Source organism: Vombatus ursinus, unplaced genomic scaffold (genome assembly GCF_900497805.2).
Source record: "Vombatus ursinus unplaced genomic scaffold, bare-nosed wombat genome assembly UNPS02014818.1, whole genome shotgun sequence".
Classification (NCBI taxonomy): domain Eukaryota; kingdom Metazoa; phylum Chordata; class Mammalia; order Diprotodontia; family Vombatidae; genus Vombatus; species Vombatus ursinus.
The window spans coordinates 61,247,104-61,391,282 of record NW_020954596.1 but is presented as its reverse complement, the minus strand read 5'-3'; the positions used below and the strand labels follow the sequence as shown (position 1 = coordinate 61,391,282).

Here is a 144,179-nt window from a genome sequence, read left to right as displayed (position 1 = left end):
TCAATGCCACTAGAAATTACAGATAAGTTATCCTTAAGGAGTTCACACTCATAAAGAGATCAGATTATGCAAGTACATCAACTAAGTGGCAATGATAAGAAAAAACAGGCTGAGCTGTCAATCACCCCTAAGCTTGGGGAATTTACCCCACCCCATCCCTACTTTAAATGGGAAGAGCTTCCCTACTAACTCACTCCCCTTCTGGGCCATGGTTTTCCTTTCAAACCCTAGGTATGTTGCACTTCAAGGGAAAGGAAAAAAAATAGTATCCTATTGCAACTCACTCATCTGCCTTTGAACTCCTACCATCCCAGCTTGAGTTTACTAGGATTATCATCCTGGGGATAGCTATCTATTGCTCTATGTGTGCAGTTGTGAAAACCAACTAATAAACTCTCATTTCTAGCGTATGTGTGGTTCTAAAGCCCCAGCCATATTATACTGGCAAAATCCAAAAAGGGTTTATAATCCCTCAACAATTTAATTACCTCTCTTCTCCTTTCCAGTCTTCCTGCATGCATTCAAGTAAACAGAGCTGGCATAAATTAAATAGCTATCTGGTTTTAATAAAGTTTCAAGTGCATAACAAGAAACCCAAGAAATAACAGTTTGAAATGCTTGTTGTCCATTCTACAGCTAGAGGGGGGAGAAGGGTAGGGTGAGGAGTGGCTACACATGGTTTTTGTTCCCTTCACCCCGTTTTCTGTCGGGATAAATTAAAACAGAAGAAAGCAGAGGAAGGCACTGAATAGGGAAGTCAGTATCTACTCCCAGGAGAGCACAAGGAGGTATCCCGTGCTAATCTCACTAACAGACAACTATGACATCATGACAGATGGGTGGTAGTAGTCTCTGGACTACTCCTTTTGTGGCACAGCATTGTCTATAGGGCTTAGTGCTCATTTTACCCCAGTCAGGGAAGCAGGGGTCATTCTCACGCTTCCCCTTCCTCCAAGCCTTTGGTTAAAACATTCTGTATAAGAACTACTGGCAGGTAGCTGTGTTGGCCCCCCAGCTTGCCCTACATCCCTACCAATACCCTTCCTACCCACTCCCACCCCTGCCCTTCTTCAAGGTCAAATCCATTCTTTTTCAGGTGTGCATATGTGGAACTTGACTCATACTTTAGAACGAAAACTTCTGCAGAACAGACACTGTTTTTGTTTTTTCTTTGTATGCCTAATGCTTGAGCATACATAGTATCTGATATAAATAAGTGCTCAACAAATGCTTGTAGATGAATTGATTGATTTTAGTGGTCTAAATGGGGAGATGTCTATCAAGTCCTGGTGATAAACTATTTGGCAGTGCCAAGAGGTGACAGTAACTTTCTTTTCCGGGTCTTCAGTAGCTGTGGCTGTAGCGTACTGCAGAAACAACTGCCAGGCTGCACTTCCACAGGTGCTGTTTCCCAGGATGATTTCTGAGGGCATCAGACTAGACTGGAAGCATTGCTATTCTCAAGGCTCTTGGGTTCAGGGTCCGTGACCTCACAAGGGTCTGTGGGGAAGGGATGGTGGTGGTTATTTGACATGCCCTCCACATGCAACCCTCTGTTTCTCCCTCAGGGTGCCTTGCTGCTTCAGGTGTGTATATGTATATGTGTATGTGTATGTGTATGTGTATGTATATGTATATGTACATGTACATGTATGTGTATGTGCATGTGCATGTGTATATGAAAGCAATATGAAAGTATTCAAAAACAATGGTACCTAGACATACAATATGGCATCATATTTAATGATATGCCACCCTCAAGTATTTCTTTACCAATCTGAGAAAGGCAGGTGAAGTTACAATTTCAAGTCAGTCCCTTCACCTCCATTGGCCTCAGTTTCCTTATCTGCAAAATGAGGGGACTGAATAACATTTCTATTAAACAATTATCAGCCTCCTCACATGATAAATCATTTACTCTTTAAAGAAGAATGAAATTGTCAGGCATTTCTTTTATAAACAAGAGAATTAAAATATCCACATAGTGCCTGGTATATAGTAGGTACTTAATTAGTGCTTGTTGACTTGACCCCCAAAAGATGAAGAATATATTTACTGCCTAGACTTGGGAAATGCTAATAACTCATAAGAGACTGAATACATCTAAGATATTCTCCCATCTTTTCACCTTTCTTCTTATTACTTTACCTTTATCTTTCCTTCTACTTTCCCCTACATTAAAAAAATAATTCCAATGGAAACATTTTGTACATCTATGTGAAGAGCATATATTTGATAATACAGGAACCTAAGGCTATGATTTTGAGAGGGAAAAAAAAGTCCAAACAGATCAAAAATGAATATGCAATTCATCCAATTATTGCTGATTCAGTGGCAAGAGGATTGGTCATGGAACCAGGAAGTCCTGGGTCCAGATCCCACCTCTGACACTTACTAGCTATGTGACCAAGGACAAATGACCAAACCTCTCGAAGCCTTAGTTTTCTGTAATTGCCAGGGTCGTACTAGGTGGCCTTTAAGGTCCATTCCAACTCTAAATTTATGGCCCCAGTTCATTCCATTTCTTTACACCATCTGAATAATTAGGACCCTTTGCTCCCCTCACCTTCGGGGCTGGGTACTTTTGCCTTGGAATTGTATGTGTCCCGGAAAGATTCTCCATCGTCACTCTGCTCCCCACTCTTCAGCCCACTCCCTCCTATGCAGGGGAAAGGTCCTAGGACATGGCTGAATTATCCAGGTTTTCACATATGTGCATTATGTCTGGTCCTAATCAAACTAGACATCTGTGGTTAAATGAATTTATTTTCCTTCTAACAAACACAGACAATTGTTGTAGCCAGTCCTGACAAGGACCAGTCAATCCTTGTTATTTCTAAATACAAACAACCCAGAGATTAGCTCTCATCAATGTGTATGCTGTTGTAGCAGCTCCCTAGAGTAAGCAAGAGAGAGAGGGAGGTGGGGGGAGGCAGCATGTTTACACCCTGGGGTACAAGCACATGACAAGAGAGAAGCTAGAAAAACATAAAAGAAATTTTTAAAGATGAAAAGTAGCATCCAGGTGGAAAAGTCTGTCTGCATGACAAAAATGGCAACAATTCACACCCTCATAGTATGTTAGTGTTTCCTTACAATGCACTTGTGATGTAGGTATTTCATATATTCCCACTTTACAGATGAGGAGACTGAGGCTCTGAGAGATTAAGTGACTTGTCTAAGGTCACACAACTAGAAAGCATCAGAGCTCAGATTCCAATACAAGTCTCTCTTGCCTCTAAAATCAGAACTGCACTATATTATATCATATTATGTTCTACTATATTTTGTTGTTATTGGATTGTTTCATTTGTGTTTGACTCTTCATGACCCCATATATGGTTTTCTTGGCAAAGATACTGGAGTGGTTGACCATTTCCTATGCCAGTTATTTTACAAATGAGGAACTGAAGCAAAAAAGGTTAAATGACTTGCCCAAGGTCACACAGCCAGTAAGTGTCTGAGGCCAGATTTGAACTCAGGTCTTCCTGACTCCAGGCTGGGCACTCCATTGACTGTGCAACCTAGTTGCCTTCTATTATATTATACTGTATATATTATATTCATTTTATGAGAACAGTTTTATATTTAATATTTTAATTACATGTAAAAACAATTTTTAATTTTTTAAATCCCCTCCCTTCACCCTCCTTGAACAATTTCACATAAATTATACATGTGAAGTCATGCAAAGCATATTTCCATATTAGCCATGTTGCATAAGAAAACACAGACCCCCCCCTCCACCAAAATAAAAACAAAACCCAAGAAAAATAAAGTAAAAAAAGAAGTTTGTTTCAATCTGCATTCAGACTCCATCAGTTCTTTCTCTGGAGGTGGATAGCATTATCCATCAAAAGTCCTTCAAATTGTCTTGATCATATTGTTCAAAACAGCCAAGTCATTCACAATTGATCATCCCAAGAACATTGCTGATGCTGTGTACAATGTTCTCCTGGTTCTACTCACTTCACTTTACATCAGCTTGTGTAATTCTTTCCAGGTTTTTCTGAAAGCATTCTGCTTGCCATTTCTTATAGCACAACAGTATTGCATCACAATCATATACCATAACTTGTTCAACCATTGAGGTGATAGGCATTACCTCAACTTCCAGTTCTTTGCCACCACAAAAAGGGCTGCTACAAATATGTTTGTATAAATTGGTCCTCTTCCCTTTTCTTTTATCTCTTTGGGATACAGACCTAGTTCTGGTATTTCTGGGTCAAAGGGTATGCACAGTTTTATAGTCTTTAGGGCACAATTCCAAATTGCCATACAGAATGGATCACAATTCCACCAACAGAGCATCAGTATCCCATTTTTTCCCACATTCCCCCCAACATTTGTCATTTTCCTTTTCTGTCATATTAGCCAATCTGATAGGTATGAGGTGGTACCTCAGAGTTGTTTTAATTTGTCTTTTTCTAACCAGTAGTGATTTACAGCATTTTTTCATATGCCTATAGGCATTTTTGATTTCTTCTTCTGAAAACTGCCTATTCACATTTTTTGCCCATTTATCAATTAGGGAATGCTACATATTCTTATAAATTTGACTCAGTTCTCTATATATTTGAAAAATGAGGCCTTTCTCAGAGAAACTTGCTGTAATTTTTTTTCACAGTTTTCTGCTTTCCTTCTAATAACCTTGGTCACATTGATTTCGTTTGTGCCAAAACTTCTTAATTTAACATAATTAAAATTATCTATTTTACATCCCATAATGCTCTCTCTCTCATCTTGTCATAAATTCTTCCCTTATCTATAAATCTGAAGGTAAAATATTCCATGCTCCCCTAATTTGCTTATCCTTTATGTCTAAATCATATATCCATTTTGACCTTATCTCAGTATAAGATGTGAGATGTTGAGCTACACCTAGTTTCTACCATATTGTTTTTCAGTTTTCCCAGAAGTTTTTGTCAAATAATGAGTTCTTGTCCCCAAAGCCTGAGTCTTTGAGTTTTTCAAACACAAGGTTACTATGGTCATTTACTACCATGTATTGTGTACCTAATCTGTTCCACTCATCTACCACTCTATTTCTTAGCCAGAATAAGATTGCTTTGATGATTACTGTTTTGTAATCAGTTTGAGATCTAGTACTGCTAGGCTACCTTCTTGCACATTTTTTTCATTGATTCCAGTGATATTCTTGACCTTAAGTTCTTCCGTATATTATATATTTTATATATTATACTCTCTACTGTATTATATTACTCTACTATGACTTGCCATTCCATACTTACTAAGTGGCTACTGTTTACACAGCACTGTGCTAGACGCTGGGAAAGAAACAAAATTGAAATAAACTACTGTCCCTGACTCCAAACCCATCCCTCTCTTCTCCTGTTGTTAAACTCTTCTTAGAACCTCTATTTTGAAGAAGGGCCCAGATCAGTTATCATTCATTCTATAGACTTTGCCACCATGCCTCAGCTACCTTCTCCTTCCATCTCTACAATCTCTTCCACCATTGATGAATTTGTTCTTGAGCCTCCATTTTGAGAAAGGGTCATGCTCCCTTGCAAGTGTCCCTTCTCCCTTTTCAGCTCTTTCATGTACTGTCTTCTCCCGTTAGAATGTAAGCTCCTTTGAGGGTCAGATATGTCTTTCTTTTTTGCTCATATTTGTATTAAACATATAGTACATACTTAATAGATGCTTGTTGATTTGCCTTGCCTGTGACAGAATTTCACAGAAATATTAAAGAGCACTATTTACTTTTCCACGGAGCTAGAAAGTTACAGACTGTAAGAAGTGTGAACTGTTTTTATTTGGATGGGTGTGGAATTATTTATTTCATTTTTACCTAGAAAAGGGTAGATTAAAGAGATTTCCTCAATTCAAAATGTCATTCTGAATGTATGTAATAACACATAGTTTGCATTTACACAGAACTTTTACGATTCTCCTCACAATAACTAGTCCTTTCAAAAGCCTAGTGATACAGAACTATTTGGATTTTACAGATAAAGAAATTGAGATTAAGTGACTTGCCCATAATCTCACAACTTTGAGGAAAAGCCATGACTTCAACTCAGATCTTTTCAATCTTTTTCCCTATTCCTGTTTGCTCTTTCTTGGATGTTCTATGCACAGATCTGCATTACTGGTTCAATTCTAACTAAATTGGGTCAATCTAAGCAAAACTGTACAGAATGAAAAATTCGCCACTGAACATCTCCCTACCTTATTCTGCTTCATTCTTCCCTTCCCAAAGAAAACACTTCTTTTTCAAGGGTTGATCAAATCCAAGATGCCTAATATTTTCAGGCTGTTCCCCCCACTCCAACCAGGGTTCTCAAATGTAGTGTATAAAAGCAAATCTTCCAACCATTTATAAAACTCACCCAAATCGATGTTATGGTCCACAATCTTTGTTCTTATTTGTGATTTCCACTAAGACCATCCCGGCTAACTGATTTTCTTTAACAAACTTCCTTCTCTGGCTCTGTTATCTGTTTTTTTGTTCAAACTCTACTTTATTCCATTCAGTTTTTGCTCTTTATTTTTTTCTAGTAAATGTATCCTTCAATCTGTTTTTCTGTCACCATCTGTCAGCAATTCTTCTCCATCTTTTTCAAATGAGATCTACAAGTAGTCATTCATTTTACATGTATTTACTGAATATCCTCTAAGCATAGCACAGTACTGAGTCTTCCTCTCACTTCTCAAATTATTTTGTCTGTCCAGATATAGGTAACTGTAGACTGACATAGACAAACCTGTGTCTGAGGTAACTTTCAGTGTCATGGTAGCTGGTGTGACCAAGAAAGACAAAGAGAATAAGGACAGACAACTCAAGTACTTTGCCAGGTGGCCAAGGCTCAGGGAAACATTCAATTAGGGGTGTTCGTGATATTATCTCTACCAAAAGATACAACCCACTAGCCAAGAAGGCTTCTGGTATGGATCTGGAAGGTTACCAATATATTTCTTGCTCCTTTTCTCCCAAAAGATGGGAAATGGTGTATCAGTTGTCATCACTTCCCCTTCTTCATTTCCTCAAACGTTCTAGGAAACCCAACTTCTATCGACTCCTGATTTAGATAAATACTCAATGTGCAGAAACTAGTTATAACTGCACAGGGATCCATAATGGGTGGGGTACAAGATGGGGGTCTTCGGACTCCACATTCCACATTACTATGCCATATGAATAGGCAGTTTTCAGAGGAAGAGATCCAACTACTAATAACCATATGAAAAAAGTTCTCCGAATTACTAATAAACAGAAAAATGCAAATTAAAGCAACTCTGAAGTTCCAGCTGATATTTACCAGATTGACAAAGTTGTCCAAAAAGCAAATTGACAAATGTTGGAAGGGTGACAAGGAAACCACATTAAAATTCTGTTAGTACAGTTATGAATTTACCTAGTAATTCTAGAAAGCAGTTTGCAACCATTATCCAAAGTTAATAAACTATTCATACCCTTTGACCCAGCAATACCACTACTAGGCTTATATCCTTCAAAGATCAAAAAAAAAAAAAAGGAAAAAATCCATCCATACAAAAATATTTATATCAGCAATTTTTGGGGTTGTAAGGAACTGAAAACTATGGGTGACCCTCAAATGGAGAATGGCTAAACAAACTATGGTATATGATTGACGTGAAATACTATTGTGCTGTAAGAAATGATTAGAGGGTGGATTCAGAGAAACCTGTTTAGACCTATGTGAACTGATGCAGAGTGTAATGAGCAGAACCAGGAGAACAATCTATACAATAAGAATAACATTGTAAAGACAAACAACTTTAACGTTTAAAAACACATGTCAATGAAATGACCAACCACAATTCCAGAGAACTGATGATGAAGCATGCTACTCACCTCCTCACAGAGAGGTAATGGACTCAGGTGGCAGAATGAGACATATTTTTTTGTTCATAGCCAATGTTGGAATTTATTTTTGCTGACTACACATTTTTATTACACCAGGTTTGTTTGTTTGCTTTTTCAATGGGGGGAGGTGGGAGGTGAAAAAATGGGTTTTGATTAAAAAAAAACAAAATTAAATTTTTATGAAAGAAGAAAGAGGGTATTCAAAAGTATCAGTTCCTTCAGAGAGATCATAAAGTGGGACTGAAAAAAGGTCTTTGGATTTATTGATTAGTGGATCACTAATACAGTCAAGGAGAATGGTTTCAGCAAAGTGGGGAATATATATTCCCTACTGCAAGAGGTTGAAGAGCAAGTGATCGTGAAATATAAGATTATTTGCCTTACTGGAACTCATCTGCTTCCTAATTGACCTCCCCTCGTGACAAGGAAAAACAATTTATAAAAATATCTGATCCAGTGTCCACATCTGACAATGTATATTACATTCTGTCCTTACCTATCTGCCAAGAAAAGGGAGATATGATGCACTGCATGTTCTCTAGGACCTTCACTGGTTTGTTGGTTTGTTTTCAAGAAGTCTGCCAGTGATGAGTAGAAGAAGCAGCAGGACAAGAAAGTTGCAGAATCAATTGAAGATTTTTTTAGGCAAGGACAGACGTGAGCATGTTTGTAGGCAGAGAAGAAAAGAAGGCACCAGTAAAGAAGGAGAGATTGAAGATGTAAGAATGGGAGAGGATAAGTGATGAGGCAAGTCTTTGAGAACATGTGTGTGTGTGTGTGTGTGTGTGTGTGTGTGTGTGAGAGAGAGAGACAGAGAGAGAGAGAGAGAGAGAGAGAGAATTTAAGGGAATCAGATAAAGATTACATTGAGATGATAGTCTCAGAAAGAAGGGCTAGAGGGAAGAGAAAAAAGAGAAAAAATGCTGAGTTGGTAAGAAGGCTGTGGCTACAGAAACATTTCGAGGTGGAAAAGGAAAGCTGAGGGAATTCATACCAGATGACTTCTGTTTTCCCAGTTCAGTAGCAAGTGAGATTATCAGCTGAGAGTGAGGGCATGTGGGGTTGGAAGCTCAAGTAGGGAAGGGGTTTGTAATGGGTTCTGTGGGGAATATGATAGGAATTCAACAAAAGATGAATGAAATGAATTATTGAGCAACAGCAAGGGTCCTGCTGAGTTTGTATGACATGAACGCATAGAGGATCCAATCAGCATGATTTTGTGTTTTTTTTTTCTCTAGAAACACTTAGCAGCCTGGGAGCAGAAGCAAAGAAATTGGATAATGAGGGTAATTTGGGGTTGGGATCAGCACGGTAGGCAGAGCGGAAGGTGGGCCCTGAAAGGGGAAGGATTCCAGCATGCTAGAGAGGGTTCTAACTTTCTGCAGTCTGACAATAGTTACAGGAGTATGGGCAGTTCTGGATTTCTGATGGTAGCAGTCAGTCAATAAACATTTAGTAACCACCCCTTTTGTACCAAAAGACAGTCATCTAACTGAAGTAAGGCTAAAGTACATTGGAGATGAATTCTGTTTCTCCCACTTTAGTTCTAGACCCTGGTGGTCTGAGTGTGGTCATCTGCTTTCCTTTAAACAGCTCAGAAACCCCTAGATCTCTTAGAAGCAGGCTCCTTCATTGGGTAGTGTCTGGAAGTGTCAGCTTATTGGGAAGGGAAATGCCTTTGCTTATTTCTTTTGTTACAAGAATGGTGGGTGAAGTTGATATTAAACTATTCATAGCTCAGTGACAGATGCTAATACAGCGGTAGACTATGGAGGAAGAAAATTAACCCCAAATACTGTTTGTTAGCAATTTGCAGTCTGGAAGATAGTGCAGGAGTGGTTTACTTTTGTATTGAAATATTATTTGGGGACAAGAAGACCCTGAAATAGGATCTCTGAGTCAATCTTGGCCTCCTTAATTTTTTTAAAGGCAATGGCTACCTACTTAACTATTCAAACATGAATAGAATAGGGAAGGCAGGATGGTATAGTGGAAAGAGCACTGGTTTGGGGGTCGGAGGACCGACCTGAATTCAAATTCCAGACCTGTCACTTACTATCCCAGTGAATGTGAGCAAGCCACAACCTCTCTGGACCTCAGCTTGCTTGTCTTTAAAATAAGGGGATTGGATTAGATGCCTAAGATCCCTTCCATCTCTAAATCTATGGTCCTATGCCTATGTTGGGAAACTGGAGAAACAATGTGGATGGCGGCCCTCGCCCATCTTGGGGTCACAAAAAACTTCTGACCAAGTCCTGATTCAGACACATATTAGCTGTATGAATAGCTCAGTTGTCCCAGTCAACATTCTTAAGGTTCTAAGTTACAGATCATCAGCAAATATGAATAAATGGGCAATGATTTCAGGGTAGGCATTTCCCACAATGACTAAATCACAGGTATGGAGAAGGAAAACTACCTGGAAACATGCTTATTAGTAAATGCATAAATATGCTTCATTATTAGAACGTTATTCCAGCAAAATGCTGAAAAGTGAACACAAATTAGCTGGACACTGGGTAACATAGTACATTGGAAAGAGCAACAAACAGTTCTGGAGTCAGAGAATCTGCATTAAAATCTCATTTCTGATGCTTGTTACCTGTGCAACCTTAGGCAAGTCACTTAACTTCTCTTGGTCTCAGTTTCCTCATATGTAAAAGTGGAGATTGGACTAGGTAGCATCTGAGTTCCCTTTCAGCCAGAAATCTTCACTTAACTCTTTTTTTTGTTTGTTTGTTTGTTTGTTTTAGGCAATTGAGGTTAAGTGACTTGCCCAGGGTCACACAGCTAGTGTCAAGTGTCTGGTCTGAGGCCGAATTTGAACTCAGGTCCTCCTGACTCCAGAGCCATTGCTCTATCCACCGCGGCACCTAGCTGCCCCCTACTTAACTCTTAAGATGCAATAGTACCTAAGGGAACACAAGGTCCAAAGACCTGCTAAAACTGACCCCCTGGACCTTTGTGCGCAACATTAGGGGAACATAAAGTTTAGGATCATAACACCATAGATTTAGAGCTGAAGGCACCCTTCAAAGTAATCTAAACCAAGAACATTGGCTTTGAAGTCAAAGACAGACCCAGGATTTAAACCCAGTTCCTTGGACTTCAAATCTAGCTCTTCATTAAAAAAAACAAACCATGAATATCAGATCTTAAGTAAACCTACTTTTGAGGGCAGAGGGAGCTCTGGGGATGAAGGAAGATCCAAGTTAATAACAGCATAACTCCTCTCAGTGTCCTCACCAAAGCTGACTTTCCCTCTGGGTTCTGCTACACACACTCCTGGTAGCTTCAGAGAAGGAACTCTAGAGGCCTCCCCACCATTTTACCTCTACCATGACATGAATGGTCTCATCAGAGGGAACCATCCCTCTTTACAAAGAGAAGGAGCCCCGCAGATGATTTTGAAGTTCGTAAGTTAAGCTATGGATTAAAAAATAATGATAATAACAATAATTCACTTCAGCCAAGAGAAATGATGCAACTAGTGGAGAGATCATTGGCCTTGGAGTTGAGAAGACTTGGCTTCAGGACCTGCCTCTTAGGCCTAATGGTGTGTGACCACTGGTAAGTCATTTAACCCTTCACTGTTGCAGGTACTTTGCTAATAAGCCTTTTAAGTAGCAAAGTATCTGCACTGAGAGGAGTTCCTCACCAGGATCTCCCTAAACTAATGAAACCACAGGTAAATAAACCCATGACCCTTCTCCTCAAACCACAATTAAACAAAATAACTTTTCCCCATTTTTTCTCTCATTAGAGTTTACAAAACAAGTGTCAAACATCTGCATAAAGGTCAGTGAAGAATCAGATTAAAATGTAATTGGGAAATATTTAACAAAACAAATAAAAAGACAACTTTACATATTAAAACTAAATGCTGCCCACAGGGATCTTATGTACAGATCAGTGCTCTAACCGCCCCCCCCCCCATTTCCATCTGAGTTGGACACATCTCTCTATTAGCTTGATAAAGTAGCAATCCCTACTTCTGAGGAAGTTGAGGCTGGTGGACCTCTTGAACTTGGGCATTCTGAGCTTCTGTAAGGTTAAAGACTTAGACTCCTCAAGAAGGGGTGAACCAAAAAGAAAAAGAGGTTAAAGTCCCTTGGTGATCAGCAGTGGGATTGGGTCCATGAATGGAGGAGAGAGAAGAGAGGAGAGAAAGAAAAAATTGGAACTTGATGATCTTAAAAGTCTTCTCCAGCTCTCGATCTATGAGTTCAACATCCCCTGCAATATTTCCTTAAAAATCTCTATCTCGATCTTATTATTTATACTTTGTGTTCCATGACTTGACACAAAAAGGCTTTGCTCTTAGAAAGTAAGAAACAGAAAGTATAAACTAGAGGCCCCCTCCCATTTTCTTAAGTACTTGTTTGTAAATAGACCCTGTGCAACAAAGAGAGTGCTGGCTCTGGAGGCCTATCTGGGTCCAAATATGAAGCTTACTCCCTCTGTGACCTGAGCAAATCCCTTAACTTCTCTGGGTCTCAGTCTCTTCATCTGTGAAAGGAAGGGGTTCACCTAGGTGGCCTCTCGCTCCTCTTCTAGCTCAAGGCTTATAATAACCACAGATTGAGGTAGTTTTTTATTTGAAAATAAAAACTGCAAGTACACCAGCCTATCTTACCAAATGAGGGTAATTTCTGTTAAAATAACAACTTCCTTGGAAAGCTGGATACGGCAGCTACAAATGGGATTTATCACGAAAATCAGGTTGCCCCTGGAAGCCCTTCTATCATCACAGGGAGCAACTCTAATCAGAGCTGATCAGGTTACTCAGGAAGCCAATGGGTAGCTTCTCCCTAACATCAGAGAGTGGTGGGGACACTAGGGCCATGCCTGGGACAACATGCCCAAATTATACAGCAAGCGTCACAACACAGAAGGTGGACACAGAGCAAGGAACAAGGCTGCTGAATCAAACAGAAAACATATATGGGAAAACCAGCACCTGGAAGGCACTGGCAAAATTCTAGGCAGGGACGGGCTAGGAAAATGTGCCTTTAGAAAATAAACACTGTGATGGCAAATGGAACTAGAGAGAAGGAATGGCTATGCAAGAACAGGAATAAAGACAAGATGTGACTGGGAAATGAGCTTTGTCATAAAGAGTCATCTTCCTTCTGTGAAATACAATGTGGCAGAACCGGTGTGTGAAGGGAAGACCAGGAAGGGGAAGGACACAACCTATCCTAGAGCCACACAAGTGTAACCAGAAAATGCATGGGGATTACTCAAGGTAACTGGCCAGATGCAAACTCCTCCATCCCCAAACTCAAAACAAGAAAGCCAGAAGAAAGGAGCCACATACATTCTGTTCTGACTTGACCTTGGATGTATAAACACATCTTAGCAAAGGATTCAGAACACAATTCCCATTCTCTTTCTTTCTACTTTATAACCAACAGTATATATTTACAGGAAAATCAGGAAATATGAGAAAAGGACAATTACACCTTCACTAAAGATCAGAAGGCATCAGAAACAGTACGTAAGATTGTCTAGAATGGAAATTTACCAAAAAAGGCATCTGGTTCAGAGTTCCACCCTCCATCAAAGGCCAAATGAGGGAAGAGCTGAAATAGGTGTTAAGTCTCTGAAGTCATTAAGTATACATACGCACAGCCCCTTGTAACAGTCTTGATTTAAACAGTGAGGTGAACCATACAAGTCCAGATTAAGTCCATGTGCCATGCTTCACAAACAATACACACTCATTTCCTGCTAGGCTATACTAAATGAGATAATCTGTAAAGTGCTTTGTAAGCTTAAATAAACTAGCAAATTAATAATGCCATTCTTATGAATGTGGGTGGCATATTTAGAACACTAAAATCACCAAAATGAGAGACGGCTGTGTTCAGGCAAAAGATAGCGGGATCCCCATTCCCCAAATCTTTACCCATCAATCTCTACACTAATGGCACTAATAGGAACTATATAAAAGAAAAATACCTGCTTGGAAAATTAATTTTAATCAATGATGAAGAAAGCAAGCATGCTTGGAAAATTAATTTTAATCAATGCTGAAGAAAGTAAGCAAAGTAATCCTCTGAGGTGTGAATGCTGAAGACCAAACTGAAATATATATTCACACACACTCAAAGAAACATTTGTGTGTGAGTATCTGAAAAGATAAATCGAATGAAGAGCAATTTACACAAATTCATAATGTTCTTATTTTCAGGGAATAATCCTAAACCTTTGGAGATCTGGTAGTGAAGAGCAATACGTATTGGCCCCCACCAGACCATGCTGTCTGCCAATCTGGCACCCTCATCACCTTCTTTTCCTTCTCATTGGAACACTGAACTCTGCTTCTATGCCCCCTGGCTCTGAATGGTGAGCTTTAACCATACCTTGTCATAACCTAGGCCCATGCCACTTCCCAGCCATCTCCACACAAGGCTGAGGAGTCTCCCTCTCCTTTTTACCTCTCATTTATGTGCTGTCTTGCTCCTTTCAAATATAAGCTTCCTGAGGTCAGGGGCTATCTTGCATGCTTGCATCTGGATTCCTGGCACTTACTGGAATACTGATAATAGTAATAAGCACTTAATAAATGCTTTATCTGTCTAACTGGATGTCACTGTCAGAGGAAGGACAAGAGCCTAGACTGATCACAGGTAATATTTCTGACATTCTAGTGCTTTTTACCCCCCAACAAATAGAAGTATAAAGATAAAATGCTTCCCCCCCACCAAAAAAAGTGTCAAAATAAGTAACACAAGGAATGAAAGAGCAAATTCATTCAGGAACTTCTGTTAAATCTCTTCTTCCCCACACTATCATGCATGAATAAAGGCCTTTGTGATATTTGTTGGCACTGTCAAAAGTAGCTGTTGTTTTTTTTTTCCTAGTGCCTCTACCAGATAATAAATTCCTTCAGATCAGACACATTGTCTTATTCAACTCAGCATTCCCAGAGGTCTTATATATAGGAAACCCTCAATAAACATTTCTTGAAATTGAACAGAACTTAATGTACTTTCAGGTGCCAATGTGCCGGGAGGGGGGGGGAACACACTAGATTTGCTGTCACTTGTGTGACTTTAGACAAATCATTTAATGTCTCAGCCTCAGTTTCCTCCTTTGTAATCATCTCCATCTGACCAGTTGAAATGTAAGGTGCCATCCAGCTCCAAATTTATAATGTTGTTAACTATTGTGATTGACAAGGGTCTGTTCACTGAGATGGGTATCCTTTTCTGCCATTAGCTTGGTTGGGTGTATATGATCAGTACACAGACACAAAGAGAAGAAGAGTTCAGAAATAAAAATTATTTCCTCATTTAGGGCTCCATCACGTTTCCCCCTTAAGCTGATTCTATTTTGCCCCAAAATGAGGCATACAAAATAATGAGCCTAGGTTCTAGTATTGCCTACACCAGTAATTATTTGTGTGACTCTGGAAAAGCTGTTTTACATCTCTATGTTAACACAATTAAGAAGGCAGAGCAATTGAGCTATGGGGACAGGAAGGCAGGAACTGCTATCAGAAGCTCTGATAAGGACATCAGCTTCTCTCCTACACTGAGGCCACCTCTTGGCAGTTTATAAAAGCAGAGTTAGCTCAGGTCTTTGGACTGGTGGTCCCTAGGTAGATATTTATATGGTGACTGTAATAATCACAACTGGATATATTGGCAAGAAAGACAGATTAGGGTGAGAGTTCCTTATGTTGCTCCGGTGAAGTTTAATTACCTGGAGGGTTTGCCCTGTGGGTCTATGTGTTTGGTACACTGTGTTGTATAGGTATCTGGGAGAAGGTCCCATGCACTGGGGTGTGTTGTGAGCTGTAGAAAGTCTTAGGTATAGACTACACCAAAGGGAGTGAGTAGTGATGACTGGCAAAAAGGCCAACAACAAGCATCCACCTTTGACAACATCTTCTGAGCCCTTCCCTCTTCTCTCAGATCTTCCTCTGTGTCAGAGGTTATAGAACCCATCGATCTCTACACTAATGGCACTAATAGGAACTATATTGTGCTCACAAAAATCTAATACTCTGGGCTTCAGTTTTGTCTTGTGTACAAGGAAAGGATTAGATTCTATTATTGCAAAGTTACCTTCCATCTCTAAAACTCTATGATTCCATGAAGCAAAGGACTAATTAAGTGTCAGGTGTTCATTGATAATGGTGATTGTTTGCTAGTTGTCCCTGGGCCACTGATGACTATTTGGTAGTCACTAATACTGTGAATAGACTAAAAGGAAAAGGTACCTCTGCTCCAATAGGAACAAGCGATTAGCAGATGTAAGACCCTTAACTCCTTTGTTTACAAAGACGCTATTCATCACAATCACATGTGAGCTGCCTAGGAAGATAAAAGCATATTCAACAAGAATATCAGACTAAACACCAGGCCTAAAGCTAAGCTCTTATTTTTGTCTTTTCTAGTTAAAGACACTGACTGTATATTAGCAACACGAAAGTAAAGGCCACATTCAAGAATATCACTCCTTGTTTGCCATTCAACATCAGTATTTTCTCCCAAAGCTAGACTGTCCTTGGAGATAGTCAATGACATCCCAGAGATTCTTTACCTAGAAGATAGCATGGGGAAAAAAATCCCATCGATGTCCTCCCCCACAGGAAATGGTGTTCCAATTCTGCTGCTCTATTAAACATGATTCAGATCTCTTTGAGATTTTTGGTTATAATTCCACACTTACTAGCTACACGATCTTGTATAGGCTGAATAATGTCTGTGTGCCTCAGTTTCTTCATCTGTAAGATGTGGATGAAAATACTTGGAGTACCTACCTCAAGGGTTATCATGAGGAAAGTACCTATAAATCTTAAAGTGCTATGTTAGTATTATTTACTATTGATTGGTTTTACTATTTATTATTTACTATTGGTTTTACCTTAGCTAAATAAAGTTTTTGGGCCTCTTATCTGTATAAATTCCAAATTCCAAATACAATGAACTTTTATCAAGTATGTCCTCTGCACAAGGTACTGTGTTACAAATATAAAAAAAAAAGTCCTGCCCTCCAAAAAAGATATTTTACAAGAGGACAGAAAGGAAAGGAATACAATATGCACACAGGTAAGCCGGTGAGATAGTGAGAGAGGTAGGCAATGAAGAAATTGCTCTAGTCAAAAATTTAGTCAGCCCAAGTTCGAGTAGGAGAGAAGGTCACTGGACTTAGGTGGTTAGGCCCTAGACAGCGAGTCATCCCAGAAACCAAAACTGAAGTCTCCATTCTGCTAGTATGAGACAAGAGAGAGACTTGGGCTCTACTCACAAGCCGTAGGATGCCCTCTGTGCTATGTGGAGACCCAAAAGGAAGACTGGTGAAGGCATGAATGTATCCAGGCCTGAATGTGGCAAGCAATGACCATTATAATAAAGAAGATGGTGGTACCTTGACGGATTAGCAGCAAATGGTTGCAGATGTTACAGTCATTTAGAATCTTCTGCTTGTATGAAGTCAATGGTTATTGGCTGACAGGAGCAATGGTGAAGGAACACTAAATGACAAGGAAAAGGTAGCACCGCGGATGAACTATACAAAAGCTCTCACTTAACTTGTGTAAATAAGCTATCAATGCTACAAATAGGAAATGTCTGAAGGTAAAAATATAAATTCTTTTATTTCCCAGAAAAGTCTGATTGATAAAATGGTTGCCACAATGAAGAAGACTGAAGAACACAGAAACCGCTCTAATCTTATTAAGGTGGCATCCAGTGGCACCATGGATGGAGCACTGGGCTCTATCACTAATACTGTGAATAGGCTAAAAGGAAAGGGTACATCTGCTCCAACAGGACCAAGTCAGGAAGACCTGAGTTCAAATCCAGCCTCAGACATTATGTATGACCTAGAATAAGTCACTTAATCTGTTTGTCTCAGTTTCCTCATCTGTAAAGTGAGAATAATAATAGGACCTACCTCCCAGGGTTCTTATGAGGATCAAATATGGTAACATTTGTAAAGTACTTAGCGTAGTGTCTGGAACATAGTAATCACTATATAAATGTTAGCTATTATTATTGTTATTACATTTCGCACAGTGCCTGGCACATAGTAGATGCTAAATAAATGCTTGTTTCCTTCTCTTCTAAGTAAAGTGATAATTGAACTCTGGAACAAAAGTCTTCTTTACGAATTTCACAGCAATATGAAAGAAATTGGCCAAACCATGGAAGGATTGGGGGTGGGGTGGGGAAGGAGGGAATGTGTGGGCATAAAGAAAAAAACACAATACCCAGAGTATGAGATACAACTAGACAGCTTGTCCCTTAAATGGTATACTGTGGACAAGCAATGCAGAGCGATTATGAATTGGGTCCAGAACCAAATAGCTGAAATCAGGCTGGATTGCATTTGGGACATTAAACAGTACTTTTAATAAGTCCAATCTATCTATCTATCTATCTATCTATCTATCTATCTATCTATCTATCTATCTATCTATCCATCTATCCATCTATCTATCTATCCATCTATCTATCTATCATCTACATGGCATCTAGGTGGTTCAGTGGATAGATTACCAAGCCTGGAGTCAGAAAGACTTCAGTTTAAATTCAGTCTCAGATACCAGATGTGTGACGTTGGGCAAATCACTTAGCCTCTGTTTGCCTCCGTTTCCTTATCTGTAAAATGGGGATAACAATAGTACCTACTTCACATGGCTGCTGTTAGGATCAAAAGAAGTAATAATTGTAAAGCACTTAGCACAGTACCTGGCACACAGTGATCACTATATAAATGTTAGCTATTATTATTGTTTGTTTCTAGCCAAAGCCCATCTTTGCAATGCTCACAGGTGATTCCATATGGCTATAAATCATGGATACAATAATCATAAAAGAATTAAAATTGCAGACAATTCAAAGAGCAATGAAAATATGATAGTGGGCATAAGTAGGTTGCAGCATGTTACCTATGATAACCTCCTAGTAAGAATAGAAGAAAAAAGCTTCCTTGAAGTATCTGTGATGATAAATCCTGAGTGTTAAGGTATCAGCTTTGAAAGTGAAATATTTAGCTCAACAAATAAATAAATTGCTTAATTCTTGGCTAAAAGTTTAGAAGTTCCTACAGGTAGACCAATAAACCATTTCCCACAAAGGTATCTCTAAGCCTGTCCAAAAGCATTCTTATAAACTGTATTTTTGACAGGCATAATGTAAATATAAGGCTGAATCCAAATGTCTCAAGTATGAGGAAAGTGGGGAATGTTATTTCAATCTCGCCTTTTAATGTCACCTAACTGCAGGTGCTACACATGGAGATTTTTACCCTTGGCATTTCTTCCATTTCTTTCTGACCTAAATTAATTTGGGGGGGAATAATAATTTTCTATTTATTTCAATACAAAAGAGAAAAAAACCTAAGAAACAAGGAAAAAAACCCAACTACAATCACAAATGTAAGCCAAATCTTGTACAGTTGTGTGTCTTCTATAAATAACTGACAAAGTAAATACTTTATACTGCCTTTTGCTTTTAAGACATCAATAAAACATTAAGGAGTAATTTTATATTTTCTAAGCTTTATTTTGTGCTTCATCAAAGGCAAATATTTACTTATTGGACAGATTTTTTTCTTAAAGAGGGATAACTTATGACCCTCCTGATGGTGTATAAAGTACAGAGATAATTTCTATCATCATCACAAGAATGTGTATGTATGTATGTACGCATGTATGTATTATGCTTGGTGGTGGTGGGTAGAGTATTGGACTTGGAGTCAGGAAGACCTGAGTTCAAATATGACTTCAAACACTTACTAGCTATGACCCTAAGCAAGTCACTTAACCCTGTTTGCCTCAGTTCATCTGTAAATAAACTGTAGCAGGAAATGGCAAACCACTCCAGTATCTTTACCAAGAAAACGCCAAATGGGTCACGAAGAGTCGGACACAACTGAACAATGACAACAATACACATACACATATACAACAAACATTCAAATCAGATGTCTGTTAAAATGAAACTGAATTTAAAAACTGGTAGATTATGAAAAGGCCGACCTTTGATTCTAGTATTCTTGGTCAGATGGTGGAGTAACTCCTGTAAAAGGTGATGGATGCTTTCAAGTACTAAATTAAGTACTTGCTTTGGAAATTTGTAATATTAACTGAGACACTTACTAAATGTGTCACCATGGGAAAGTCACTTAATCTCTGTCCCAATTTTCTCATCTGTAAAATGGGGATAATAAAAGCACCCACCTCCCAGGATTGTTGTGAGGATAAAATGAGATAATCTTTGTAAAGTGGGGCTATATAAATGTTAGCTATTATTGTTGTTATTCATTTATGCTAAATAAGTCATTCTATGGTCCCTTTATCTTTAAATCCTAAAGTCTAGCAACTACAGAAGAATATAGAACGACCGTTTATGTTATTTAGACAAAAAGACATTAGATTCCGTTACTTATTAATAAAAAATTAAGTTAAATAATTAGATTCTATATGAATAATTTTGGATATTTTTCCTACTATGATAGTTTTAATAGAACAAGGAAATTAGAACTAGGCAACATCTTTTAAATGAGAGAACTTAATTTAGTATTTAAATTCAAACTGATAATTAAAATGGGAACTATTATTGAATATTTGAAGGAAAATTTTGATGTTAAATGAATGACTCAATGAAATATTTTTATTTAAATAAAGAAAACTTTAACCCATACATCTTTACATAACTACAATTATGAATTGAAGCTCTCCTGTAATCACCAGATTCTAAAAAATGTTCCATTAACTAAAATGCCAGCCTTTGACATGGCCTGTTTAACAAATACCAAAGGCTGCTGCTGGTGGTTTTAAAAATCTATTAACAAAGATACTCAACTTCTCTTGTGAGCAAATATCAAGAACTGAGTTGCAATGACATTTCCACATGTTCACATTCTTCTCATAGACATCCTTCTGCAGTTACATTTCACTTTTAAAACTATGTTCATATTAACTTTTAAAAGAAGCTCCTCAGATATTGCCTAATACAAGAATGATCAAGTACAAGCATTCTCTGGACCTAAAAAACTTCCCATAATCTTCTTAAAGTTCCTCCATTATAGAGAGTTATAAATAAGAGATTCTGAATAAAAGAGAAGTACCTAGTACCTTATATTTTCCCTCATACATACCTAAATTGAAGCAATCACTCTATAATGCATCCATCTCTACTAGATGATTTAAATTTTAAAAGCAATGCTTTCTTCTGATTTTAAAGTATTTCTCTTAAGAACAGTTTTTTTTTGGAAGAAATAATGACACTATTTGAGGATTGTCTTCTCTAGAAAGTGAGGGTAAAAGGTTTGTGAAGATGTTTTGTTTATGAATTTTTTTATTAGCTAAATGAAACTGGAATATCAAGTTCAGATTCCTGAGTCACATATAAATAGACTGTACAGAGCAACTGTCAGTCATTTTATTTATTGTTTAACAATTCCTATGTGCTGGTTGTTGTTTTAACATAGACTAACATTGATTTAACTGACAAGTTAATGAATTGAAAATTCTCTACAGAATATTTACCACAAGCCTTTTACTGTAAATGGCTTTACCCTGTCGGTTCTCACCATCCCCCACACACCTCCTAGTAGATCAGTTTCAGGGCCATTATTGCTAACCATATTAAAATTTTAGAACACAAGGCGGTGGTTTCTAAGTTTTCTTTAATATTTTGAGTCAATGGCTCTTTGGGGATTTAAACATTTTCCCTTTTAAAATTCAGAAGTCAAAACATAATCGTCACGACTGTAGCCTGTGAACTTCTAAAAACCAAATTAAAATGCTTTAATTTGACGCGGATGTCATTCTGTTTACCAACAACCAAGAGTGGAAACTATAGTGTGTGTGTGTGTGTGTGTGTGTGTGTGTGTGTGTGTGTGTGTATACATATATATATAATAGCTGGCTGTCTTTGGATCCATCTACAGTTATCTACGTCCATTCAGTAACAGAGGCTAAAAGATCTCCTCACCACTTCAGAGCCCCAGAAGAAAGGGATTCTACTACTAAAGGAAAATCACGGTAAAGATGGGGTGCGGAAAGCCACGGAAAGAATCCCATCACTGAGCAAAGGGGACCTTCCAGGCTCCAAGGCTTGACAAATAGGAAGAACGTCGGTCGAGCGTCTGTCATCCCAGCCATCAGATTTCACAGCTCATCCCAATTTAGTTGGGGGCTGGGAGCTGGGACTTCTGTGACAAATGGCTTGGCAGGCATAGGTTAAACAAAGCAATGCAGCTCTGGTGGGTGACGGTTCGTGTGGAGTCAAAGTCAGATTGAGATCCCAGAGCGTGAGATTCTCCCCACAATAACCCCACCCCACCCCCATCTCCATACACCCGTCGAAACAAATGAACCCAGGAGAATACTTCTGGAAAATAATGCCACAAACGGAAGACAGACAATTAATTACGGAAACCAACTCTAACATCAAGTGCTCGGTCTGCAGCCCAAGTAGCATCTCTGTGAAATAAAGCCTTCTGCAGATTTCCTTTTTTCTCCTACAGGAATATACGCGCGCGCACACACAAAACACGCAGCCACCTCACCCCGCGGGGAAAAGAAGCCTGACTTACTCTTCTTCTCTAGTTATGCTCTTCGGCTCATCCCCGGGTGGCTCCCGCGCGCCTCGTCCTCCCGCGGCTTCCCTCCTCTCCTTCTCTCGCGCACTGATGCTCTCCAAGGCAGCAGCAGGCGCCCCAACACTCGCAGCGGATCGATATCGCTGCAAGGTCCCCCTCTTCTACACACACCCCTTCCCCACCCCCTATTCCCACCATACACACCCTCGCAAAGAGCCCGAAGCAGCCTCCTCCAACCTCCGAGACAGCCCCGAGAAGTCAAACGGGCTGGAAGCCAGGGCAGAAGGATGCCCACGGACAAGGTCACCAGTCACAGGCTCGTAGCAGGGGCTGCAGCCGGCGAGGTCTAGAGCGGGAGGAGCCCAGCCTGGGTCCGCTATTGTTTCAGATCGGTCCCTGGCACGCGAGGATCTCTTACCTTCTCCCTGGCTCTGCTCTGCTCTGCTCTTCTCTCTATGCTCCTCCGCGCTGTGGAAGGGCGACCCGGTGGTTTCCTTCCCGGGTAGCCAGACACGCCGAGAGCGGAGCGGAGCGGAGCCGAGCCTAGCCCAGCCGCAGCGAAGCGCAGCGCAGCCAGCCTCTCAGCGAGCCGCACTAGCCTCCATGGCGCTTCCCGCTCCGGCCACACCACGGCACTGCAAACTCGGTCTCTCGGAGATCACATGCTTCCCCCCCCGCCCCCAGCCCACTGAGCCCGACTCAGACAAGGAAAATGCACTGCCCTGCCCCTCCAGCCCACGGACTCAGCAGCCCTTCTCCTCCTCGACGACGCTGGGACCTCTAAGGGGACCTTGGAAGATCCTGGGGTCAGCCTCATATGGCGAGGCAGAACAGCTATCCAAGTGGCCAGTGTTGCTCGCCCATTGTTCTCGCTTTCCTCCTCCCTCACACTCCACTCCCCACCCCCTTTAATAGGTGAGGCTCGGACAACAAGATCTGGTTCCCTTCCTCAACAGTCTAGCTTCTGGATAAATAGACAATGGTTCCGTTTGAGAACCTTTCTTTGAATGTAAGGATCTGAAACTTGAATTGCAGAAAGAGATGATGCCAACCCTAGGTGCCATAGGCTGTATTTCTTAGTGCCAGGAGCCAGGTTCAGAGACCTCTCAGCATCCTGTGGGTAGAGATGCCCTTTGGGAAGATAGTATTATAAAATTGTTTGACAAAAAGAATTCTGAGATGGACTTCTGGTGAATTTGACATCAGCCACTGGCTTATTTACCCTTTCACTCGGCAGGACATCCAATAGACCCTAACTTTGGTAAAGTCATACAATCTTGAAAAAAATTCACCCTTCTCAGTGATAAGGTCAAAATGCTACATGGAAACAGAAGTGGACAATTAAATTAATTATAGCTTTGGGTTGTTCTAAGATGAAAGGAAAGTTGACTTTCTCTGATATTGGAAAGATCCCTGTGTCAGATACTTCATACTTGTGTGATAATGGGGCAAGTCACCTAATCTCTGGTTTCCTTATTCATAAAATGACATACTACTATGAGCACCTGTAAAGGTGCAAGAAAAGGCCCTTTGCAAACTTTAAAGCATTATATAAAAATATATTAATAGTATTCATTTTAATAGACCAGAGAAAAAATAATTAGGAAACTGAGGGATTCCATAGTTTTATAGTTGGTGTTGCCATGGAAATCTTTGAACCAAAAGTTTGTTCTTGACTTATTTTAGTTCTTTATGCATAGTATCTGTTTTTAAATTATGTCACATCAATACTTCTCACTGGTTGGTAGTTTCATTGGTGGACTCCAACTGTGACTTGAAGACATCTGAGGGTTGCTGTGGCAGAAAGGTGAATCATCCTACAGCCAATCTGGTGATGATCTTCTCCAAATTAAGCTAGATTGGTCCTTCAACAACAAATACATATTTCATCATGGGGTCTGTATTGATCACTAGCATCAAACTGTAACTGAACAAACCCAAAACTCCAAGATAAAAGGTGAAAAGGTCAACAAGAAAAAACACTCTTCAGCATTGAGTAGGATCTCCCAGTGTCTGAAAAAAGGCCCGAGAAACTTTTAAAGGTAGCTTTTAAGGCAATTTGATTTAGGTATGACTTAGATACTGTAAAAAAAATTGGTTCATGCTGCCTTGCTTCACACCAGGCTTTTGGTTTTTGACTAATAGGAACTGTAGTGTACAAAAGAGTACAGTATATCTTTGCTCAGCTATTAATGTGACCTTGGGCAAATGACTTCTTGGCTCTAGGATTCAGTTTCCCAATCATTTAAAATGAGGGGGTTGGATTCTTATAGATGACCACTGAGGTCTTTTCTAGCTCAAAATCCCATTATCTAGCTGCCCACTTCTGCAAATGCAGTTTGGAAAAAAAATATCTTGTGTCTGAATATACAAATTATAGATTTTAAGTTAGATTTTAACAGGCATTTTTAAAATTAGTAATAAAGCCTTTCATGAAATGATGACCAAATACACCAAACATTTTGCCCAGATCTTAGAGCTTCATATTGTAAATTCAAAAGACAAGAATCAGGTCTATGATGTTTTTCTCCAGTGCATATGTCGGCACCACATATAATTAGGCACTTCAATTCTTACTGATAGTATAAATATTACTATTGGGTCCTGTTATATTTTATTCAACTATCAATACCTTAGATGCAAGTATAGATGGCACATTTTTGCTTTGGATTACTCCCTCCCCCAATCTGCCCTCCCTTCTAACACCCCTCTTATCCCCATCCCCCCTACTTTCCTGTAGGGTAAATACATTTCCATACCCAATTGAGTGTGTATGTTATTTCCTCCTTAAGTCAAATCCTATGAGAGTAAAGTTCACTCATTCCCTCTCACCTCTTCCCTTTTCCCCTTCACTGTAAACTCATTTTCTTGCCTCTTTTATGTGAGATAATTTACCCCATTCTAACTCTCCCTTTCTCCTTCTCCCAATACATTCCTCTCTCACCCCTTATTATTTTTTAGATATCATTCCTTCATATTCAACCTGTGCCCTCTGTGTATATATATTCCCTCCAATTACCCTAATACTGAGAAAGGTTTCATGAGTTACAAGTATCATCTTTCCATGTAGGAATATAAACAGTTCAATTTTACTAAGTCCCTTATGATTTCTCTTTTCCTTTTTACCTTTTCATGCTTCTCTTGAGCCTTGCATTTGAAAGTCAAATGTTCTATTTAGCTCTGGTCTTTTCATCAAGTATGCTTGGAAGGCCTCTATTTCATTGAATGTCAATTTTTCCCCCTGAAAAATTATACTTAATATTGCTAGGTAGGTCATTCTTGGTTTTAATCCTAGCTTCTTTGACCTCTGGAATATCATATTCCAAGCCCTCCGATCCCTTAATGTAGAAGTTGCTAAATCTTGTATTATCCTGATTGTGTTTCCACAATTCTTGAATTGTTTCTTTCTGGCTGCTTGTAATATTTTCTCCTTGACCTGGAAACTCTGGAATTTGGCTATAATATTCCTAGGAGTTTTCCTTAGGGGATCTCTTTCAGGAGTGTTTGGTGGATTCTTTCCATTTCTATTTTACCCTCTGGTTCTAAAATATCAGGGCAGTTTTCCTTCATAATTTCTTGAAAGATGATGTTTAGGCTCTTTTTTTGATCATGGCTTTCAGGTAGTCCAATAATTTTTGAATTATCTCTCCTGGATCTATTTTCCAGGTCAATTATTTTTCCCATGAGATCTTTTACATTGTCTTCTAATTTTTCATTCTTTTGGTTTTGTTTGATAATTTCTTGATTTCTCATAGGCATTAGCTTCCATTTGCTCCATTCTAATTTTTAAGGAATTATTTTCTTGTGAGCTTTTGGACCTCCTTTTCCATTTGGCCAATTCTGTTTTTTAAGGCATCTTCTCCTCACTGGCTTTTTGGACCTCTTTTGCCATTTTATCTAGTCTGTTTTTCAAGGTGTTATTTTCTTCAGTATTTTTTTGGGTCTTTTAGCAAGTTGTTGACTCATTCTTCATGATTTTCTTGCATCATTCTCATTTCTCTTCCTAATTTTTCTCTACTTCTCTTACTTGCTTCTCAAAATCTTTTTCGAATTCTTCCATGGCCTGGGATGGATTCATATTTTTCTTGGAGGCTTTGGAGGTAGGACCTTTGACTTTGTTTTCTTCTGGTTGTATGTTTTGATCTTCCTTGTCACCAAAGTAAGTTTCTGCAGTCTTGAGGTTTTTTTTTTTTCCCATTGTTTGCTCATTTCTCTGGCCAATTACTCTTTTTTAAGGTAGGGTTCTGCTTCCAGTGTGGAGGGCATATTGTCCCAAGCTTCAGGGTTTTGTGCAGCTGTTTTCAAAGATACTTCTAGGGACCTGGAAGTTTTCAGTTTTTTCAAGGTGTTATGATCTAAGGAGAGGCGTTTACTCCTCTCCTGGCCTGTGAGTGACCACAAGCACTCTTTTCTGCCCTGCAACTATGAAGAAGGTTCCCTCTCCACTGCTGCCACAAGCTCTGCTATGCCAGTGCTCCTCCTCGCCCCAGGACTGCCACCTAGGACTGTGACCCAGATCCAAGTATAAGCAAAGCAACAGAGTCCTACCTCAGTGCTAGCAAGGAAACCCCTGTAATCTCCTTCTGATCAGTTGTTCAATCCCCTTACCATCTATAGGCTAAGAGCTCTGGAAGCAACTGCTGCCACTATCCCGGGCCTGTGCTTGAGCCAAGCCTGGACTGTGCTCCTCTTTCACCCAGGTCTGACAGGCCATTCCTACTGACCTTCTAAGTTGTCTTTGGTGTTTGTGGGTTGAGAAATCTGGCAACTGCCCCTGCTGCCAGTGATTCAGTCCTCTAAGGCCTGCTCTGGGCTTATTAGGGTCCAGTCTGCACTGTTATTGCCTGCTCTGTACTGTGCTCCTCTCTCAGCCTGTTGCAACAGGCCTTTCCTGTCAACCTTCCAGGTTGTCTTGGGCTGAAAATGTTTCACTCTGTCTTTTTTGTGGGCTCTGCTGCTCTAGAATTTGTTTAGAATCATTTTTTACAGGCATTTGGAGGGACTTGGGGGAGAGCTCAAGTGAGTCCCTGCCTTTACTGTTATCTTGGCTCTGCCCCTTAGATGGCACATTTTTAGTTTTCAGATGACAGAAAGATAGCCAACATAGCTGGACGATAGAATCAGAATCCAGAAAGAATTTGAAAGACTGAAATTCTGATCCAAATCTATAAGATGAAATTAAATAGGAATAAAATTTTAAAATGCTTTGTTTCAGCTTCAAAAAAATCAACCACAGAAACAGTATGGGAAAGCAATTCATTTCATTTTTTTTTTAACTTTCATGTCTACACAATATATAATATGCATTACCTTATTTGAGCCTCATAACCCCATGGGGTAGTTATTCTTATCATCCCCATTTTAAAGATGATGAAACTAAGGTTCAGAATTGGCCACAGACTTGCCCATGGTCACATGGCTAATAAGTTTCAGTGAGGAATTATGCTGACATCTTCCTGACTGACTCCAGGTCAAGTGCTCTCTATCTGTTACAGCATGCTGCCTTTCCAAGGTAGAGCATATGCACTATTTTAAAATTTTTTATTAATTTATTTTTAGTTTTCAGCCATCACTTCCATACACTTCTGAGTTTTAAGTTTTTCTCCTCCTCCTTTCCCCCTCTCCCTCCCCAAGATGGTATCAGTCTGATATAGGCTGTACATTTACATTCTTATTAAACATATTTTCACATTAGTGATGTAAGGAAGAATTAGAACCAATAGACAGACCACAAGAAAGAGAAAACAAAACAGAAGGAAAAAAGGGCAAATAGTGTGCTTTGATTTACATTCAGACTCCATAGTTCTCTCTCTGGATGTGCATAGTATTTTCCATCATGAGACTTTTGGAGATGTCTTAGATCCTTGTATTGCTGAGAAGGGCTAAGTCTATCAAAGTTAGTCACTGCACAAGTGGCTGTTACTGTGTATAACATTCTCCTGGTGGTTCTCACTTCACTCAGCATCAGTCCATTCAAGTCTTTCTAGGTTTTTCTGAAGTCCACCTGCTCATCATTTCTTATGGCACAATAGTATTCAATTACATTCATATACCACAACTTGTTCAGTCATTCCCCAACTGATGGGCATCCTCTCAATTTCCAATTCTTTGCCACCACAGAAGGAGCTGCTATAAATATTTTTGTACACGTGGATCCTTTTCCCATTTTTATGATCTCTTTGGGATACAGCCCTAGAAGTACTATTGCTGGGTCAAAGGAAAGCAGTTCATTTCAAGAAGACTTGAGGGGTTTAATGGACTACAAGGTCAACATGAAGATACATACCAAGGAAAAAAAAAAAACAAAACCCCAAAGCAAACTTGGGCTTCATTAATACTATTAGAGCCCAGAACATAGGAACCTCTAGACTGTTGTACCCTGTTCTGGGCAGACCATACCTGGAGAATTTTCTTCTATTCTGAGCAAATTTTAGAAAGGATATTTAAAACCTTGAACACATGCAGAGGAAGATGAAAAGGTCAGCAAATGAGTGGAAACCATGCTACTCATTGAGGATCAGCTGGAAGAACTGGGAATGTGTAGCCTAGAGAAGATGGTGCATTTGGTAGTGGGTGGGAAGGAAGGATATTTAAAGGCTTACCATGTGTAAGATTTGTTTTGCCTGGCTAATAAGGGCAGAAGTAGAGCTAATGGGTGTACAAGTTTTGTTTCAACATGGTGGGGTGGGGGCAGGGGAAATTGTTAGAGCAATTAGAGTGGTCCAAAAGCCGATGTGGTAGTTCTGTTATTTAAATTAAGGTCAAGTGGAAGCTGTTGTAGAGGGAATTGATGTTTTGGATGATGTGTGAGGTCCCTTCCAGTTCTAAGAGTCTGTGAAAATCCACTTTACAAAGATTTAGACTTAAAAGATCATAAAGTAGTTATGTGCTTCATTCAGCAGGGCAAGTTCTTCCAATTTAATGCACTCCAGAGGTAGTGAAAAGAGGAAAGAAACTGGAGTCTTTCTATATTAGAGTATTCCCAGTGTATGACAACTTGGCTTTGAGTATCCTGTAGCCATCAGCAAAGCAAATATCCATGTCCAATGTTGAACAGGCAATTGGTTTTCTTAACACTCCCAAACATTAGAGAAATGGTTTGCAACTACACAATAGTAAGTATACTATTAAAGTCCACTGAGAAAATACCTAATGACAAAATGATGTTTGGTGCACATATGGGTTCATAAGACATTTGCAATAACTCTGATGCCCCCAGGTTGCAAAGCACTGTATTAGAAGACAGATACTTCATACAGAACCACAGTGAAAGTTGGGAACACCCTATTCCATTTAGTAATTTCATTATTTCAAGATCATTTTTGCATTTTTAACCTCTTAGTTGAGAAAAATATTAACATAAGCTATATAACAATGTAACACTAAGTTACCATTGCAGGAACTAGGGTTTCCTTTAACTTTCTTCTCCTTTAGTATCCAGCACAGTACTTTGCACAAAGTAGGTAAATGTTTTACTGAAATGACACTATTTGAACATTTTTATGTCTATCTTTCTAATATAACAGATGTGCAGGGTGGGGATTCACAAGCCCTTTGAACCTCTGGCAACACCCTACTTCATTCTTGTGCATGGAAAAAGCGGAAGATCATGAAACTGTGCTGCCTAGGTCCATGATCTCAATTGGGCCCTCACTGTGGCAAGGCAATCCTTTCACACCTCCATAATTAATCCACTATCCTACCCTAGTCACTTCTCCAAACCTTTTCACCCTTTCTTAAACCTCTCATGGCTCCCTCTCTCCCCACCCTCTTAGCTAAAAACCTTGCCTCATATTTCACTGAAAAATTTGAGGGCACTGACCAAGAGCTTTCTCATCTATTTTCCCCATCTAATTACTCAGAAAGTCTTCTCACACTATCTCCTTCACCTGTCTTATATGAAGAGTTGGTCCTTCTCCTTGCTAAGGCAAACACCTCTATTTGCATGAGTGATCCCACTCCATCCTGTGCTCTCCTAGAGGAGACTGCCTCCTCTATCATCCCTCCTCTCTAAATTCTACTCCCTCCCTCACATCTGGCTGCTTCCATGCTGCCTAGAGACATGCCCATGTTTCTACATCCTCAAAAAAAGAAAAAAAAACCAACAACAACAACCAAAAAACCCTCACTTGATCCATTTCCACTAGCTATTTCTACTCCCTTTCAGGGCTAAACTCCCAGGTGCCTTCACGTGCTTTCCTTCCACTATCTTAACTCTCTATAGTCTGGCTTCTGAATCACTCCACTTAAACTGCTCTCTCCAAAGCTACTAATGATCTCTTAATTGTCAAATCTAAAGATCTTTTCTCAATCCTCACCCTTCTTGACCTCTGCAGCATGTGACACTGTGGGTCACCTTTTCTCTAGGTTTTCATGCTGCTGCTCTCTCCTACTTCTCCTCCCTAACAATTCCTCAGTCTCCTCCAATGGATCTTCATCTAGGCTGTGAGTACTTGGAATGCTATATGCAAGAAGATTATCATGAAAGTATTTTTAACTACCTCTAATAAAGAGAATAAAGTAGAGAAATTGCTTAAAGAATTTGATTAAATCCTCCAAATCTAGTTAAAACATGCTTTGATACTCGATTCCAATGCAGAGGTGGTCATGAAAGAAGATGGGAAAAATATATTGGGGTTAAGAAATGAAGAGAGTTCAAAGGCTTATTATATTACTCAGCAATCTAATTTACCTATCACTTTAAGTCATTTGAAAAGTGCTGGGTATAACAAATACTGAATATCACAGAAAACATTGAGAATGTCATTATTGTATAATGAATTTAAAGATGTTGAAGCCAGGAAGACTCAAGTTCAAGGCCTGCTGCTTATATTTATTGGCTTTGTGACCTTGGGTAAGTTCTGTAACCTTTCATTTCCCCTCTTTCCTGTCTGAAAGCTCCCCAAACTCCTTTGCTTGATCTTTGTACAAGTCATGCCCACTAACCCTAAGGATCCCCTAAAGCTCAGTCCTGAGCCCTCTTCTTTTTCCTCCATACAATTTCACTTGGTAATCTCAGCTTCTGTGGATTCAATTATCATCCCTATGCAATTGAGTCTCAGATCTTTTATCCAGCCATACCTTCTCTCCTGAATCCCAGTCTCACCCCTCCAAATGCCTACTGGACATCTTGACCTGGAACTCTTAAAAGGAATTTTAAACCCAACATGTACAAAAGAACTATCTTTCTCTGTCAGTCCTTTCTTCTTCCTTTCCTTTCCCTTTTGAAGCTACCAAGGCCCACAACTTAAGTATCACTCTTGACTTCCCACTTTTTTTTCACTCATCATCACATCCAATCTGTTGCCAGGCCCTATTGATTCTACCTTTGTGACATTTCTTCTACACACCCCCTTCTTCTGATTGCCAAAACCCAGGTCTAGGCCCACATCACCTCATGACTGTACTATTTCAATAGCCTTCCGGTTGGTCTCCCTAACCCCCTTCCCTTCCAGCCCATTCTCCACAGCTCCCAAACTGATCTTCCTCAAGTGCAGGTCTGACCACTTCAGTCCCCTGTTCAATGAACTCTGGTGGTTCACTATTGTCTCTCGGATCAAATATAAAAGCCCATTTGGCTTTTAAAGTCTTTCATAAGCTGGCTCCTGCCTACCTTTCTAATCTTCATGCTCTTACTCCTTTTCCACATCCTCTAATTCAGGAACACTGACCTCTGTGCTGTTCCTTACACAAGACACTTCATCCCACTAGGTATTTTCACTGGCTATATAACCCATGCCTGGAATTCCCTTCCTCCTGGCTTATTTGATTTCATGTCTAATCAAAAATCCAACCTGCTACAAGAAGCCTTTCCTGGTCCCACTTAATGTTAGTGCCTTTCCTCTGTTATTTATAATTTAACCTATGTGTATTGTTTGCATATGGTTGCTAACACGTTTTCTCTCCCATTGGACTATGACAGCACCCTGAAAGCAGGAACTGATTTCCACACACCCCCTCTTTTTGTTTTGGAGGTAACTGGGGTTAAATGACTTGCCCAGGGTCAAGCAGCTAGTCAGTATCTGAGGCCACATTTGAACTCAGGTCCTCCTGATTCCAGGGCCAGTGTTCTAACCACTGCACCACCTAGTTGCTCCCCCCATCCCCTTTTTTTAATATCCCTGGTTAGGACAGTGGTTGGCATACAGCAGGCACTTAAGAAATGTTTTTTTTACTTACTTGTGTAACACTTTCTTACTCAGCCTCTTCACTTAAAAAAAATGCGCATACTATTTATTTACAAAAGAATATTGACATCTTTTCACTTTAAGACAGTAAAAGGGGTTGGAAACAATAATTTAAATAGTGTGGGGAAAAAAAACAAACCAGAAAGCAATCTGATTATCGTGATAGGAGTTGGTGTGGGCTGAACAATAGGTATTTAAAGCTTAGTCACTCACTAATGTGACTCCCAATTTGAGAAAATGGATGTAAACAATTATTTTGCTGAGAACATGATGGCAAGTTTTATTATTTTTACACTAGAAGAGTGAGCCCAGGCCTATAAATATACTTCTGACCTGTTATCCTAACGGTTTTTTTCTTCTTCCTCATCCTTTCACGCCTGAACAGATTTCAGACTTTTGAGTGATCTCATTCCTCTCCAGGATTTTTTTCTGGGTTTCTTCTATCATGCCCTAGAAACCTCTTCCTCCTGGAAGCTCCCTCCCTAAAGCCCTGAAGCCTCTCCCCTGGATTGGATGATTCTTCCTAGAACTTTCACTGAAGGAGGCTGTGTCTCATTCCTCCCCAGATTGCATTTAAGACATTCTCTATCATGCATGCCTCTGCTCCCAGGACCTTTGTTCTCCACCCTCATTCTCCTTTCTGCTTCCCTTTATGTATTGTCTTTCCCCCAAAGAGAGAGTAAGTTCCTACGGGGCAAGGATGTCTTTCATGGCTTAGCTTAGTACTTGGCACATAATAAGTCTTAATAAATGCTTGTTGACTGCGGACTTTCTCCAATTCCTCCACAGGCAATCACTAGTTACTTTTTTCTTCTGATGTGGTCTACTGATATAGCAGATTGTTCAGTCTTTTTCCCTAGAAGATCTAATCTTATCCATTTCACATCTTTAGCTTTTCTGAATGTGGGTGACTCCTAATAACATTTGTTTAGCATTTTATACTCTTCAAAGCTTTCATATGCAGTATCTCATCTAATTTTACCTAATGACAACCTGTGCATTTCCCCTCCAGCTATCCGACATTCTTCTCTGGTAGAAATTAAACTCTACTCTTTGCTTAAAATCCCCATTACATTGCCTTACAAAGGACCAAACCTGGACAATATATTCTAATCTTTACCTCCTTTAAACAAGTATTTTATTAGCAACCTATTTTTTTTTGTTACTCTTTATCTACCTCTAGGATATATTTTTCCAACTTTACATCTGAGACCACAATTCCTATAATCTACTTTTCACTTGCTATCATACAGTCTCTTGTCTCTTCATTCTAAACAGGTACAAAATATCAAAAATTAATCACATTAATGAACATTATTTCTTATTTTACACTACAAAACTATGATAATGAACTAATGTGCTTAGTTACCACTTATTTGTATGTTTTTAAATGGCTTTGACAAAACAAGCAAACAAAACAAAAATCTGGCAAAGTAGTCTTACATTTGCTATTTGATCATTTACAAATGTTACAGAACCAATTTAGTGTATCTGACTTGGTGGCCTATTCATATTTTAACAGATCTGTTAGAACAGAACCTGTTGTATTTCAGTAAGAATATTATAAATGATATCAAACTCATAAATATATGTTTCAAATAAAATGAAATGAGCAAAGACACTTTATCTTTTTTCAAATATCTGCAACAAATTACATGATTTTAAATAAATATTTAGGATCAGAATACACTGTATTTTAAAAGATAAAATAGTACCGCTTTTTCCATTTATGACATCATAGTTATGAAAATAAAAATTATAGTTAAAATATAAAACAAATAAGAATTATAATTGAAGATATACAAAATAAAATAGCTAACAAAAATTTCTTATTGTTACACTGAGGGGTAGACATTATTTCTCTTATTCTATGTACAATTACTTATTTAAATGTTCTGCCTGTAACACTGGGAACAGTACCATTTCTCTTGCTTGTATTTTGCAACAATCCAAGAATTCACATTAGTGAAATGGCATATAAACAACTCCTATATTAAATAAGGTGAAAAAATAAGCCATACCACATATGCATATATCAGTTTTGAGCTATTACAAAGGTCAGATATGGAACATTTAAAGCATAATATTAGGTTTTTTTAAAAATAAAAAAACACTACAAAACAAGAATTTATTTATTAAACTATAGTGGGAAGAAGAATATATCCAAATAATTGGTTAAGCTCTTCTATTATTTTTCTATATTAGTTTTTACTATTTTATTGTAACAAAATTTAAGTATCTGCTTTTTTCAATGTGTATAACTTTTTTTTATTATTATAGTAACTGAAGTATTTTTAAAAATTCCTTTTGTTACTACTTGCACATGCCTAAATTCTTTGAAAGCATAACTTGATAACATTAAATAAATTGTAATATACAACCTCAGAAGAAAAAATGATAAGCCCTGCTAGAAGTATGCTGGAATTTTAAACTACTTGACTATATTTACCTTGTAGAGTTTTTAAATCTTAAAGATTTCCAGTTTATTAAATTTAAGAATTTCATTTGGAAAATTTTCTAGATCTTTCCTTTATATGAAAGCTCATTTAGAAGAAAGTCTTTTAGATTCATTTTGGAAAAATCTGCATTGTGAAAAAATGTTCATGTGATAGTATAAAATGTTATAATACTATAAATAATACATAAATATACACCTTTATCACAATATTTCTTGTCGATAATACAAAAAGATTTTAAAATAACGCGTTATTACTTCACATAGATTCTTGTTATTACGTAAGACCTGAATAAATCCAATCACCACCCCATTCCAGTGATAGATAGTAAAAACCTGTGAATTGTTCATTTTACATTTGAAGAAAAAAATTAAGGGTGATGGTAAAGCATCAAGGTTGACCACTCTTCACAAAAGTGTAGAATTTGTGAATTATAAACACAGATATGAAAAATGCAAACACACTTGAAAAAAACATTATATGTATACATATTTATATTAGAGTATTTATAAAAATATAGGTAATCAAAGCAAAATATGCATATTCTTACATATTAGTTAACAGTATAAATAAACTTTGGGGAGTTATTTGATTTAAAAACAGTGAAAACAACATAGCTGTCCTATCAATTATTAAAACCAGTACATATTCTGTCTATATCATACCAATTAAAATGTATACAAGCACATTAAAAAAAAGTATCTCTCCACATAAATATTCACTGATTCAAAGAAATCTTGACAGAGGTAGAATCCATGTTAACCTTCATGATTTTCAGGAATAAGTACTTCAAAGCCAGTTAATATTTCCTGCTCTGTCTTAAAAGATCCACATGGCCTAGTTTTTGAAGACAACAACTCTGTTGGGGAAAAATTTTGCAGTTATTCACCATATTGGAGGAAGAAATGAAAGTCAGAAATTTCTTAATTGAATCAAATCTCAGTTGCAGATAAAATTATATGACTGGAGCTACAGAATTTACATTTTAATGTCTCTGAGCTTTTAAAAATGTTATGGGATATCCTATATGAGGCTGTTTTTAAACTTTTAAAATTTATTCCAAGTTTTATTTGTAGTACACGTATGACTATATATGTACACATGATGGGTATGATACATGTATGGCATGCTGACTCAGAAAATTTGTTAAAGACGAAGTACAAAAAACTTATTATGTTTATTCCAATAAACATAGTCTTCAAATTAAATGTTTGTGTAATTAAACATTTTGCCTGGCAGTTACTTTATGTACACACATATATGAATCATCAATTTTAAAAAGTTAAAACACAATAAAATCAATATTAAAAATAGATGGGACATAATTTTAGTCCTATATTCAAAAGGTATTTTAGGATCATTTAGGCTTTAGGGTGATTTTTATAAATCATCTTTATAAATATCAAATCCTTTTATAACAGACACTAATAGATGACCTTAGATTTGTATGTTTTAAAGTTTTCAAAGTATTATTACCTACAGTATCTCACACGATCCTCACAAACACCATATACAGCACTAGGGCAGGTATTATTCTCTCCTTTTGAGAGAGGAGGAAACTGATGCTCCAAGAGCCTTGATTGTGATTACATGGACAATAAGAAGCTGAATCAGACACTCTAACAACTATTCCAAGCTAGAACAGTAAACTATTATAAGAAAAGTAGATCCTCAGATATCACACATTAAGTACTTTACATCAAATACATCATGTAAAACATGTATATTTATCCTATATGAAACAATAACACAAAATTGTTAGAGCTTTGCTTCCAATGTAGAGGTGGCACCTGCCACTCATTTTTGTCTTTCTCCATCTCTTCTTACTTTTATTCCCTGGATCTTGAAAAGCCTCTCTAGGGATTACAAAATTCTGGACAGTAAAATGAAGAATCTGGGGACACAGAGGTGGTTTTTATCCCAATGCAATCTGAAGTGAAGGACATCAGAAAAAAAGTAGATTTAGGAAACTACTGGCTTAGGAAATTATACTGGACACTATGATTTGGCTTTCTAAACCATGGAGAGCGAAGGGCTTCTAGTCAGGAATGAAAGCATTCAAGGAAGCCTAGGAATACCTTAGTTACTGGAGAATGGTTGATTTGATTAAAAGGGCTTTAAATGAGAAAGGGGGGATGAAGGAGAAAATTATTTAGGTATAGCTGCTACATCAGGGACCAGAGAGCACAATAAGAATGACAAAAGAAATAGGAGAGCTACTCTACAATTTATAGGAAACAAGGAAGGGGGTGAGGGTGTGGTGGCATAGCATGATCAAGAATAGTTTGTTAAGGATCAAAAGAGGTAATACAGCATTTGGAGTCAAGTATAGCATGCCAGGCCAGACCAGGTGAAATAAATGGATAATGAATTACTGACATATCACTAGGCTGGCATGAAGGAAGAGTAGAGACAGGGGATTTCACCTATCTGTGAGGGATGCTCTCTGTTTAAAAAAAAAAAAAACCACCAGCTGATAAAGTCTTGGCAGTTACTATACAGAGGGTAGGAATCATGAAAAGATACTGATATTTGATATTTGATTCTGATTAATAAGGAAAAACAAGCTGGTGAAAATAGATGAGAATCTTACCATGCCTACAGGCTATCACCCTATCTCTCTTTTCCTCTTTTCAGCTAGATACTCTGGAAGTCACATACATTTCTTTCTTTCTTTTTTTTTTTTTGTGAGGCAATTGGGGTTAAGTGACTTGCCTAGGGTCACCCAGCTAGTAAGTGTCCAGTGTCTGAGGCCGCATTTGAACTCAGGTCCTTCTGACTCCAAGGCCGGAGTTCTATCCACTGCGCCACCTACCCGCCCACATTTCTTGCCTCAACTGTGTTTTCGCTCTCTTCTAAACTTTCATCATCCTAGTTTCTGACTTCATTGCTCAAATTAGATGGCTCTTTTCAAAATTATCAATGATTTTGTAACTGCCTATCTACTGGCCTTCTCTCAAAGCTCATCCTTCTTGACTTCTCTCCAGCATTTTATACTTTTAACTACTTTGCTCTGGATACTCATTTCTCTTTGGGCTTTTGCAACACCTTTCCTTCGTGGCTTTCCTCCTGCTTGTCTGCTTCTCAGTCTTCTTTGATGGATCTTTAGCCACATTATTCTCAATTACAGTGGGTATATCCAAGGCTCTATTTTGGCCTCTCTTTTCTCTATGCCTCCTCACTTGATGAGTTCATGAGCTCTGGTGTGTTCAATGATTATCTATGCAGATAGCTTCCAGATCTCAATATTCATTCCTAATCTTCATCCAGCGCTATTTCTATATCACAACTGACTATTGGACATTTTGGAATAAATGTCCTGTGGGCAGACATGTCTAAAACATTATCTTTTCCCAAACCCTCCTCACTTTCATATGTCCCCTATTTCTATAAAAGAGTACCACCACCCATCCAGTCATTCAGGTTATCAAAAATGGTGCCATTTTCAACTCCCTGATTTCATCCCAAGTAATCTAATCATGGAAAAATTATATTGTTTCTACTTTAATATCTCTTATACAGATCTCATTCTTTCTATTCTCCCAGCCATCACTTCTTACCTGGACTATTGCATTGTCTCTTAATTGGTCTCCCTGCCTCTAATCTCTCTTCCCTCTAATCCATCCTCCACCTAACTATCTAAGTGACTTTTCCTGAAATACAGGTCTGACCATCAAATGTAGGTCACTCAATAAACTTCAGTGGTTCTCTCCTACCTCTAAGACCAATTATAGATCCTCAGGCCCTTACAGCTATTCACAAAGTGACTCCTTCCCATATTCCTAGCCTTCTTAATATTACTCCCCTCAACATATTCCATAATATGGGCATAATGGCTTACTTGCTGTTCCTTACACACAATACTCTGTCATCTTGGCTGTCCCCCATGCTTAGAAGACTCTCTCTCCTCACCTCCTCCTCTCTGAATACCTGGTTTCCTTCGAGACTCAACTCAATATTTACCCTCTTTAGGAGGCCTTTCCTAGTCCCTTTCTTTCTCCCCTTGCCTGATGTCAATATCTTTTCCTCTAAGGATATATTATATAATAAAGTGCATATACTCTCAGATATAGCTATGTGTGTGTTTGTGTGTAATGCCAATCAGTGCTTACTGATTGATGATGAAAGCTTGGAGTGGCAAAGACCATGTCATCAGGGAATGTTAAGGCTACTCTAACATGACCTATATTTCAAGTAGATACCAAGAATTTCAAACAAAGGATGGGTTCAAAGATCCAACTGCATAACTACAAGTTGTGACAAGAAAACAATTCATATGAAAAAAGACCTAGAGGTTTTAATGGACTAAAAATTCAATATAAGTAGCAATTATGATATAGCAGCTAAAAACTATTATGATCTTAGGCTAAATTAATATTAGCGTGATGCCCAGAACAAGGAATTTGATAGTCCATGATGTACTAGGTAAGTGTCAGATGCCTGGGCAATTCACTTAAGAATGGTAAAAGAAGGGGCAGTTAGGTGGCAAAGTGGATAGAGCTCTGGCTTTGGAATCAAGAGGACCTGAATTCAAATTCAACCTCAGACACTTGACACTTAATAGCTGTGTGACCCTGGGCAAGTCACTTAATCTCAATTGCCTCACCAAAAAATAAAAAAAAAATTACAAAGAATGGCAAAGGGATTTGAAATCGATGGTTTAAAAAAAAAGGAGCAACTGAAAGAATTGGAGGTGGTTACCCTTGAGAAGACTTAGGTAGGACATGATGTAATCTCCAAATATTTAAAGAGTTACCACAGAGAACAGGGATTAGATTTGTTCTGTTTGGCCAAGGAGTGTAGAATTGGTATCAACTCTTAAGGAAGTAGATTTCAGATCAACCTAAGGAAAAAATTTCCTAGCAATAAGAGCTGTTCAGAAATGAGATGAACACCTTAGTTGGGTAGGGAGGTTCCTATTACTGGAGGATTTCAAGGCCAAGTCTGGATGACAACCAGTGGTAATACAGAGCCATATTCTCTTTCAGTCTTTAGGACTATACTCCCTTTCTTAACAGACCTCGGTCAGGGACATGGATGCTCATACTACTTGGATGAGCAGCAAGTCACCAATTATTAATCTTCCAGTAAAATGGTGGACAATCGGGCTTTATCATCTGCCCTACTTACATACCTTGGGAATCACCAAGCCTTTCTATTAGCTCTGTAGCTGAACCCAAATAGACATGTTTTCTCTCTTCCCTAATCAGAGTTCCTGGAAAGCAGGAACTGTCTTGCTTTTCTTTTTCTATTCCCAGCACTTAACATAGTGCTTAGCAAATAATAAATAATAAATGCTTTTCTATCCATTTATCCACCTTAAATACATTCCATCTCTTGCTTATGTGCCTTTGCACTTGCTCTCTCCTCTGCCTGGAATGAGCCTCATGTCCACCTTATAGAATTCCTCTCTTCCTTCAATGAGGCTCAGAAAATACCTTCTACATGAAGGCTTTCCTGATTCTCCTAACTACTAATACCCTCCCTGCCAAATTACCATTTAACTACTTTGTATTTATTTTTATTTATTCTCTTTATATTTATTCTGAAGATACATATACAGGTATTTGCTGTCTTACCCTTAAAGAATGTAAGGTTCTTTAGAATAAGAATCATTTCATTCACTATATTTGCACCTCCAACATCTAACTGTGCATGGTACGAAGACACTTAATAAATGCTCACTGGATCAATATACAAAATACAAAGCAAATACAAGGACATTCCTGTCTCTAACCTCTACCCATTCTCCTCCTTCTCCTCCCTGGTTATCTAAATTCTATTTATCCTTCAAGAGCCAGATGAAGTTGCATATTCCCTAAAGTTTTCTCTGACTTTGCCAGCCTACAGTGATTATTTTTCACTTTTTCTCTGAGGAAATACTTAATGTTTACATTAGTCATTAGGCCCTTCATGTCACGTTGCCTTGGGTTATCTCATAAATTGTCTCATATTGTCATTTACATTTTCGTGTGTAATAAATTCCTATCCTCCCTGCTAGCTGCACCTCTTCTACAAAGCTACGCCCAATGCCCTCACCATGTGCTACTCTTCTCTTCAGATCTCACAGAGCACTTTGTCTTGTAACTCTCTAATGTCTTCATTGCATTAAGCTCTGTTTTACAGCTCTTGGTCTTGTTATCTTATCCCACTACTAGACTAGAAGGTTTTTGTAGGCAAGGACCATGACTACTAAATACTATTTAGTACCAAGGACAGTGCTTGGCACACATAAAAGCACTTAATGAAGGTATGTTGTTGTCTCTCCAATTTTCATTTTAAATACTAAAAGTCTATGAACTTGTTTACAGAGGCAATCAATTATATTTCTCTGCATTTCTGCGGAGGGCCTATTATGGAATGGCAGTATGGTGCTGTGATTAGATGACCAGATTTAGTCTGAAGACTACGATTCTACTCTCATTTCTATTGTTCCTTCTCTACATGCCATCTTGGGCACATTATTTCATTTGTTCAAGCATCATTGCATTCAAGCATAAAATGAAACATAAAACAGGTGGCTTAGTGGCACACCATAAGGTCCACAGCACCTGGATTCAGGAGGCCCTAAGTTCTAATCCCACCTCAGACACTCACTAGCCGTGGGACCCTGACCAAGTTACTTACTCCTTCAGCCTTCATTTCGTCAACTCCAAAGTAGGGCCAACAACGGCACCAAATCTCACAGGGTGGTTGTGAGGAGTAAGTAAACTAAACTGTGGAAGGTCATCTGCAAACCTCTAAACACTGTTTACTATTATTATTAATAAAATGAGGATATAATTACTTGTACAACTCTACTTCACAGGGCTATTGTGAGAATTAAATGAGATAATAAAGGAAAGTGGTTTTTTAACTGTAAAATGTAATGTAACTATAGGTTGTTTTTATTATTATTACTGACACTCTAATACATGTTGAATGAATGAAAAGTGGCTTTTAAGGTTTGTGTTCTAAAAGGAAAAAGCTTCAGTCTTCTTGGAAAATTCATGTATTACTTTTCAAGCACACAATATAAGTGATCATATACATACACATACATAATACATACCTTTCTGTTACCTATCTCAGGTGTGAGTGATCAGGTGAATGTGAAGGAGACCTACGTGAAGGAGACCTACAAGAAGGAGATTTATGTGAAGGAGATCTACATGGAGAAGAGGTCCACAAAGTTGTAGCAAGACCATGTCGACGCATCTCCTGGATTGCCCGTTCTCTGTTAATAATATAATAAATAATAAAATTTGTCAAATCCAAGAGATGTATACTAAAATCATCACTTTAATTTAAATTCTAATACTGAGATTGACAAAAAGAAAAGATTTTAATTAAACAGATACCCCACATAGATTAGTCAAATCTGTCATGCAATGATAAATGGAGAAATAATTCTATTATATTCATATATGTGGGAGAAGCATAAATCCATGCTGTTCCACCCCTAATAATTCTTAGAAATAATATGTGAAATGAATTGAAAAGGGTATAACCAATGTACTCATTTTGGTAATTTTGACAATTGATGTAGGTTACTGAATACAGATTGAAGCATACTTATTTACTTTCTTCTTTTTTTTTGGTCTGTGTTTTCTTCTGCAGCATGGCTAATATGGAAAATTGTTTTGCATTACTTCACATGTATAATCTATGTCAAATTGCTTGCCTTCTCAAGGATGGGGGAGGGAGAAGGAAAAAATTAGAATTGAAAATTTTATTTTTTTAAAATAGTATTTTTTTCCCCATTACATGTAAAAACAACTTTCAATATTCATTTAAAAAAAAAATTTAAGTTTCAAACTTTCTTCCTCCTTCCCTCTCCTCCTTAAAAAGTAAGAATTTTAAATAGGTTACATATGTTCAATCATGTAAAACATATTTCCATATTAGTTATGTTGTGAAAGAAGAAACAAACCGGGGCAGCTAGGTGGCGCAGTGGATAGAGCACCGGCCCTGAAGTCAGGAGGACCTGAGTTCAAATCCGGCCTCAGACCAAACACTTGACACTTACTAGCTGTATGACCCTGGGCAAGTCACTTAACCTCAACTGCCTAAGCAAAAAAGAAGAAGAAGAAGAAGAAGAAGAAGAAACAGACCAAAAGAAAAAAAAAACACAAAAAAAGATAAAGAAAATGAAAATAGTAAGCTTTGATCTGCATTCAGACTCCATCAATTTTTTCTCTGGATGTGGATAGCATTTTCAATCATGAGTTCTTTGAAACTGTCTTAGATCATTATGTTGCAGAGAAGAGTCAAGTTATTCTTAGTTGATCATCACACGATGTTGCTGCTACCGTGTACAATGTTCTCCTGGTTCTGCTCACTTCACTTTGTACCAGTTCACGTAAGTCTTTCCAGGTTTTTCTGAAATCATCCTGCTCGTCATTTCTTATAGCACAATAGTATCCCATTACATTCATATATTACAACTTGATCAGTCATTCCCCAATTGATGTCCATCCCCTCAATTTCCAATTCTTTGCCACAATAAAAAGAACCGCTATAGATAATGTTTGTACACATAGGTCCTTTTCCCTTTTTTATGATCTCTTTGGGATACAGACCTAGTACTGGTATTGCTGGATCAAAAGGTATGCATAGTTTGTCCTTTAGGCATAAAAACTCAAAATTTAAAAAAAGAAATGTTAAATAAAATTTTTTACATGTAATTAAGAAATATTTAATATCATGCCTGACTGTCCTGTGTGATTCTCAACCCTGTCCTCCCATAAATTCCCTATGGTGAGGGGAGGGGACAGAACATGCTGGAGGGTCTCCTCAAATTCTCTTGACATTGTGTGAATACAAATGGTACATGCTGATAGCCATGGACTCTTCCTTACTTTTGCTAAGTGACTGGCCTGTCTTTTATTTTTCTTGTCATGGATTTATGGGATAACATCAAGACTGACATGATTCAGTTCCTCTGGTAGCAGATCAACTCACTGGTCAGTTGACAAGGAGCTTATATTGAGAGTATTAACAATTCATTTAATGCTTACAGACAATCTAAAACCTGTGATCCTTAAAATGCTCTGCATCCTTTTCCACCACTCTACCACTGTTACTGCAGAGGTGGACCGGCATTGTTTGGACTGAAGAGCATTTTATATTGTAATTTGCTTAACAGGCTGTCACTAACAAAGAATCCATCATCAAGTGGCCAGCCCTTTCATGATAGGTCTCTCTGTACTTAGTTATGCTGATCAATGGAAAGGAAATATATTCTTTCTCCAGGACCAGCCTTTCGAGTAAGGTAGAATCTGTGTGAGTTTATACTATATTTGTATAGCCTTTAACGACCCAAGGCCACTTCAGCATCAGAATAGGACTTTATGGAGGATCGACTATGATTATTAAATTACAGATAGTATCTGAAAAAGAAACAAACACAAAAGTGGTAGAAATTTTTAAAAATAGGTCAAATTGTATAAAAGTAATACTAATTATAGGCATTTCTATGACCTGCTTGTCACTAAGCCTGTGATACAGTACAATAAATTTTACTTAAGTAGAAAAGATTAACCTTGCTCTAAGTTTCAGGTGGTTATAATACAAAACTCTATTTATGCCTCAGTATTAGTAGTTATTACTCATATAGCCTAATCATCTGTTAATATAGCACTGTCACTTGTCTGCAACTTTAAAAAATTAGAGTAAACTGATTTATACTACAAACTTTTCCTTACCGTTCAAATTGCTCAGTTGTAAGCTGCCTTTTTAAAATCTCATTGTCTGATTGCAATTGTGTGATTTTAGCTCGAAGTACATTAGTCTCATGTATGTGACTGGATCTAAAAAAAATTGCAATCACATAAAAAAAGTGAAAATACTTTATTTTGTATCTTTTCAAGAAACATGGAATTTTGAGAAGGGATATGAAAGGCCTATATACAGATATAGGAAGACCTCACAAGTAACTGTTCAAAAAATATAAGTAAAGAGTTTGCAAAAAAAAATTTCAAATTATCAGTAAACTATCAGAAAACATGCTGCAAATTACAAATAAGAGAAATGCAAATCAGAACAACTCTGAGGTTTCACTTTACATCCACAACAGATGTGTAATCACTCAGGAGTTTGGCTTGACTATCCACACAGAAAAGACTAAGTGGATAAAAAATGTCTATAGGCCAGATTCAACATTCACTTGGATTGAAAGAATACAGCAAATCCAACAATCTGTGACACAAAAATGAGTTTGGGTCTAGGTTTGAACAGGAAGAGAAAAGTGGGCTGGAATGTAAAGCTCCTTTACTGGTCTCAAGTTACCCATAAAAGTAAAGGATCATCTTTTAAATACCAATGATCTACCACTGTCGTTATAAGGCAACAAGACAAGAAAACCAAATAAGCAAAGATGATAAAAGATGGAAACTGTCAATGTTGAAGGTGCTGTGGAAAGATACATAATATACTACTGGTGGAGTTATGAAATGGCCCAACTGTTTTGGAAAACTATTTGGAATTGCACAAGAAAAGTCATTAAACTGTTCATACCCTTTAACTTGTCATCCTGCCACTGGATATATGCCTTAGTTCAAACACAGACAGAAAGAGTTTCAACAGAGAATTAAATATTTGTAGTAGCACTCTTTATAGTAGCAAAAAAAACTGGAAACAGATATATACATGCACATATACATATCATAAATCTATACATGCATAAAAGCTATATAACATGTAACATATATATACATATATACACATACATGGGCACAGATGATTTATCTATCCATATCATATAGATAGATTGATGAACAGATATGTCATTTTTGCCCGGGTCCTTCTAGGTTGGATATATAAGTAGAAAGGTGTAATAAATCTTTAGGTGTGGCATACTTCATACACTATCAGATGTAGTTGTTTTCCCTACCTTCTTCTTTTTTAACAAGGGAGGGTTCAATTGTGTGCTATTTGTAAGCAATTTTTGAAAAATAATAATAGCATAAAAAGTCAAAATTTTCAATGGTAAAATAGTAGTAGAGTATAACTAAAGAGTTTTAAGATAAAAACCAGATCACAATCAGGCAACATTATATCTACAGACTACTAGGACTAAGCCTAATGATGTTATTAAAAGAGCTTGAAATCATCCACAAATTGAATATTCATTGAATTATAGAACTTTAGAGGTGAATAAACTTAAGAGATAATCTGGTTTAACCACAATTTGAAAGATGAAGAAACTAAGGCCCAGAGAAAGGAAGTGACCTGCACATAGTCACAAAATGAATTAGTAGTGAGTCAGGATTGGAACAAAGGTCTCCTGACCATCATTCCAATGTTCATGATAAGAATAACAATAACCAATTTTTATATAGCTTTTAAAAGTTTGTAAAGTGCTTTACATAAATTATCTTATGTAAACTAAAAGAGATATGAAATAGCTACTATAGATATTATCATCATCTTCATTTTATAGTTGCGGAAACTGTGGCTCAGAGGTTAAATGACTTCTCCATGATAACGCAGGAATAGTTTAAATCCATAGCAGACTCCTGGTCCAGCACTCCATCCACCACAGCACAATTTCCACTACACTACAATAATGACTGAATAAATTGTGGTGCAATGAAGCATGTCTAAGAAGGGAAAAGCATAAGGAGGAGTTTCAATACGAAAAGAAATAAGAAAAAAGGATCGCAAGAGGCAGAGTGTAAAACTTATCTACGTTAGGAAGTTGGAATGGCAAAATGTTTCACAGAGAAATATATTAAATATTTGAAGATAGAAAGCCAATTTAAGTTCTTTCTAAAGAGGGTAGAACTGGATATTCCAAGGAGGAAACAGCTGCTAAGCCTGCAAGGAATAGACAAGTAGACCCATGGCTGCTAAAAGAGATCAATCAGCCAGTAAGGGGTAGATGAAGAATGGAAGTATAGTGGTGGCTGCTGACTCTCTGATGAGGCAAAATGAGAGATGTAACAACTTGATACAGTAAAGAGAACTGTTGTCTTACTAGGGCACGTATACAAGATATAGCAGAGAATCTTCCTCAAATTGTCAAAACACAAGATGACTACCCACTTCTGAATATTCCTGTGGGCAGCAAATGATACTGCCAGATAGAATCTCTGCCAAATTTTATGAAGTTTGGGGTAAGAAACAGAAGGCAAAGAATACAGAGAAAAGAAAAACTAGGTAGTATAAAACTAGTTTAGAAGATGGTATATGAGAACAGGATTTAAAATTCTGGACTATGGTTTGGACTATGGTCAGCTTCTGGTCAGGGATGAAATAAATCTAGCCAGGAGATAAAAAGAAAGTATTTGCCTGACATCTTGCAAATCTAATCGAAGAGGCTTTGAACTCAAAAGGAAAGAGAGAGAAAACTGCCTGCCAAATCCATCAAACTATACACCATAGAAGAGCTACAATGTGAGGAGAGTAGCATTTAAGACACTCAGAGTTGAGGAGACAAAAATCCAAGAAGAGAGTCAGTAACAAAACTCAAGGCTTCAAATATCTATATATAAACATAAAACAGTACAGGCAACAAAAAAATAAGAACTAGAGGTCTTGAAGCAAGGCTGCAAATTTAACCTAATGAGTTTCATTGAGACTTGCTGGGATAGGCCTTTGACTAGAATATGGTTCTGGATGGATATATTTTATTCAAAATAAACAAGATAGATAAAAAGTAGAGAAAAAAATAGAGTAGCATGGTATATTAAAATTATATACTCATGCATGGGAACCTAAGAACCAGGGTAGGGAAGCACGATTGTGAACAATTGAGTGAAGATCAATGGAGGCAAAAACAAGCAGTTTTTTCATTGGAGTACCTGGAGAGGAAAAAAAGGAACAGAAGAATTCAACAAACAGATTCCAAGTCTAGGATAGAGTAGTGATGAGGACCTCAATTATCCAGATATCTGCTATGATGCTCTCTGCAACCCCCCCCCCAAAAAAAGTACAGCTCAAGTTTCCTGAAACTTATTTAATGAAAATTTCAACCTTCAGAAGGTAGAGGAACCAACAAGGGAAAATTTAAAAGGGAAGAACTAGTTGCTGGGGTGGAAATGACAAGAACTTTATTGGAGGGAGAGGAAAGAGTGATTTTTCTCTATCTGCATTACAGATGAAAAAAGTCTAACATTAAACGCTAGATTTTGGAATGGTTGATTTATGGTAGTTTAGAGGAAAAATAAGTAGGAATTCATGGATGAAAATTAATGGGGGTAGTCAGCCCAGAAAACACAGGAAGTTGTTAGGAATAAAATTCTGAGAACACAATGAAAAACAATTCCCAAGTAGAGGAATAACAGGAATTGTCTAAAGAATCTTCATTTTTTTTTAGAGACTATTAGGTTGATACTTGTCTGAATGTAATTTTCACATTCATGTCTTGTTCTTAAGATACAATCTTTGGTTGTGCAGATAGGTATTTAATATTCAGAGATGTATGAACAATGGAAGAGGTAAAGAAAGAAGAAAGGAAACTCACAAATGATCAGGAAGAGAACTTTTAAGTTCTTAGTCTAAAGGCAAACTTAAAAATGTTTCTACAAATTATTACCCAAAAATATTCTCTGTGATCAGAGAGATTGTAGAAAACTTACAAAGTATTTCATGTATGTTTATTGTGTACATGTATGCTAATTTTATAAAAATTATAAATGATCTTCAACAAGCAACTGTCAATATACTGCTTATTTTAGGAAACTTACAGCTTGCTCTGAGAAAGGGTTAACATGTCTTTAAGTTGAAGAATTTCTGAATCTTTCTCATGCGAAGTTATATGAGAGTGAAATTCTTTGTCTCTATTGGTAGCCAACAATGTTTCAAGGTTGTCAATTGTAATTCTCTCACTTGACAATTGCTTTTTTAACAGCTCTGCTTCTGTTTTTGCAGTTTCTACTTCTTCCAAGGCCTATAAAGAAAAAAAAAACCACATATTTAGAGTAATAGTATATTTGCCAGTCATAAACTGAGACTTTTAAACTGAAACATTTTCAACGTATGTATACTCAGAATTCCTTCAAATGTTTTGTTCTAGGCAATAGCTAAAGATTTTTTGAACTATAAAGATATTTAAAAAATATGGTTCAGTGATATGATCAATGCACTGACTAACCATGATTCCTTTTCACTTAATACACATTTACCAACTTACTTTTATTTCCTTTCCATCCCTGTCACTGACATTCTGGACATCAAAATCATGTCCTCTATTATTCTCATTCTGGAACTTCCCTCAGTGCCTGAGGCCTCTTTGCCTGGGAATATCCTACCCACTCCTGGTTCTGCTTATCACTGAATATCCAACTACAAGACCTATCCCCCTTCTCCCATTGGTGAGTTTCTCCTGGAGCCTCCATCTGGTGAAGGAGTCCAGGCCAGCCTTGCCTGCACTTCATTCCTGGTCCTCTTCTTGCCCTTTTGGGGCTTCAAAATTATGCCTCTGGCTAAATACTTCCCTACCCTCCCAACAATTTTCAGCTCTGTTTTTTGTTTGTTGATTTCCTTCATTAGAACATAAGCTCCTTGAAGACAGGAATTATTTTTCTTTTCCTTGTATTTGTGCCTGGCACATAGTAAAGTGCTTAACAAAAGCTTCCTTCCTGGCTGAGGACTGATGAGAAACAATGTAACTCAACTCCTAAAAGAGAGGTAACGGACTCAAAATACAGAATTAGATAAACATTTTTGGATTTGGCTAATGAGGGAATTTGTTTTGCTTGAACATCAATATGTTACAAGGGTTTTGTTTTTCTTTTTTCAAAAGGAGAGAAAACAAAAGCTTATCAATTGAAAAAAAATTAAATCAAATAAGAACTGCATTCAAAATATGGTACAATGAATATATAAGAAAATTATATAATCTTCAAAATATGTCTTTATAAAATGTTTTTAATTTTATGTAGCAAGAATAAAATGATAAAAATATTTCACAGAACAGGAAGGTAAAAATCAGAGACTGATATCAAGGGGAAATAAATTCAACGTGTAAAGAAGTTTAAAACAATATATACACTAAAAATAAAGTCCATTATTATCAAACAGGTTTTATAATATAAATTATGATAAAGTTTTGTGAATTATTATATACATATCACATAATAAAGACCTAAAAGACAACTTTAATGGAAATGGTAGCACTAAAGTGATTTGCTTTTTGGTTTTTGCTACGAAGTAAACAATTATGGTGTTATTTAAATAAAAGAGACCACATTCCATTCTTCTTGGTCCCAAATCTCAAGATATTTGTAAATATTAATAAAACTACATTTTAATTTATATAAAACAAATATAATCACGCTTATAAAAAGAACATTCAGTTAAGTCATCAAGCACTTGTGCTGTGTTAAACATTAGAGATACAAAGAAAGGCAAAAACATAATCCCTGACCTCAAGGACTTCATATTGGAACAGGGGAGACAACATGTAAATAACTATGTATATAAAAGATACATATAAAAGATATGTAGATAAAGTGTAAAAGAAAGGTAATCTTATAGGAAAAGGGTTAGAAACAGGAATAAAAGGCCTACAGAAAGTACAATTTGAGCTGCGACTTGAATAAAGCTAGGCAAACTAGGAGCCAGTGGAAAAGAGGAACATTCTAGGCACTAAAGACAGCCAGTACAAACTCAGAGTTAGGATCACAGTATGTGACAAGGGAAGAGAGTGTAAGGAGACTACAAAGGTAGGAAAGAAGGGTCCAGGTTGTGAAGAGCTTTTAAATGTGAAACCGAAGATTTTATACTTGATCCTGAAGTAAAGGAAACCCACTGGAATTTATTGAGAGTGGGGAGGGGTGGACTATGGAGAAGAGGGGAGTAACTAAACCTGGAATAATCACCTTGATAGTTAACTGGAGTGGACAAAGACTTGAGGTAGGAGGACCAGTTGGAAGGCTTTTCTGTATCAGTGTGGTAGCTACGTGAATGGAGAAAGGGAGGCATATATGAGAAATGTTTTGAAGGAAGAAATGACAAGATTTGACAAACAGACCGGATATGTAGGGTGAGGACTTGAAAATTATATTGACATTATCATAGGCTGAATGGGAGGATGGTGATATCTTTGATAGTAAAATGAAAGTTGTGAAGAGGAGAGGAATTGACAGGAAAGAAAATGAATTCTGTTTTAGATATATTGAGTTTGAGATGCCCTCTGGACATTTAATTTGAGATGTCTAAACGATAACTGGTGATGAGAGATTAGGTACCAGGCAACATGTTAGGGATGGATATATAGACCTGGGAATCATCTGCTTACAGATGATAACTGAAACAGAGGAAACTCATGAGATCACCAAGTGAGATAATATAGGAGAAAAGGGTACAGGACAAAACCTTGGTAGACCCCTATGATTAATGGATATGATATAAAGATCCAGTAATGAAGGCTCAGGAGAGGTCAGACAAGTAGGAGAACAAGGAGATAACAGAGTCACAAAAACCAGAAGAGGGTGAGCAACAAAGTCTGCAGAGAGATCAAGAAAAAATGAGGGCTGAAAAAAGGCTATTAGACAGGGCAACTAAGATATCACTACGGACTCTGGGGATGGCATTTCAGCTGCGTGACGAGGTCAGAGGCCAGGCTGCTGGAAGTTCAGAAATGGAGAAAGTAGACGCAAAGGGCATAGATAGCTTTCTCAAGATATGTGCTGAGGAGGGGAAAAGAGGTAAGATGTTAGCTATCAGGGATTGAATGAGAGTTTTTTAAAGGAGAAAAGGGCATGTTTGTAGGCAGCAAGGAAAGGCCTACTAGAAAATGAGAGATTTAAAATTACAGAAAGAGTGAGGATGTTGTGAGAATAATTTGTTACAGAAGATGGTAAGGATGGGATCAAGGGTGTATGTAGACAGATGAATCATGTGAAAGGTCACCTTTTCATCTGAGATTTCAATAAAGGAAGAGATTATAGGGGAAGATAGTTGAGTGATTTGAGAAGAAGAGGAAGGGAGAATGGCTTGGTGAGCTATGAAGCAAGGTTCTCAGCTGTAAAGGGAGGGGACGAACAGGGGAAAAAAAGAAAACATTTAATAAAAAGCATATCAGCCAACAATTATAAAGTAATTACTATGATCATAATACTGGCTTAGAAAATAAGAGTGGTTGACCAGGGAGTCAAAATCAGTTTATATCCTCAAGGAGCATAAAAGTTAATTCCAGAGACAACATATACTGCATTTACTCATGCAATTTTTTTCCCTTTTATAGCTCTCTTCCCACCCCATTTTGAAGGGAAAATTAAGAAAGTTCTTTCACCGAATAATCCTTTAACGATGTTTTATCATTTGAAAAACAAAACAAAAACAGGACTTTGATTACATCAAACAATGCAACAGCTAAAACAGCGATCTAGAAAACAGTATCAGTGTCACTGTAATCAAACTCTTATATTAGGGAACACTTCTGTAAATGTCTTCCCTCACTCAGAGACAAAGCTAACACTACTGCTTACTACTGGCTAGGCTCAGGGTAAAGTATTTATTCTTAGCCTGACCTTCCATTTTGTTTCTGGAACCTATTTCTTCTGGTCTGTTGGCTCTGAATTTAACCAGCAACAAATCAAGCTACCAAACAGCAGTGTAAAATAGCAAGTACCTAATAGGTACTCATTCAGCACTGTACTAGGTGTTATTGCCCCTGCTCTTAAATGGTTTATAACATATACTGGAAGACAATAATGATGGGTCTATTATTGCATCTACAAGTCTTCCACAGTCAACAACAGGATTGTTTCACAATTAGAAATGAAAATGATAAAACATATAATTAATATATCATGGACTACAAATCATATGTGCTATGGGGAATATTGAGAAAAAGAAGAAAAAGGGTTGAAGATGTTAGGAAAGGCTTTATGGAAGAAAATGTGAACTAAAGGGGCGGAGGATGGAAACGAGCTGGATTTGGATAGAATAAATGGTGTTTAATCAGTGTTTGTTGAATAGGTGTTAACACTGAAAGGGAAGAAGGAAGACTACTAAGCTCCAACTACCTCCAACCCTTTAGAGATATACTAATTCTAAGGTAGTCACTAAATCTTCTTTCCTACAATCAAAGGTGCTTAAAATCCAAATGTGAAATTTGGATGGAAATCCTAAATGTAAACACTACCTTTTTATTGATCTAGCAAATCAGTGCAACAATTCGTACCTCAACATCTAAGTTAATTGTTTTCAATATATCAATAGCCCCATTAACTTATCAATGTGAGTGAAAAAATACAATGCTCATTCCTATTAAAAACACTCAAAAGCGTAGGCATAAATGGATTTTTCCTTTAAATGATAAGAAGCATCTACCTAAAACCATCAGCAAGAATTATTTGTAATAGAGATAAGCTAGAAACCTTCCCAATAGGAATGAATCAAGGATGTTCATTATCACCAATATTATTCAATATCGTATTAGAAATGCTAGCAATAGCAATAAAAGAAAAAGAAATCAAAGGAATCAGAATGGACAATGAGGTAATAAAACTATCTCTCTATGCAGAAAATATGATGATATACCTGGAAAATCTAGAGATTCAACTAAAAACTTGACTGAAAAAATAATTTTAGCAAAGTAGCAGGTTATAAAATAAGTCCACATCATCAGCATTTCTATATATCACCAACAAAACCCTGCAAGAAGAAACAGTAAGAGATACCCATTTAAAATAATTGTAGTGTATAAAGTACCTGGGAGTATACCTGCCAAGATAAACCCAGGAAGTACATGAACATAATTATAAACACTTTTTATACAAATAAAGTCAGATTCAAATAAGTGGAAAAATATTAATTGTTCATAGGTAGGCAGAGCCAATGTAATAAAAATGACAATTCTACCTAAACTAATCCACTTATTCAACGCCATCCCAATTAAACTACCAAAAATTATTTTATTGGACTAGAAAAAATAATAAAAAAATTAATTTGGAAGAATAAAAGGTCAAGAATATCAAAGGAATTAATGAAAAAAAAAATATAGAGGAAGGAGGTTTAGCAGTACCGGATCTTAAACTATATTATAAGGCAATAATTTTCAAAACTATCCGTTACTGGCTAAGGAACAGAAAAGTGGATCAGTAGAATAGGGTAGACACACAATACATAGTAGTAAATGATTATAGTAACTTTGTATTTGACAAATGTAAAGATTTAAGCTTTTGAGACAAGAATACATTATTTGGAAAAAAAAATTCCTAGGAAAACTGGAAAGCAGTCTGGCAAAAATTAGGTATAGATCAATATCTTACACAACTTACCAAGATAAGGTCAAAAATGGATAGATGACATAGATATAAGGGGAAATATCATAAGAAAACTAGAAGAACATGGACCACATTACCATCAGACTTAGGGACAGGAGAAGAATTTACGAATAAATAAGAGAGAGCATTGCAAAATGTAAAATGGATAATTTCGATTACATTAAATTAAAAAAAGTTTTGTACAAATAAAACCAATGTAGTCAAGATAAGAAGGAAAGCAAAAAACTGGGGAAAAATTTATAGACAATTTCTCAGATAAAGGTCTCGTACCTCAAATCCACAGAGAACTTTGTCAAATTTATAAGAATATGAATCATTCCCCAATTGATAAAGGGTCAAAGCATATGAACAGGCAATTTTTCAATGAAGTAATCAATATAATATTCTGGAGGTCAAAGAAGCTAGGATTAAAACCAAGAATCATTTACCCAGCAAAATTGAGTGTAACCCTTCGGGGGAAAAATGGACATTCAATGAGATAGAGGACTTTCAAGCATATCTGATGAAAAGACCAGAGGTAAATAGAAAATTTCACTTTCAAATACAAGACTCAAGAGAAGCATAAAAAGGTAGGAATGTACTGGGAGAAGGAGAAAGAGAGAGGTAGAATGGGGTAAATTATCTCATGTTAAAGAGACAAGTGAAGGGGAATGGGGGGGAGGTGAGAGGGAACGAGTGAACCTTACTCTCACAGGATTTGGCTTAAGGAGGGAATAACATACACACTCAATTGGGTATGGAAATCTATTTACCCAACAGGAAAGTAAGGGGGAAGGGGATAAGAGAAGTGGGGATGATAGAAAGGAGGGCAGATTGGGGAAGGGGGATAATCAGAAGCAAACACTTTTGAGGAGGTACAGGATCAAAGAAGAGAACAGAATAAATGGGGGTCAGGATAGGATGGAGGGAAATGTAGTTAGTCTTTCACAGCATGACTATTATGGAAGTGTTTTGCATGACTACACATGTATAACCTATATCGAGTTGCTTGCCTTTTCAATGAGAGTGAGTAGGGAGGGAGGAAGAGAGAAAATTTGGAACTCAGAATTTTAAAAACGAATGTTAAAAACTCTTTTTACATGCAACTGGGAAATAAGATACGCAGGCAATGGGGTACAGAAATCTATCTTGCTCTACAGGAAAATAGAAGGAGAAGAGGATAAGTGAAGGGGGGGTGTGATAGACAGGAGGGAAGATTAGGGGAAGGGGTAATCAGAACGTATGCTGTCTTGGGGTGGGTAGAGGGGAGAGATGGGGAGAAAATTTGGAACTCAAAATCTTGTGGCAGTGTATTGAAAGCTAAAAATAAATTAATTAATAAAAATACTTTTAAATGAAAAAAAAAGAAATCATCCTTCTACTTAGCTGAAATGTAAGACTTTTAAGATTAGTCAATAAATATCTATTAAGTGTCTACTATGTGTCAGGCAATGTTCTAAGAGTGTGGGATACAAAGAAATGCAAAAGACAGTAAAATAAAAAAAAAATAAAGGGGATAGTTGAGAGCTTAATTCTGAGGGAATAGCCTCAAGTAAAACAAACTTCCTGATCCTGAGGGTGGTATTTAAAGAGAGTAAAACAAAACAAAGAACTAGAATATAAAGGGGTGCCCATCAACTGAGGAATGGATGGACAAATTGTGGTGCATAAATACAATGAAATATTATTACACCATAGGAAAAGACTAAAGAGACAATATCAGAAAATCCTGGGACGTATGAATTCATGGGAAGTGAAGTAAACCAAACTAGGAGACTAATTTATACCAGGACAGCAATACTAAAGAAAAACAACTTTGAAAGACTGAAGAAAATCTGATCAAAGCAATGACCAGAACTTTTGATGAAGCATGTTACCCACGTCCTGAGTGAGAACTGATGAACTCAAGGGGCACAAAGAGGCGAAAATTTCTGGATGTGGCCAACTGTGTAGATAAGTTTGGTTTAATTATGTTTATTTGTCATGAGATTGTTTTATTTACTTTTTCCCAGTTTCTAATGGGAGAAAACAATTACCAGTAGTGATTCCAAAGGAAAGAGGCCCATTGAAACATTTTTTTTTTTAACACACAGAAGGGAACAGAAGGAAGTTTAGAAGGAAGCAAAGATAAGCATGAGGAGTTTGAAATCAACTCTTGGAATTATTCTGTGCTTTTTTTCCCCCAAAGAAGCAGTATGAAGTGGGGATTTGTGACAATGATCTTTTTTGTGTTCTCCTGTATCATATGGAAATCCCTCCTCCCCCTTTTGTTCTGGTGAGTAAGTTCAAGATTTACAAGATTCTTCTGAAGACATAAGGAAGTGTTACTTAAATGGAAGCTGTACTCAAGAGTGTAAAGCAAAGAGTTAGCAAAATCAGTTTTACTGTTCCTCCAAAGATACTACTATATTTTTTGATAGGACAGTTGATCATAAAAGTTCACTACATAATCAAAATTAAGTATTCTATTAAAGCACATGATAAGGGGAATATGGTAACATCACATACACTTACTAGGAAATTTAGTCAATGTACTAGAAAAATAAGAATTCATGATTTCATGGTAATTTTAATCATCCATGTTATTCATAATCAATACTAGTGTTTTACCTTCTATAGACCAGACTCCTAGTTGAAAGTCCTCCATTTTAATATGTGATCTTGGGCAAGCCAATTAGCTGCTATTTCTCAGTTTCCCCAACTCTGAAACAAGGGGGTTATATTTATATATCTCTAAGGTACCTTCCAGGTCTAAAATTCTACCACATGATGAATCTTTATGGCTATAGGACTCATCTCATTTCTTGAGTAGTTTTACTTGTAAGAGATACATTTGAGCATTAAATGGGAAGATAATAGTATCAACAATGAAATTCTGGAATGTTGCTGTCAGCCTACAAAAACAGAATCTGTGAACCAAAGCTGATGACCTAGTTTCCTAATACATGAAAACAGAGACATTGCCACATGAAGCCCCATTAAAAATATACTCTATGGCATATAATAGGTCTTAAATTAAAACTTCAACTTAGCAGAATCCTTAAGAAACCTTTTAATTTCACTTTCTGGTTAAGTAAGGGTAACAAAAAGTCTTAAAGAATTTTGTATCAGGAACCACTGTCCCCTCCCCTATTCAAGTATTACTTTTAAAGAGAAAAAATAAGGATGTTACTCTCCTATTCTATACTGTGTATAAGTGACTATTCTGCTCCACAAATGCAGCCCCCAAAACGTAATTCAATGAACATTCATTAATCAGTGACCACACATAAGACAGAGGGCTGCCTGGTGTGATAACATCGAGATTTGGACTTGGTGTTGGGACAACCTTGGCTCAAGGCCACTGTCTGAGAGATCTAGACAAGGCAGTGCCCTTGGTACTCCTTCAGACTAAAAGATGCTGAAGAGCTGAGAATCTGCATTGATACAGGGAGTTTCATTACCAGAACATCCCTACAGTAATGAATAGGGTTGGACCAAAAGAAAGACTTGCAAAGTACTGGGCCCATCACTGTGGAAATAAAGACAAAAATGAAATAGTTCTTTCCATTAAGAAGCCTACACTCTACTAGGAAGACAACAAAAAGGTAATGAGACAAGAAAACATGAAGCTGTATTTCAAGGAGAGTGTACTAATACCTGGAGCTGAGGGAGCTCAGGAAAGGCTCTGTGAAGGAGGGGCATACACACTGGGCTCTGATGACAGCAAAAATCTATGGGGCAGCAGTGAGGCAGGCATGCTACTAGACACGGGGAATCACCTGCTGCAGAAACGGACAACCTCAAAGAGCACCTCAGATTATTGCATTTTTAAAAGGGTTTTGCTCATATTTCATTTACAACCAAATATTAGTAGGAAAACAAGTTTAAGCAATGGTCTTTAAAGTATAAAGATTAAGTTAGAGAAAATGCTAAAATAAAATGACTCAGAAAATTTATATTTTGTTTCTTACCCTCTCATACTCCATGTTTTTGGAGGCCAACTGCCGAGCAATGAATTCTTTGCCTGAATCAAGTTTAATGCAAAGTTCTCTCAGAGATGACAAGTCAGTTAAAATTGATGCTTTTTCATCATGTTCACATCTGAGTTTTTCCTCCAATCTAGACAAGGCTTTTGTCATTGAGGATATTTGAGTTTCATAAGCATGGTGAGCATTTATGTGCTGTGAAAAAGAATTAGTAGAAATGAAAACTTACAAAATCAATAACGACATAAAGACTTTGAATTTCTGTGGTGTATGTTGCTTTACATAATACATACATTCCTAAATGCTGCACATGTCAATTATCCAGCAACAGAATCACTTAAATTCTGTTGAAAAGTTTTTTAATGTCTTTTTGTGAATCCTTTAATAAAATAAAGGTGAATTAAGAATGAAATTACGGTGAAAACTTCAAAGAGTAAAAAGCTGTTTCATGGAAGGAGGCAGTATATTATATTAAAATATAAATTTGACTTGCAGTCAAAGGCTCTGGGCTGAATTCCTAGTTCTAATATTTACTGTCTCCCAAACTAAGGTTAAGTTATTTAACCAGTCTTATGATCAGTTTCCTCTGATATTTAGGAGGGACAATGATATTTATATTACCTACCTTACAAGGCTATTGTGATAAAAGTCCTTTGTAAGTAGTAAAGCACTACAAAGTGAATTATCATTACTACTATTAATAATATGGTATTCATTTTATAAATCTCCCATCATTGTGACTAATGCATAGAAATATGGTAAACAAGAAAGATGTTCTAAATTTTAATACAACATAAGAATTCAATTAAACACTTATGAAATACCTACTATGCGCAACTAGGTTGTACCAGCTCTTTCAGCACCTCCCTTTTCTTGCCCTCTGGGTACCTTCAACTCCCCAAGGAGCTTTCCAATGCCTTGGTGCTTTAGGTAGGTCATTTTAGGAATGTGAAAAGGTTTTGACTGACTGTCTGAAACTAGAAATAATTCTTGACTGGCTGGTAAAAGCTTCTCTCTTTTCCTTCAGGTATTCTGCTGATCTCAAAAGCTTGATTCTGAGTAAAGAGAACAGAGTCTGGGGCACTGGCTATTATATTTGACTTAAAAAAAAAAACAGATGTGTTTTGCAATATTTATTACACAAAGGGCTTTCTGCTGTTTTTAATTTTTATTTTTGAATTAGAAAAAAAAATTTAAAAATGAGATTATTAGAATAAAAATGTAGAACATTTGAGTTCATCGAAGCAAATTAATCATTCTAACACTCTACCTTAACAATTTAATAGATATCTGGGATTTTAATAAGTAAATGTTTGAGTTTTACATAAAAAAATAATGTCCTGAATAATAAGAATTCATGTCACAGAAATGCTGTTTATTTAAAAAAAAAAAGAAACAAAATTTACAGGAATAACCATGAGAAAATCCAAGTATGAAAAGAACTACTCTAATTAAATATTATTTTATTTCATCAATAGGTAAAAATTTAGAGATAATCAGTGACATTTTGCTTCTGAAAATTCACAAAATTCTATTTAGAGTATAAAATAATTTCTAGATTAATTCACCATAGTATTTCTTTATCTTTCATCAGTATCTAAATTTCAGAACCTGTGGTCCTTTCCAACTTTGGGATTCTGAGAATCTAGGATCTATGTTTTCATTAGGCCTGGTGTATATTAGAAAAACTTTGCTAAAGCACAAAATCCTAAAAATACACACAATGCTAATTGTATATAATGTATAATTGTATATATATACATATATATACAATAGAACACATACAAATATATACATATGTACACAGTACTATATAACGTATATATATAAAACATACATTTATATATGTGTAACTTTGCTACTTATTATACAAAAATAATTCACACAGTTAAAATTATGAAAATCTGAAAGAAAATTCATTTGTTTAAATGGTTGCTGATATTATACATCTGGATAGGGACTACCATGAAGGTGCAGCACTTACTGTTCAAAAGAATGCCAAATGCGGTCAATAAGGAATATTAATAAGGAATGTAAATAAGGAATATCCTGGCTTATATTATCAACAAAGTCTCAGAGCTTTCCTAAAGCTAATAGTTCTGACAAAAGCCAAGGACCTAGGCTTTTCCCCTATTCCTGGTGCTGCTAGATAAACTTTATTTACCTATTCTGTGTTTCATTTTCTTCAGATATAAAAAGTGGGGGTTGGACAAAATGATCTTTAAAATTCTTTTGTACTGGATAGAAAATTATTTTACAGTACTCAATCCTTATCACATCTACAGTTGCTGCTATATTTTTTAACTAGAGGCAGCTATGGCTCATAATGGATAGAGTACCAGGTATAGAGTCAGAAAGACTCAGGTTCAAATCTAGCTTCAGACATTACAAGTTATGTGACCTTGGCAAGTTACTTAATTGTTGTTTGCCTCAGTATTCTCAATTGTCAAAAGCACCTATGCCTTGTGGGATTGTTGTGAAAAGTAAATAAGATAATACTTGTAAAGCACTTAGCATAGTGCCTGGCACATAGCAGGCACTATATAAAAATGCTGGTTATCATTATCATCATCATCATCATCATCATCATCATCATCAATATTCAAATATTCAGTTTGACAAATGGAAGAATCCAGGATCCCTCTTACCTCTGGATTGGGTGAGAGCTTAACACTGTGTCCACTCAGAATGGGTGGTACTGCCATAAAGAAGATATTCAATGTACATAGCACGAACTACGTCAATAAGCAGTTAAAGAATAACATTTGAAATGACAAATTATGACCTCCAGAAAAACTATAAGAATTTACTTAGTTCTACAACAGCCCAGCAAAAGGCGGGCCAAATAAAAGCTTGTAATTAAATTAACAAGGGAAAAAAAAAAATCTGTATTTAAAAAGTGAAATTATTTCCTAATAAAAAAAGAAACAAAGGATTTTAAGTCAAAATGCCTCAAAAGAATTAGATTTTTTATCAATACCTATAACTAAGTCATTTAATAAAACAAATTCACTTAAACATAGTAGGGGCTGCATTCAAAAACTAATTTTTAAACCATGACCCAACACTGAATAATGGATCTGTGTTTGTTTATTACCTCTTGAATTTCTTTTTCTAAAAGGTCTACCCTCTCTCGAAGATGTCTCCTATCTGTATCAACTGAGAGGAGCTCAAGTCGTATTGAGCTACTTTCTCCTTCAGCATGATGCGCCTTTATCTGTAAGTCTTCAGCTCGACTATGGAGCATTTGGAATTTATCTAATAAATCTTGATTTTCTTGCTCCTAGTTGAAATACAATAATATATTAATTAGCAATTATCACTTTTGGGAGTATTAAATGTAAAAAAGACACCTGATACACACTGGAAAGGCAAGGATATAACTGTCCCCTCCATTTACCCCTCCCACTTAAAAAAGAGAAAAGATCCAAAGCAAGTGGCGATGTGCTGAAAGAGGTACTCAATTAGAGTATGGGTGTGACTATAGACAGAAGTATTTAAGAGAGCAATATCTTTCTCTCAAAATCAATTAACAAGCATTAATTAAACGCTTGTTATGTGCCAGGAACAGTGCCAGGTAAAGACAAAAATCAAATAGTATCTGCTCTTTCATTTTTTTCTGGGGGTGTGAAGTGAGAAGTGGAGAATGGCACCCAACATCTATGCAAATGAAAAATAAAGAAACATATATGCAGAATAAATACTACATAAGCATCAGGTTATAAAACACTCAGTAGTGAGGGATGGTACTAGTGCTTGGTGGGATCAGGAAAGGCTTTAGCTTGGGTGATGCTTGAGCGCCATCTTGAAGAAAGTTATTTAGGTAGGGAGGTAGAGATGATAAAGGAGTAATAATTATACCTCTGGGCCAGAGGGTAAAGTGGAAACAGAATTCACTGGTCACTTCCAGAAAGAAACCCCAAAATGAAAACCCCCAGGAACAATACAGCCAAAATCCAGAGGTTCCAGGTCAAAGGAAAAAATACTGTAAGCAGCCAGAAAGAGTTCAAGTATGAAAGAGTCATAGTCATAATCTCATACAATTTTGCAGCCACCACTATAAAGAAGCAGAGAACGTGGAATACGATATTCCAGAAGGCAAAGGATATGGAATAACTTCCTTCATTTTTTTTTTCAAAGACAAGGTTTATTAAAGATCTGCCATATTTGCCAGACTCTTGAGGAATCTGAGAGTCAGTGAGGCATTGGCTAGATTTTAAGAATCTAAGCCGAGCCAAGAATAACTTACCTAGCAAAACCGAGTATAATGATGCAGGGGAAAAACTGACCTTTAATGAAATAGATGACTTCCAAGCATTCTTGATAAAAAGACTAGAACTTTAGAGAAACTATGAAGTTCAAATACAGGGGTAAAGAGCAACATAAAAAATTAAACATGAATAAACAGTGATAAAGGACACAAACTACCTACATTCAAACATGGAGAGATGAAACATGTATCCCCTCTGAACCCTATCATCATCAGGGGTCAATGAGAGAATCCAATTAGACAAAGCCGTGGAGGAGTTCTACAATTTCTTGATGATCTTAAGAAAAGAGGAGTAGAGAAATACATTGGATGGGAAGGAAAGGAAGGGTAGGAAAAACTATCGCCCCTTCTCAGGGTGTACAAATAGATATCTATGTAAATAAGGAAGAAGCAGTGGGGAGAGTGGCTAACACTTCAACCTTACTCTCATCTGAGCTGGTCAAAGGAAGGAAGAACACACAAACACACACACACACACAGTTTTGGGTTCAGAAATATATTTCACTTAATAGGGAAATAGGAGGTAAAGAGCAAGGGGATAATTAAGGGAGGGATCAGTCTTAAAGCAAAACAAACTATAACTAAGGATGTGCAAATATATTAATGCTCTCTTTGAAGTGGCAAAGAATCTAAGGAGGTGCCCATAAATTGGGGAATGGATAAACAAGTTATGGTATATAAATGAGATGGAATATTACTGGCTTCCAGTCCAGATGGTTACCTTAATGGAGGCAGACTGCCCCAATCTCTCACTAACTACTCTAAAATAATGATCAAGAAATCAAATGGGAAACTACATTAAATGTTTTTCTACCCTAGAACCATATAAAAAGTTAGCCTGCAGGAAAGGGCGCCCCCATAATGCCAGTGTCAGCATAGCCAAACATTTCCAGCAGATCCCTGCTCTACCAGGGAAGCGCTAGCGATACATGGAGCCTGCAGGCTAGCTGAACAAAGCAGAGGAATCCCTCCAGAAAGCTTCAGGGTTGTAAACCACTGAGGAAGAAAATATGGAAGTCAACCTCAGACCGAGGTATCCCAAAGCTTTGAGGTCCCTTGTCACTGTCTTGAGACCCCAAAGAACATGGCTCTGAAACTCAAAAATGGGGAGGGAGGGGAAGGAATCCCAGCAGGAGTGACTAAGGGTAAATATCAAACACCCCATTCAAAAGCATAATGGGGGGGCAGTGGAGGGGCAGGGAGAAGTTTGATCATAGCACAAAGCCTCAATTCAGGAACTAAAGCTGGAGAGGTAAGTAAATCAAAGAAAATATCAACCAGTATAAAAAATTACTGCAAATCTAGAGATTCCTAAAAAGGACAAATTAACTCTATAACAATTGTAAGCAGAGATGCATAGAGAAAAAAATAGACTGTTTTGAAATGTGTGGAGTATATTGTATGCTTTTTTAAAAAAGTGGTTTGAAATGGAAACACACAGATTCATATCAGAAAAAGAAAATCAATTAATAATTTGAGTATGTTTTTGATATAGAGTATTATATGTGATCCTTGGGAAGTAAAAAAGAATACAGTACACCAAATACTGACAAGAATGTTAAAGTATAATAGGGAAGACAGGAGAAGCAAATAAAAAGAAATCTCTTCACCTTAGCAGCCATGAGGCTTTCGCATCTGGAAACTTCTGTTATATAATTATGAACTCTGTTCTTCATTTCTTCTTTTTCATGAACTGCTTGTTCCAATTCCAATGAAACAGCCTTTCAAATTGAAAGCATTAAAGTAATAAAAGAATTAGAACACTGAAAATTTTTGCATTTTTATAGCTCTTCTGATTTGAAGAAGAAACAGGAAGGAGTGGGCTAATTAATTCCTAATGGCTAATTTCACATGTATCACCTGATTAATTCTTGGTTTAGAAAAACATATTAAAATACCTACTGTTGAATACCTAAAGCATACTTATAATATTATGCTGAACACTTTGATGAATACACATAGTAGCACATAGTAGGAACCACAGAATTGGTTCCCTCCCAAGGCACTTAAAAAAACCTCTCTATGCCTCAGTTTTCACACATGAAATACAGAACAGTGCTTTACTATCTACTTCAAACAATTGGAATGAGGAAAGCAGTTTTCAAACCATACATTGTTTACATAGATGTGAGCAATTATTAAGATTATTAACATTATTCAGTGTACAATTCTTTATCAAGTGGTATATTTGTCAAACTAACCTAATCAAATTTGCATTCCTTACTACTTTAGTTTTACAGAGTAATTAACTTTTAATTATCCAAATAACTGAAATTTTGCATTTAACATGTATAAAAGAATTATTATCTATATATAACTTGGGAATAAAGTCTGATTTTTCTAGATAAGAAAACTTACCATAGGGAATGTAGTCCTTATGTATCTGGGTATTTCTAAAGCAGGGAACATCATGCTCCCTACATTAGGGTTCCCTGGCACCCAGCCCAATAGAGTTGGACAACTGCTGCTACAGCACAACAAGGAGTTCTTTGAACCACAGTAATGTGCTAGAGCAATAAATCTAAAACACAGTTTCTATTGTCTTAAAAATGAACATTATAGAAAAATCAAAATTATTATTAAATATGAGGATGTAAAAAAGGGTTCATCCTACATTTTTAAATCTCACGTAAAACTATTAAATTTTATAAGCTAAAACCTAAACTTATTGTGAAGCACTATCATACCTGGTTTTCTCTTGTCATTGTTGCCAAATCGTCCTGTAATCTTCTATTTTCCTTAAGAGCTATTTCCTTTGCTCTTCCTACTTCAGCAAGTTCTATTCGGGTTTCATCAAGCTGGCGCTGGAGACTGACTAGCTCACGTTCTCGACTATTTAGTAAGTCCTGTAGTTGTCTATCAAGTGAGCAATTTGAAAAAATCTTAAATACAATTTCTTTATTTTGCAACAATGACTATGATTTATATTGATGAGTACTTGAAGAGTGATTATATAGTTACATCAATGTTTAGTGTATGTACTAAACACCAACCATGAATCTCTTTAATGTTCCATCATTCTAGCCCTGTTAATCTCCAACCTAGGGTAATCTTGACCATCTGCTATCTTTACTCCTGTTGGATCCAGGCTACACTGAATGCTGCTTGAGAAGTAGTAACCTAGGGGCAGCTAGGTGGTGCAGTGGATAGAGCACTGGCCCTGGAGTCAGGAGGACCTGAGTTCAAATCTGGCCTCAGACACATAACACTCACTAGTTGTGTGACTCTGGGCAAGTCATTTAACCTCAATTGCCTCACCCAAAAAAAAAAAAAAAAGAGAAGCAGCAACCTACGTGAATTCTGTCTACTAGAAATAAATACCATTTAACCTCAGCTTGGCCGTCAAAAATGTACAGCAGTACTATTATTAATCATTTCCTACTGTATTCTTTACATAAGACATTTCAAAACTTTTCATCTCCTATCAGGCCCTCAAACTCAAGCTCCATCATATTCATTTGCTACACACAACCTTAAATATTATTTCAAATGAGGCTATTAGAGATGAGCAAGAATATATAATTGACGGTGACACAAAATCTGCAAACTTGTGTAACTAGAAAGATAATGTCTTCAAGAGAAACAAGGGAGTTTAGAGGAGGAAGAATAAGTTTAGGGGGGGGAAATAATGGCTTCTATCTGGAATATGTTGAGTTTGAGATGGCTAAATGACATTAGGTGGATTTGTCCAGAAGGTGATATGGGAAATACAGACAGATGGAACAGCACTGAACCAGAGCGCTGAATTTATTTTATACATTTTTTAAAAAGGCACAATATATATAATGGAGAAATGCAATGTCATGTGTAATCCTCTTTCTTATTCCTCCTTTTTTATTTGAAAAGCTCAAGTTTTTAGGGTTTGTCAAATTCAGAATAACAAAACATAAAACATTTTTGAAAGAAAAAGTAGAACCACATGAAAGAATGCTCCAAATCATTAATAATGAGAGAAATGTAAATTAAAACAAGCTCGAGGTTTCATCTCACACCCTGAAAATTGGCAAAATAAAACAAAAAATGACAACAGTCAATGCTGAAGGGGTTGTAGAAGGTTAGGCACTCTAATACATTGGTGGTGGAGTTATGAAACGGTACAACCATTTTGGAATGCAATTTAGAATTATGCAAATAAAGTGACTATGATATCCACACCCTTTGAACCAGAGACTCCATTACAGGGCTTATACCCCAAGGAGGTCAACAATAAGAATAAAGTTTCATATATTCCAAAATATTTATGGTAGCATTTTTTATGATATCTAAGAATTGGAAACAAAGTAGATGCCCATCAATAGGAAAACGGCTAAATAAACTATGGTATGTGAATGTAATGGAATGTTATTGTGCTATGAGAAATGATGTGCGTGATGAATATAGAGAAGCATGGAAAAGATCTACATGAACTGATGGAGGGAAATAAACAGAGCCAAGAAAATAATATACATAGTAACTTTATAACATTGTTCACAACAATGTAAATGGAAAGAGTTACACACCAAAAAATCTAAATGTAACAAAATTATAAAAATTAAGCAGGACTTGCCTAAAAAATCTGAGAAGACAGCTCCAATCTACCCTTTTGTAAAGGGAGGAAGCCCATAGGCATTACACATTGCACATTTTTGCACTTTTTCAATGAATTGATCAGCAGAGTTTATTTTTTTTTTCCTCTCAAAAAAATCTATTAGTTATATGAGATGGCACTGGAGAGAGACAGTTGGGATAGCTACGGTGATGTAAGAACCAGAAAATATCAATAAAAGCTTACTTAAAAAAAAGAAAAGAAAAAGGTGAGAGAATGACTTCAGGGACTGGTAGATAGCTATAAGAATCTGGTAGTATAATATAGGAAAGAGTAAAACTCAAAGGAGAGGTTGTACAGTGAAGGTGGCAGAGGCAGTAGCTGAAACTGGTAGTTGAAAACCAGAAATATGCCTATTCTTCCTCTAGGCCCAGTGTGTCTGGGTTGGAGGTGGGAAGTTGAGGCAGTTCTTGAGGGAAGGTGTACTCAGTATTGAAAATGGTAGACAAGGATGCAGTGTCTTCTAGGGGGAGTCAAATTTCTGGGAGTAAAAGAAGAGTAGTATGAGAAGACGAATTCAAATACAAAGGGAAATTAAATCTAACATATGGTTCTAGTACTTGAGAAAATAACAATCTTGTTAGGGAGACAGAACAAATAACATTTAAAGAATACATTATGTAATCAAATTTTTATAACTTAATTAAATTCTAAATAGTATGTCCCAAATGATCAGTACTAAAGAACAGTAAAGTAAGAAGAAATTAAGGTGGAGGTCCCCAGCTGTGAAGTACTGTATATATTGTTAGATTTTTTTTTTCAATTGAGTGATTCTGTTGATTTTTTCCCTCTTTTAAAAAAAATTATTATATAAGATAGCTCTCTGGGAGGCAGGAGAGCAGAAAAGGAAAAGAACATGGGGAATTTTAAATGATGTAAAAACAAAAGATATCAATTAAAATTTATTTTAAAAGAAATCAAAAAAGTTTGATGCAAAGCACTAAAGCCAAGCACCAGTTGAAGCTGACCATAAATGCTACCAACAATAAAAGGATCTTTTTTTTTTTTTAAAGTTACATTGGAGCAAAAAAGAACAAAGAAGGTAGAACTACTAAAGAGGGCAGAGCGGGTGATTATAACAAATGACCTAAATCAGAACATTAAACAAATCATCTCTTCTTTAACTTCTATTTTTCTTTCCAAAGAGGATGATCTTGGGACTGGGAAGGCAGGAAAAAAAATGTATAACTGGGAGTTAAAACTTGAAGTCACTGAGGATATAGTAATAGAGAGCACATCACTGCCCATCAGTAAGTTCAAGTCACCAACCCCAGACTAAGCATACTGTATTCCAGGGTACTAAAAGAATTAGCAAGTATGATAGCTGAGCTATAAATTATGTGTTAAAAAAAGCTGTGGAGAATGGGAGGTGTGCACAGGACAAGATAAAGGCAAAACTTGTTCCACTTTCCAAAAAAAAGGTAGAGTGCAAACCATAAGCTGGCAAATAACACAAATGACTTGTGAAACTGTAGACAGTAGTATTAAATGGATGGTATGTGAGCATTTAAAAAGAGAAGCAGTGATGACTAAATTTCAGCATATTTATCAAGACCTAGTAATGCCAAACTAACCTCATTTCCCATTTTTGACAAGGTAACCAGACTGATAGATTAAAGGAAGGCCACTGACATACTATACCTAGATTTCAGCAAACCATTTTTACAAAGTCTCTCATTAAACTTTGTAAACAACATGGAATAAAGGGGGCTATATTACAGTACTACTAGGAGGATTCAGAACTGAAAGAATCTTGGTAGAGCAGTCATTAACAATTCAACATAAGCTAGAAGATGACCTCTAGTGGAGGGACAGAGGCATTAGACCTGGGCTCTTTGATTTTTAAATATATTTTTTTTTTAATAAAAATAGGCTATTCTTGTCATAGTTCCAGAGGACATGAAGCAGGCAGGAATAGTTATCATACCAGATGATCCTGCCTCTGTGGTCAGAATTCAAAGATCTGTAAGGAGGGAAACAGTAGCCCAATCTATCATTTAACAATGATAGATGCAAAGATCTATATCAGATGCAAATAATTAACTCAGAATAGGATAAGGGAAGCTTGGCTCCACAACAGTTTGTATAAATAGTATCTGAAGGTTTTAATTAGATTGCAAGCTCAACACTATAACTTAGCAGCCAAAAAATACTAATTAAAATCGAAATTGCATTGTATCCAGAACAAGGAAAAGGATAGTCCCATTACAGATCAAATCCAGTTCAACTCATATGTGAACAAGAAATCCTTTCTACAAATCAGTGAGAAGGGGTCATCTTGTTGTTTAGTCATTTTCAGTCATATCTGACTCTTCATGACCCATTTTGGGGTTCTCTTGACAAAGATACTAAAATGGTTTGCCATTTCCTTCTCCAGCTAATTTTACAGATGAGACAACTGAGGCAAAAGGGTTAAAGTGACTTGTCCAGGGTCACACAGTTAGTAAGTGTCTGAGACCAGAATTGAACTCAGCTCCTCCTAACTCCAGGTTCAGTGCTCTATCCACAGCTGCCCCTAAGGGCTCATCTAGCCTAGGCTAAAAAGACATCCAGTGAGAATTAATACCTTTTAAAGTCAATCATGCTATCTGGACAGCTCTAATTGTTAAGATTTTCTTATACTGAGTGATAGTCTGCCCCTTCACAACTTCTACTTGGTGTTTCAAGCTCTGCTTTCTCGGGCTAAGCATAACAATTTAATCATTCTTTGGCATGATAGCCCTTAAAATACTTGAAGACAGTTATCATGTCCCCTTTAAGTCATTTAAGGCTTAACACATTCCCAGTTTCCTTCAGCTGATCATAAAGCATTGTCTCTAGTTTACTCATGATTGTAACAGCACAGTAGACTAGAAACAGTAGGGTGCAATGAGGCTATCACCTTCCTTTTTTTTTCCTGAAATCTGGTGTCTCTTTTATTGCAACATAGAATTCTATTAGCTTTCCTGGCTATTAATTCATTCTGAGTCCATACTGCATTAGAACTACACAGTGCCTTTCACATAGTAGGTGTTTATTGAACTGTAGTCTATTTCCAGCTACTGTAGAAGAAGATTGGGGGAAAAGAAGTGGGAGAAGAAAGAGGACTCGAGACAAAGAGAAGAAAGTCATGTGGGTGAATTAGAGGGAGTTAGACTAGCAAAGTAGGTCAGATGGTGAATTGGGGAAGAATAACCGAGGAAATCTGAAAAAGAATAATTAATATCCAGGTCCAGATAATACTTTGCTGAAAGAAGTTTGGGATTAAATACAGTAGAGGATATCAGAATCATCTAGGATCATTAGGGAGCAAAGCCTAAAGATGAAAGTAGAACTTCAAGAGGAAAAGGAGAAAGTAGTTGGCAAGACAAGGCAAAGTAAGTTAGAAAAAGTCAATGGAACAATTCAAGGGTCCAACAAATGATTAGGTGAGTGGGCAAATTGATAAAACAAAAAGGAGGTACAAGTTTAAGGATAAATGGGGGGGGAGGAAGCTGAATAGGTCTATAGAGTTATTGAGACTAAGGAAAGGAAGTTGAATGTGGTGTCAAATTACTAAGAGATTACAAGCATACCTTAAGTTTAAAAAAACAAAACTGAAATATCTCAACCGGAATATGGAGAGTGGGAGAAATTTACACAGTGATTTGCACTGAGAATGTGATGTTTGTTTTCTTGTCATACCGAGTGACTATTATCACTATTTCAAGTGTAGACTGACCTCTTTTCTGGAGGAGGGTCTCAAAGAATGACTCTCCACAATCCAAGTTAAGTAAGATGATGTGTTCCTTAAAAATAAAACAAACAAAAAAACAACAACTGACGTATAGCTTCATGTAGGGGACAGGGAGAACGAGGCAGAGAAGAGGAGACACGAGGTAGGATATTGGAAGATGAAAATATGTTACACAGAGCATAAAGGATGGAAACGGACAACTGTCCAAACAATATAAAAAAATACTTAAAGTTCTTCCTGAAGAGAACGAAGCTAGATACTTTGGGGAAGAAGCTACTTAATGATACAGAATGATACAATAAAGTCACAAAAGCTGTCAAGGGAGAGATGATTTAATAAGTGTCAGAGAAAGAAGAGATTAGTAGTAGTTGGTGAGGCTAAGAAATATTGAATGTCAAGATGGCAGAATGAGAGGGAACATTAGAGTCTACCTACAACTTCCTAACAAAAATCCAGGGAATGCACCAGACTTGAGTTCTGATTGGGAAAGTCAAGAAGTCACATTAAGTCATTTTTCCTAGATCAAGGCAACTGAGGGAGATGGACAGAGGTCTGCAGACACTGGGGATAGGGCCTGTTAAGAGTACATGGCAGCTATGGCAAGGAACACTCCAGCACTCAGGAACTGAGAGAAGGTTGAGACAAGATACCAGAAAGAGATCCCAGGGAAACCCTGAACAAACTGAGTGCAGGAATGGGGACCATCTGGCAGATCTGTTACCCACCATCCAGTGTCCTGTCACTGATCCAGGCAGAGAGGAGTGATTTTGAGTATTAGTCCTAGCTATGTACTGAGCAAACAACAAGTTCTGGAAGCAAGTGGTAGCTCTGCGGCTCTGATCCTAATTAGTGCAATGTTCTCCACCAAAGAGGAGCCGGTGATTCAGACTCTCTGAACCTGGAGAACTTTCCAGCAGGCCGAGAGTAGTTGAGTCAAGTAGCCAGTCTGTTAAAACTTCTAACTAGAAACAAGCTGATAGACCCATACCTAGGGTAGGAACCTGAAGAACTCAGGCCAGGAGAGCACCACTTTGGAAGCACTGAAAGCTTGCAAGCCCCTAGTTGGAGCTGTTGAAAGCAGAAGGAAATAGGAAGACAGAAACTTGGCCCAGATATTCTCACCAGAAGTGAGACAAGCCCAGCACTAACATAAAGTCCAACAAGCAAACAAAAAAGAATCTAACCAAAAAGAGATACAGCAACAGGTAAGCTCATGACACAAACATCTTTGACAGAGATGAAGGGGGAAAGAATTCGACTGATAGAATTAGCAGAAGCAAAGAGGTTCAGAGGTAAGAAAGAACACTGCTTTATGTGAAGGGCAAAAAGAGCTTAGTCTGCCTAGAGCAGGCTGTTCCAGAATGTTATATATTATGAATGGCCTTAAATACAAGAACAAAGGATTTGAATTTAATTCTACCAGAAATAAGAAGGCACTCTAAGTTTTATCATGCAACATGATGAAAACAATATTTTAGGAAAACTTAACTGATGATAATGTGTAAACATAAGGGGAAAGAACAACTAGAAGCAAAAAGCCTTGTGGCTATTGTAGCAACTCATCTAAGAAGGATGAAGTCCTAGACTATAGCAGTGGTGGCAGGAAAGAAGAAAGAATAAGTGAGACTATGGACAAAAAAAGTTGAGGAACTTGGTAATGAAGTACATGCAGAAAGTGATAAAGGAGTTTAAAATACCATGAATTTTTCCAGATGAAAGAGTAGAAAAATGTTGCCATGGAGAGAACAACAAATCAGAAAAGTGAATCTGATTGGATGGGAGGAGATGAGTTCAGTTTGGGACAAGTTTAATTTGAAGATGTACCTAGAACTGTTAAACTGCTTTATACATGAACAGTTTTCTTATTTTTCATCACTATTTCACAATTCACTCTATTTCTACACACTTGCATAGCACTGTATTAGTTGCTATAAAACTATAATTGTTTTCATTATAAATCTTTTTCTTTCTCACTCCTTCAACTTCTGGCTCTCACTGAACCCTGGCTCTCTCCTGATGACAAAGCCTTCCAGGCCACGCTTTCCAACACTGGCTGTACTTTTACTCACTCTCCCCAAATCACTAGTTGAGATGGGGAGACAGAATACTCCTTGCTCCTTATTTCCACTTCGAGGTTCTCTCTCTACCAGTATTAGTTAGTAAACTCTTCTCCTGAGATTCACACAGTCCACATCTATCACCCAATCATAATCCTGATAGCTGTTATCTAGAGACCTCCAGTACACTCCACTTCCTCAGTAAATTCAGTACCTGGCTCACAATCTCTCCTTCCTCCCTCATTCCTGTCCTCATACTAAGGGCCTTAAACATATATAATAACACTTCCTTAAACACCCCAAATTCCCAATTCTTCCCCACCTCAGTCACACACAATGATGATCACAACTTTGATTTTACCATCACCCAAAAAATGCACCACCTCCATGTTCATGAACTCCCTTATCTATCACAAGCTTTCCACCTTTTCCTGTCTTCCAATACCAAACCCTGCTCTTCGCCCACACCATGACCTCTAATCCTTAGTTCCTTCTCAAACTATTACTTCCTAGTTCCTTCCCAAACTATTACGTCTGCACCAGCCACACTCTCCTTCTTTCCCCATCTTGATCCCTTGGTAAACCAATTCAATTCTATCTTCTTCTCATCTCTTGAGTCCCTTGTCCCCCTTATCATATTGCTGATTACTTCCTGCTAAGCCTCAGCCTAGGATCAGTCCCACCATCTGCTGCTTTTGTTCCTACACACATGCTGGAGAACAAAGATGGAGAAAATCACGTAAATGTCCTGACTTGGTCTGCTACATATTTATGTTACATAACCTAAATTGGGCTCTCACTTCTACTAGATGATCCTTTTACACCTACTTTATTAACTCTCCATCCCACTTATACCATGGAGACTGTTCTGTATCTTTTCATCCCTCTTTCAACTTCCTATGGCTCCCCGTCTTCCTTCTTTGTAAGCTCAGAACCTTGCCTCATATTTTATTGAAAAAAATTAGGCCATTTTCTGGGAGTTCTGCTTTCTCCCCTCATCCTAATCACATCACCCACATGTCTTCTCCCGTTATCTCTTCATTAACTCCGATCTCACATGATGCAGTGGCCCTTCTCCTTGCCAAGGCTAATCCCTCTACATTCATAAGTGATCCTGTTCCAAATCTCCTCCAAAAGATTATCCCCTCTAGCATCTCCACTCTCTTACTTATCTTCAATTTCTCCTTATTCGTTGGCTGTTTCCCTACTGCCCACAAACATGCTCATGTCTTCTCTATCCTCAAAAAATCCTCACTTGAACCTTTCAAACCCATCACCTGATATTTCTCTTGCTTTCTGTGGCTAAACTCCTTGTTCATCTACAATCAATGCCTCCACTTCTTTTCCTCTCTTCTCTCTCCAAAGTTACCAAATCTAATGGCCTTTTCTCAATCCTCAACCTTCTTGACCTCTCTGTAGTCTTTGACACTATTGATCATGCTCTTCTTGATACTCTCTTCTCTCTAGATTTTTGGGACACTACTTTTTGCTAGTTCTCATTTTCTACAGGAAGTCTTTCCCAACCCCTCTTAATTCTAGTGCCCTTCATCTTTTAACTAATTCTATTCATCCTGTATACAGCTTGCGTGTTGTCTCCCTCATTAGACTGTGAGTTCCTTGACGGCAGGGAATGTTTTTGCCTTTCTTTGTATTCCCATAACTTAGTATAATTCCTGGTACATATTAAGTGCTTAATACAACTTTATTGACCAAATGATGATAAAATCTATACCAAATTTATAAAAAGCCAGAGTGCCACTTCGGTAATTACTTACCCTAATGCTGACTCCATCTCTGATAGCGTTACTTGCAAATGGGAAATAGCTTTTTCCTATAGAAATGATAAAAATATACTATGAAATTCTAAATAATTCATATAAAATCTATTATTTAGCATAATGTATATGATCTGAACCCTTTACACAGATAAAAATGTCCATCATGAATAATGTGAAAATATGCTTAATATGAATGTATAAATAAAGCCTATATCAGATTACACACCATCTTGGGGAGCGGGGAGAGGAGGGAAGAGAAAATTTAAAACTCAAAATCTTATGGAAGTGAATGTTGAAAACTAAAAATAAATAATTTTTTAAAATCTCATAAAATTGGCTTACAAAACACCTCTATTAAGCTCATTTCCCTCCCCTGGGGGAAGCACAGCCATCTATGTCAAACAAGATTTAAGACAATAAGAACATTCTCATTAAGCAACTGAATTTGGAGAGTGCCTCCAAGGTTGCTATAATGAATACTGATCTACAAAAGAATGGCCCCAAAATGGAAAATTATTTCTAAGATATAAGATATTATTATATTAAGATATAAGCAAATTCTATGTGATTAAATGAAAAAAAAATTAAATATACAGTGGTGGACAAAGGGATATTATTTTAAAAATTAATCATACTTTCACAAATTGCATATACAGTTTCTTTACTTCATGCAATATTATGTATACTAATCTTAATTACAGCATGGCAACTCAGCAAGTATTTGTAAAGTCATAATTTGCATACACATGATGCGGAAATAAGATAAATATTCCCTAATTTGGAATATTATAATCTACTTCTAGGAGCTGAGACTCACATGAAGAAATCAGACAACACATACCTTACTTGCAATGTTATCTTCTGAGTTAGCAATTGTTTCTGTCTTTTCATCTACTACTTCCTGAAGGTAGTCTTTCTCCTTATCAATAACACAAATGGTATTTTTAAGTGCAACTAGCTCCTCACCTTGTGAAGAGATCTTACAGGTTAGCCTATCTATAAATGAAAAAAAAAAAATGCTTGTTAGGCTAAGTACATGATTAAGAAAAACAAAGTACAGAAATACCTACTTATCTTTTCCTCCAGGGATGCAATCTGCATTTGGGCTGCTTGAAGTTCTTCACTTTTAACTACAAATCGGTGCTGACAATCATCAACGGCTCTCTGCAGTTGTTCATTTATTATCCTAAAGAATAAGTATATAAATATAAAATGTTCTTGATCTTTAAATAGGTTTTCAAATTTGAGATGGTAATACTTTTAAAATCAAAAAACTCTTCTTTAGATTTATAAATAATATCCTATTCTAAAAGTCTTCTAGTCTATGTCTCTTTTATGTTGACCACTTTCCAGATAGTGGTTCAATGGATATGATGTCTCATCAATGCAAGTACTGACTCCAATGATTCAAACTGAAATCTATCCATGTCTGCCCATCTAGTGCGCCTTTTATCTAACTGTATATTCAATACAGGTAGTCCAACCAAAGTGCTGAGGAGTCCTTCCTGTAGATCTCTTAACATTAAATGAATACCATCAGCTGATCCATCCTTTTTTCATTTAGGTATTTCTCTGATGATATCTTTTATGACACTCTGTGCAATTATTTTGTAATGAGTGGCAATGTCTTTGTTTCCCCAAAATAACTTTTATTGATAGGATTCTAGGCCCTAGATCTCCTTCTCCTATGACATGCGTACTCCACAGTAAACCAGAGCACTAGGCATGATAAAACCAACTTTACATCTAGCTGAGGTTATCTCTTCAAATGGTAAATGGTCTCTCAATAGGCCCCCTCCTACAACGGAATGTTTCATAGGGTCCAGAGTTAGCACTTCCTTTTGACTTTTTATATTCGGTATAGCGAAACTACCTAAAGGATGGTTTTATCAATATGGCCTCCCCTAGCAACAACAACCATAGCTATTTGTAGAGATCACTTTCTTAGACCCTGAAGGTAGCTTTATCTCTGTATTCTTGGTTTCAGGATTATGAAAGATCACTATGGCATAGTTTTCAGATGAATAGGCAAGACTTTTTTAAACAGCCCACAATGGAACTTCAGGCACAGTGCCAACTGGGAGAACATTATTAATGATGAGCTAAGCTTTCTTACCACAGTTCACAAATTGACTGGTATGAATGTCTTCAGGAGCACTGAACAATTCTATACTCTTCTTAAACTGATAAGGACCACAGAAAGCTATTGACTCCATGAAGTCTACAGCCCTCAGCTTGACAGCCCCCTTCCTAACCTTTGCATTGGCACAGATGACAGAGTCAGTGCCTTTCCTCTGATCATGGATTACCCAGCCCACGATGCATGGTCTGACTGGAAGAGCTGGAAAAAGCATGTGTGATATTCTTTTCACACACACTGTACACCTCTCCATCGCCCTTTGGGTAGGAACCTAATATTCTTTAATCTTCTTCTGAGAAAATGGTATTCCAGGGCTCACTGCCATTTACCACCATGAGAATAACACTGATAAAAAGAGATAACCCTTTATGTAAGAGGAAAGCTTAGGGACATTAAAAGAACAATAAACTTTTCTAAAGGCAATCTAGTTTGTTCTCCTCCTGGTCGATTTCAGGTACATCTCATTATCTATTTACAGCATCTATCCAAGATATAAGTGCTGACATCTATGCACTGACCAACTTGGTATCATTGTTTGGACAAGAGATATTTTTCATCCTCTTGATATTTTCTGTGTGAATTGTTGAAATGAACTCTTTGGCATGGCTATGAATCTTATTTATGTAGGAGCTGTTGCAATGTACAAGGTGTTGATGTGTCAAGCATAACAGAATCTATCAATCAACTGATAGATATTTTACGAAGGAAAACTGAAGAACCTTTTCTTTTATAGAGAATCTTTCTTTTGGATTCTCTGTTGCATATTGTCCACGACAGTAGAAAATACATCATCTTGTTTTATGCTTCACTTGATATTAATAATAAAGGTATCTGATCACAATTTATCTCATTTGTTGCATTTTTCAAAAAATCCAACATATAAAAATACACTCATGGAAACATCTTATTTGATAGTCTTAAGGATAGCATTTTAATCTATTGAATCAAATGCTTTTACCTAATCCACAAAGAGCTCAGTGGGTTAATGTATTCTCTATACCTTTCAGTTAATTATGTGACCATAAATATATAATCCATTGTTAAATATTACTAGCTAAAATGTGCTTATTCCCTTCTTAAAATGCCATAAGGATGCTCTTAAGAATATGTAGATGATTGGGGCAGTTAGGTAGCACAGTGGATAGAGCATCGGCCCTGGATTCAGGAGGACTTGAGTTCAAATCTAGCCTCAGACACATAACACTTACTAGCTGTGTAACCCTGGGCAAGTCACTTAACTCCATTGCCTAGTCAAAAAAAAAAAAAAAAGAATATGTAGATTATCCTTATGAACATTCTGCAAAGTTGGGAAAGTAGGCACATGGGTCAGTAATTGCTGATATTCTCATAGCTATTTTTTCTGGGTAACAATAAGGTCCAAGATCTTTCCTTTACTTTTCATTCAAAATCTTTCCTAACCTCTCTCTCAGTTACCTTGAAAAATCTATCCCTCAATGCCCTCAAAATTGTTGCCCAAAATGTAAGAATTGTCTTTGCATGCCTTGGACTAGTCCAGTTATTCTTCCCCATGTCTGTTTTCTACAAAGCTATTTCCACTTACTCATGTAGCACTTCTGAGATATTATTAGAGTCCAATGTTGCAGTTCCAGTTTAACAGATGGTCCAAAACATTTTTTTTAAATAAAAATCAACACAAATTATTTTTTCATGTTAGTTGTCCTTCCTTTCAGTTTTATATTTTAAATACCTCCAAGTTGATTCTGCTTAGTTGGGTACCACCCTAACTCATTTTAAACTTGTTTTTCTCTGCTACAAGCTGTTTTATGTATTGCTATTTCACATAATATTCTATTGTCCTTGTTTGTAAAATTTTACAAACAAGTTTATATTCTAAATCATAGGTTCCCAAAGCACCCCTGAGGGGTGCTGCAATGATTCAGGGGGGTGGTAGTAAGCCTCAGGTTACCAATAAAAAGGTTAAAAAAGTAGATTTCCAGGGGGGCAATGAGTAATTTTTTTTTAAAGGGGGTAGTAGGTCAAATAAGTTTGGGAACCTCTAAATTACTGTTGTCCTTGAATATCTGTTTAGCAAGGAGGTCAAAAGCTCACTGGACCAAGGTAGTTTCTAGGCTCTTTGGGTCTACTTGGGATGGCAAATAATCTTTACACTGATTAGTCAAACTCCTTTAAGAAATGGTTCCATGGTGTTATCATCTGTTCTTCCATTCATTTTTCCTATTTTTTAGGGTCAACAGTATGTTTAGATAGGTGAGGTTGGGGTTGTTTTGATTACATATCTTTCTTATTTTTAATCTTTGTTGTAGTTTTTTGTGAATTTCAATCTTATATTTTGAACTTTTTTTTTTATCATTATGAAGTTGAACAAGAGATATGACTTCCATTTGCAAGGAACAGAAAGAGGATTGTACACGAAATTGTAAATCTCTATTATGCAATCTGTTTTTATGTATGTAACAAATGCAACACGGTAGTTCCAAAACTGTCCTGACTGCCTGTGTCTCTCTCTTCATTTTCCATTTGGTGTCTTCTGTGCCTTTGAAAAAGTATTTCATTGATGTCATTTTTTTACATCACTATTTTTTTACCCCACTCTTTCCTCCCACCAAATAAAAGCTGTTATAACAAATAAGCATAGTAAAACAAAACAAATCCCTACATTGGCCTCTGAAAATCTATGTCTCATTCTGCACTTGCAGACCATCACTTCTTCACCAAGAAGTGAGAAGCCATCAGGCATCTAGAGTCATGGTTGGTCTGTGCTTCAAAGTTCTTACGTCTTTTACAACACTGTAGTCACAGCAAAAATTGTTCTGCTAGTTCTGCTCACTTGATTCTCCCTAAGTTCATGCATGACTGTTCAGGTTTCTCTGAAACCATTCCTTTAGTCATTTCTTATGGAGCAATAATTGTCCATCATATTCATATCCCGTAATTCGTTCAGGCACCCCCAACAAACAGTGGGCATCCACTTTGTTTTCAGTTCTTTGTTATAACAAAAAGTACTACTCTAAATGGGCAGGTAGGTGGTACACTGGGCTTGGCATCAGGAAGACTCCTGAGTTCAAATCTGGCCTCAGATACTGGCTGTGTGACTCTTGGCAAGTCACTTAACCCTGTTTGTCTCAGTTTCCTCATCTGGAAAATGAGCTGGAGAAGGAAATGGCAAACCACTTCATTATCTCTGCCAAGAAAACCCCACATGGGGTCATGAAGAGTCAGATACCATTGAAAAACAACTGACTGAACTACTCTAAATTATTTTTGTAAATATGGGTCTTTTCTTTTATATATACTTAGTAGTGGTACCATTGAGTCAAAAGGTATACACGGTTTAGTGACATTTAGGTTAGTTTCAAATTCTTTTTCAGAATAGCTAGACCAACTCGTGGCGCAACCCATAGTGACTCATTGTGCCTGTTCTCCCAAAGTCATTTCAACAATTGTTATTTTTGCCAATTTGATAGGCATAAGGTAGAGTTGTTTTCATGTGCCCTTCTCTTATTATTAGTGATATGGAGCATTTTTATAAGGTTACTGACTGCTTGGATATCTTCCCATTATATACCCTTTATATTCATATCCTTTGACCATTAATATATTGGGAAATGGCTTTGAGGTTCCTTCTACCTCAATTTTTCTGATTCTGTGAATAACCTGTGTGCTTCAAGTAAATCACTCCATTTGACAAATGTCACTCCATCACAGCCAGATAATGAAGCATCCGTCCTACTTTTGTGCCATCATTGCACCAAGTTTTCCAAAAAATCATTTCTTCAAGAACAGGAAAAGCACCCTAGTCTCATGGGACTGTTATTGCCTTCTAAGCAACTTTCAAATTACTTGGTCTTCCATTCAAAGACCTTCACAATCTGACTTTACTCTTTCTTGCATTATTTCACTATCCTCCATACTTCACTTTTTATTCCAGCCAAACTATCCCTCAAACATGTCTTTGGCTTTCCTTTGAGTGCTTTTTCACACTACTCCTCATGCTTAAAATGGTGTTCCCTCCCCACTCTTAACCTATTAAATTCCCACCCATTCTTTATAGTCTCACTCAAATGCTACCTCCTTCATGTAGCTTCTCCTGATTTCCCATTTCAGTAAGGATATCAGACATGACAAGTCCCTTTGAATGCAAAATTAACCCCATATTAAAGATTGCTATGAATCTGGTTTTTCCTGTCACTAGACTGTAAGCTCTTAGAGGGCAAGGTCAGTGTAATCTAATTCCTTTGCATCTCCCATAGCACTTTACCCAGGATTCTTTCACTGACCAGAGGAAAGCAGCACTTATCTTGAAGGGGTTAACTTACTGATGCTGCTTCAGAGTTAGGCTCTATTCATGACACAACAAAAAGGAAGCAGAAGAGACAGAGCGTTTTCTTATTTCCAAAGTTCATTCAGAGATAAACATAAATGGAGATAAAAAGTAAAAGAAAAACTTTTTTCAAAAAGGAGGAAGGCATATATTGCTGATTCTCACTTGTGTAAGTTGGAAAGACAAGAGAAATAAATTCATACAGGTGGTATTCAGTTACACAGTTTTTAGTAACTCTGCACCACAGGGCACGAAATAGTTCTAAGCCCTTCCTAAGGCGATCAACTTTAACTTGGGCATATTAAATATTTCTAATACACTTACTTCAGTGAGTTCAATGCTGTTTTCTGTTGTGATGAGTCATCAGCAACATGTATAAGTTTATGATATTGGAGTTTCAATTTATTCTCTAGTGATTCTATTGTCTCTTTCATCATTGATACTTTAGACTTCAAATCACATCTTTCAGTTTCAAGCTGTAATTAATGGATAAAAAGGAGTGGCATATACTTAGAGAAGGAGTTTAGTTTTTTTTCTCCTGTTACTCTTTAAGGACATTTTCTTAAAGAAAATTGTCTAAAGAACAAAAAAACTTTACTAAAAAGTTTTTTTTGAAAGAAGTTTAAATCACCTCATAATTAATGTTTTCTAGATCTTCCATATTTTTTTCCATTTCTGATTTTCCCATAACAGCCAATTCCTGAAGGTTCTGAAAGACAATTTTATGGGAAAGATTAGCGTTAAGTCACAATACAAAACAACAAACATTTATTAAGTGCCTATGTGTGCAAGACACTATGCAAGATCCTGGGTAATAGGGGTTAGGAATTTTAGATGGCTTAATGAATGAATCTCTTTCAAGGAGTTTATGGTCTCATAGTGTGCAAACAAAACTTTCATTTTTAAAGAAGAAAAAGTCTTAAATGTTAGACACAAAGTACCTGAACCAATGGTATGAAAAAATGGCTTCATAATAACATAGTAATACATATTTCTTTCTATGCTCCATTGGCACAAACTTCGAGAAACCAGGGTCACCTTCCATGATATAAGATAAGACCTCCACAAAGATCAGACAGTAAGAATTCAGAAGAGATCTACCAATGTAATGTAAGAACACAGTATCTAGTTTACTCTTAATTCCACCTGCTTAAGAGGCAGGGTCTGGAGGTACGCATGAGTATTCATTTTTATAACTTCTACAATGTCCTACTTTGATATTTCCATGTGGCATGGAAGTCATAATGAGTTCTCAAAGGCTATGCTAGAAAATTATAAGCTCTGAAAAGTTCTACCATCCTAGAAAGGTTTTAAGTATTAGTGAAAGAATCTGATATGTGAAGATCAACCTAGCCACATACCAGGAGCATATCAGTAGTTTAGCCACTAGGTGATTAATTTGTAGGTTATGGCAACTCAAGAAGCCAAGTAAAAAATAGTACTGAATCTTTCAAGATCCCTTCCTGCTTTCATAGTGATAACAATGGGAACAGAAGGAAAAAGAATCACAAAGTTTTTAGACTTATCTATAAGTAATAACTTAATTGTGGGTAATCTAAATGTGAGATCTTTGTTTAATGACCAATGAATGACATGCTATTTGCTGAACCAAATCAATAATGGTATTTTCACAATGAAATCAGAAGACAAAAAAAGGAAGTTGCAGCTAAATGGAAAGATGATCCATATATTCTTTACAAGCCAAACAAGGGAGTTCATGAAGTTCTTACATCATATATCCAATAGAAATCCACTTCCCCTTTCCTGCATCCTTTTTTTTTTTCTTTTTTAATTTTGGAGGCAATGGGGGTTAAGTGACTTGCCCAGGGTCACACAGCTAACTATCAAGTGTCTTGCCTCCTTTTGTGTGCTATTTTCTTCCATTAGATTGTAAGCTGCTTGAGGGCAGGAACATCCTTTCTGTCAACTGTATCCCTAGCACTTACTATAGTGCCTAGCACATAATTAGTAAATGTTTATTAGATTGGATAAAATGACAAGTAAGGTAGGACTAAATTATCTTAACAGCTTGTTCTAGTGCTAACAAACTTAAAAGCTATGGAATTACATAATAATTTTTTTCTGGATTTTATTTCTACTGGGTATGTGAAAAATACACAAGGAAAACACATGAATAAATTTAACATTTCAATATCAAATCTTGTAATAAATCCTTTCTGAACATCTTTTGTCAATGAAAAATACATTCAATTTGAGATGATTTTGACTAACTTTATTTTTGAAATGTTTTTAGTATTTCAAACATTTAGAATTTCAAACATTCCTTTAGCACATTTTAAGTGCCTATTATGAGCATAACACAGTCCTAGGCATTTCAACATGCAAAAAGTTATGTTTTGCATAGCCTAAACGTGTTTGTAAGCTAAATGATGAACTTAAAATTTAGTTGTACATTCTACGTAGCAAACACACAGTTGTGTGAAAAGTTTATTGGGATCACTTTTTTTTTCTCCTGCAAGATTTCTAAAATCTCAGGCTCTGCTTATAAATGCTATTGCAAATAAAGCTAATTACAATGAAAATCTTGAACTTCAAAGAAACAAAATACTCACCTTTAACTTCTCTCTCAAAGCTTCCTTTTCTACAATCATTAGTCTTAAATCAGATAATGCAGTCTCTTTTTCTTTTTCCATAAGACAAAGAATATCTTGAGATGGCAAAGAATATGTTGCTTCCTTTCTTAGTGTACATAAATCATGCTGTGCCTTAAAAAATGAATTGTAAAAGTCAGAATGCTAACACTACAATCTCAAAATAAGATTTCTAGAATACTACAGATTACCGGGTCATGATTTTGTTACAGAGCATTTATGAAGTAAAATGAAGAATAATGATTTGTATTCTACTAGGCAGTCTTATCTACATGATTGACTTTCTGTATTTGTATTTGCACAGGCCTATAATCCAGTAGTTCAATATTCTGTACAAACTAAGTGATATAGGCTAATCACGCTTATACTCAATGGCACCATAACTCTGGTAGTTTCCTATGCTGAAAACCCTGGTGACTTATTTGGATTTTCCAATTTCCTCACCACTAGTATTAAGTTAGCTACGAGAACCTGTTGATTACATCTACGTAACACCTCCTGCGTCTGCCCCTTTGAGTCTCTCACTCCTCACCGCAGTACATGACCCCATTACTAGCGACCTGGACAGCTGCAGTGGTTTAACAGTTCTTCACATCTTCTGGGTAAAATCTAAATCAGTTTGTCATAAAACTGATTTACACCAACATAATTAAGAATTTTCCCTCTCTACCTTTTTTTTTTTTTTTTTGAGATTGGATGCCCCTGTCTTTCCTGTGTTGAAGTGTAGCGGCCCCTCACAGATCCAGTCTTATTAGTGATCAATATGTGGACCTGCTCAATTTCCAACCCAGGCTGGTCTGCCCCCTCTTAAGTAGCCTAGGGACACTCATCTCCCAATGGCTCACTATACTTGTGTCAGACACAGTGCAGACACCCAATCAGATTTAGTCCACTGCAGCTCAGAACTCCTGAGCTCAAGTGATCCACCTGCTTCAGGCCTCCCAGTAGCAGGAATTACAGGCACCATACTTAGCAAGAACTCCCTATTCAACAAGAACTTTTGGAAAAGATTCAGAGCAATACTTTTTGTGGTAACAATAAACTGGAAACAAAGTGAGTCACTACTGATTGTGGAACAGATATTGTGATATGTGAACATAATGGAACATTACGGTGTTCTAAAAATGACAAATATGAAGAGTTTCACAAAACATAGAAAAACTTGTAGGAACTGATGAAAAGTAAAGGACACAGAACCAGGAGATCAATAAATGATGACTACAATAAAGAAAACACAACACTAAAACTAAACCAAATGCTGAGTAATGGTAATGCTTAATCATGGCCCCAGAGAATTGATAAGGAAACTTATTCCTCTTTTGATTAGGGACATAGGGGACTATAAGTGCTGAATGATATATCCAGTGCCAAATATCATTAATGTGTCAGTTGATTTTTCTTTGCTACAAGGCTCATTTGGCAGTAGTTGAGTGGGGGAAAGAATATCTATAATGATTATGATATAAAAAGACATCAGCAGATGTTATTTTTAAAAAGCAAAACGCAAAACCAAAACCATTCCCTTGCCTTCAAGGATCTTATTTTCAGACATTTACATGCATGAGTAAATATATGTAATTTAAGGAGAGAAATGTACTGCCATAGACACTAGTTCCTTGACCCCAGGCTAGTCATTTAGCTTCCATGAGTCTTGGTCTCCTCCTCTGAAATTGGGAATATTAACAGGACTACCTCATCTCTAGGATGATTAAATTATATATATATATATATATATATATATATATAAAACACTGGTATCTAAAATTAACCATGTTTAAAACTGAATTCCTCTTCTTTCCCCCCAAACCTGGCCCCACTTCTGACTTGTTATAGTGAAACAAATTCTAAAGTTAAAGATAGAAGATGTGACTTTGAATCCTTATTCTGCCACTTACTAGCCATATGAACCTGGACAAATTTAAAAACCTCTTTGAGCCTCTCTAGCTACATCCCTACAGTGCTATTTACTTGATTTTGCATTAAGATAAATGCTATGACTTCTAGCCAAGATGACTGCCTGAAAAGAGGCAGACTGCTTGGCTCTCACATACCTAGCCAAGCAAAAACCTGAAATTTGCAGCAGAAAGAATAATGATCAAGATATCAAATGAGAAAGTGTAGTAAGGAACTTATTCCAAAACCAGAAATGCACAAAAAGTCAGGCAGAAACCTGTGGACAACAGGAAATGGAGCTGCCAGCAAAATTGATGCAGATGAACAATCCTGAACCTCCCAACTCAACCGGCCAAGGCCGGAGTCATGAGACAGCTTAATCACATAGGGATGCAAGCAAGAGCTCTTAAGTACCTATCGATCTGCCTAAGATATCACAGGAAAAATCCCGCATCTGAACCTCAAAAAACTAGTGAGACAGGGGGAGGGAAGGGAATGACACAAACTCCTGGCACTGTGGGGCAGTCCAGAAAGCCAGGAGACCTGGAACAAGACCAAAAAAGGACCAAAAACCCCACCCAAAACTGCAGCCAAAGGTTTTAAAGTCTGTCCATGACACAAAACTCTCTTTAAAAAATGGATTTTCCCACAAGAACTACACAAATAACTAGAAATCAAGTCAACAAGCATTTATTAAGCATTTATTCTGTGCCAGGCCATGTGCTAAGTTCTGGCGCTACAAAGAAAGGAAAAAACAGTCCCTGCTCTCAAGGAACCCACAGTCTAACAGAAGAGACAACATGCAAACAACTACGTATAAGCTACAATGGGGTAAATCATAGCTAATCTCAAAAAAAAAAGGTATTAGCTCTGAAGAGGACTGGGAAAAGTTTTTTGCAGCAGGTAGAATTTTAACCAAGGAAAGAAGGAAGCCAGGAGGTAGAGAAGAGACGGGAAATTATTCCAGACAGGGGTATAGCCAGAAAAAATGCACTAAATTATAGGGCACCCCCACTGTCTGTATTTAATCAAAGGAATAAGGAAACACTAACTGACTGGCCAGTATGGGACTAGTTTTCAGATAAGATATATGAGTTGCTTGAGATGTATAATTGTGAGAAAAATCCTTACATCAATCTTCAGATCTGACTGGGTTTCTAGTCAGCATAACCCAGGTGCTTAGTAAAGGGTCTCTAAGCAACACATAGAGGTGGTCCAGCTTCCTAGACATGCAGGGCTAGATTCAAACAATACAATAAAGTTTTCTCACAAGACAGAAATTGCACTAGACCCATAACTGAATAGAAAGCAAACTGAGCTAGACCCAGAATTGAGTCCTAAGATGGAGTCTATGTGGTTCACTCAATTCCCACAACTCCTCAAGGTGAAACCTGAATGCATGGGAGCTGAGATACAAGGAAAATGGTATGGAGGGAGAAGAAAAGAGAGCCCATAACAAAGCCTTAAGGGACCATCCATGGTTAGTAGGCACAAACTGCTAACTGAGAAGGAACAGTTAGACAGAAGAGCCAGAAAGGAGCAGTACCACAAAAAAACTAGAGAGAAGGGAATATCAAGAAGAGTGTGATCAATAGTGTCAAAGGTTGCAGAGAGATCAAGAAGGATGAGGATTAAGGGAAATCCATTAGATTTGGCAATCAGAAGATCACTCACTAGTAACTTTGCAGAGAGCCAGACAGCAGAGAATTTAGAAAAGAATGAGAAAAGAGAAAGTGGAGGTACTGATTTTAGACTGCTTTCTAGAAAAATTTAGTTATGAAAGGGAGGAGAGACACAGTACAATAACAAACAGGGGCATCACATTGGTCCAGGCCCTCATCACTTCATGCTCGAACTATCACAGTAGCCTTCTGGTTGGTCTAGCTGGCTTAAGGCTCTCCCCACTTCAGTCTGTCATCCATTGAGCAGTTGAACTGATCTTAAAGCACAGATCAGATCATGTCATATCCGTAATTCAATAATAGATAGTGACTACCTGTCATTTCCAGGATCAACATAAAATTCTCTACTTGGCATTCAAATCTGGACTCCTTCTACCTTTCCAGTCTTCTTATACCTTACTCCCCACTAAGTACTCTGCAATCTAATGACACTGACATCCTTACTGCTCCTAAAACAAGATTTGCTACCTCTTAACCCTGGACATTTTCACTGCCTGTCCCTCTTGCCTGGAATGCTCTCCCTGATCTCCATCTCCCAGCCTTCCCTTCAAGTTGCAGCTTATACCCAACTTTTCACAAGAAGCCTTTGCTGATGCCTGCTTAATGCTAGTACCTTCCCTCTGTTAATTATCTCCAAATTACCCTGTATATATCTTGTTTGTACATAGTTGTTTGCAATTGTTATTTCTTCCCCCACCCCATCAGACTGTGAGTTCCTTGAGAAGAGGCATTTTTGCCTTTCTTTGTATCTCCAGTGCCTGGTACATAGATGCTTAAAAATGCTTGTTGAATGAGAGAGTTTTTTTAAGAATAGAAGGGGCAACATGCTATAAAAGATAAGATGGAATGGAATCAGAGTGCAGAAGGGTCACTCTTCAAGTGAGACAGGAGTAAAGGAAAAGATAGTGGGGGTAAATATCTGAGTGATGTGAGAAGAGGTAACGGGAACAAGAAGAAGCTCTTGGAACATGGCTTCAATTTGTTCGTGAAGTATGAAATAAGGTTCTCTGCTGAGAGAGCTAAGCTCTGAAGAAAACACTAGGAGGATAAACAGCTTAGAACAGAAAGGGGTAAATGTTACCCAAGTAATGGACTCCTTGAAAACTAGAATAGAATAAACAGAAATCAACGACTGCATGAGAAAGCAAGAAATAGTAGAAAAAAATAAAAGATTGAAAAACTAGAAAAAACTATAAGACAGATGATATAAAAAACAATTTACTGGGAAAACAGGTCAAGAGAGCATTTAAGACTCATCAGAATCCCTGGAGACCATGACATATAAAAGTTCAGAGGTTATATTTCAAGAAATCATAAATGAAAACTGTACAGAGCTCGGAACAAAGTGAAAATACAAAGAATTCATTGATTACTTCCTGAGGAAAAAAGTCCCAGAAAAGTCAAAGCCAAAATCCAAAGAAAAAATACAAGCATCCAGAAAAACAGTTTACACGAGACCTTATAGCTTCTACTATAAATGAGAGATCTTGGAATGCAATATTCTAAAAGGCAATATGTATAGGTTATGACCAATAACTTTTCCCAGCAAAGCTGAGTATAATTTTACAGGGAGGAGGCTTTCAATGGAATAGTGGACTTTCAAGAAGTTCTGATGAAAAGACCAGAGCTAACTAGGAACTTTGAAATATAAACACAATAGTCAAGAGAAAATAGGAAAGAAAGTATATTTGAGCACTTGGAAGGGGCTGTATGTAGTGCCAACACTCTAATATGGAGAAAAGAAACAAGTGTCCCTTCAGAATCTTAATGTCTTCAAAGGGTATTAAGGGAGTTAAATGCAAAAAACAGAGTATTGGGCGGGAGGGTTTGATTCTATTTTGAGGATTTGAAGAAGGGAAAGAGAAAGGAGGATAAGAGGAATTTACCAGTGTATAAAGAGGGAAGAAGGGGAAACAACTGTTTTTCTCCTAATTGGGGAGCATAAGAAGAGTATACCAACACGAAGGAATGGGTGAGAGGAAAAGGCATCATATGAACTTCACTCTTGTCTGAAACAGACAAAGGAAAACTGAACAAACACAAATAGCTTAATGCAGAAATACTTTTATTTTAACAAAGAAATAAATAGAGATGGGGGAGGCGGGGAATTAAGAAGAAAGTTAATTCTGAGGGAACAACTTCAAGCAAAGTAAACTTTATGATCCTGAAGGAGGGATTAAACGGGGGGGAAGGGAGAAGCAAAGAATAAGAATCTAAGGAGCAGCTAGGTGGCACAGTGGATAGAGCACTGGCCCTGGAGTCAGGAGGACCTGAGTTCAAATCTGGCCTCAGACACACAACAGTCACTAGCTGTGTGACTCTGGGCAAGTCACTTAACCCCAACTGCCTCACCAAAAGAATCTAAGGAAGTGCCAAACAACTGGTTACCAGCTGAATTATGGTTTATGAATGTAATAAAAATACTGCCCTGTGAAATGACAAAAGTGACAACTGCCAAGAATGCAGAGTAGAATTGTGTGGGGTACAGAGACCCTTACCAATGAATCAGAGACTCAGAGATATTAGCAAAAAGAATAGTTCGTTTATTGGCTTTCTCGAGAAAGGACACACCCAGCATCACTCAAGATGGCTCCAGCCACTTTGTGCAAGGAAGTACAGCTCAAAGCCAATTTATATAGACCCTAACGCGGAACCCCCACCTACCCACTAGCTCCTCTTCCCATTGGCTGGGCTTCAGGGCTCACAGTCTAATCACGGAAACTTTCCCCCAGCAACAAGGTTGCAAAAAGGCGCAAAACAAGGAACCGTTGGTTCAGCAGGAAAGTAAGATAAAAGGAAGAGAGAGTTGGAAAGCCTGGACAAACAAGATACTTTCGGGGACATCGCCTGATATACTCCCTTATCTTGAGTAACATTCTGTTTCTTTTAGCAAGCCAGTTTCTGAGAACTCTAGGAGGAATGCTGTTTCAGCAAGGCCAAATGAAACAGGAGAAATCCGTCCCTATCCTTCCCTGAGGGGGCTTCACTATTTCAGCATCCCACTCAATCCCTCCTCTTATTTTTAGCCTTTGAAGACCCCTCACACCATTCATGGTGAACCTCATTTACCAAGTCCTCATCTCCCTTTGGTTCTCAATGTTCTTCTTGTTCAAGGGGAACCCATCCCTGACCTTTAAGTATCATTAGCCTTACTCCACCCCCAGGACCACCAAGAAGTATTGAAAGGGGAGGTCCAAGTTGGTACTGGTACATGTGCCAGTTTTCTAATGTTGCTAGTGATATCTTTCACTATTTTCCCATTGTTATCAATTTTCATACAACAATTTGACAAATTTAGTTTTCCACAGACACCTCCCTCTTCTGCTAAGAGGTAATCCAGTACTAATCTATGTTGCAAGACTGCTTCCCTGGTTTGGGTGGCTTGATCTGCTAACAAATCCAAAGCCTTTGTTGTCTGACTCGTTATTATTTCCACTACAGCCTGTAATCTAATTAATCTGTTAAGGATATACATGGGAGTCCTATACCCCCAACTACCGTCCTTTGCCCAAGTAGCCGGACCATAAGTCTGTATTATCCTTTTGGGGGGGGGGGCCCAAGTATCATCCCAAACATTGGCATCTCCTGTGCTGGTGATGGAGGTATCAATACTCCTACTTCTGTCCAAACTTTACTCCTAAGAAACCTCCCATCTGCCCTGACAAAAAGAAAAACTTTGGTCAGACAAGTCTGATGTAACAATTCCCTGTCCAATCTGTGGGTAAATGGGTGTAGAGCTGTCCCAGTTTTGCGGGGTCCCTCCATTCAAGGGGTTGGTGCTTTAGCCAGTGTCTGGAACTTGGCCAATTCCAGGTCCAAGGGCTGATGCGTTGTGGTCTCAGACAGAGGCTGGCATGCAGCCTGAGCAGTCATCTGGAAATGGAGGGCACTAAGCCTAGAGGAGACAAATCTGGCAAGGAGACCGAGCAGACAAGGGCCAAAAAAGAAGTAAAAGGAATATACTAAGGTTTTCATGGATGTCTCACATCCAGGTGACTTTTTCTAGTCCTACTGAGCTCCACCTATCGAGAGTCGTTAATTTCTGATTATCTAGGACCACATTTGCCAGGGAATCCAGAAGTTGCTGAATGTTCTGGAGACTATAAGCTGTATTCTTTGCCAACTGGTGGATGGTCCATTGTGCTCATGTCTCTTACGGACCACTTGCTCTCATCAGAGAAATCTACTATAAAAGGAAAAGGCAGGGACATGTGACATAGCTCTGTTTGAATTCAGTTAACAGTCACAGTTCTCCAATCATGCAGTATCAATTCCACATCATAGCCAGACCCAGGAATAGTCAGGTGGGAAACATTCCTTCTCAAAGGAACATGGGGAAACTGAGCCGGGAGGATCCCACCCTAGATTGAGACTAAGATTGTCCTTACAGTTTTTTTTTTTCCCCAAACGCAGGCCTTCACCTGTTAACAGTATAGGATCATTCCCTCTGAGTAGCTTGTGGCATTTCTCTCAGACACTGATTCAATGCAGACAACCATACCCAAATTCAAACTCAAAACAAAATTAGTTATAGTCCCAAGAGCCTTTTACCTCAAACAGCAAGTTTCACTAATCACAGCTTAAAGCCAGATTCAGTTAATTTTACTCTCATGGAGTTGCAATAAGCAATAAACATTTACCAGGACTCACATACATAAAAGATGTCACTTTACATCTTTCCTTCTCAAATCTAAACTTGTCCTGGTATAAAAGCCAATTATTAGAAATCATTTCTATCTATTGTACATAAACTTGCAACTTTTCAGCAAGCCAGGTTCATTGTTTAGGAACTCCATAACCTAAGCAAGTTTTTTTCTTAGGGCAGATGACCTTGCCCACACAGATGTTTTCCAGGGACTTTGGCAAGTTTACAAAATAAGAGGAATTGCCTTGTAAACCCAGGGAGGGGTTGATTCTGGTGCCCCTGCCTGATGACCCCCATATCCCAAGGAGGACTGTTTTGAATGGGCAGAATCAATCTGGATAAGGCTTTTACCCAATCCCCCCTTTTTCACACAGTAATAATTAACAATTTTAGGTTTTAACATTAAAATAGTAACTTCAAATAACTTAGTTAACAATCTTATAACTTTCATAAGTGATAGTCAAATTGTTTTAGCTACAACCCCTTCATTAATTATAGGTAAAGGTGGAAATACCTGATTTTCTAAATGGTAGTTATAAAGCATTATAAGACAGGGTTAGCAGGGCTGACAAAGTAATCTAACTGGTCTTACACAATTTTTCCACTGTCCTTTAGTTTCCTTCAGTTCACACTTTAATAATATCCAAATTATGAAAAGCTGATTGACATAACTGATACAAAAGTTTTCCAATTTGAAACAATACTAGGTGTTTAAAACTTGAAACAAACACATTACCAATCATGTGAGATAAACTGAGATAACTTGCTTAATGTCACCCAGTTAACAAATTTCAGATCCATTCATTTTCCCAATTTCAGTTGAACATCAATTGCACTTCCATATTATCACATATAGAAATTATTACTCTTATTACTCTTAGCACCTTCAACAACTACATTAAATAATAAACAGTGCTGCTTCTAACATATGCCATAAGCATTCTGCAGTCATCTTTCTTTCTTTTTTTCCCATAATAACCATTATTTTTATTTTCTTTATAGAACAGTAAACTTAAATCCAATCAGATCCTAATTTATAATTGCTAATGATAAACATTTAAAAACATTTGTTTTAAATCCAATATTCTTGGCCCTTTAAAAGGAAATATTCTCCACAAATTTATATATTCCCTTAAAAAGATACGTGTAAATAATTCCTGCTCTAAATAGCTATCTCCCTTTTTCTTTCCTACTTCCTTAAGAGAGCAAAGAAAAGTCCTTTTTAGCAGCTTATCAGATACAGCCATCCTCCTGAGAACCTCAGGCTTCAGCAATTTGAATCAATATTAACAGGACGTAATCAATAAAGTTCCAATAAGTAACTGAACAGCCCAGTTTATATAACAATCTCCAATCACAATGAGCTGCAAAATTTTCATTTTCAATTCTACCCAAAGCAGAGTCAAACTTCCTCACATTTTTAAAACCCCCTGAAGTCACCCAGAACCAATATCCAAGGATGGCTTACCTCAAAACACCCTTCCCCCACCCAAATTACATTCACCAAGGCTGGGGCAGCTTTGAACTCTGAATTGCAAATCCAGAGAAAAGCACTCTCCCCCGCTTTCCCCAAATAATGTTAAACACTTTGCCCCTATACCAGACTATCAGTAAAGGCTGCTTGCTGAGCCTTCCACTAACTTCTGAGAGATTCTCTCTGCCTTTTCATTCTAATCTCAATCTCCCCCAGAAAGTCTGAGATGGAAGATCTTTCCCACTGTTACTTTTCCAATCTCAGACTTCAAAAATTACCCCAAAATTTTTCTGGCAGACACAAAACATCAACAGACATACAGACAGACAATGTGCACACGACTCTTAATTCTAACCTTGACCGGTCAAAAGGAACTCATTTTGCCCCACGGTCCCCTTTGAATGGGTTCTGAGGTTTCTTTCTTTTTTCTTTTTTTTTTTTAGCAAAAAGAATATACCTGCTGCTGTCGGGGCTATAGCAACCAGCATAACCTTTTTCTTCTTGAGAGGCCTCTCTCATATCATTTACATACAAATTTAGACTTTAGTGCCAAACAGTATAATAAATTCAATTCTGACTTAAGCATTAAATTAAGAGCATCACATTTCATTTAAAATATTACCAGAATAATTAAATTACCTTTTGGTTGTGTTCCAGTACACAAAAACTTTTCTCTTTTATGTGAGGCAGGAAAGATTAAGTGCTACCTCTCTTTTTGATCTGAGGGGAAAAGGTTCCCCTTTTCTTTCTTGTCTTTCCCTCCACATTCAAAACCTGGCCAGAGTTAGAATGTAGAGAGGTTTTTTTTCAACAATTCTTCAAAAGTTCCCAACTCTTTTACTCTCAAACCCTCTGTTCACACTGTTCGTGCAAATAGCTTATACTTTTCTTTCTACCCATACTTCTCTCATTCCTACATGCTTAAACTTTCTTGCCTTTCCTTCTGATGGACTTTGATTAAAGTCCCTTTAAAACTGCACATATCTTATTTCTTTCTAAATCTGACCTGACACTTCTCTTACCCTCCTCAACTGGTTTTTTCCAATCATATAACCTAAATAACCAAGTATTTCTTTCTCTTACTTTCTCTCATCCACTCTCTCCTCTGAGGCTGTTGTAATCAAGGAGGGAGGGAGAGGGGAGATAAAAAGAAAACAGTTTCTAAGCAATAAATCCAGCTGCAGCTCTTAGAAGCTACCCTTGCTGGTTGCATTTTTACACCTTACAGAGTTTCAGATTACACAGACACTCACTCACACAGACACATGACAGACTGAAACAAAGTCACAAAACAAGTCACATTTATATTTTCTTGTCCTTTTACTTTTTGATAGTGCACTCAATTACTCAATCTGTTTCCTATATTTTGGAAGTTCATCCCAATTACTAAGTCTAGATCCCAAGGGACTATCAGCCGGCACATCTGGTAACTTTTCCTTGTCTCCATCTGATATTGAATTTAATTTCCCCATCCTCTCGGATGGCCACTTTACCAAATCAAAGAGTCTAGGCGGGCTCGTAGGGCTTCCCCTCACAAGACTTCAGTTCCCTCAGACGTCTTACAGACCTCTCTGCTTAGACTCCAGGGAACCTGGTCACCCAGGGGGCCACCAGTCTTGGCCTTGGCTACCTTATGGACTCGAACCGCTTAGGTGCACAAAGGATTCACAGGTCTTGCTCACCTGGGTCTGTGCACACAAACTTACGTGACCGAAAATTTCCTTCACTTCACACAGGTGGCCACGGTGGTCTTCTGATTACTGGTGCTGTAGAATTTTTGTTTTGCTACTCTGAGATCTCCCTTGGGGCTTTTCCCTCCTCAGGGGAGAATCCCAAACCAGCCGAGACCTGGAGGCCACCAGAAAAGTCTGGCGTGGCGCCTGCCCCCGAATTTAGGTTGGGGGAGTCCCCAAAAAGGGGGTGCAGTCCCAGACAATGCCACAAAACTGTGTGGGGTACAGAGACCCTTACCAATGAATCAGAGACTCAGGGATATTAGCAAAAAGAATAGTTCATTTATTGGCTTTCTCGAGAAAGGACACACCCAACATCGCTCAAGATGGCTCCAGCCACTTTGTGCAAGGGAGTACAGCTCAAAGCCAGTTTATATAGACCCTAACGTGGAACCCCCACCCACCCACTAGCTCCTCTTCCCATTGGCTGGACTTCAGGGCTCACAGTCTAATCACGGAAACTTTCCCCCAGCAACAAGGTTGCAAAAAGGCGCAAAACAAGGAACTGTTGGTTCAGCAGGAAAATAAGATAAAAGGAAGGGAGAGCTGGAAAGCCTGGACAAACAAGATACTTTCGGGGACATCGCCTAATGTACTCTCTTATCTTGAGTAACATTCTGTTTCTTTTAGCAAGGCAGTTTCTGAGAACTCTAGGAGGAATGCTGTTTCAGCAAGGCCAAATGAAACAGGAGAAATCCGTCCCTATCCTTCCCTGAGGGGGCTTCACTATTTCAGCATCCCACTCAGAATGAACCGATACAATAACATCAGCAGAACTAGAACAATTTATAAAAGGACTGGAACACTGTAATGAAAAACAACCTTGAAAGATTTTAGAACTCCAAACAACATACCTGATCAACCATATCTTCAAGAATTATGATGAAACACATTTCTTGCCTCCTGACAAAGCACTGATAAATTCAAGGTTCATAAAGAGATATATATTTTTGAATAAGGCCATTGTGTATATTTGTTTTGCTTTACTTTGCTTATCATTAAATGAGTTTTTTTTTTTCCCTTTTCTTTCTTCTTGGTTTCTAATGGTGGGAGGTTTATCAACAGTTATTTGATATCAAAAAAAGAAAAGTCACTGAAAGTTTTTTAAAATGCATACAAGGGAACAGGAGTTAGTTCAGAAGGAAGCACAGACAAGCAGGATCGTTTTTACAACATGTAAAATTATTACATACTTGGATCATTTGGTTTATAAGTGTTTAACTAGCATAATACCTTTTAAAAGTTCATTCAAATTCTTAGCAGAAAAATAAGACTGGTAGTTAATAACTGAATAGCATACCACTAAGTAAAGAGGCCACTTTTGCCAATAGGTAGTTTCAGAATGTAAGGGTATATGATTATCTTAAGGAAAAAAAATAGAGGGGCAGCTAGGTGGCGCAGTGGATAGAACACCAGCCCAGGATTCAGGAGGACACAAGTTCAAATCCGGCCTCAGACACATAACACTTACTAGTTGTGTGACCGTAGGCAAGTCACTTAACCCCATTGCCTAGCCCCCCCCCGCCCAAAAATAGGTCATTTATTCCAGCTTTCCATATTATGCAGAAATACACCAACAGATGGTCATTAAGGCACTGACTGAATATTTCCAGTGATGCAGCTCACTTCCTCACAACACAACCTATTCAGTTTTGGACAGCTGTAACAGTTGTAAAGTTCTTATCTCTACCCCTATATTCCCACTCATTCATTGGACCTAGTCTAAATTGTTTCTGCCTTCTGAAGCTACAAATATTAAATGTAACCTCTATTCCACATGACAGTTCTTCAAAAAACAGCAATCATGTGTACAATGGAAAGAACACTAAAGACCTCAGTTCAGTTCAGATTCTCTCACCAACTAGTCATGTGAACTTGAACAAGTCATTTAAACTCCATTTGATAATTGCTATAAGACATGGGTAATACAGATTTGATTAGGAAGAAAGATACAGAATAAAGATTTCCTGTTTTGGAAGCATAATGAGACAAGAAACAACTGTCTGACAAGCTTACCTATAATAATAAATCTGACCTTTTAATATGTCCTACAAATGGCAGCAGTCTAATCAAGTAGGTCAACTAAGAAAATATTAAAGTAATTTATATCTTGGTTCTTTGGTGATCAAATAAGATGACATACACAAAAATTACACAAAGGTCAGCTAGTTCTATCACATATAAAATCGACAAGTTCTTAAATGATAATGTGTTTCTTACTTGATTATATAGGTCACTCAGTTTGTCTCTTTCTGCAGTTAATAGTTTCACATTGCACTGTATTTCCCCCATGTGGTTTTCAAATCTATCCAGCATAGACTGAAGCTCATCTCTCTCTTTTGTAATTATGCTGAGTTCTGAAATATAAGTGCCCTACAAAATAATTTCAAAAAAGAATTTGTCATGTTATAATATTTAAAAATTATATCTAATTATTGAAGTTAATCCATAAAATATTACATACATTAATCTATAAAAAAGTAAACTACTCTAAAATAATAACATCTTGACTTTATTTGTATAATTCAAGGTATGTATCGCACACAAAGTTCCTAAGTGAAGCAAATAAAGCCTTGACCCTATTCTGCTCAATGTTTTTATCAATGCTTTTGATAAACACATAAATCAAATTTGTGAGTAGCACAAAGCTAGGAGACAGAGATGTCTAACAAATAAAAAAAACAAAATGGAAGCCAAAATGATTTCGAAAGACTAGAACAATGAATTAAATTTAATAAAATGACAGCTAATAGAGTTAAATGCAGATTACTATAACTGAATTAAAAAAACTGCACAAATTCCAGCGAAGTAAAACTGAGACCCATTCCCTTAAGGGAGAAGTGGGGTGGGTAGTCAGAAACAGCCAGAATAACCAGGAAGTCCACAAAATGCAGCCCATGATACCAAGGAATTCTACCAATTCCTATGTTAACTTTATCTGGCCTACTCATAATTGGTACATTTTAAGTTAGCAAGGATGATCATACCCAACACTGGTAGACTCCAGCTCCCGCTGTCCACCACAGAATAAAACTCTACAGACCCTCAGGGACAGCCTGAGTTTAAGGCCGAGCTGCCTGCCTAGAACTACTGAATATGATGCTTCATGTCTTTGAACCAGTCAATACTGGGACTTAGGTAGCAGTGAATGAGTGTGTGTCCAGAACACATGCATCCTCAATATTCTTTGTCCATTTGATTAGTGTGTATACTACCACAATAAAAATTGCTACTTAGATCAACTTAGGCTATGTGTTTGTACCTTGAAATTGCATATTGAACTGAAAGAAATAGATAATAGTTGATAAGAAAAAATCTGAGGTTAATATTACAATACAATCTCTTATTGGGACTTTTAATGTAACTTAAATAACTTGGCTTCCTGTGTTATGATAAACTACTATATCCACACATGAGGACAGTTAGGTTGTTGACATAAAAGTGAAAACTAACTTGAAAATGTGATACACAATAGAGACCACAGACTACAGTACAACTGAAATTTGGGCAAGACCAAGAGGAAAATGTCACCAGAATTACTGATTTAAAAAACTTTTAAATAATAATACAAAAAATTCACGTTAGCACCCTGAAAAATAAGAAAAATGAAATCTCAACTATTACAGAATTGCATTCAAAATAACAACAAATCATGAACAGCAACACTGAGATTCATTTGTTTCATCCACTACTTTAGACAAAAACAGCATTACTTTTTCTGGACTTTTAATACTTAAACTTCTTTCACGTCTTCTACTTCGTGCAGGGATAGATCGACGTTTTATTATCTTTTGGAGTCTTTCCAGCTCTTTCTTATAATGATCTCGTTCTTCTTCTACACTTTTGACAAATACATCTAGACGAGAAGGTGACTTTTTCTTATGTATGACACCATATTCTTTCTTCATTCTCTCTAATTCCAGGACAAGGTCTCTTTCTGTAAATCAATATGGGAAAAACTGTTAAAAAGGGGTTTTGGGGGAGGGGGGTTTGGAAGGTTTTTTGAATATTTTGTCTTAATTTTAAATTATAAAATTTTTTAAAAATACTGAATTCCTAGAATAGAAAATTTCTAGATTACAAATACAATACCAAAGAGTAGGGAAGGGCAGCTAGGTGGCACAGTGGATAGATTCCAGCCTTGGAGTCACGAAGACCTGAGTTCAAATCTCGCCTCAGACACTTGACACTTACTAGCTGTGTGACCCTGTGCAAGTCACTTAACTCTGACTGCCTCACCAAAAAAAGAAAAAAAAAGAGTGGGGAATATTTTCTGTGTAGCTTGTTAACAACTACCAAATATTAATAAAGAAAAAAAGCAGCTTAAATGTTCATCAGGAACATGCACAATTACAAAATTGAGCTTGCCAGTATCTCAAATTCAAAATACCAGAAAGGTCAAATCTAAATGACTTTTAGAAATAGTATCTTAGGACTGAATCAGCAGCAGCAGCTTCTTCCAGAGCTCTCAGCCCACAGACAAGTAAGGGGGTCAGACAACTGGTCAGAAGATTACAGGGGTCCCTTTGTTGGCACTGGAACAGGACTCTGTTACACTGCCTATACTTGGATCTGGGTTGCAGTCTTAGGTGGCAGTCCCAGGGTGAGGAGGAGCACATGCACAGCAGAGCTTGTGGCTACAGGGGAACGGGAGCCCTGGTCACAGTTCCAGGGTGGAAAAGAGGGTTTGTGGTTATTCACAGACCACAGCACAGGCCAGGAGACTAATAAACACACTTCTCCTTAGATCATGCCACCTTGGAAGAACTAAAAACTTACAGGTCCCTAGAAGTACCTCTGAAAACAGCTGCACAAAAATTCTGAAGCTTGGGATAGTGTACCCTCCACCCTAGAAGCAGAGCCCCACTTTAGAAAAGAGTTAAAAGTCAATAAATAGACTGGAAAAATAAGCAAACAACAGGAAAAAAATTCTGACTATAGAAAGTTACTATGGTGACAAGGAAGATCAAAAAACACATTCAGAAGAAATAAAGTTAAAGCTCCTACATCCAAAAGCCTCCAAGAAAAATATGAATTGGTCTCAGGCCATGGAAAAGCTCAAAAAAAAATTTAATGATCAAGTAAGAGAGGTAGAGGAAAAATTGGGAAGAGAAATGAGGGTGATGCAAGAAAATAATGAAAAAAGAATCATAGCTTTGAAAAGGAGGCACAAAAAAAATACTGAAGAAAATAACACTTTAAAAAAACAGAATAGGTCAAATGGTAAAAGAGGTACAAAAATCCAAGAAGAAAAATGTCCTGAAGAGCAAAATTGGACACATGGAAAAAGAAATACAAAAGTTCACTGAAGAGAACTCCTTAAAAAGCTTCTAGCCAAATGGGAAAAGAGGCACAAAAATTAACTGAAGAAAAGAAGTCCTTAAAAAGTAGAATTGGCCAAATGGAAAAGGAGGTAGAGAAGCTCACTGAAGAAAATAATTCCTTAAAAATCAAATTGGGCAAGTGGAAGACAATAATTTTATGAGAAATCAAGAAACAAGAAAACAAAATCAAAAGAATGAAAAAAAGAGAAGAAAATGTGAAGTATCTCACTGGAAAACAATTGACCTGGAAAACAGATTTAGGAGGGATAATTTAACAATTATTGGACTATCTGAAAACCATGATCAAAAAAAAGAGCTTAGACATCATCTTTCATGACATTATCAAGGAAAACTGCCCTGATATTCTAGAACCAGAGGGTAAAATAGAAATTTAATCCACTGATCACTTCCTGAAAGAGATACCAGAATAAAAACTGCCAGGAATATTATAGCCAAATTCCAGAGTTCCCAGGTCAAGGAGAAAACATTGTAAGCAGCCAGAAAGAAACAATTCAAGTAAGTGGAACCAAAGTCAGGATAAGTCAAGATTTATCAGCTTTTACATTAAAATATCAGAGGGCTTGGAATGTTATACTACAAAGGACAAAGGAGCTAGGATTACACCCAAGAATTGCAGATCCAGAATACCTGAGTATAATTCTTCAGGGGGGGAAAAATGGACATTCAATGAAATAGAGGACGTTCAAGCATTCTTAAGGAAAAGACCAGAGCTGAATAGAAAATCTGACTTTCAAATGCAAGACTCAAGAGAAGCATAAGAAGGTAAACAGGAAAGAGAAATCATAATGAACTCAATAAAGTTAAACTGTTTACATTCCTACATGTGAAGATGATAATTGTAACTCGTTACAAGTTCTCATCATTAGGGCACTTAAAAGGAGTGTACACAGACAAAGGGCACAGGTGTGAGCTGAATATGATGGACTGATATCTTAAAAAAAATAAAATTATGGGGTGAGAAAGAGGAATGCACTGGGAGAAAGGGAACAGGAGAGGTAAAATGGGGTAAATTAACTCACATAAAAGAGGCGCAAAAGCACTTTTACAGTTGGGGGAAGATAGGGGAGTTGGTGGGGAATGCTTGAACCCTACTCTCATTGGAATTGGCTCAAATTGGGAATAACACACATTCAGATAGGTATAGAAATCTATCTTATTCTATAGGAAAGTAGGAGGGGAAGGGGGACAGAGAAAGAGTAGGAGGAGTGATTGAAGGGAGGGCAAATTGGGGGAGATGGTAGTCAGAAGCAAAACACTTTCAAGAAGGGATAGGATGAAAAGAGAGAATAGAATAAATGGGGAAAACAGGATGGAAGGAAATACATTTCACAATCAAAACTGCAAAAAAAAAAAATGTTTGCAACAAATTTCTCTGATAAAGGCCTCATTTCTCAAATATATAAAAAATTGAGTCATATTTGTAAAAATAAGACCCACTGAACTGGCAGTTTTTAGATGAAGTAATCAAAGCTATCTACAGCCATATGAAAAAATGTTTTTAAATCACTACTGATTGGAGAAATGCAAATTAAAACAATTCTGAGGTACTACCTCACACCTATCAGATTAGCTAATATGGAAAAAAAAAAACGACAAATGTTGTAGGGGATGTGGGAAAATTGAGACACTAATGTATAGTTGGTGGAGTTGTGACTAATTCAACTATTCTGTAGAGCAATATGGAACTATGCCCAAAGGGCTATAAAACCATAGATATCCTTTGACCTTGCAATATTACTGCTAGGTCTGTGTCCCAAAAGAGATGAAAAACAAAAAGGAAAAGGACCTCTATGTACAAAAATATATCTAGAAGCTCTTTTCTGGCAGTAAAGAATTAGAAGTTGAGGGGAAGCCCACCAATTGGGAAATGGCTGAACAAGTTGTGATATGTGATTATAATAGAATACTACTGTAGTATGAGAAATGATGAGCAAGATGCTCTTAGAAAAACTTGTAAAGACCCACATGGGCTGATCCAAAATGAAATGTACTGTGTACAAAGTAACAGCATTATAGTACAATGATCAAGGGCGAAGACTTGGCTATTCTCAGCAATCCAATTATCCAAGACAACTCCAAAGGAATCATGATGAAAAATGCTACCCATTCCCAGAAAAAGAACTGATGGAGTGTGAATATGGATCAAAGCACATCTTTTGTTTTTTTTACTTTCTTTCTTTTTCTTGGGTTTTGCTTTTTTTTTTTGTCTGTTTTCTTTAACAACTTTACTAATATGGAAATATGTTTTCCATTACCACACATGTATAACCTATATCAAATTGCTTGCCTTCTCAACAAGGGGAGGAGGAAGTAAGAAAGACAATTTGGAACTTAATTTTTAACATGAATGTTAAAAATTGTTTTTATATGTAATTAAGGAAAAAGAAAATACTAAATAAATATTTTTTGAAAAGAAAGAGTATTTTACAATAATAATAATCTACCAATGTTGTTTTTTGGCTATGAGGCATGGAATACAACAATCCTGAAGGCTTGAGAGTCACTATTATACAGAGGCCAAAGGAAAGGCACATAGTGGATGTGAACAGGCTGCCATATATTGACAGAATTTGGACAGCAAGTGGTTAATTATGAGACCTGAGTGAACCACAATGACTCTATCTTGTGAATCTCAATTCTGGAGCTAGCTCAGTTCCCTTTCTATTCAGTTATGGGTCTAGTCCAAACTCTGTCTTGAGAGAAAGCTTTACTGTATTATTTGAACTTAGCCCTGTGTGGCTGGGAAGCTGGACCACCTCTATTTGCTATTTAGAGACTCTTAACTAAGGACCTAGGTTATGCTGACCAGAAACTTGGTCAGATTCTAAGACTGATTCAAGAAGTTTTCTCACAATTATACATCTCAAGCAACCCATAGGTCTTATCTGAAAACTGGCTCTGTACTGGTCAATCAGTTACTGTTTCTATCTTCCTTTGACTGTTTATAGACATTTGCAGGGAGTGAGATACTTCTTTTTCTGAATTCAGGGAACTGCCCCTGTTCATTCTTCCCCCGCCAACTTGGAAAGTCCCTAGTCTTTCATCCAATTAGGAATCAGATTACCTAATATTGTATTGGCCATATTTGATTGTTTTTAATGTGTAAAATCTGTCTCTACGTTCAAGGTACAGTGCCAAAGCTGAGGAAGGCAACTGGTCCTGATTTGCTGGAGAACTATCATGTATTGCTTAATAAATCAAAATGTTTGGAAGTTTGAACCTTTGTTTCCTCATTCATTTCATGTTTGACCTGCCACAATATAACAAGTGAGTAAAAGCTGCACAGTAAAAAGAATACTGTTTTAGCCATCAGCCTTATCTGAAGGCAGTAGTGGAAGAACCAGACAGAAAGCCCATATCAAAGGGGTGGCTAGAGTTCTGTCATATTCAACTCACTGACAGTAGCCACGTCCAGCAACAATCTACTGAAGCTTCCAACCAGGGACAAGTCCACAGCCACATTACTCAGACAAAGCCCTGGATCGGGAACTTGTAGAGCTCAATCAGGAGGGCAGTGAGCAGATTTTGCCTGAGATCACATAATTCTGGGAGCCCTGAAAGCTTGCAGGTCCCTACTGGGATGACCCTAAGATCATGGAATAACACAATACTAAATATCCTCAAAAAAGCAGCAGAAGGACCCAAGAGGACAAAAATTCAGCTCAAATAATTCCTCCCAGAAGAGCACAGAGCCTGAACTGGACATAAAATTCAAAGTCAGGAAGCAGGGTAGAATAATGAACAAAACAAAAAAGAATCCCACTATAAAAAAGGACTGACAGGGAAGCTCAAGATACAAACCCAGAAGAAAAAAATTACTCCAAAACAACTGCAAGCAAAGCCTCAAGGAAAAATGCATATTGGGCACAAATCTAACGAGAATTCCTTGAAGAGATAAAGAAAACTAGTTGGAAAAAATGATTTAAAAAAAAAGAGAGCTAAGAGACAAAATAAGAGCTTGGGAAAAGTTAAAAAACCTCAACCAAGAAAAAAAAAATGAAAATTAGAATTGACCAAAAAGAACCTAATAACTCCCTAAGTCATCAAGAAATATTAAAAACAAAGTCAAAGGACTGAAAAAAAAATAGAAAATGTAAGCTGTCTGCCAGCAAAAACAACTGCCCCAGGAAAAATATCCAGGAGAGACTTCTGAGTCATATGAGCTACGAAGATAGTGGATTAGACATTTTCACCAATCCCCATAATCTCTCAAACTCTCCAAAACAGAAACCATGCACCAAAGGTAAAGCTACTTCAGGTAGTTTTCAGATGACAAAACCAAAGCTAACTCCAGTCATATGAAAAAAATGCTCTAAATCACAAATAAATTGTGGCACGAGTAATAGGACATTATTACACCAAAATAAATTATGACTATGACATGTTCAGATAAATATGAAAAGACTTGATGCAGAATGAAATGAGAAAAAGCAGAATAATTTATGCAGTCATTTCATTAATAATGTGAGAGGAAATAACTTTAAAAGACTTCAGAACTTTGACCAAATGAGTTACCAATCATGACTTCAAAAGACTGTCCATAAACATAACTCCCACCTATTGACAGAGAGGGAATGAACCGGAGGCACACAATCAGAAATACATTCTTTATCTTTTTTTTTTTGTTTGGCTATACATATTTGTCACAAGGAGGCTTCTACTTGGAGAGTGTGTAGGTAGTTACAGATTTGGAAAAAAGAGTATCAATAAACAGTTTTTTTAAATGCACAGAAGAAAACAAAAAAGTGCAGAAGATGACAAACAGCAATTTGGTTACTACTACTTTGTTAATCTTTTGTGACAGATATATCTTTAAAAAGCTGTATGTATATATGGATAGATAGATAAGACAGATAGAGGGCACAGGGTAAGTTGAAGATGAAGAGATATCTGTAAAATAAAATTAAGGGGTGAGGGAGGATTATACGGAGAGAAGGAAAAAGGGAGAGGTAGAATGGAGTAATGTGGCTGTGGACTTTTCACAACATGACTACTATGGAAGTGTTTTGCATGACTACACATGTATAACCTGTATTGAGTTGCTTGCCTTCTCAATGAGGGTGGGTGGGAAGGGAGGAAGGGAGAAAATTTGGAAACCAAAGCTTTAAAAACACATGTTAAAAAAAAATTGTTTTCATATGCAACTTAAAAATAAAATGTTTAGGAAATGGGGTACAGAAATCCATCCTGCCCTACAGGAAAATAGAAGAGGAAGGGGATAAGAGAAGGGGGGGTGATAGAAAAGGGGGCAGATTGGGGGAAGGGGTAATCAGACTGCACAACGTCTTGGGGTGGGGAGAGGGGAGAGATGGGGAGAAAATTTGGAACTCAAAATCTTAAGGAAGTGAATGTTGAAAACTAAAGATAAATTTTTTTAAAAAAGCTGTACATAGCAGAAGTTTAGTTTATTATACAACTCTTTATTCTTTGTATATTGAAATACTTGTTGATGATTATTAAACTCACAAAAAAAGAAAATAAAAAATAAAAACAAGGATTATCTTTAAAATGTTCATGTAGTGTGGTCCTCATTATAAGTAATCAAAATACCATTCAAAGAAAAGAGATCAAGTTGTGTTACTTACATTTTCCATCTTACAATAAAATGTACTTGGAAAAAATCAAATCAATTATAAAGTTAATCAAAATTCCAAATCTTACCTATACTTGCAAAGTTTTCAACTTTTCGGGCAAGTCTATTTTTTTCATGTTCAATCTGATTGATAATTGTTTCAAGATCTGTTTTTAAAACTATTTCATCAGTCAATCGTTCTCTTTCTTTATGGCATAAGCTTAATTCCTGAAAGTGTCAAATATTAAATTAGAATTCTTAGAAGCACTTCAAAAACACATTTAAAAATAAAACCATCAGTTGCTGCCACAATCATAATTATATGATATTAACCTGTATATTTAAACGTATTTGGTAGATGATTGCTTTTCCTAAATCAGAAATATAATGTATTAACCTAAGTTAATGTAATATCATTCAGCAGTGAATTTATAGCTAAAGCCAACATTAGATTTTAACTAAAACCTACACTCAGTACAATTTTTTTTTAACCAACTCAACATGGGTTAAAGAATCTTTCACAAATAGATTACAGAGCAGTAATCATCCCAAATTGTTGAGTTTTCAAGAAGAGAAAGAATCTGCTTATTTACTTATATAGGCCAAGAGTAAAAGACTCCCACTTTGGATGTTATCCCCTGGAAAGATATTGTTCTAGCTACTTACTGCTACAGCTGAGAGAATAAACCTGTCCCATTATGTTACCATGACCATTTCATTCAGCCTTATAAATCTTGAGGATATGGAGCATAGAATAATGGTAAGTCAACTAATCATAATTTCAAAGGGCAATGATAACTCTGACCTCACAACCCAAGTGGACATCAGGATATACTGAGAGCAATTTAGTTTGGCCAAAATTCACTTCAGAAACTACAGATTTAGAGACTACAATTCATTGACTTGGAGAAAATCAGAGCTAGAAGGGACCTTAAAAATAATTTAGTTTAAATGATCAAAAGAAGAAATCCAAGCCATCAATAATTATATTTTAAAAATCACTCATAATTAGAGAAATGCAAACTAAATAAAATGACATTCTACCTCACACCTATCAGACTGGCAATGCTGACAAAAAGGAAAATGACAGTAGTTCAAGAGGCTGCAAGAAAACAGGCAATACTGCACTGTTGATGAAGCTGTGAATTAGTACAAACATTCTGGAAAACAATTTGGAACTACATCTCGAAATTTACTAACTAAAAAAATCAGGTCCAATAATGTCATGCACACACCCTACTAAATGAACTCCAGCAGCTTCCTAGGACAAATACAGGACAAATATAAAATGCTCTGTTTGGCATTCAAAGCCCTTGATAACCTACCCACCTCCTACCTTTCCAGTCTTCTTATACCCTATTCCCCAACATGTACTCTTAGATCCAGTGATACAGGCCTCCTGGCTGTTCCACAAACAAGATGCTCCACCTCTCCATTCTGAACATTCTGTCTGCTGTCCCCCATGCCTGGAACACTCTCCCTTCTCTGCTCTGATTACTGACCTCCTTGGCTTCCTTTTAAGTCTTAACTAAAATCCCACCTTCTATATGAAAATTTCCCCAATTCCTCATAATTTTAGTGCCTTCTCTCTGTTAATTATTTCCTATTTACACTGTATAGCTTGCTTTGTATATATTTGTTTGCATGCTATCTGTACCACTAGACTGTAAGCTCCTTGAGGGCATAAGTTGTCTTTTACCTTTTTATATTTCTAGCACCTAGCACAGTGCCAAGCAAATAGTAATTGCCTAATAAATGTTTATTGATTGATTGGTTGATTAAATACCCTTTGACCTAGAGAAATCACTGCCAAGACTATAAACCCCAAAAAGATCAAAGGGAAAGAAAAGAGACACATATGTACAAAAATGTTTACGGCAGTTCTTTTTGTGTTGGAAAAAAACAGGAAACTAAGGAGATGCCCAACATTTAGTAAATAGCCAAAAAAATTACAGTATGTAATGGAATACTATTGTGTTGTAAGAAATGATGAAAGGAATAGTTTCAAGAAAAACTGGGGACACTTGTATGAACTGATATAGAGTAAAGGAAGCAAAACAAGAATAATCTATACAATAAAAACACTGTGAAGACAATTTTGAAAAACTTAAGAATTTTAATCGATGCAATGATTATACAACTCTTTATCCTTTGTATATTGAAATATTTGTTGATGATTATTAAGTTCACAAAAAAAGAAAATAAAAAAATAAAAACAAGGATTATCTTTAAAATGTTCATGTAGTATGGTCCTCATTGTAAGTAATCAAAATACCATTCAAAGAAAAGAGATCAAGCCTGATTCTTCAGGACCAATGATAAAGTATGGTACCCCCTTCCTGACAGGGTACAGACTGAGATAGATATACACACACACACACACACACACACACACTTTTGGATACGGCCAATGAAGAAATCTGTTTTGCTTAACTATGTACATTTGTTAAAAAAAAGTTTTGTTTTTCTCCAATTTGAAAATCCTCTCTGCTTTCCTGCTTGATTGGCTATACTCACTCTCCGATGTCAAAGTCCTTTGGGACAAATTCTGCTAAATATTTAACCATGTAAATTCAGAAGTTCAATGCAGTATTAGTCACAACGTAGAACAAACTAACATGATATTTACAGTGGAACTGATATATGAAGAATAAAAACATAATCAGTTATGTATCTACACTACATTTCTCAACCTATTGGAAGCATTTAACACCATCCGTACACCTGGATCATGGATGCTATCAAGAAATTTTAGCTTAATACACAATATTTGGCCTGAGAAAGGATTTCGGGCATCCCTTGAAAAACAGAGAGAATGTAAAACAGGTCTGCACAATATGCCACCCATGGGCGGCTTTGGCAGGTCATAAGTTGTGTTTATATATCCCATAGTACTGATCTACCTTACACAATCAGAGAAATAAAGCTAGGCTAGATAAATGGGTTCTACTTTTAAATAGTGGGAAGGGAATTATGATTTTCATATTAATCAATATGATAATGTGTAATGAATATACAAATAAATTAGATTTTTCAGAATTGCCTCTTCTAGCTTTTGCGTCAGAAATTCACAATGCAACTTGAAACGATCTCTCAAACCTTGACAACGCTCACAATCCCTGCATTCTTGTGCCTGTGTATCTTAAGTAAAGCAAATAAAAGACTGTAGAACCTATTCCCAGCACAGAACTCCAGTCCTGTGACCCACCAAGGAACAACCCCCAAAGACTTGAACAATATCTTGAACAGGACTCCAGAATTGTATTGTCTTCTACTTGTGGGCTTGTCATGGGAAACCGCTAAAGCCTTGGGAACCACTGTTTGTAATTCACCTTCCCCCCTCCCTTCTCATGATGATTTATATATATAATCTCTGTCTTCACTTCAGCAAAGTAGAATTCTGATCAGGAGAATTTCTTTTTCAAATCTGTTCCTCATGATGAAACTAATTAAATGGCTACCTGATTCCTGGCACTTTTCTGTGGCCTGCTGTTTCATCATTCTCAGGTTAGAGACCGGCTAAGTAAAATCCAGTTAACGATAGCTATGCAAGGGGTCAGCTGGGTGGCGCAGTGGATAGAGCACCGGCCCTGGAGTCAGAAGGACCTGAGTTCAAATCCGGCCTTAGACACATAACTCTTACTAGCTGTGTGACCCTGGGCAAGTCACTTAACCCCACTGCCTAGCCAAAAACAAAAACAAAAAACAAACAAACAATAGCTATGCAATAAGGAACCAAAAAGTTGGTGTTAGTCAAAGTCTCAATCTTTCAGGCATAGAAAATTCTTCCAATTCAACTGCCTATGAAGTGAACAGCTTACTATTTATTGAGAAAAATCACCAAGGAGTTTCTGTATACTTGTATCTCTTATACTCTGGAAAACTACCCAAAAAAACCCAACAAAATAGCCATTTTGTAAAGACGGTATGGGATGTAGATTGATAAGACTATTGACTAATGGCAAATTTAGCTCACTCTACAATGAACAAGGTTTTTCCAACTTTGAGTAGCACTAGAAACAATTATACAATCAATAGCATTGCTTTCATTTCTAAAAAAGACTACACAGAATCAGGATCAGTTGGCAGGAGCAATCATTTAATAAAAATTAGCAACAGACATATCCAAATGCTTATTGCCAGGTGGGTAGGCAGCACTAAAGAGCAGGAAAAGCACTAGCTATAGAGTCAAAGGACTGAGTTTAAAACGCCAATTCTGATGCCAACTCTGTACAACCTTGAACAAGCCACTTAACTCTCTTGGGCTTCAGTTTTTTCATCTGCAAAATGAAGCAGCTACATGGGGTGGCCTCTAAGGGCCCCTTCCAGCTCTAGCCATAATCCTTTTCTTGCTATGTATAAATCCCCTCCACAAAATAGGGTCAAGGGATAGAATTAACCAGCAGCTGAACACATCAGGCGGTCAAGTGAGAAAGGCTCACTGGTCTCCAACTGCACAAAGGATAGTCATCTTCTCAAATGATCTGCTGCAAACTTGTTAACTACTAAAACTTTTATTTCAAAGCTACAACTAATAAAGCTGTCAAAAAATTAATGATAAAGTCTTCAGGTTGGCTCTATTGTTTCTCTTTCCTAGTTCATCTTTAAAGTTCAAACATTAATAACACAAAGTAAGAAAAATTTACTAACTTCACTGAAAAAACAATTATTTAAAAATATGGACTTACCATTTTAAGTTTTGCTACTGTTTCTTCAAGGGCCTGCATTTCACAGTGAAGTCTTTTAATTTCTAGCTGAAAATAAAAAAAAGGTCATAAGTATCAAAAATTTAAAGAGTATTCAATTTAAACCACAATGACAAAAACCCCTGATTCACTTTAATAAATAGTTCACGTAGCCTCTCATCTGAGGCTCTCCCCAGACAGTTAGACCAATACTTTCAACAAAGAGAGGCAAAGGTGAGTATTTTCTGGGGAGTCAGCCCCAGGATGAATGATCCCTTAAAAGTTAGCAATACAGGAAACAGGTGTCATCCTTCATCTATCCAGATTTTTAATCTTTTGATCTCCTAGGATTTTCTCAAAGGCCACATCCCAAAATATGAAACGGAGCACAATAACAGATTTTAAAAGACTGTGCAATTTTCCAGTTAAAGTTCACTTTCTGTAATTTTCAGATGTGGTATTTCTTGATTTTTCTCCTATTTCATATCATTTCTTTCTTACCTTCTATGACTGAGATTTTTTGCGTTACAATTTGGAGAACATAGGATTATATATTAAGATATAATCACATTCCTGTCTTTTTGAAGTGTCTACTATCCTGAGATACACTAAAGCTAAACACCAGTAGGTGCCAAAAGTCAGGGATATCAGTTGGTTTCCCAAAAGGATGGCAGGTTTTGAAGTTCTCTTTCTTGTGCATTTTAGAAAAGTTTTTGGTTTTTCTACTCAGAGACAGTCAGGAGATCATATGTAACTAGAAATTTCTCCAGGTCTCTCTCTATATTATGCCAATTGTTGCTGTTTTGGGTCTCTTCTCAAGGCCACAGCACAGAACCAGATGGGTAGCAAAGAATCTTCCCTGCTGGACAGCTGGGTCAAGGCTGCTTCTTCAGGAAAGGGGAATGACTAGGATATGGTCACATTTAAGATATATTGATAGTTCCATCAGTTGAATAACACAATGACCTAGAATTAGAAATATGGGCCTTGCTACTCTTCCTCAGCTGAAGCCACAATTTTGTCTTGTTTTTTTTACTTTTCATACAGATCTGGGGTCCACGTTTTGAAACTGTTGGAAGAAAAATCACAATTTTAAATAGAGTAAAATGCCCCAATTATTCAGTGGTCAGAAAACCCTGAAACTACTTCTAAATCCTTTCAGGCAGTTAACCTATTTTTGGCTTGATGTTCCTGTGTCTGTGCATTCCATTTTCCATGAATTCCAAGCCTTAGTCCCCAGGTCCTACAGCAACTGAGACCCACCAGATTTGTAAACCACCATATTGGTTAAGTTATGCCTGGTCTAGAACAGATGGCCACACTCTTTCCTAGTACTTCTACCAGTCTGACTACTACTTTTCAGTATCCTTTACTGGATCTTCATTCAAGTTATATACAACAACGGTGGGTGTAGCCTGAGGCTGTCCTTTTTTCTCTCCATACCAAGTATTCTTAACCAAAGGGGTTCTGGACCCTTTGGCAGTCTGGCAAAGACTATGGATCCCTTCTCAGAATAACATTTTTAAATGTACAAAATACAAAGGGATTACAAAAGAAACCAATTATATTAAAATACAGTTATCAAAAAAAATTTTTTTAATCTAGTTCACATTCTGCAGTTTAAGAACCCCTACTCTATACTACCTCACTTTGTGATTTTATCAGTTCCCATGAATTCAATTATTATCTCTATGCAGTTGTTTCCCTAATCTATGTACCTAGCCTTAATCTCTCTCCAGAGCTCCAATCTTGCATCACTAAACTGCTTCTTGGATATCTTGAACTGGATGTCCCATACACACCTCAAATTCAACATGTCCAAAACAGAATTCATTATCTTTTCCCCTAAGCCCTCCCCTCTTCTAAACTTCCTAATTACTCCTATCAAGGGATAACCATTCTCCCAGTCATTAAGGTGGCAACTTGAATCACCTTTGATGCCATCTCACTCATATTCATTTCTCATATCCAATCTGTAGCCAAGTCTTATTGTTTCTACTGTCACAACATCTCTTGTATATATCTTCTTCTCTCAATTCACATAGCTGCCACCCTAGGATAGTATGAGTACCTCATACCTGGACTACCGCATAACCTTCTGTTTGATCTCTCCGCTTCAAGTATCTCCTCATTCTAATCCAAACTGACTCATTTGCCAATTTGATTCTTAAACTACAAGTATGTGTTGTCCTCCTTTCCCCCCTCCCCCCCACTCCCCACAAACACTCAATAAACTCCAGTGGCTCCCTAATTAACTTCAAAATCAATTATGCAATCCTCTGCTTAGTTTTTAAAGCTTTTCACAACCAGGTCCCATCTTCCATTTCCAATCTTCTTGTACTTTACTCTCTTCCATGTATTCTACAATCTGGTGACCCTGGCTTTCTTGTTGTGCCTCACACTCAACACTCCACCTATCTCCCTGTTTTGTGCCTTTTCAGAGGCTGTCTTAATTGTATGGAATGCTCTCCCTCATCTCCTGGCTTCCCTAAGTTCAAATTCCATCTTTGTCAGCAGGCATTTTCCAGAACCACTTCCTGCCACCTTACCCCCACCTCTACACATACATACATACTGCCAGCACCTTCCCTCTGATTACTGAGATTACTACCATCCATGCATATGATATTTACCTCTTAGGTATAATTTTTTTTGTATGTTGGCACTTTTGCTGGCTGTCCCTCGTGCCTCTCTCCTTTCTCATCTCTATCTCCTGGTTTCCTTCAAGTCTCAGTTACAATCCCATACTCTAAGAAATGCCTTTCCCAATCCTCCTTAATCAAAGTACCTTCATTCTCTGATTATCTCCAGTTTATCCTGTATATAGCTTGTTTGTACATAGCTGTTTGCATGTTGTCTCCCTCATTAGACTGTAAATTCCTTACCTGAGCTTAGTATAATGCCTGACAAATAGCACATGCTTAATAAATGCTTATTAACTTGACTTGATAAGTTGTATCCCCAAAAAGAATGTGGACTCCCTGAAGACAGGGACCATGTTTTTGCCTCTTAGCACCGTGCCTGGCATACAAATACAGCTTCATAAATATTTGTTGTCTGCCCAACACCCTTGCTCTAGCCATCATTCATGAACAAAAACTCTTGAACTTCCTCCATCCCTCCCTATGCCTTAGCTCTTCTACTCAATTCATCCTAACTATAACCTCCAACACTTCCACCATCAAGACTTTTTCAGCCCATTGCCTTTTCTGACCTTACTTTCCCCGCTTCCCATCATGACTTTCTAACTAACCCATCCAACACCACTCTCCACTCTCAGATTCCTCATCTCCTTATTCCATAACCAACATGACTTGCCAAATCCCAACCTTGGATTATTCACACAATCCCTGACTTCTGTTATTTATGAGAGCTGGAGGAAGTTATGCAACAGGGCTGATGGGATCAACAATAAATTTACATCATCTCACTGCACCTGGGGCCTCCCTGAAGCAAGGAAACCATTTCACTTCTCTCTGTTCGATTCTCTGTCCCCCTCCCCACAGAAGCTACTCCAAACCATATCTTCTTCCTCAAGCTTCCAACAGCATCCCCCACCCCCTCAGCTAAGGATCCCACCACATACTTTACTGAGAAAAAAGACCCATATGCTTTGGGCCTGCTCTACTCCTTTTCTCTTCATTTCAAAACCCCTTGACATTATCCTCTCACTCTCTTCTCCTTTACTTCACTCACTGACGATTAAGTGGCCTTCTTCATGCCAATGTCAAACTCTCTACATTTTACCATTCCCTCTCTGAGTCCAGCAGGTTACCCCTACTCTCTGTCTCTCCTCTCTCTCTAATCTTCAATCTGTCCCTATCCATTAGTTCCTTCCTTTCTAACTGCCTAAAAACATGCACAAGTCTCCTCTGTCCTTAAAAATACCTTTACAAGAACCTACAACCCTCAAGTTATTGTTAATCAATAAACAAGCATTTAAGCCCCTACTCAGTTTATACTTCTGCTCCCTTTTTCAGCCAAACTCCTAGAAAAAACTGTCTCCCCTCCTAGTCTCTGCTTCCTCTGTTCTCATTTACTTCTCAACCCTTTACCATCCAGTTTAAAGTTGCCAATGATGTCTTATTTACCAAATATAATGATTTTTCTTTCAGTCTTCATCTTTCTTTATCTCTCTACAGCAGCTGACCACCCTCTCTCCTTCCTGGATACTCTCTCCTCTTCTCTAGTTTTTATGACATTAGTCTCATGGTATGAATTCTACTTATCTGAAAATTCCTCTATTTCCATTGCTATATCATCACCCAAATTATACCTTGTAATTGCAGGTATGCCCACCGGCTCTGTCCTGGGTTTTTTCTCTCTTTTTCTACCTCTCTAAAATAAAATTTTAGCACCAAAAAAATTGTCTTTGTATTTGAAAAACTTTCTTATGCTGAACTTCCTATTTCCTAACAATTCCAGATAAATGAGACTTAAAAATTATAGTGGTTTTTATTACCTTAGCTTCCACAAGTTGTTTATCTGTACTCTCAAGAATTTCTTCTCTATGCTTCTCCATCTGATGTGTTATATGATCTATTTCATTCAGTCTATGAGAAAGTGTTTCATTTTTGTTACTTAAAGTAAGAACCTCACTGGTTACAGTTTTCTTGCTGTCCAAGAGTTCTTGTATACGATTCTCCAGGGCTCTGTTTGTTTGCTGAAGGAAATCAATCTAAATAGAATTTGTAACAACATATAAAATTATTATTATTATACATGTCAAGTCCCTAAAATGCATTATTCTGCATCATCCAGCATATTTTAAAATGGGATTTATGAAATAAAATTATGCTGAAGAACTAATTTATAAATTTGGTTTGATTTTAGTTTAGTAAAAAATATATTTACTAAAATTTTCTACCAAAGAGAAGGATTGATAAGAAGAGAGACTGAATAAGCTTCTCATCAACACAGAAGACTGAGGAAATAACTAGATACTGATAAAACTATCATGTCACTTACCTCCACTGCTACCTGATATGCTCAGCATACCAACCTATGATTGTGGATCTATGGTATGTGAGTCATGTCTTACCCAGCAATAATACCTAAGATTTACTACAATTATTTTCTTCTCTTCCCCTTGCACCTCTCCCTAGTACCCTCCATACCCAAATGAGTGGCAAAGATACCAAAGAAAGGATATCGGTAAAGCATAAGAAAGCATAATCTGTTTTTAACTTTTATCATAATCTTTTCCAAACTATTTGATTATTGTTATATTATATTATACAAACTATAATATTGTTATATTATACAAAAATTATAATGTTAAATTATACAAACTCAACAAAACAATTCAAATTAAAAAAAAAACATTAAATCCATTACCTGAATATTCAAGTGAGTAATAAGCTTCTCATTACTTTGATTTCTGGCCTCCAGAGACAGAACATCATGGGAGCGACCACCATCAAGTGCTACTGATAGCCGTTTTATTTCTTGATCTCTTAACTCAATCTGAGACATAATTTTCCATTATTTTAAAGTGTCTATTCTTTAACTCCGAAGAGAATTACAAAAAACATGTATTGGACATACCCAGAATGCCAAATGGCCCCCAAAACATATGTTTATCAAGTATTTGTCATCTAAAAAATATACAATTACCAATGAAAAACATACTCAGAACAAACTGTATCAAAGAATTCAGAAGATCAAAATATTTTAAAAGAAATATTTACTATATAATTTTAGTCCCTTCTTACAATCCTCATTCTCATTCAGTTTTTCTTTTTTGCTTTTTTGAACGGCCGTATTTGGGGAATTTCTACATGTAACAGAAACTGCTGCTAAGCAAAAAAATTGTTTAACACTAGAATCCAAGGCCAAAAAAAAAGTGTGACTGGGGCAAATCCAATTAAACATTTCTTATTTCGATACTGAAAAAGAAAGTATCATCAAATGAATTCAGAGTTCTGTTTTTTGGTCCCACTTCAATACAGATATGAATTTGGCAAGCCATTCAATCCAATCCAATCCAACAAGCATTTATCTAGTGCCCCCTATGCTAAAGCCACTGGGCTACCTACTGGAGACACAATGGCAGAATGAAAAATACTCCTTAGTTTCAAAGAGCCGATGTTCCACTGAAGGAATGGTTTCTCTATACCTGAGATTCTTCAGCAAAATGGAAATAAAAATATGTACTTCACATAGTGAAGGCTGATCAGTTTACAACTGCAAAGTATTTTAAGAGGGATAAAAGATTAATTATGAATTGTGGAATATCAATAAGTAAATAATTAACTATTCATATAATTTATCATTTGATAGGTAGTTTGTATTTTCTAAAATCCTCTGTAAAATGTTCATTTGTTAACCTATCACCAGGTCTCTGCTTTTAATAACATTTTTATCCTAATATTGCCCAAAGTATTTTATAAGCTCATACACATAGTAAATACTAAGTTGTTTTTATATAAACATATATGTATTATATATATAAATAAATATAAATATATCCATGTTTTTATATAAAGAAATAACTTCATTTCAAGAAATACCTTCATGCAGAAAAGGAAAACCAGGACAGTCAAATAAAACTCTAAGATCACTAGAGAAGGAAATTATAATTACCTAAATCAGAATTGAGCCTAAGATATCAAACTGATAATTTATAAGTAACTGTGGTCCTTCCTAGATCTTGTACTTCTCAGGAAACTGTATCTTATAACCATCAATTGATTTTGGAGAAGAAAAAAAAACACAAGATAAAAACAGTGAGAATTTAAAACAAAAATAATTAAGAGGATTTTAAGGAAAAAAAGCTCAAATTGTAAAATAAAACTTTTGTTTGATATATAACCCCACTAATATTTTAATTCAATGTACCAGAAGAAGATTGGATTAGATGTTTTCTAAAGTATTTTTATTGATATTATTATTACCAATAATAATCTCTAATGTTTTAAATTCTATGAATAGGAAAAAAGCTTTATGAAATTCTAGTAACAGTATTATAAAGCAAAAGTAAAATGTATTTACAAATAGCTACAACATGCCCATCTCAGGCCCTATATTAAGCATTAATATGAAATCCTACCTGTTTGCAAGAATTATCCAACGCATTTTCAACAAATACTAACTTGCCCTGTAAGTGACATACTTCTTCTTGAAGCTCAAAGATTCTGAAACACATTTGTGAATAACTATAAATATTTTTTCAAGAATACAAAGTAACAAAAAATTTCAGCACAACCAAAATGAGGGGGAGATTAGATGATCACTGAAATACCTTCTAACCCAAAATTCCATGGTGCTACGAAAATAATTTCTTTTATAAATTTTTTATTCCAATAAAGCAAACTAAAGAGAATAAAAATGGAAAAATGAAGCAATTAACCAGATTATTAAGTCAACAACCCACCAGTGCCCAGAAAACCTAGTCCAAAACTTTGGTTTAGATTTGAAATATCTGAAGAATTGCCTCAATTCTATTTATATCTATCAAATATAAACATATGTAAAAAGTCATATAAAAATGGCCTTGCCCACTTTTTCATTGCCATTAGAAAACTTACACGCCTTAGGTCCCTTTCATTTCCTGATTCTTAATAATATTTTCCAGATGCATCCTGGAGCAATGAAAAAGGTACCTGGACTAAATCAGGAACACTTGGGTGTAGATTCTGGCTCAGACACTTCCTTGCTGGGTGAACCTGGGGGCACTTCTCTATGCCTATTTCCTTATCTAGAAAATGAAGGAATTGGTTTCTAAGGTCCCTCTCAGCGTAAACCTAGGATTCAACATTACCTTTACTGTTCTTTCCATGCCTACTTTCACAATAAAGTCACTAAGTACACCAAGGTAAATGTTCCCTTAGTTTGGAATTTGTCCATTTCCCCATAGTTTTTTTAAACGAATACTGCAAAAAATGACTGCAAAAGCATGTCATCCACAAATTTTGTTTTGTGAGACGACAACAAAGACACTTATGTAAGTTGGGTAATAAGAATTACAAAACAGAGCTACAGACAATGGCATGCCTAAGATATTAAAAGATAAAGGTGAAGGCCTCCAGTAGGTTGGGTAGATACTTTACCAAAAATAGAAGAATATCTACAATCAGATTTGTTTTTATGATATTAGGTTCTCTGGGATGGCAAATGAGACCCCGCTCATAAGCACTGCTAGTTCAGGACTGGAGAGTAACCATGCACTTAAATTTACTTCTGTCCTCGATGTGAATATTAATATAAAACATTCTGAATATAAAACAAAGTGTGATTTAATGTGTAAGGAACAGCAAACAGAAGAAGTATATGTGTTTGTGACTATATGAAACAAAACAAAAATGGGAGGAAGGATATAATAAAGATATAAAAAAGGCCAAATTTTTCAGCCACAAAGAGTTATTCACACTTAATAACCCTAACACATTTTAAATAGACCAAGGTCATGAATAGGACAACAACAACAACAAAAAAAAAAAACCAACTCGAAAAGCAGTACACAAATATTGCATAATTCAGTTTCTAATAGTATTATGCTAAAATTATCACAGAAAATTACCTTAATGATATCTAATCAATATCTTCACTAAATCTCTCTTTCCAGATCGGTACAAATGGGCACCAAGGGAACAATTAAGGCAGACGAAACGGAAAAGTTTGCCCCTTCATAGTACGTGACTTGTCAAAGTGAAGTTCAACTGCAATAACTACTTCTATTAAGACCAGCTCAAAATTTATTCCTTTCTCTTAATAATTTTTTAATACTAGTTAGCCAACACTGAGATAAATTTCAAGCAACAAAGATTTTTCTAATGTGTGAGTGGAGATGACATCTATCACTAGTAGAAATGACAACTAGAGTTTCTACATGAAACAATTAGGGTACTGAAACTTCATTAGTTTTAAGGCAAAAACAAAAATATTATAAAATAGTTGCCCTGACAAAAAGGTTAAAACATAAAATATAATTTAAATACCAAATAAAACAAAAAAATCTCTTTCTAGACACCTGTTATCTGCCACTTGCAGGAGATCTGCAATATAGGGATCATTTGGCTGAGGAACTGGATAGGCACTGATTCCTGATGGGGGTACAGGTTGATCAATCTGCATACGTTGACGCCTAAAAGGAATACTTCTCTTCTTGCCACCTAGAAAAACAAAAGCATATCATTCAAAATCAAGACAAAAGCTCTTATCGCTGAATTTTTTATATACACTAATATTTTGTTGCAAAGTATTTCTTTAGTCCACAGATTTAACTATATTACAGATCAAATTACTTCCCTCATACAGAAGGTTCCCATTTTTACAAGAAAATAGGTTCCTGGAAACATCACTGTGAAGTGTCATAAAAAAGAAACAAGGAGCAAGACTGAATTTGTCAACTTGCTTGTTTAATGTATACACCAACAGTTATCCTGTTTTACTACCACATGGCATTTGTCCCAGGTAAGAGGAAGGTCTCAATTTGTATTGTTGTACTATTAATAACATTGTACTACCTGATATTTATATAGCACATCACAGTTTACAAAGTCATTAAACGTATATTATTCCACTTAATCCTTATAGTGACTCTATGAGGAAAGGCAACTATTACTCCCATTTTACAGATTAGAAAAACTGAAGCCCCAAGAAATTTGGTGATTTACTGTTTCACTTAGCTAATAAGCAGTCAAGACTTTGAAAAGTCATCAAATGAGCAAAAAAAAAAGGCAGCTGGAAATTAAGTACAAGTACTTATTAGGTAATGTTGAATGAATAAAGCAATGAAATGTGGAACAAAAAGGAAAGTGGAAACTGCATGGACTAGATAGCATTCAACATTTGACTGAATTTAATTCAAAAAGCATTTGTTAAGCACCATCCTTTCTCAGGCGCTATGGTATAGTCAGAACAAACATAAATAGAGAACAGAAAGACAAAAATGAAGACTAGCTTTCCTCTCTCAGGAAACATACATTCCCCAAGAAAGGAGGGCATTAAATGCAAGGTTCTTTGACAGACAGATAGAGCACTAAGAAGAAGGGGATCAGGGGAAAACAACAGGCCTGCCTAATATAGCTAGTGCCATCTGGGCTGATCTTTGAGGCAACTAAAAGGTAGAGATGATGAGGGAATGCCTTTCAGGCATGGGAGGCAAACTGCATGCTAACAGAGAGGCAGAAGATAGAGTCTATTCAGAGAGAACAGCAAGAAAGCCAGGTTAATGGAAACACAGCATGTGTGAGAAGCAGTAACGTGATATGTGTCTGCAAAGGCAGACGGAACCATACTATGAAACATTTTAAATGTCAAGATTTTTTCTTTATCCTAAAGGTAACAGGGAGTCATTGAAAATTCTTCCACCAGGGAATCCAACGCTTTAGTAAAACTATTTTGGCAGTCATATGGACAACAGGTCCACAAGCGGCAGAGACCAGTGGCTGGAGTGTCAATAAGGAAACTACTGTAATAGTCTAGGCAAGAAGATGAGGGTCTGAAGTAGGGTGGTGGCTATGTAAACACAAGAAAGGAAATGCTTAAAAGAGATGGTATGAAAGTAAAATGTAATGTTTGGTACCTGACTAGCTATGAGGAGAAGATAAAAAAAAATTGAGGAAGACATCAAGGTCATGAACCTGAGTGACTAGAAAGATGGTAGTGCTCTGAATAAAAACAAGGAAGCTCGCTGAAGACAACTGAAATGGGAACTGCTTGTGTTTTAAAGCATGCAGTCTTTGATATATGAGGAGATTCACAATATTAGAAGAAATGCTTTGAGTCATTCTCTGTCTCAAGGACCACTGCTCCCTGACTCCCCCACTCCAGCCCATAATTACAAACTGGCACCAAATCAATCAGTTAACAAGCATTTATTAAGTGCCTACCAAGTGCCAGGCACTGTGCTATAATCACCTCACATCCACCAAACTAGCAAAGATGGTAAAAGATGAACATACTTATTGTTGAAGGGGCACTGGAAAGACAGGAAAATTCACTGATGGAGAGCATTGAATTGGTTCAAATAAGCCAGAAAACAATTTAGACCTTTGCAAGGAAAAGTAATTACATTATTCATAACTTTTGCCTCAAAATGTCCACTACTGGGGCTATAACCTTAAGAGTTTAAAACAAATAAAAGATTTGTATGTAAAAAAATGTTCACAGCAATATAATTTATAGCAACAAAAATAGAGTCATCTCCTGACATTCACGGGTTTTACACTTGCAGTTTTGGTTATTTATACGTTAGCCATCAATCATTAAATGGGAATTTTTGGACCTTTGTAGCATGCCATGGAAGATCACAAATGATGCATATATGTAAAGAAAACTTTTAAAAAATTTTTAAGAAGTCATAAATGCATAAATATTGAATATTAATCTAGTTTTATCATGTATAATCATAAGTATACATACATTAATTAATTAATTATAAACAGTTAAATTTTTTAAAAAATTTCAGTGCACTAAAGAACTACAGGTTACACACTCTCTGAGAGCATCTCTTCTTTGTCTCTCTACCATCCAGACTCAGTCATGTGACTTTCTCCCGCAGTCTTGTGGTTTTCATAGGAGAAGGAAATCCATGAAGCAGTTGCTCGCAGCTATACCAGTGGCTGCAGAAGACTGCATAATAGCATACAAGATACCAATCTCTCTCATGTAGAAACTACAACTTTTTTATGGGTGCAGTAATGTTGTTTTACTTGTTTTGTGCATTAAATAAATATGATCAGAATTATTCAATATAAAGGTTTGGGGTGGGGCTTAGAATTATTCATAGTTTTTCATATTTGTGGGAGTCCTGCACCCCTAATCCCTACAAATGTCAAAGTAAGGCTATTCTGCAAAATGGGAAATGTTTGAACATATTTTACCATGACATATGATGTGATAAGGAATGCTGAATATAAAGGATTCAAGGAATCATCGAAAGACTCACATGAATGATGCACAACAAAGAAAGCAGAGTCAAAAGAACAATATACACAATACCTAAAACAAACTAAATATGGAGATGAAACTTAGCTCTGGTCTCGGGTATTGAACTGGAAAGAAGGCCATATCTATCAACTGAGGAAAGTCAGAGACAAATTGTGGTCCAAGAATGCAATGGAATATTACTGTGCTTTAAGAAATGACAAAAGATAAATACAGAAAAGCATGGAAAAATTTACCCGATCTGAAAGAGATTAAAGTTAAGTAGTGCCAAGAAAACAATATATATATAATGAATACAGCACTGTAAATTGAAAGAATAACCATAAAAATGGGCAAAAGAGAATGTTGCAAAATTACAAATAAGCATGGCCCCAATGAAGAAAAATGAGATGACACTCCCATTCCACTCATTCACAGAAGTGGGAGGGCTATATATTTGGTACACTGCGCATACTTTCAGATTTTTTTCCATGTACTGATCAGTTCTGCTGATTTTTTTCTCTTATTTTTCTTAAATATATATATACATATATATATAAATTTGTTAAATGAAATAGCTGTCTCAGGGGGCAAGTGGGAAAGACACTAGAGAGAAATTCTGGTGATGTAAAAAAATAGAAACTAACAATAAAAATGTATTTTACAGCAATTTTTAAAAAAGAAAAATAAAGTTAGGAAATGCTTGTCATAGTAAGTAGTAAAAATCACAAAAAATGAAACTAATTTTCACCAAAGAGAAAAGGACTGGTTACCACTCTGTAAATCATTTCTAATTCAGCTGTCTACATTCAATCAGACCATCAACTTGTTAATATCAAATAAGAATAAAGATAAGAAAACGTGTAATACAATTGAAAACTTTAATCTGACATTAAAAAAGTTATTGTTTAAAAGTGGAAAGTGAATAATAAGGCAAGAAATCACTATTTCCTAAGTTAAACTGATCTAATCAATTACTGTACTCATCAATCAGTACAATAAAGAGACCGAAAAAGGTCAGAGATAGCAAAGACTCAATCTCCTTAACAAACAGAAAGGTATGGCCACCACAGAAAACACCAGTTTAGAACATAAACTCATTTGTAAGATCTTATAGAATAGGGTGGAGAACAATTACAAAGAATATTAACTCATAAAGCACACAAAAACAGTGGAAGAAAACCAGTCTACGAAAGTTTAGCAAGGGATCAAATTAAGCAAGATTATTCCGAAAGCTTTGACAAAAAAAAAAAAAGGATTAAAAGAGAAAAAAAGGATTAAAAGAGAAAAAGATATGACAAAATTTCTCTAATAAACAATTTTCTGCATCACTGTTAATGGGCCACATTTGGACTCTAACATCACAATCCCTAATGTGCTTCATGACAAAGTAGAAATGGTCCTAAAGAATTTAAAGATGAGAAAGATCAGGAAACTATAGAGCAAGTACAAACAAAGGCCATTGTTAGAGGTGGCAATTTTGAAGGTGCTGGGTGACCAATTCTCAAGATATATGAAATAGAAAGATTTGAGGAAAAAAAATCTCAGATCCTACTACAAAAAAAAAAAAAAGATGATCCAGACCATATCAACAATATATATGCCCTCCTCAGCTCTACGAGATCTTTATGAGAGTAATCTACAAATGCATCAAGAGCATCCTTGAAGGTATAAGAAAGAAATGGGTAGGTTATCAAATAATATTCTATAGCAGACCACATCTTTATAGTTACACAAGTAACCAAAAAAGATGTAGAGAATATAAGACCTTACTTTATTTATTGGGATTTTTTTTAACTGTAAAAAAAATTTGATTCCATACAGCAAAACAATGCCTCCAAAGACAGAGACAAATAACAAAATCACAAGCCCAGTCTCTATCCCTACCTCTATCCCCAAATAAGATCTGCAATCATTCAAAAGAGTTTTAGCCTAACTACACAAGAAAAAAAAAATGAAGACTGATTTATTACCGATTATGATACAACTGGACAGACAACTTACTGCACTGGTCTATTAGTATACCTATCTTGGACAAACACTGAAAGAAAATAAACTGTGCCCAGAATTGAAAAGGAAGAGGAGAGCAAACTGTTGCCTTTGGGAAAATAATCAATGCTTGAAATAATCCAATGATCTCTGAAATGAAGGCCCACCATCTTAAAACCATTATTCATCCAACAATTCCCTAACAGCCATGAGTCAAAGGACAGCAGGAGCTCTGAAGCAGTAAAGTTGAGGTCACCATGGTAGGTAGCAATAGGCTGTTAGATATCACCAGAAGAGATGAGGCCCAGACTGAGACAGCTACCAGTCCTCTCTCTCCTAGATCCAGGCCCACAGCATGAGCTGCTTATTGGACAGTCTGAATTGGACGTTCCATGGGTGTTATAATGTCCAAAACAGAAATGATTTTCTTGGGCCCCAAACCAACTTCTCTTCCAAATCTGTGTACTTCTGTCCATATACTACCACCTCTGATAGGTCTACAACCTCAGAATTTGCCTTGATTTTTCATCCTATCTTATCCCACACTCTCCAATCAACTGTCAAGTCTTTTTGATTCTACCTCCACATCTCTCCAATCTGTCCTCTTCTCTCACCTCTCACCTAGACAACTGCAACAGCATCCTAACTGGTCTCCCTTCCTTGGTCCTCTCCCCTTCCTCCACATTGCTGCAAAGGGGATGTTCCTAGAGAAGATATGATAGCACTCCTATACTCAAGAGGCTCCCTAAAGGAGCCTCTAGAATTAAATACAAAATCCTCTGTCATCTAAAATCTTTGATAATCTAGCCCTACCTACCTTTTCAGGCTTATTACACGCCACTCCACTTCACTAACTGGACAGGTCAGCTAAAATGGCTTGTTTCCTCTCTGTCAAACACAACTTCCATTTCTCACTCCAAGCCCATACTGTTGTTTCCCTATTTCCCTTATTTTCTGAACACTCTCTCTCTCCACGTTTGTTTCTGCTTAGAATGCTGAACTTCCCTCCACGTTCAGTTTACAGGCCTCCTCCTACATTAGGTATTTCCTGAGCCCCAAGCTACTAGTGACTTGTAATTAGTTTGTATATATTTTATCTGTGCGTATGTCTGTGTGTGTTGTTTCTTCTGACAGACTCCTGGAAGAAACTATTTCGTTTTTGTCCTTGCATCCCCAGAACCTAGCAGAGTACCTGGAACACAGGAGGTGCCCTGATAAATGCTGACTGACTGCAATAATATCCCTTTCAGACCTAAATCTATGAATCCTATGATCCTATGTCAGCAAATTAAAGCACTGAGACTCTAGCACTGTCACTGAAGCCCTCCCTTCTGGAATTGTCTGCGTCTCTGAGAAATCAATCATCAAAGCCCAGCAATGAATGACCTATTATCATTCAGACCCTAAACTATATTCCCACTAAGAAAGGCCCACCCTCATGTTTTACTTGACTCACATGGCCACAGACAGGTAGGTGCTACCACCAACACCTGCATGCCCTACCTGGGGTTTGCACCACTGCGTGGAGGTTCTTTTCTTGGAGTTGCTGGATTTTTTCATTCTTGGCTTTGCTCTCCTTCTCCAACATTTTGAATTTATGAATATACTGGTTATTGAGAAACTTCAAGTCAGACATCTCACTCTCAATTTTCCTTAATTTGACTTTCAAATCTGAAAAAAAAAAAAGAATAAATAGAAATCTACATTATTCCTCCATTTAACAAGGTTCTGGAGAAGAGAGTATCAAAACTATTAGTCAAGATATGTTAGAATATTAATGTGGGAATTTTAAATGTTTCATTTGTTTTTTTAACTAATTCTTCAGATTAATAATGGATGCTATTTTCTACTACAATTAAGCTAATACCTCCTAATATATGATTTTGTTGAACAAAGTTCAACAAATTTAATACATGAGTGTTGACTTGTTTTTACCACCCTACTCCACTATTCTCATTTCCAAATATTAAGAAACAATGATTCCAGGAATACATTAAGTACTGGCATTTATTATTCCCTACAGCAATTATCTTTTGATAATATTTACTTTACTTTCAGACAGCATACATTTTCAAAGCACAAAAAAGTGAACAGATGGAGAATGCTTGCTTCTATAGAAATCCTTTGTTTCCATCCCTAAGAGGCAAAGGAGAACTGAAAGAAAAGATAAGATTTTCTACACACACGCTAAAGTATGAGGATAAGAAAGCTTTTCATATACTGAAAAGTAAAATTCAAACATAAAACTTTGAACAATTTTTTAAAATCCCAAATTTTCAATTACCTTTTATACTTATTTCTGATTGTTCTTTTGTCCTCAATAAATCCATGTGTAGTTCATTATTTTCCCTGGTCAGTCTAGCATTTTCCTTTTTATAAGGTTCCAAAACATAATCAAAATTGGTGCTCTCTTTTTCAGCTTTTCCAGCAAATAGTTTTGTTTTCCGAAGACTTTCTGTCGTATGGACAAGGTCACTGAAATTACAGGGCATCAGAAAATATCAATATAAGTTAATGATACTATTAAACTTTCTGATAGCTGTGCCATAAAATAGTGGTGATTCCTTAACATTCCTCCAATTATTAAGAGGTTTTATGAAATTGTCAAAATTCCAATTTTATAGTAAAAACAAACAATTTAAATTTATAACACACACTAAGCAGCAATTTTAGTAGCGATAAAGAATAATGTTACTAAGTCAAAATTAAACAATGTGACAAAATTCCTAAATTGTCAGTACACATGAACAATTTTCTTTCCCTTGAAACTTGTATGTTTAAATTTGGCAGCATAGTTGATGAGAAAATTTAAATGAAATATGTGTATTAAAGATACAAGCTTACTAATTTAAAAAAATCCAAAATTAACAAATTGGAGTTTAACTCTCCTCAAATTAACCACTCACTAGAGATTATAGATAAACAATTTAATACTTTGCTATAAAGAATAAAATATTATGTAAACCTGCATTTTTGGAAGCATATGCTTTAATAGTGAGAAAAGGTTAAAAGTTAAATTGTTTCTTAGATTTTTTAAATTAGAAAATATACTATCACATAGTATACTACACCATAATGTTATTTTACCAGGATATCAGCAAAACTCTATTAATGAGAAAATTATCTTATCAATTCAAGTAAATAAATGTCTACTCAACCATTTACTTTAAAATTCTCCAACTAAAAAAAAACCAAAGAGTTTTGGGTTTTCTTTTCCTTTGTTTTTGGCAGGGGAGGGGAAAGAAAGGAAATTGATTATTAATAAATTGATATAACTATTATGAATGTTAGTTGTCATTATAACTCCTAGTCACTAATAACTCAAATAAAAAACATCCCCCCACTTCTGGGAACTTTTCCCTTTAAATGAGAGACTGATAAAAGATAATTGATAAATTATACATTTCAAGCTCCAACCCTAGCTAAAAAAGTGTGTTATCAATAGTAAAAATCCACAAAAATTATACTAAGAAGTGAAGACTGGAAAAGGCATGTGCAGATGGAAAGAAATAAGGAATATAATGTCTACAAAATCCTGAAGATGACAAATAGTCAAAAACTGTAACTGAATCCCACTGTATAGAAACATTAGAATTCAAGTGTGTGGGAATATTCAAAAACTCTTAACAGAAACTAAATGACAGAAATTGTGATAAAAATTGTAGCCAATACTCTACCATTAAATGGTAGTTATTCTATTCATTTATTAAGTATTTACATGTACATCATGGTTCATTGTTACAGGATATAAAAAAGACTTTCAAGGAGTTTACAAGGTAGCAATCCCAACAAAACAAAACATTCACAACCAAAAACACTTTAAATTACCAATAAGACATCATAAATGGATCAGAAGAAAAAAAATCCTCCAAATTAGATTTTTCTTAAATAACAGAAGAAAAATAATTCTGTATCAGACATAAACTCCTCCATTAAGCTTTAAGCTTCACAACCTTGCCCCAACCTATCTTCCCAGTTTCAAAGGATATTATTCCTCCTTCCACATTCTGCAATCCAGCCAAACTGGCCTTCTCTCTGTTCCTCACTCACGACCTTTTTTACTCAAATTTTTCTCATTCCCTCTCTATCCTAGCCTTCATATCTATTAACACTCTTAAAAATAAAATTGTAAAGAGTTTCATGACACCAAAACAGTCCTGGAAAATCACATAACCACAATAAATCTAGGTACTGGTGTGATTTTCCAAAATAGCCATACATATTGTTTTGACACTCTTGCTGGGTTAAGTGGCACCATTATTATGACAATTCCTACAAAAAGTCCTCATAAATATTCAGCAGTAGTTTTTACTTTCTTGATTTTTCCAAATGCTTTTTCTTCCTTTTTCTGACTTATTGACTAATTTCTGCCTCCTTTGCAAATTCTTCAGCACTTTCAAAGATTAGGCAAGAGAAAGAAACTAAATATTAATCTTTCAATTCAGTTACAAGTTAACAGATCTTGCACAGTATTTTCTAGGAATTAAGGTTGAAATCATAGGATAAAACAAGCTTTTTGTAAAAAAAATTATTCATAAACTTAGATCATGAATCGCCTATCAATGGATATAAATATATAAAAAAGTATATATTTATAAACTTACTTTTCACTCAAAGATTTCAAGTCATCTTATAAAACAGAAGTTCTTAATCTGAGGCTTAAAACTTGATGTTTTAATATTGATAACCGTATTTCAATATAATTGGCTTCCTTTGTCTTCTATGTATTTTATTTTACATATTTAAAAATATCATTCAAAGAAATCTATAGGTTTTACCAAATTACCCAAGGAGTCCATGACACAAAGTCCATGTTAAAAAAAAAAACATTAACTTATTTATACTACTAAACACTACTGTGACTTGCTAGCAGCGTTCACACTAAATGACAAAGGGCATATTTTGAGTCTCACAATGTTTTATGCTTCTTTTACTGTCTCTATTTGGCAGGCAAAATAAGGCATCAATATGTGGACTCAAGCACATCTACGAGTAGAATCACAACTATTCTGATACCACTGCTCTGGAGACATACAGTAAGAGAACTCAAATAAGAAAATGACCGAATTCATTCTCTGAGGAGAAATACCTCAGAGTTAGGACGATACATAACAGCAAAGACCATATTATAGAAGTGAAAATTCCTATTTAAAGTGATTAAGAGAACTATGGACCATGCAGATGACTAAATAAAAGGAAAAATCCTAATACCTAAGTTTGAGATGCAGTGTAAAAATTATATCATCAAGTAGAAAAGGTAGAAATGGGTTATTAACCACATGCAACTGGAATTTTAGAAAGTATCTGAGTTTCAGATGGGTCATAACTTTTGAAATTCTAACCTATATAGTTAACTAAAGCATATAATCATTATAGCAAGACACTAGAGGGCCACGGTTCATAAGCAGGCAAGTTTTAAATTTAATGATTTATTTGTACCTGAAAAGCTTTTCCACCAAGGGCAAACAGTCAACACTCAAAGGCTGTCGATATCCCAACTGATCCAATCTTTTTCTGATGTTAATAAATTTTCTTTCTGAAGCTGTACTCATTGTGTATCTCCAAAATTGCTCTTATCACATCAAAAACTGATGGCCTGAAAAAGGGCAAAAGATTTCAATATATTTCCATTAAAGAGATTAACAACTGTTTACAGAAAAAAAAAATTTCATGTGAAGTTTATTTGAACACAAGACAATTATATCATAGCTCTCTTTTCAAAAGGATAATACTTTCTAGAACATTTTGCTAAAGTATGGAATTATTTTACATGTCATATCACATTATTAATATAAAGTCCCTATGTGTATCTGGATGTTTTCATTCTCTCTTATTTTAACAATGACTACTATGTTTCCTGGGCCATAGGATACCTATTTAAAAAATTAATTGTCTGATGACAATTTCTGTTTTTATATCACCTTACTCTTATTGGATCTTTGCTAATTAATATAACAATATTTGCATGCCCAAATACACCAAATCATTTTCTACGTTATCATAGCCTAATACATAAATCTTCGCCCATCAGCACTTTTATTGTTATCTTTCCTTGGAACAACTTGCCTTTTAAAGCACTGGCTTTCTAGATTCCTTTTACAATAAAGTACTGATGCTGTCACCTTCACAGAAGGGGTCTGTCTCTCCCAGGGTTCAGATGCTGAAGAACAAAAATTCCTGTAATAAACAGAAATGCACCTTATAATCTAAGAATTTAGAAGCCTGCCACATAATAAAGCCTTTTACTTTTCTGTTATTAACTCTGATAGCCTGCAAATGACTTTGTAAATACATAATTTTTATCTAGATTTATAGATTACAAAAGCACACTATGATATGAGTCAATCAACATGAATTTAAGTACTTACTATCTGCCAAGTACTGAACTAGGGACTGGGGATACAAAGTAAGGCAAAAAAATTCCTGTCCTCAAGGGGGCAAGGAACTGACATTGAGCGTGACAGGAAAATAATTCTTCAAGAAAGCAGGATTTTGGCTGAGACTTGAAAGAAGCCAGGGAATCCAGGAAGCCAAGATAAAGAAAGAGAACATTCCAAGCATGAGGGACAGCCATGGAAAAAGCCCAAGGCAGGGATATAGACTGTCCTGTATGAGGATCAGTGACAAAGCCAGTGGATTTTGGTGCACGTAAGAGGGGAAAGTGTAAGAAGAGTGAGAGGAAAGGGCCAGTGCGTGAAGAGATTTAAAAGTCAAACAAAGGAATTTTATATTTGATCCTGGAGGCAATAGGGAGCCTCTGCAAACTCCCTGGAGTGAGGGTGATGACTTTGACTGTGGCAGTTAAATGGAGGGTAGACTGGAGTGGTGAAGAGTTGAGGCAGGCAGAACAACCAGAAGACTATTACGATGGTCCTAACAGTTAAGTGCTGAGGACCCACATGGGGTGTTGTCTGTGGGAGCTGGGAGAAGGGGACATATATAAGAAATGATAGAAAGATAGAAATGACAAGACTTGGCAACAGTTGGTATATATGGGTTGAATAAAAGTGAGGATTTGAGGATGATACCAATGTTGTAAGTGTGACTGAGAGGAAGATGGTGCCTGTAATAGTAAAAAAGGAAGTAGGGGTGAGGGAAGAGGTTGGGAGGAACAGATAATGGGTTCTGTTTTGGACACATTGCCAGTAGTTGATCCTCCAAAGACCATAAAACTCTATCAACTAAAAAAAAAAAAAAAAAAGTTCGGCCTTTCCATTTACAAAAGCAAAAAATTGGAAAACACTTACATATCCAACAAATGGACAATGGCTGAACAAATTCTATTAATATAATTGAATATTAGTGAAAAAAAAACAGTAAACGAGAAGCATCCAAAAAAACATAACCATATATGAAATGTACAAAGTGAGATCAGCAGAAACAGGACTGTATATTGATTATTTAAAAAAAAAAACCAGGCTAGAATAAGTGAAACTTCAAAGAGATTCGTAAACAAAACAAAGCTTGTTTTGGTTTGTTATTCATGAATTAATTTGTTTCTACTTTGTTAAATACTAAGGGTTTTAGACAAGATTATATTCTTTATTTTCTATGTTTGAATGTTTGTTTTACTGGTGGTTATTAAGTTTATAATTAGTTTTTCAAATGAGCATTACAACATTAAATTACCTCAAAATTATTGTAAAGATCAAATGAGATAATATACTTAAGGTGTTTTGTAAATCTTAAATCACAGTGTGGCAAGACAGGGCCTAAAAAACTCAGATGGACAGACTCTAAGTCCTTCTACTATGTCAGCCTGCCTCCAGTTCACAGGATCCTAAGATCAAAGATTCAGTGTTAGAAAGAACTTCTGATGTCACTGAGTCTCATTTTCAAGATGAGGAAACTAAAGCCAAAGAGAAATTATGCCTTGCTCAAGGTCACATACCTAGTAAGTGGCAAAGCTGGAATTTGAAATCAGTACTTCTGATTCCACTGCTGGAGGGCCAATGGACAGCCTTATAAAATCACTATCCCTTCTCCAAACCATTCATTTTGAAATATTCTGACAGCAGCCAAACAATTTATACAATACCAACAACACTGCAAAAACAAACAACTTCGAAAGACTCAATTAGCACGCTACCCAAATGGGTCACAGGGTGGGACAGGACTGAAAAGACTCAACAACACCACCTTCTGAGAGAGATGTGGCAGACTCAAGGCAAAGGAGATGCACATTTTCAGACATGGCCAAAGTGGGAATCTGTTTTGCTTGACTGTGCATATTGGTCTAAAGGGTTTTGCTTTTCTTGTCTCACTCGAAGCTATAGTATCTTTTCTCTGAGACTACCTCCAATTTGTCCTGTACATACCTGTGTACATAGTTGTTTGCTTGCTCATTTGAATGTAAGCTCCTTTAGGGAGCAGACTGTTTTTGCCTTTCTTTGTGTCTCCAGCTCTTAGCAGATGCCTGGCTCATAATAAACCATACTAAATCCTTGGTGATTTGACTTTTCATTGTGGAGAAATAAATTCCTGTTCATTGGGGGGAAAACGTTTAAAGGTACCTATTGAAAACCTTACAGGTTTAAAACTCCCAAAAGCAAAAATCTATGGATCCACAGAACAAAGGAGGTGGCATTAAAGGCCAGTGCCTGGGAACTCCAAGGAGAAAGAAAGAATGAGATTGATAGATTATTTAAACCAGGGGTTCTTGTTTATTTTTTAAATTATTTTTCATATACTATTTCAATATAACTGGTCTCCTTTGCAATCCTACGTATTTTATCTTATGCATTTAAAAAATTACCCACTAGATTATGGTGCCCGAGAGCAATAACTGCGTATCGCCAGCTCTTAGCACAGTGCCTAGAACACCGTAGGCGCTTAATAAATGCTTGTTGACTCGCTTTGGCTACAGAAGGGTGCAAAGACTTCACCCGCAAGCGGCGTGCACCGTCCTCCCTCAAAACAAAAACCCAAAAAGTTATTTGCACGTTTGGACTGTGAGCTCCCTGAGGGCAGGCAGGGTCAGTCTCTTTTGCCTTTCTCAGCTTCCCCAGCGCTCAGCATTGCGCCTGGCACAGAGTAGGCGCCTCATCAGTGCCTGGCCAGATTGCTTCGTAGGGCTTTTAAATCCTGCACCAGGGACTCTCGCTACAGGCCTCCGGGCCGGGCCCGGGAGAGGGGCTGCTCCAGGCCCCGCTTCCACCTCCCTCCTCCAGGGCGGCGCACCGCCCACGAGCGCCCCGGCGGCCCCTACCACCCCCAGCCCTGCCCCCTCCCCCACGATGCCTCGGGACCGCCGCCTCCCTCCGCGACCCTTACCCGGAGCTCCGGCCGCGGCCTCCGGCGATCCTCAGGTGGCACAGCCCAGCCCCAGAACAGCGTCCTCCTCGCTCTCCCCACCTTCCACCTCAGAAGCCGAACCAGGAACTGGAGAGAGCAGTTTGAAAATGGCGCGGGAGACACGGAGCCAGCGGGTCAGGGTGGAGGCGCCGTGGTTGCCTGGTAACACGGGATGGGGAGGGGGAGGAGGGCGGCCGGGCGGGCAGAGCGCCGCAGCGGCGATGGCGGCAAGGGCGACGCCGCCGCGGCCCCGGGCCGGAAGCTCAACGGCCGCTGGGCGAGCGCTAGCCCACAGCGACCCCTAGCGGAGCAGGAAAGTGGTATCCCCAGCTCAGAGACCTTGAGCCTCCGAAGTACCACGTGTGCACAGGGAAACTAGAACTAGCTGAAGAGCATCTCTGGACTTACCACTTCACTGTTGAACAGGGATTCTGTGTGTGTGTGATATGGACTCCTTAGGCAGTCTGGTGAAACTTATAGACCCATTTTCAGCATAATGTTTAAAAAAATGACTGAACTAAATTTCAGTTACAAGTTAGCGAAAATAAACAAAAGCTGGGGAGGGGGGAGGCTCAATAATTTTTAAGTATACAAAAGATTCCTGAGATAAAAAAAAAAGTTTAAGAATTGCTGGCCTAGAACATTGTAAGCACCTAGTAAGTGCTTGTGAATTCATTACAAGTGAGAAAAGGTCTTCTCCAAGATTTTTTTTATGTTTTCCTTGGGTAAACTTTCTATAGAAAGCAGTTCATGACTGAATTCATGAATAGATTTCAAGGTGTCTAGGAACTTGGGGGAAAATGCATTTCTTGATTTCACCTTCATCTCCATCCCCACAAACTTTTCAGCTCCCTTTGGTGTGGTGTTCTCCTCCCTCCCTTAGAATGTAAGCTCCTTGAGGTCAGGGCCTGCATTTCTTTTTTGTTTGTTTTGGTATCCCCAACACTTAGAGCAGTGCCTCATTTGATCCTCAGGACAGCCTTGTGAGATAAATACTACAGGTGTTACTAGCACCTTCATCTTACAGATGGGGAGCTGAGACTCAGAGAGTCTGGCCTAGCTGGTAAGTGTCAGGGCAGAATTTGTACCTAGATCTTTCCTGGCTCCAAGGTCAGCACTCTTTTCACTGTATCAAGGGCTATGCTTAGTTCCTGCCTTCCATCACATGGTAATTAATTTAAAATTAAGTCGAAGAGATAAAACACTTGAAGAGGAAAATAACAATAATCAAAGGAGTCAATATATATTTTAGGGTGCAAAGAAAAAATAGATCCCTGTGAAATAAAGGGGTTGAACTTCAGGGGTGGAGAACCTGCAGCCTCGAGGCCACACGTGGCCTTCTAGGTCCTCAAGTGTGGCCTTTTCACTGAGTCCAAGTTTTACAGACAAAATCCTTTTATTAAGGGAATTTGTTCTGTGAAGCTTGGATTCAGACAGATGGCCACACTTAAGGACCTAGAGGGCCACGTGTGGCCTTGAGGCAGCAGGTTCCCCACCCCTGGACTCTAGATGATCTCTAAGGTTCCTTCTGGCTCCAAATTCCATGATTCTGTGAACTCAAATGGGCAGGGAAGTCTTCATAGAAAAGATGGGACTTGATCGGGAATTTAAATGATGGCATTAGATTTATATAGAGGGGAAGGACAAAATCAGTTCCAGTTATAGAGAACAGTATGAATAAACAATAAGAACCTATGTGGAGGCAACAAGTAGACCATTCTGGACAAAGTATATAGCCGATGTTAAGGTTGTACATAGAGGCAGCCTGGTAGGGAGGCCAGCCTGCAGGACTTGGTGTCCAGCAGACCTGGGTTCAAATTCTTGATAGGTTTTAATCCATGTGAGTAGAAGAAAGCCAGATTGGGGCTAGATTGTGAAAAATTTTGAAAACCAAGTTAAGGTGCTTGAACTTTATAAATGTTGAATCCTATATATAAGAGAGCATTATTGAAGATTTAGGGGGCAGAAGCTTGATATGAAATAGAATTATAATATTATAGAAACCAGAGAGAGAAAAGAGCCCAGAATTTGACTAGTCCAACCATATGAAGGCCAAATAAGGGCAAGTGGTGGTCAGGTTGGGTTAGAATGGAGGAGAAACTGGTGGCAGGGGTATTAGTTCGTTTTTTGTTGGGTTTTTTTTTAAACTACAAAAAGTGATATTAAATGGTAAGACCCTGGGCAAAGTTTAAGGCAGAAGAACTTAGAAGGAAGAGGTGAATGTGAGAAACAGCAAAAAGAGAATCAACAGGACTCAGTAATTAAGTAGACATGACAGTTTGCTGAATTTATTGAAATGGACATTGTAGATAATGAAGAAGGAGGAATAATCTCACTCACAGAAATATAACCAAGAATGAAAGACAGCGGGGCATCTAGGTGGTGCATTGGATATGATGGGGTGCTTGGGTGCTTGTGCTTATACTTGGACCCCAATTTCTCCCTAGTTTCAGAAACACTGTCTCTGACAATCACTCCCCAACCCAAGGACACTGTGCCTAGCAGTTACTCATGCGTGGGCCCCAGCAAGACCCTTATCTCTCTCCCTGGTGCGGCTACACAAAGCTGGGTGAGAGAGTGCTGGGCTGCTCAGGCCCCAGCCTTCAGATCATGTCTCTGGAAGCCTCCCAATTCCTTAGTAAGTTCCGGTCTTGTGAGAAAGCTTTCCCTTGTTGCAGAGCATTCTCTCATCAAGACAGAGAGAGAGGGGTGCCTTGCCCAGCCCAAGGAGTTTTGTCCTTGGCTGGCCCAAGGACTCTTCCTCCTGCCAGACTCCTAAGATCCATACCTCTGTCATCTCCCTCGTTGTCTGGTATACTCGCTATACTTTCCCATCCATAGTTCCCAAAGACACCTGGACCTTTGGATCACCTAATCAGTATCCCTGGCATTCCTTTCCCATGTCCTTTTCCATATAAACCCTAGCTCCATCCTCAGTCTCTCGCAGGTTCCTTAAGAATCCTTGCCCGCTGAAAAGTGTAACAATAAATCTTTGCCACCTTGACTTAAAGAATGCTTGAGTCTGTGAATTCATTCCAGACGACCCCGTCCTGTACTCCAGCCTTTGAGGAGTCTCAACCTCTCAGACTGCAACAGATAGAGCACCAGCCCTGGAGTCAGGAGGATCTGAGTTCAAATGTGACCTCAGACACATAACACTCACTAGTTGTGTGACTCAGGGCAAGTCACTTAACCCCAATTGTCTCACTAAAAAAAAAAAAAAGAAGAAGAAGAAGAATGAAAGACAGTTTGGTTTAATTTGGCAAATTGAATGGAGGAAGATAAAGGTCCGTTTCAGATACTTTGATTCCCACTGGTGACACTGAAAGAAAAATCAAAAGTGTGGGCATCCGTATCCCGGCAAGTTCAATTATTACTGAAAATATATTCATTTTAATAGCTAGTATTTATATAATATTTTAAGGCTTGCAAAGCAATTTACAAATATTTTATTTGATCCTCATAACAACCCTGGGAGGCAGGTACCCATTTTACAGATGGGGAGACTGAGGCACAGGGTAAATAAGCAATTTACCCAGGGTCACACAACTAGTATGTATCTGAGGTTGCGTTTGAATTCAGGTCTTCTAACTCCCCCTGCTCTGTCCTTTGTGCCACCGGCTGCCTCTGGGTCCAGGGTGCCCTGAAGATAGGCTTGCCCCGTGTGCTAAAACTCTTATAAAAGCTCAGAGGATGTCTACTCTTTACTCAGATTATATTATTATAGCTACAGTTACCTTCTAAATAAGTAAATGCCTACTGGATTCTTCTCTCTCTTTTCTCCTTTCTTAAAGAAATATTCTGAGGCAATGAAACATCTTATCTTTTTAACTGGTTGCTACCTGAATATGTAGCCAAATCTTCCTGGAGTGTGTTTGCTTCCCTTTCAAATCCTGGCAGCTGGTGGTGAACTCAGGGTAGAAAGAAAATACCAACCCTGCAGACCTCCCAGGGTTATTGTAAGTGTAACAACGCAGTACTGCTGCTGTTGGTGGGGATGGGGAAATGGGCATGGGGCGCTCCTCCCTCTCTAACTCAAACCACAAAGACAAAAAGGCAACCACGGACCCAGACTTCAGCTTACCCAGCAGAATCCTTGCTGCTACTGCCCTATGTGTCCAGGAGCCCTCTCTGCCAGGGTCCAGGGAGGGGACTGGTCCTCCTCCCACCCCTCATGGGGAATTCCAAAAAGTTACTTGTCACATGTTCCAGAGAGGAAGCAAGAGAGAGCCAAAGGAGGGATTCCACTGGCTAAGCAGCCGTTCTTGGCTCAGTGGCCATTGACATAGCATTAATTGTAGCAGCCCTTCCCCTTCTCTCGTCTTGGCAAAGAATCAAGGCTTTGCTGTATCATCCCAAAGCTCTAAGTCCTTCAGAGCTGGGCATATGTTTTCCTGGAAGTGCCTAGGGCACCGGCTCAGGACTCTATGGGGAATGCTCTAGTCAGAATGAGGAGCATGTGTGTGTGTGTGTGTGTGTGTGTGTGTGTGTGTGTGTAAGAGACAGAGAGAAAGAGAGAGAGAGGTGCTGTTTACCTCATTATACCGCATTGAGGACACGTAAGATTAAGTGCTGTATAAATCATGAAAGGCCATATATATTGACATTGTAGAAGTGGCTGCTTAAGGGATTCCGCCATCTCACCTCTTGAAACCGTGGGATCGTAGATGTAGAGCCAGAAGGGACCTCCGAGGCTGTCTAGTACGACCTTCTTATTTTAAAGGTGAAGAAACTAAGGACCAGGTCTTGACGTGTTCAAGGTCAGCAGTGTCAGAGGCAGGATTTAAACCCAGGCCCTCTGACTCCAGAGCCAATGATCACCTCACCGTGCCCTGATGTCGTTCTTGAAGCCCCCAATCCCCTTGGCCTTTTGATACTCTTTCCTGCTCATAATCTCCCATCCTATGTCACCTTCACAATAAGGTATCTCCAAACCTCCAGACCACACCTACCATCTCCCCCTTTGCTTCTCTCTCAAAGGATGAGGTGACTTTTCTCCCTGCTGAAACAAGCCACTCCTCTTGTGCCTTTGAGCTCATTCCCTCCCTTCTCCTCTAGAGCCTTGCTCCTTGTTCATTCTCCCCCTCACTCCTCTTCCCCCACCTCTATCTTCAATCTCTCACTCTCTATTGCTTCCTTTCCCTATACCTACAAGTATGCTGTAATATTCCCTATTTAAAAAAAAAATTCCCATGAAACTGCCACCCCCTCAGGTTGTCATCCTATATCCCTTCTCCCATGACAGTTAAGCTATCAGAAATAATCATCTTATTCTCCCCGCTCCTGTAATCTGGTTTCATCCTCACCACTCTACTGCTACCACTCTACATTGTCACCAGCAACTTCTTAATTACCATATTACCAAATCCAATGACATTTTATCAGTCCCTATTCTCTTTGACCTTTCTGCATCATCTTGATACTATTGACTACCCTCTCCTACTAGTGTTGCATCTTCGGCAGAAGTGTAGTCTTTCCTTCATAATTCACTCCCCATCTCACTTGCAGATCTTTGGTGCAAATTAGAAATTCAGAGATCCTAGAGCAGGGGTGGAGAACTGGTGGCCTCAAGGCTACATGTGACGATATAGGTCCTCAGGTGCAGCCTTTTGACTGGAGTCCAAATTTTACAGAACAAATTGTTTTATTAAAGGGATTTGTTCTGTGAAGTTTGGATTCAGTCAAAGAGCCACTTTTGAGGACCTAGAAGGCCACGTGTGGCCTTGAGGCCACAGGTTCCCCACCCCTGTCCTAGAGGTTTACACAGTACTTCTATGCTTACTCATTAAAATCCTCCCTCCCCCCAAAAAATATAAAGGGTGCAATAGATTTGATCTTTAGCTGTAGTAGCATTCAGGAGCTCTCTCAGGATTGTATTCTTCCACCTCTTAGCTCACACACACACACACACCCGTGCATCTGAGTGTAAAAGTGGAAGACTGCAAATGCAAATTGTAGCATATGTAGCTATCAGAAATGTGCTCACCTTGCTTCTCATAACAGGTATTTCATGTTCTTTGGTTCCCTCTCCTCTCTTTCCTTTTTAGATAATTTCTCTCTCTCTTTTTCTGTCTAACATTGAAAAACATCTCCATATTTTTGTTAATTACAAAGACTTTGATGGGTTTAATTTTTTTGGAGGAGAGAGTTCTTTAATTCATTTGACTTCATACAAGTAAGTTAGCAAATTGCACAATGATTATAGAGCAGTCGTGAATCTATGTCTACCAGGCTTTATTTGTATGAAGCAAGATTGTACTTACTTTCTCCAAGTCCTCTCTTCCTTTTGTGGGTACACACACACACACACATACATACACCCCACATGTGAGCAGGTTGGATCTGAAGAGTATAGTTGACTACATCTCCCTCTCAGCATTCTAGGGGTAACCCTAGTGGGGTTCAAGCGATTCTTTAAAATCTTTTGGTTCAAGTCCCCATTCCAGTGAGAGCTTTTCTCTATGCCTTAAAGCACTTGTCACAATGCATTTACCATACCAAGTTCACTTCTGAATTTGGACTAAACTATGGGTGAAATTGCTTCCTTCTTGCCAGACATGAAGTATAGGCGTCCAGGTTGATTCACTACAGGCCTGGATCCTACAGCTTGTTCCTCATGGCTATGCTCCCCCCTGGACTCAGCTGCCTTCAAAGTCTTTTATAGTCTCTAGTTCTTTGGTCTTTCAAAGTTCACAATCATAGTCCAGTCTGTTCAATCTCTAACATTTATTCACCTAAGAGCAAAAAAGAATGAAATGCAACAGAATCATAACAACAGCACTTTTGGTTTCACGTTAGCCTGGATAGAGAATAGGCCATGGGTGCTATCTTGTTCTCCTTACCAAGAGGAGTTGGAGACAGTTCAAACCAGTTCAGGATAACCAATTGTTAAATTTTCAGTGTCAGCATTTATTTTCAAAAGTGGCAAATGCTATAAATTAGGGTTTGGTTTATTGTTTTTCAGTTGGGTAGACTTAATAAAGTGATAAAGAAAATGTTAATAATGCAGATTAAACTTCAAAGTGTGTCATATGTACTTTTTTTTTTTTGAGAACTAGTTGATAAACATTTACCAGCATCCCCCTACTTACACCTTTCCATGATCAACAGGAAAGAGAGAGATAGAAATGGCTGTTCAGTGTCTTTGTAAGCATAGTCAATTCTGCCTTAACTATCATGTAACAAGATTTTCTTTGGCACACAGTAAACAGACAGTATGTATCTGCTGTTCTAGTTGGTTTCAGCTCCACAGAACAAGATGCCCCTTCCAGGTTAAGCTCATTGCCTCTAATCTCATCACCATGCAGTTGACTCAATCCTTGACTGACACTCCTTCAGCCTCTTCTTCCTTCTGATTGGAGAGCTGAAGGGTGGCGTACCAAATTCCTCCCAATGCCTTCCTTTATAGAGGGCAGAACCTGGACTTTCAGGCCCACTACACTCTGCATCTGCTGCTCTGCCTAGTTTCAACTCTGTGGAACAAGTTACCCCTCTCAGAGTATCTCCTGGTATTTCTTCTCCATCAACCCTCCTTGCCTCCCTTTTGTGTGTTGTTTCCCCCCTTCCCCATTCAAGCCTAGATTGTAAGCTCCTTGAGGGCAAGGACTGTCTTTTTTTTTTAAATTAATTTTATCACCAGGGCTTAGCACAGTGCCTGGCATATGGTAGGTGCTTAATAAATGTTCATTGGAATGGATCAAATTGATGTTACAGAATACCTATGCATGTTCTGGAATGGAGAGGAGAGGAGGACCTCTCCATTTCGTGACATCACAAACTTCTAGAAGCAGGCTCACCAAGCATTCATCAGTCCCCTGTATGGGCTCCCAGGACTGAGCCCTCATGGATCAGTCTCCTCATACATGTAGAATGAATGAATGAATGAAAAGCATTTATTGAGCTCTTATTATGGGCCAGGCTGTTGTGCTAACCCTTGGGGATACAAAAACAAAAAGCAAAGTCCCTTCTCATAAACAAAGACGACCTGCAGCCACAGAAAGGTACTCCAGTCCTGAAAGTTAGAGGACTGGTTAATGGGAATAGAGTGAAACACTCCTTCCAGGAACAATCGCAGTTGATATACTCATGGTTCATGGTTACTAAAGGGAAAAGGGAAGGAAAAGACGAAGGTGACTGGTGAGTTTATGAAGCATCTGGCCAGAGTCTGGAGTGAAGTGAATCTTGGATGGGACTTCTCCTAAATAATGATCTGGAAGAAATAGTGACTATGCAGGAGAGCAGAGCCTGGGAAGAAAGAGGACTCTGTGGATTGTATCAGAATAGATCCTGACCTGTAGACACATGATCCTGGTATCATTTTGCTGGACCTTCTCTCTTTTAATCCTTTGTCATCTGTGGTATAGTTTTTCTTGTTCCCAAGAGAAATACAGAGCCAGAAAGAGGGACAAAGATAAATGGGTATATGGGGGCAGAGACTGACAAGTTTATGGATATAGACTATCTGGAAGGGAGTGGAGCGAAAAGTGATAGACAAAGTGGGAGACACAGAGAATAAAATAGGGACACACCAGATGGAAGAAACACCAAGGAAATTAGGGAAATGCAAAAAACAGATGAAGAGAGATAAACTTCTCTCTGAGAACAGCCTGAGAAAAGACACAAATAAAGAGAAGGATAAAGAAGCAGATAAAAATAGACACACACACACACACACACACACACACACACACACACACACACACAAAACATGCAGAGGAAGGGAGAGGGAGAGAGAAATCAAACACACAGACTTAACTCACTATTTTAGGTAATCACTTTCTGGATCTTAGTTTTCTCTCTACAATGATTACAGGGTTAGGGGAGGGGGAGGATTAAATTAATCTGTAAGGCTCCTGTTGGCTCTATCATTCTATTACTCTTTCTGGGTCTCCTTCACTTGGATCATCATCCTGTCACTTAGTGGTGTGCTGGAGCCAGCTCATGCCAGCTCCTGAAAGCAGATTTTTAAAAATTCCAAAGTGAACGTATCTCCAAAATTGTCACACTATTCATCAGGACTTGACCTGTCATTTTGTTGATTGCCTAGTCTTAAGAAAGTAACAGAAAATATGATAATGTACATTTAACTTAAAAGGGTGCCATTTGTACTTTTTTTTCTTTTTCAGAGAGCCAGTCATTAAAACATTTAGCAACACACTCCTCCTCCCACCCGGTATTTCTGAGTATGCTCTAAAGCTCTGTCCTGGGCTTTCTCTGTTGCTCTGCTACATTCTCTCCTAGGGTCCGTAAAGTTACTTTAAAAATACTTTATTTTATTTTTATTTTTATTTTTGTAACTATTACAATATATTTGATGCCCCTTACAACACTATTTTATTTTATGCATTTAAAAACATTATTCCGAGAAAAGTTCTATGAGCTTCATAAGACCACCAAAGAGGGCCATGACACAAAAGATTATGACCCCTTAAATCTAGTCCCACTCCTTCAGTTTAATGGATAAGGAAACTGAGACCTTGAGAAGTTATCACTTGCCAATGGTCATATTGCCAGTAAATCCGTCACACCGAGAGGCAAACTCAGGTCTCTTAACTCCTAGTCATTTGCTGTTATATCTACCTGAATGTCCTTCTACAACCTCAAACCTCCTTCCTAAAGCATAGGTCTGACCATGTCATCCCCTCCTATTTATTCACTAAACTCTAGTAGCTCCCTATTACCTCCAGGATCAAATATCAAATCCTTTCTTTGTCTTTCAAAGCCTCAGCTGAAGTCCCGGACCTCCTCCGTCTTCATCCATCCCAGATCCTTCCTCCCAAGACCACCCTTTTGAGACTGTTGTTTGCATGTGGACTCCTCTGTTAAAGGATGAGCACCTCAAGAGCAGGGATTGTTTCGTTTTTGCCTTTTCTTTGCATCTCCAGCACCTAGTTCAGGATTGGCACAGAGAAAAGTGCTTAATAGATGCTAAGTGACTGATGGACACTCTTAAATGGAAATCAGCATCAATTAATCAATAAGTATTTTATTAGAGACTCCAACTTGCCAGTCACTGTGCTAAGTGCTGGGAATACAAGGGCAAAAAGGAAGCAATCTTTGCACTCAAGGAGCTTGCTTCTGTATCAGGGAAGACAATATGGGCATGTGTAAGTATATGCAAAATAAATACAATCTACCTTAAAGAGGGAGAAGGGCCCGGGGCAGGGGAGGGGAGGTGGAAGTGGAGGGGTGGGGGGTAGGGAGAGGAATGAGAGCCCATCAAGAAAGCTGTAGAAGAGAGGACAGGGGTGAATGCTTCAGAAAATGGGAACTGAGGAAGAGCTGGATGATGTCACTGTGG

The 144,179-nt window shown here is 37.3% G+C and overlaps 1 protein-coding gene across 3 annotated transcripts; it reads right to left on the bottom strand.

Moving 5' to 3' along the window:
• Positions 1-34,863: 34,863 nt before the first annotated feature.
• On the bottom strand, positions 34,864-134,045 carry CEP135 (centrosomal protein 135). Of its 3 annotated transcripts, none has more exons than XM_027836642.1 (27): positions 133,859-134,045; positions 130,652-130,762; positions 130,025-130,181; positions 126,870-127,060; positions 126,089-126,256; positions 119,697-119,838; positions 117,777-117,861; positions 116,063-116,191; positions 115,188-115,403; positions 110,729-110,794; positions 106,130-106,268; positions 98,837-99,060; positions 97,344-97,496; positions 83,658-83,810; positions 81,716-81,793; positions 81,409-81,560; positions 75,712-75,827; positions 75,483-75,637; positions 74,639-74,694; positions 65,194-65,362; positions 64,117-64,227; positions 61,334-61,519; positions 58,222-58,431; positions 48,740-48,942; positions 44,756-44,860; positions 42,121-42,285; positions 34,864-35,928 (listed from the first exon to the last, which is right to left on the bottom strand). In XM_027836642.1, the coding sequence occupies exons 3-26, from the start codon at positions 130,135-130,137 to the stop codon at positions 42,132-42,134; spliced, it is 3,474 nt and encodes a 1,157-aa protein (XP_027692443.1). In that variant the 5' UTR covers positions 130,138-130,181; positions 130,652-130,762; positions 133,859-134,045; the 3' UTR covers positions 34,864-35,928; positions 42,121-42,131. The 3 variants fall into 3 exon arrangements, with proteins under 3 accessions (XP_027692443.1, XP_027692444.1, XP_027692445.1); XM_027836643.1 differs by lacking the exon at positions 133,859-134,045 and adding an exon at positions 132,477-132,564; XM_027836644.1 differs by lacking the exon at positions 44,756-44,860.
• Positions 134,046-144,179: the final 10,134 nt, after the last annotated feature.

Excerpts from the sequence above, each read along its gene's own strand:
- CEP135 (XM_027836642.1), bottom strand. The coding sequence starts at position 130,137 with ATGAGTACAGCTTCAGAAAGAAAATTTATTAACATCAGAAAAAGATTG. Across the intron at positions 119,839-126,088 it reads CGCAGTGGTGCAAACCCCAG|GTGGCAAGAAGAGAAGTATT; the intron begins GTAGGGCATGCA and ends TTGTTTTTCTAG. Across the intron at positions 97,497-98,836 it reads GTATTAAAAGTCCAGAAAAA|GGCACTTATATTTCAGAACT; the intron begins GTAATGCTGTTT and ends ATTATTTTGTAG.